The sequence below is a fragment of the Ictidomys tridecemlineatus genome, chromosome 12 (assembly GCF_052094955.1).
Source record: "Ictidomys tridecemlineatus isolate mIctTri1 chromosome 12, mIctTri1.hap1, whole genome shotgun sequence".
Taxonomy (NCBI): domain Eukaryota; kingdom Metazoa; phylum Chordata; class Mammalia; order Rodentia; family Sciuridae; genus Ictidomys; species Ictidomys tridecemlineatus.
Window position 1 is genome coordinate 112,272,323 of NC_135488.1, and position 144,179 is coordinate 112,416,501.

The 144,179-nt window shown below is 44.4% G+C and overlaps 1 long non-coding RNA gene across 2 annotated transcripts; it reads left to right on the forward strand.

The window, feature by feature from the left end:
• Positions 1 to 10,803: 10,803 nt before the first annotated feature.
• LOC110598360 (uncharacterized) lies at positions 10,804 to 71,284 on the forward strand. Of its 2 annotated transcripts, none has more exons than XR_002484176.3 (4): positions 10,804 to 11,110; positions 59,428 to 59,627; positions 66,932 to 66,993; positions 67,315 to 71,284. It is a non-coding gene; the product is annotated as an uncharacterized LOC110598360 (long non-coding RNA). The 2 variants fall into 2 exon arrangements; XR_005727481.2 differs by lacking the exon at positions 10,804 to 11,110 and adding an exon at positions 55,929 to 56,294.
• Positions 71,285 to 144,179: the final 72,895 nt, after the last annotated feature.

Below are 144,179 nucleotides of genomic sequence, written 5' to 3' on the forward strand. Positions count from 1 at the left end.
CATGATCCTCCTGTCTCAGGCTTCTGAGCTGCTGTGATTACAAGGGTGTGCCACCATGCCTGGCCATATTTTAATTTTTATTAATAATATTGTGATCCTTCTATCAGCTCATCCTGAAGATATGCAGGAGTAGATAGGATTACTTAAAAAGATGTTTATCCAAAAATATGATCCATAAAAAAATAAATTGGTAATTCAAATAAAAGAGATAGTTTTGATAAATGTAATCAATTGAAATTGGACTAATGACCTTGAACTTCAAAGTGGTTGTGAGCCTTTAGACTACAGTGATTGCTCCCTTTTCAACCCACCTGCAAGTCACAGCATAAGTAATTAGCGCTTGCCTCCTTCCCTCCCTCCTTCCTTCCTTCTCCTGTCTCCATCCATGACTTGCAAAAGCCTGCAAGGCTCTGGCTTGTCTTGAACGGGCAGGTGTTGTCCTTGTGATAACAATTGGCAGTGTGTTAGCCACATGCCACTCCCTTGAGAACTTGACTTCAATTTTCACATTCTGGTCTTCAAATTCTGCAAAGGGTAGGTACTCACATTGCCTCATTTGTAGATAAGGAAAGCTGGGCTCAGAGAGATAAATTAACTCATCCAAGTCACCCACACAGTAGAAGACCCCCAGGTCACTGAACGGGGCCTGTACCTGAGTCAACGTCTTTACCCCTCACAGTTCTGTTGCTGCTGTGGTTCGGTTGGGTTTCCTGACAGATTTTTTTAAAAGAAGAAAGTAGGGTAGAAACTTCAATTATGTGAAGATAAACTTTTGTGGAGGACATTGTCACCATGGAAAGGGCCTGGAGAAAGGCTGGTCTTATTTCAAATGGACTCAGGGGTCAGCTCAAGAATCCAGGAGGGAAGCTTTGGGTTCCTGGGGCTCCCACCGCACATGCTCCCGCAGGCCCAGCATTCATGGTGCATAGCAAGACCTAGGGTTGAGCTGTGCGCAGAGAGACAGACAGACACCTCCGGAGTGCAGCAGCTCACCAAGGTGAGGAGCCAAACTGAGGCTGCCGAACTGGCCCCAGTGTTAGGAAAGGTTCCGTCCCTGTCCCCATGCCACTCCAGTGACAAGTCACAGTTTTGAGTTGTATTGCTTTGCTAGTAAAGGAGAAACACAGGGGACTCCTATCCCAGAATCTGTGATTCTGCCCATGATGGGGAACAGGGGACTTTTAAAGAGGTGACTCAAAAGCTACATTCCCCAGGTCCTGTCCAGGGTTGTTATTCGCGTGTTGATTTAGGAGACAGTCATTTCTGATTTATGGTGCCACCCCCAAAGTCTGAATTACTTTGTTCCTGTGGTGGGTGTGAGTTCAAGGACAGAGAACTCTGCCTGGGAGGAGGAAGAAAGGTGATCCTGTTTCCCTGGGATTAGGGAAGGGAGAGATTAGGGAGGAGCAGGGAGACAGGAAGAGAAAGAAACATGTCTGGGTTTTAAGAATAGGTCGAGCTGCAGAGCAACAAGGGCTATATTCAAAGCATAAAGTGAACCTTTCTTAGACTAACATGAGCTCTTTTGAATCACATTTTAAGATTTAAACCTCAAAAGAAACATGCCTTGATTATAGGATCCAACGCCCTCTTGACAGGCCTCTTGGGGAAGGTCACTCTCAGAATCACCCCACCTTTGGCAAGGAGGAGGCGGAGAGTTGACACCCTCTAATGGAAGGGAGATGGAATTCTGAGTAGCAGCTCTTGTTGGCTGTTATTTATAATCGCTGAAGAGATGAGGATTTAGGATAAAGACAGAGAGACACGAGTGTTGAAGGGAAAGCCCATGAGCCATTGAGACACAGAAACACAGTTGGGAATCTCGAACAGCAGGCTCGAGGCCCGTGCCCTGTAAAATGAGGGAAACGGGCAAGAGCAGGGAAGACTCTCAGGAAACGGTGCATCTCGGCCTCCAGGCTGGTCCCTGAGGCTGCCCTTCTATAAATATTGGACTCTTACTCTCCAGACAGCCCACGCTCTCCTTTGAATGTGTATCTACCTTCCTAAATAAACCTCCGTCGGTGCCCTTGACTGGCAGGTGCTAAAATTCTTTTCTGTCACATACGCCAAGAACCCCTGCTACTTCTGGTTCGAGTCCCCCTTCTCTCTGGGAACTCCTTGGATGCTTCTCTGGGGACACCTCTTCTCCCACAATAGCTAGCACTTTCGTCCATCTTTATTGGCCACAAAGAAGGACAGCATCTCATCACAGCTGCTGCAAGATGGTCATCGTCCACACCTCGGGGTGAGAAGGTGAGGGTGTGACGTCAGCAGTGACAGCGGGTCCCCAGGGCAGCTCTTTCCCCCCACACCCCTCACCCCCTGTGTCAGTCAGCTTTCCGACACCATGACCACAGAACCGGACAAGAACCATTTAGACAAGGGAAAGCTGGTTTGGGTTCATGGTTCCAGAGGTTCAGTCCATGGTAGGAGGACTCCATGGCCCTGGGCCCAAGACAAGGTGGAGCAACGTGGCGGAAAGGTGTGGCAGAGAAAAGTTGCTCAGAACAGGGGGCTCCTAAGGCAGAGGGAGCTAAGGGAAAGGTCCAGAGGGCAGGCGTACACCTACAGGGCACGGCTGCAGTGACCCCCCTGCCCACAGTCTCCACCCAGTCAGTCCATCCAAACTAGGACGGACTGACTAGGCCACAGCTCTCAGGATCCAAGGATTTCAGCTCCGAACAGCCCTGATTCACCCGGAGCTTTTGGAAAACGCCTCATATCCAAACTCTGTCACCGATTCTAGGTCCCTGACTCCCTTACCATTTCAAAAATCGAGTTGAGTCGGCCTCTGGAGAGACCTCCGTGACTGAGGGAGTCCCGAGGAAGGCGTGCAATGGTCCACACTCGGTTTCCAGGACAGCAGCTCCAGCACCCAGCAGAGAGCCACAGCTGTCGGTGGTCACCTGCCGTCTCGTCTTCTCCACTGACTCGGAATTAGGACGGGGGATGTGGTCCCCGTGGGCTTGGTCATCGTTGATGTTTACTTTCTGGGGAAGTCAGGTGGCCTTGCTATCAGGTCAACATTCTCTGGACCAAGGATTTCCTATTGCAGGGAGCTCAGGGCTCATTGAGAAGAGAAGGTCATGTCGTCCCTTCTAGGTGGTCTGGATTCCCCTGGAGATGCCACCTCTGCACAGGACAGAGTCCTTCCTGTCAAGGTCTGTCACATCAGACTCCACTTGCAACTGGACTCACAGATCCCCTTGGACTTCAATCCTGTCCTTCCTGTGACCCAGGGGAGTCACAAGGACAGCTTTTCTGTGAACAGCCCCGCAGAGGCCTGCCCCTCAGTCACAGCCAGGAGCCAGAGTGCAGGACGCAGAGTTTCCAGGCTGACGGCGCACACCTAGCTTGTGTTCCCGAGGACAAAGGAAAACAAAAGCTCTCATTTTTCCTTTAAAAAGAGCATAATTTTCTATCTTTCTCACTAGTGCTCATGCTTGCTGGAATGGAAAATCTGGAAAAGCTGTAAAATTGTGTTATTGTGCAGCCCACATGCCAGGAAAATCCTCAGGGAAGCAGTGAGGGGGTGTCGGGGGCGTCGTTCACTCGGCAGGAGCTGGTTATAGCACATGAAATTTGTCACTCCGTGCTCTTTGGCTAAAGGTTTTGGACACGGATATATACCAAGAAGAGTCCTGTTGGCGGGTTGTGTCTGGAACAATAGGGAAATCCCTCCTCCCCTTTTCCTGCTCAGTCACTGATTGAGCACAGCCTCAGAGCCATGTGCCGCATGCCCATTGGCGAGACTTCTCTGTGCACCCTTGATGTGCCAGCAAAGCTAGTTAAGAAATATAGCCCGTGACCCCATAGATGGCATTTCCATTGGGACGGAATGTGCAATACATCCTTATAAAAATCACTAAACCCTGGGTGGACGAGACTCTCCTTGTATTTGCAACTTCACTCCTGACACCTATGAAGGTAGCACTCAATGACTGTCCTAGAATAAAAACACAGTGAAGGGGACATTGTTATATCAATGCTATATTTAATGCCATTTTCTACCAGTACATTAAGTCGTTACTATATGTGGTCCCTATACAGTAGAAGACCCTCTGTAGTCCACAAATGTAATAGATCAGTTAATTTCTCTCTCTACCTTCCATATTTATTTTGCTAATTACATGGGCACACTGCACTTTGTACTGGGGACACGGTAATTAGTTATCCCCCCTCAGTGCATGTAATTCACCTGCCTCCATCCAAGAATTCCGGGCTCAGTTGGGAAGCAAGAGAAACAGGCAAGTAATTATAGTACCTAAAGGATAGTGTTTGTATTACCCCCCACCCTTGGCAACACACACACACACACACACACACACACACACTCATTTGAACTTTCTGCTAGAGTAGAAAGCAATTCTGATAGGAATGTTGGTAGAAGGCTTTCTGGGCTATGGGATGCCTGAGAGGAATCCTGAAGTGAATTTTCCTGGTGCACTGCTACAGGTCAGGGTGCCTGTCATTGCTTGTCACACTAGACTGTGATCTCCCAGGAGAGACTGAATGTGATTGGGCTGCTTGGTCTCAGCAGGCTCCTTCCAGAGCCGGCCCTGGGGTCAGTGTGGTGTTCCAGCACAAGCTGGCGTGTGAGGTCCACTTCTATCACTTACTAGTTCTTTGAGGAAATTTCTCAAAGCTTTTTGAGGCTTAGATGGCTCCTCTAAAATAAGAGACCATCAACATCACTACTGACTATTTGTTAAGAGAATCAAATGCTATTATTTATGCAAAGTGCCCAGATGACAGTTACATTACTGGGATATGGTAACTATCTCCTCTCCTCCGTCTTCCTTGTTCGGTGGTAACTGCTGGACAAGTTGAAGCCCAATCCAAAGGGGACTCCTCTTAGAAAGTGCACAGAATAGCAGAAGATGGACTGGTGACTCACAGCCAGGACAGAATGGCTGAGGATGGTGCTCTCTCCAGATCTTGTAGGAGTAGAGGTGGGGAGATCAAGGAGGGAATGGATTCCCTCCTGGAGAAATCCTGATGCACAGGACAGATCATGTCTTTCATTGTATGGCCTGGAGCACCTGCCTCACCTGGACCCCATCCAACCCTACCCTCCTGCCCTTGCTTGGGTTTCTAATACCCTCCATGATCAAACTTCCCCAAGGAGACCTGTTACTCCTCTGGCCTCATTGAGATTTCTGTCTGTGTCGGGCCAGCATAGGTCCTACGCTAAGACAGAGAAAACCCTAATGGGAAGATAGGGTCCAGCCAGGTAAGTGGAAGATTTTTGAAGACCTTGTGCTTTATAAACATCATTGTGTTCTCATTTGAATTTAAAACAAAAACTAAACCGCAAAGTAAAAGCTAATTCCACAAAGTTGACTATGTGGATGCTTTATTTCAACCAGAAAAAAACAAATTTTAGAATGTTTCATTTTGTGGTACTTCTCCGTGCTTGGTCCACCTGTTGAAGGATTTACTACTGATACCCTGTTGGGCCCGAGGTCCCACTGAAAAGGTTTGGCTCTAAATGGAGCTTTTTTTTTTTTTAATTTTTATTTTCAGTGAATACAATATCTTTATTTTATTTGTATGTGGTGCTGAGGATCAAACCTAGTGCCTCGCTTGTGCAAGGCGAACACTCTACCTCCTGAGCCACAACCCCAGCCCTAAACAGAGCCTTTTAAGGAGCAACTGAGGTTAAGGTCAAGGGTAACACCACATGTGCTGCTGAAAGCTGGGTCCTCGTCCCTGATGCCAGTCCAATAATGAGGGCGCAGTTTTGAGAAAAAGGTTCATTGCTTTGCTAGCAAAGGAGAGACACAGGGGCCTCCTGTCCCAACAGCTGTGATTCTGCCCATCAGCAGGAACAGGAAGTTTTTAAAGAGGTCCTTCAGAGAAAATGAGATTAGGGAGGAGAGATGAAGAAAGAGAAGGTGAGGGAAAAGAAGATCAGGGAGGAGAAGTTTGGGAAAAAGAAACAAACATGTCAGTTTCAAAGCCACAAGGGGTATAGTCAAAGCATCCAGTGAAGCACTGTTACACAGGGACTCATCAAGTGAGAGAGAGAGAGAGAGAGAGAGAGAGAGAGAGAGAGAGAGAGAGAGAGAGAGAGAGAATGAATGAATGGCAGGGCCATACCAAGACTAGCCAGAGGCCAAGACTAGCCAGAGGCCAAGACTAGCCAGAGGCCAGCCTGGAAGAGAGCAACACTAGGACACCCCAAATGTCCCTCGGTCAAAGCCTGGAAAGTGTGTGGTCACTTCTTATGGAAAACAGGAGGAAATGAACATGCATATCTACTGAGCAGAGAGCACCAGATTCGAAGGTCGTCTTGTTGGCTCTTTGGGTAGAGTTTTAAAAAGAAAGAAAAAGAAAAAGAAAAAAAAGAAATGTATATATTTTTCAATTGGGGAAGACCCATGTCTATGGTATATGACTGATAGAGCTTTGTAAAAATTCAACAAGTAAAACCTAGCCTAGCAGCCAAGGCCTCCCAGCCTCAGGCTGCAGCTTCTCTCTTCCCTTGCTCTCTGCACAAGCAAAGCTAAACATGGAGCACCTTCCTCCAGGACCTCCTGTCCTCCTTTTATACCTGCCCACCCCTCCAGGTGCAGGGCAAGGCCAGAGGGCCTGCTCCCGTCAGCAGCATGGAGGAGTTTCCCTCTTATTCTACAATCTAGGATTTTGCCTTATTTGCCCTCTGAATATTTTTTGTACACATCCACCCTTCCTGAGGAGGTTGTAAATCATAATTATGTACTAAGGCATGGTTGGTAATCAATTTGGGAGCATTCTACTTGGTCCTCGGGGCCTAACCCAAGGCTTCTTCCTCCCTTGCTCCCTCCCCCGCTCCCCCTACCCAAGGAGTCACTCCATCCTCCTTGGCAGATCTCATACTTTCTTGTCCCTGAAGGGTCTTCACTGAAGGCTCTGCCTTTCTCCTTGCCCGGGAGCTTCTCCTGGTGACCACTCAGCTGGGTCTCCCCTACAACTCCCAACAAGCCCCACTGCATGGAAAAGGGCCTGCCATGCAGTAGATGCTCAAGTGAATTAGACGCACGCTGTCATCGGCATTCCAATTTTACCTATAGAAATATAACTCGGGGGCCTCCATTTCCTCTCTTTTTTAGAAAAACGAAATCTAGATTATTTTTCTGGGGGGAGCAATGGAAGAGTTGGAATTTCAGAGCTGCTTTGCTCAACCTGGAAACAAATTCATAGACATGCTATAAAATAAATTTCTTTAAAAAAAATGTGAAAATTCTCCACTTTTAAATGGAATAATATAGTTACTGACAAAGAGAGGTTAGAAATGTTAATTAAATCCAAATCTAGATATTCAAGCAGATAGCTATTATGTAAGCTTAATTATTTAACTTTTTAGCCTGTCTGATGCTGACTCATGTTCAGCATTAAGTGTCTTTCAAATCACAAGCTCTTCTGCCTGTCAAACTTTTCAATGCCTGGAGATATTTCTATTTCATCTCCCTCTCTTGTCAGACTTTGCGGTTTCCACTGTCGTCCAATTAAGCACAAACACTGATTCTTAGATAATTTGTTCAATTCCACAGGAACGCAGTAGTCTAGGAGGGAATTTTAACGACAAGGGAATTCAGTTCTCATTTTCTTCCTTTCATTCCGAGAACATGAGAATTCATGGAGGTTTCTGGGAACTACACGTGCCTGCACTCAGTGCTCAGAGCTGGTGCCTGGCCACGTGTGCTCAGAGAGAAAAACATGAAGATTGCATGTCAGCTCAAAGTTCAGAGGAGCATGGTTGTTGAGACAATTGCAGGGATTCCTCAGTGCATCCTCCTCTTGTATAGGTAGGAGCCATGACCTCTGCAAGAAAAAATCACTGCCCGGGCTCACACAGAGCTCCAAATGCACTGTCTGCTAATTTTCCTTAAACATCTGCTGCTTTGGGATCTATAGAGTTGGATGTGGCCATGGAATATTCTAATCAGACAATTTCACCTTGCTTAGAGATCTTCTCTGAATTTTCTCTCCTCCATTTTCATTGTGTCTAAAATCTCCTCTGTGCATCAATGGTCTATAATCCAGACACAGATCATAAACCAAAGAATCAGGTCAATTGAAGCCGAGCAGACAACCACGTGCAGAGAGCTGACTTTACCTCCAGCTCCTCTGCAAATGCCAACTCAGGACTCTTCAAGTAGATGTTTTGTTGTCAAGTTGACAACTGGTAAGGCTCCTGGTTAAAAGAAGATACTTTCGATTAAATGGTTCAAACCAGAGTTGGCCTGAGAAGTGCACAATGTTCCTCATCCACCTGTCCCTGGCTATTTCCTGAGATTCCTCGAATAGGAGTTATTTAGAGAAATACAGGTGGTAAAGGACAAGAACTTGGCTGTGAGCTGAGAACTCCCATTAGAGGCATTTCTGAGTAAAACCAGAACAAGTTGCTTAAATAAAACCAAATATACATCTTCTTGTAATTACTACCATTTTCCCAATAAATTACCCTGTTTTACAAAGATATATAATGATGGAACTTTTTTACGGTAATTGAATGAATGAGAGATACCTCTTATTGGGCTTTTACTACAGGTGTGGTTGTCTATTAGTCTTTTATATAAATGTGATGCCTTTTAATAAACCTTGAGGTAAATATTTCTTTCCCGATTTACAGATGACAATTTTGAGGTGCACTGAGATTAAGGAACTGTCTCAGAGGGATGGACCAGAAACAATTCTGTTTTCAAGGATCTCAGGGGAGTAAATTATTATTTCCTTTCCCCTTAAGCTGCACATGTCTTTGCATTTCTACACCCAAAGTACGTGCTTAGCCAACATATGTGGATCAACTGATGTGCATGGGAGTAGGTACCCCAAGTCCCTCTGCAAGTGCGCTTTCTCCTGGTCTCACAGGCATCCCACAGGCAGAGAGGCATTGCTCTGTGCTTTCCGTTGGCTTTGAGCAAGTCCCTGTTCTGTCTAGGTTTCAAAGTCTCTACATGGAAAATAAAACCATACCACCTGCCACACTTAGGTGATAGGTATAATTAAATGAAAGCATCTCACAAAAAAAGCATCTCACAGAGATCACACAACTGAAGCACCACCATCATGATCTAGGGCCACAAGCCATCAGAGAATGAGGGACCTCAGAGCCAGAAAGGAAATTCAGTGTTCTATTTTAGTAGTACTGGGAGATTTTGGAAATGGTACTACCCTTTTTATACTACTGTTGTGCAAAATACCACTAGAATAACAAACAAACATCCAAAAACATGAACTCAAGAATATTTTCCACTCACTCTACTTTATAAATCACTGATGGATCAAATCCAGTCTTCAAGATTCGATAATCAGAAAACTGAGTCTCCAGAAGACTCTGAGGTTGTTCTATGAAGCCAAAACATAACACTTATGAAAAGCAGAATGCTTATCCCCTAAGATCAGTGGCTATAAATTCTAGTACTTGAATATGAATGGTGGAAGTATTCAGGTACTAGAATTTATAGTCACTGCAATAAGACAAAAGGAAAAATAAGAAAAGGCCAACAAATTGGAAGAGAAAAAGTTTCTCTGCTTTTGCAGATGACATAGTTTTCTATTTAGAAATCCCAAGGCATATTAAAGGAAATAAATAGGTAAAAAATAATTTTAAGAACCTTCTGAAATGAATTAGTGATTTCAGCAATGTCACAGAATATAAGAGCAACACAAAAATTGTATTTACATATACTAACAATTTATTGATAAAAATTTGAAAAAATGATCCCAAGTTATACACTGCATTATTGAAATATTTTATGATTCCTCTCTTTATTCACATTAAGTTGCTGAAATGACCACATTTTAGATATGGAGAACAGATTAGTGTGCCAGGGATTAAGGGCGGATGTGGGTGGGGCCACAAAGGGACAAATGGGAAATCTTGAGATGAAGAAAACGTTCTTTATTGTCGATCAATACTCTGGTTGGGATAGTATATTGTTTTTCTAGAAGTTACCACTGCAGGAAACTAGGTAGAGGCACATGAGATATCTGTTATTATTTCTTTTAATTTAATTTTAAATGAAAAGCTTAATTTTGAATACACACAGTTTGGATATTATAAAAAAAGTACAATACAATATTAGTTACAATTTTTATTGTCGTTCTTACTAGTAAAAGTAATATTAAAGAGAAAGATTGAAAGGGAGTAAACATTACGAAAAAAATGAGAAAGAATTTTAAGCACAGACAGGATCATCCAGCCATGGTTCGGCATTTTGGCTGTGGGGGTCAGAGTGGAGGAGTCAGGCCGCAGGGGCTGTCCAGGGTCTCCCCAGCTCTCCTGAGGATGCTGTGGGTAGAAGGCTGTTGGAGGGTGGATAAGGGCACCTGTGCTTCTGTAAGGCACGGGAGGGAGGCTGAGTTCCCCAGCAGCCTCCTCTGCAGTGAAGGGAGGGCCGGGTGAATCGGCAAAACCACGGACCAAATACTCCACCAGTCCTAGCTATTTCCTTTCCCCTCCCTTGTGGAAGAAATGAAGGCTTTACACTGGTCTCTCCTCAGCACCTACGAACTTCTGGCATGTTCTCACTAACATGGATGGGCTTGGCACAGGCAGTCAGTGCCATGAACCCCACTTCCCCTCTCACCCCAGCGCCCAGTACCATAGCGATGACCCTCAGGGACTCTGCGAGCCACCGAGGCTCCCCATTCCCTCGCTTCCTTGTTGGCCTGGGGGACCCAGAGGGCCGCTCACCTTCTTCCCTGGACGCTACAGGACAAGTTTATTTCTGCATGCTTCTAACATCCTCAGAGCCAGCCTCCTGAGCTGGGACAGGAAGCCAGGTGCCCCAGGTCAAGCACAAGGAGCGGCCAGTCCTGTTCCTGGCTGTGGTCTGATTAGCACAGGCTGCTCTTGTCCTGACATCATGCCACAGTGAGTGACCTCTGCGGTCTCCCAGAGATGGGGACGATTACATAACCGGAGCAATTATGCAAAAGGAGTTGGGCCTGCAGCCTGGAACGGAGGGGAAGCACTGAGGACAAAGACAGAGGAACCATTCAACTGGATCCAGCATCCAGGCCACAGCACAAATCACTCTCAGGAAACTTCCGGGCTTCTCCTGGGCTCTTCTGAGGCATCCCATCACCTCATCCTAAGAAGACAAACAGTGACTTCAAGGTCAGGCCACCTCTTTGATTTACTTGGTGAAATGTTATAAATGTAAGTTGTGCAGGTTCTTATTAGGATTCCTTTCTAGTCATTTAACAGGATTGAAGGAACTTTAAGGAAGAGAGGGCTCACCCAGTGCACCCTTGGCCAGGCTCTGCAAGACCCATTCTGTCCCATAGTTCGGCTCAGTGGTTCTGGGCAAGGTTCTTTTCCCCTCTGTGCTTTGACTTCGACCCGGTGAGAGTCACTAACTCACAGAAGCAAACAGTGGATCCTGCGGCTGTACCACTTCAGGTCCATGCATCTGAAATACAGAGGTTTTGTCTCAAGAAGGAGCTGGGATCCATTCTAGTTTTACCCTCTCCTAAAGAAAGACCTGCTTGGCCCACCGTGAACTGGAGACGGTGCCAGCCCGCATCTCAGGCTGGAAATCAATGACTGTGGAGGAAGAAGCATCTTATAGGCTGCACAGTGAGGCCTAATGTAAGGGGCTATTTATACAGGAAAAATGTGCTTATGGTAAACAAAAACTTGACAGCTAGAAATCTAATCCGTCTCTGATTATTAAGGTTCAAAATGACCCTGGAGTCTCTCTCCAGTGCAATATTTGGCTGAGTGATATTCTTAAAGTCTCTATTGGATTATACATATGCCAGTGACTTTTGACCAGGTAGTGATAGAACAGAGTGAGAACTTGGTGCAGATTCCTTGCCCCATATATATTCATTCTAAAGGTAGTACTTGGGGGTCTTGATGAAAGAACCCCTAGAAATAGTATATTCCAGACTCTCCATTTCCTGCTAAAGAGAAGGGAGCCCAAGCAATTTAATGATTTTCTCTGTATCATACAGGAAGTTGGTGGAAGGGCTAAAATGACTCTCATCTGCTCTAGGCAATGGGAAACTTCTGGGTCTTCTAGCCCTAACTTTGTATCTGACCATTCTACTTTCCCTTACTGCACAGAATCTTCTGTAATTTGCTACTCTAGAGTAGAACTAAGGATGGACAATCCAAATAATATTCACTTTTTAATAAGTACATGTATAGCCATCAGTGCTGCCAATATGGAATGCCACCTTAGGAAACCAGCTCCTGCTTACTGGATTTGTTCTAGAGGTTGGATTATGTCAGATGGAGGTGGAGATGCTGAGCTGGTTCACTGGACCCCATCTAACATTCCTAAGTAATGATACTTCATTCCTAATCCAATAGCCCTCATGGATGACTTAAGTATAACTACTTGATAGGTCAATTGAACAAACAAATACCCAATCACATGCCTTCATGTGAAGGAGACTCACATTTACATCTGGTGCCAGAACTTACTGATGGTGTGAATTTAAACTGGTCTGAACTGGTTCAAACCAATTTGAACCTGTTTGATGTTTCTGAATATTCAAGAATGCCCATGCAGCAGGGACCATCTATGAGTTCCTGAAGACTGCTGTAACAAATTATCACAAATTGGGTGGTTTCAAATACAGAATGTCTTCTCTCATAATTCTGTGAGCTAAAAATCTGTGGTTCAGGAGTACATTCTCCCTCTGGGGGCTTGGGAGAGAATCTGTCCCTTACCTCTTCCAGCTTCTGATGGCTGCCCCAGCATTCCTGGGCTTGTGGTCACATCACTTCAATCTCTGCCTTCATCTCCACATTGATTTTTTCCTCTGTGTGTCTGTGTGTCTAAGGACATTTTTATTAAATTGACAACACTCCCAGATTATCCAGGATGATCTCCTCATTTCAAGGTGCTTAATTTAACTACAACTGTAAAGACTCTTTTGCAAATAAGGTGACATTCACAGCTTCCAGTGGTCGGGATGTGGACATATCTTTCAGAGGATCACCATTCAACCCACTAGGGAGAGTGTACTGAATGTGAGCCTAGTGAATGCCTGCCATACAGAGATGGACCTCAGAGAATGCCAGTGGACCCTCACACAAGCATCTAGGGGAGAATCTAGCTGCCTATGTTCCTCCAACACGGGTTTCCACCTAGGTAACTAGGCTACTGTTGAACCTACAATCAGCTACCATTCATTGTGCATCTGCTGTAAATCTGTGGACTTAGATGCTGGCCCTGGTTAGGTCCTCACAACTGTGCAACTGGAAACTGAGGCCAAATCCCTTGTGGGGCACACAGGCTGTGAATGGCAGAGCCTGAAGTCAACCGCAGGCAGGCCAATTGCTCTCTAGATGCGCATGCTGTCTCTCCCACATGAGGAAGCAGCCCCTGAACAGATCCAATGTTTAGCTGATTCTGGCTCCTTCAGGAGTGTCCCTTGCTGCGAACAGCCAATGAGAAGGCAGGGCCTGTCTTGTTGTCCTGGTTTCTAGACCAACCAATCCTAGATGCAGAACAGTCCTCAGAAAATATTCTCAGCTTTTCCCAAAAACATGTATGCATTTTCTAGCTTTGGAAAAGTCATCTTATGCATAATATAATTAGACTACTAATCAAATTTTTCATGAAAATGTTTTCTGAAAGGGTTCACATTATGAATTATGGGACACTTGCTTTTACTTGTCTCATCTTATTTAAAAACAAGGAGCACCATGATTAGACGTCTCTTACATGAATATTTGGGCTTTTCCAAAGAACACTCCACTGAGGAGTGAAGTGTTTGGAAGCAGTTTTAATCCAGCACGAGACCGGAATTTGTAGTTCAGTAAAGTTAGTTGATGGAAAAAAATTCAGATACCTGTGGGTTTCAAGGCTTGGAATAGTTTTCACAACTGGTGATTCTATTCCATTTTGGTCCACTCCCTTCTAATTTTCTCAGTAGGGCCATAGTGGGTGTAGGCAGTCCCTGTGAAGATCAGAAGGCAGTGATGCTTTGGGCCACAAGTTCATCTTTCTGCAGTCCTCTTGGTCTGAGTTAGGAAAGACTACTCTTAAATAAGGTGCAAACAGTTTGGTACAGGCAATTTTGAAAGATCCCACAGGAATCTAAGCACTACAATTCTGGAGGAACAATGATGGTTGGAACACACTCAAAGAAGAGACGAGACCAGAATTAGCTGATCTCCTCTGGAGACCAGGCTGTAGGAGATGTTGTTGAAGGGCATGGTGGTGGTCCTCCAATCTCTAAGTTCAGGCATCTGTAGACAATCTGCTAAATCTCAAGGGATAAAAAGAGGACCAAAATAGGCAAAAGGTGCAAGAAGACAGCAGATGTTAAGTTCCAGCATCCAGGGGTTCCCACATAGCACACCCCCAAAATATCTTTAATGAATGAATGAATGAATGAAAGCCTGGGAATGGAAAAGGCTTTGGTGTAGAAAAATCACATTTTCAGTCTAATAAACCCAGCTTCGGTCCGCTAGCTCTTAGATGCATGTATTTGGGTGAGTTACTAAAGATTTTTGAGTTGAGGATAATGACGTTCTTTTCCCAGGACTGTCATGAAGGTTAAAATTAGATGAGGTCTGGTGTGTGGAAGTATTTCTAGGTTAGGCTTGACTAGGGCACACAGAGAGCTAAAGAGGAGGCTCATGGTCCAGGCAAGAGCAGATGTGGCAGGTGTAAGGACGCAGTCACAGACGCTGCTGAGAAGGCACCTGCCGCAGGCCCCACTGAAGCACTGCTGTGTGTGATGATGGCCTTGGGCCACGTGATAACATGGGATGCCTTAAACCACACGTGGGAAATGTTGAAGGCGTGGAGGAGGTGCTTGTAAACCGCTTTTAATTTTTTTTTTTTTTTTTTTTTACATTTTTGCTTTGGTCCTAAGCAGGAAAGTTTCTTAGGTGAAATAGTTCCTTCTTCAAATGAGAGTTTAGACCTTAGTTCTTCGAGTAGTTGGTGTTCACTATGATTCTATGAAGCAAACGCTGTGCTGTTGAAATCAATAGTTTCTGTTTCCTAAACGTGAAATTAGGGGACACCGTGTTAGTTCTCCATCAATTGAAAAGGCACGTGACTTTCTCATCACCTTCAAGGTAGAGGCTGGTGCGGAGCCGGGGCTTCTGTTTCCTCCCCACACACTCAGTTCTCACCTCCTCCTCAACCCTCTGCCCCAGTGATTCACAGCTCTGAGGAGCTTCTCCAGACTCCACCACAAACATACAGTTTTTTACTTTCTGTCAGTTTTTGACTCTTCTACCCACTTCTACCACAGCATAAGTGAAGTCACAGTAGCCCCATTTAAGAAGGGCCAGCCGGTGACCACGGGTGCACATAGGGCTCTGCACACTCTGCCTTACGCAATCCTTTCCGTAACTTTGGGAGTCGGTGTTATTTTCTTCATGTCACAAAGAGCTGAGGAATCTTCCTGACAGTCACACACCTGACAAGAGACAGAGCCTAAAACTGAGATGAAGTTTGTCTGGGTCCAGTCATTTCCTCCACTTTACATTACACCGCGTCCCTTCTCACTGGGCTGGGAACAGGCTTCAGGGCAGATACTGCAACTAATTCGCTTCCTTGTTTTCTGGAGAGCCTGGGCTTTGGTGGGTGCTCTGGAAATTGTGTTAGTAGTATTAAAAGGGCTTCCTAAGTAGTGACTCCTAGGGAGGAGTGGGACACACACACACACACACACACACACACACACACTCAGCCTATTAAGGAAACCTTTGCAGCCTTGCCAAATGAACACAGAGCCCCTGCTGTCTGGCCAGAGGATCCCAGCAGCCTCCTGACGTGACTTCTGCCCAGCCAGCACCGTACCAGGATTAAGACTGAAATAAGGATGGAGCTGCTCTCGGACCACCGCATCCTTGGAGTCCTGTGCTGGTCAACGCAGTCAGTGACTTGGAGCTGGCCCCGGAGAGCTGGGGAAGGCGGCTTCCAGAGAGATCACAGCAGGTGGGCTTGGTTTGAAGTTTGTACACGTGGCCACGTCCACCAACAGCAAGGAGAAGCTAAATTGCCGCTGGCGTTGTTCGCTTCTGAGGGTTGCTTTAGCCAGTCACAGGTTAGGTAGCTCACAGCAATAGAAGCATATCCCCTCACATGGAGGCCAGATGACGGAAACCCAGGAGCTGGCAGGCGGAGCTCACTCTGGGGGCTCTGGAGAGCTTTCCTCCGTCCCTCCCCCAGGGCCTGTTGGCTCAGGTGTCCCTGGGCTGTGGCTGCCACACCCAGGCTCTGCCCAAGTGATCACGCTGCTTCTTCCTCTCCTCTGCTTCCTCGTCTTGGGTCTACTTACAAGGATGCTCGCAGTCTTATTGAGGGCCCACGTGAAGTACCCTGGGAAAGCTCCCGTGAGCCTGAACGATTTGTAAAGATCTTTTTCCACATAAGGTAACGTCCATAGGTTAGGGGGTTTAGGGCATGACGTACTCTACTGGAGCCACTCTCAATTCCACTGTAGTTCGTATGACATCAGGAGCATCTCCTGGAAAGCATACTCAGAAACCACGTCCTTAGGCTCAGGATTAGAAGGTGGTGTGTAGGAATCCAGGTTCCCTGATGGTTCATCCATCTGGGTTTTGGAAACCCAAGACTCTGACAAATGTCAGGATATAATCAACTCAAGTCATTTCCAGAAGGATCTTTCTAAAACACAAGTCAGAACATGTCATATTTCAGGTTAACGCTTCTACTGCTCTGTGTCCCTCTTAACCTCCTTTCATATGACACTCCATGTTGGACGCTTTGAAACTTTCCAAAGGTACCAAGTCTTCTCCTGACTCCAGTTCTTTACACATGCTCCCACTGTGGAGCGCCCCTCCCTGCCCTCCGTTAGAGCAGTTACCTCTTCTGCATACTCTGCACGTTGCAGGGAATTTCTTTCCCCCTGACCTGGGCAATTTGGTGGCCTCCCTGTCCGTCCACTTTCCCATCACAGACAGCCCTGTGCAGTCTGATTGCAGGGTTGCTTCTCCCCAATGGATTGTGAGCTCATTGATGAGAGCTGCACCTGGCTCAGCTCTTTTACTCCAGTTCCTGGCAGAGTGTGTCTGATATACAAAAGAAATTCAGTACATGTTTACTACAAAAGGAAGAACAAACAATTACAACGGGCCTGAAGTCTCCTTCAAGGTCTTTACCAAATTTTCTTAGCATGTTAATTCCAATGAGAAGTTTAAAAAGAAAAAAAAAACCCACTAAGTTTCAAATGGCACTATATTAAAAATATAACAAAAAGTTATGTTTTGTTTTCTTTTCATTTGTGGTCCTGAATCTCTTTCATTTTGGGGAATTACTTTTGGTTTACGAAACGCAATTTCAAATTTCATCTCACATACCGGTCAAATGAGTGAAGCAGGGTAGACATTATTATCTTCATTTTGTGGATGGGAACACGGAACCAGTTAGATAAATTGACTTGCCCCAGGGCACCCAAGCATTCAGTATGAAACCAAAATGATCTGACTCAAAGCCAGCAGAATTTGTATTGCCCAAGTTTAGAACTTGAGTTACAACTTATTAAAGTTCACTAGGAAATGGTTGCTGGAATCAAGCTGATCGGTGGTGCACATAGAATATGCAGAAGCCGAGACCCCTCTGAATGCGAAGAAAGAAACTGAGAGTGAGACCAAGGGGCTGATGTCTGCCTGACCCACCACTCCTATAGCAATGGCAAAGCCAATCACCACTTGCCAAGTGCAGCGTCTGCTGGACTGGGTCCAAACTCCAACAGAGCTTGGGTAAGCATGTGGTCTAAGACGTATGGGGACCTTTAAATCCTTAAACTGAGCAGTAAATATTGGAGTTAGAGAAGACAAAGAAAAGGGTGTCAGAGCTGGTGCATTGTGCCCTGAGGTCGGGGTACCCCTCCAGCCAGAAGTTCACAAAGCAGGACAAGCCACACCCATGTGGATGATCTTTACAGGCAGAGTGACCCGCCCAGTAAGAGACATGACTCAAAGCGTGTCCAATTAGATTAGTGTGCATCTCCTTGGGGCAGGGACAGGAGGGAAGGAGAATCATGGGGTTCAGCCTGACGTGAATAGGATCCTGAGGACCAGGGCGGCAGGAAACCAGGACCATTCCCTTCACCAGGTTCTCCTTCAAAACTGCCCTCACAAAGGCCAGGCCAGGTCAGGAGACCTGGAGACAGCAGCTGGGTGACACGCACTCAGGGCCTCTCAACGATGTCCTTGTCTCCTGAACTGTGGCCTCCAGAGGAGGGTGGGCTCCACCAGGGCATGTGCCGATGCCCCGGGACACAAATCTGGCACTTCTGATCACGTTGATTTTGTCAACCGTCCGTCTTAAAAGTTCCTGAAGTTTAACTATAAGTTTGATAAGGAGCATAAAAATGTTTAAGTGCAGTAGTTCAAGTACATCACTTATAAAGAAAGACACACAAGAGAGGTAAAATTAAAATAAAATGAAGAAGGCTGGCCTAGAGACACCAAACTGGTCAACCCAGCAACATAACTGTCATGCTGGAGGGTTCTCAGTGGCTCCCAAACCCAACCCACAAGTCCGCAAAGAGCTAGTTTGTAAGAATAATGGTGAAAAATACAAAATTTCAGGCACTGTATCTGCAGATGTCAATTCTGTAGACTCAGAATAGGGTCCAGCAATCTCTATTTCCCATCTTCTCCAAAAAGGGTTCCAAAAACTGGACAGAAGGGTGTCTAAAGCTCTAACATGGCTATTTTGTGATTCTGTTAATTTCTCTAGTGGGGAGGGAAGCACCAAGATCAGGAATGTCTGCAGCTAGCATCGGGTTTCCATGGTCTACTCTCAGACATGGCACCAGGGCATCTCAGCTCCCTTTTCTACCCAACAGAGATGGTGAAGTAATGGCTAATGTTCAGTGCTTACCACAAGCCCAGCATGCTCAACAGTGGGAATGTAGTAACTCCCTTAACTCATCGCCTTCATGAGGACACGCAGGTTTGCTCTCCCTGTGTAATACATAGAGTATTGAGAGAGTGGCTTGCCCCAGGTCACAGACAATGAATAGCACAGCCAGGCTGGGAACTCTAGCAATCCATCCGGGCCCGTTCTTGCACACAGTGGCATCAGAACCAAGTGATAACTGATGGAGTGGAAAAATGGCTGATGTGCCAATCACTGGACCCAGGGGTTCAATAATTCCATGATTCCAAAGGAAGGGGACATAGGAAACTGTCCATGTGCCTTTGAGATTTGCTGAGTTGGATATTGCCTAGCGACTTGAGCATGGTGCTGTAGGAGGAATATGGAGCTGGTCCCCAGGGGCCAGGGCGCTACACATGCCGTTACAAGATCAGTCCCCGGTATAAGCCCCTCTGCAGTCATCAGCTTCCTATTTGCAACACAGGTACAGGTGCGCTGTGTCACTAAGAATTGTGTTCTGTGCCTGAATGCCTGTAGGTGAAATTTTGAAAAACATGCTTATTTGAGTAGGAAACGCTGACACTACCTCCCACGGCTGGGCCCACCTGACTGCAGGTATCTGAGTGACTGCGTAGACACTGACAGAGGCTGAGGCAGCTGCGTCTGAAGCCTGGGCATTGCTGCTTCTCTGCCTTGTCAACACCCACACTGTCATTTTCCATAGAATGATGGGGACAGGATGACTTGAAGCCAGGTTGGCTGAACGTGGTATGTGGCAGGTGGAGAAGTATGAGCCTGACATGTCTGCCAGCTATCCCCAAGGGCTAGCGTCTCCTCCAGGGCGATGGTTTAAACAATGATCTGGTCTCAGATCCTCTGTTTTTAACACTTTCCCTTACTGTTTTGAGGTGATCAGAGAGACCTTCAAAGCTGTAAGACGCACAAGGGCAAGTGACAGAGGTTATGCTGCGACTTTGATGACCACGATATTTTGAACTCTATTGTAAATTCACTCAGTGAGTTTGGGCAGGTCTTTTTTCTTTCCTGGATGCCTTAACCCTTATGAGTGGCAATAAATAAACACACAAGGTATGGCTCACAGCCATCAACTCACATCAACACAGTCCCCGAGAGACAGGCATTGTGTGCACTATCAGCAACAAGATAACATCTGGAGGTTGAATGAATGACTGTGCTCAGGTTAGCCAGCAGGAGGGCAAGCTGGAATGGAGTCTGCTCATCCAGCTTCTCTGGGGTCCTGTGCTGTAAGCTGGCCGCCTCCCTAGCTGCTAAATCCGTCCAGCCAGAGGCTTGCACTAAGCCCAGTCTTCCTTCGCCTGCAGAGGTCTGGGTGGGGTGTGGTGTCATTTGACACAAAGAGTTCTTTCACCAGCTGTCCCCTCTGAGGACCACCCAGAACAAAGTTGGTTTCAGCCACAGCTGGACACATTTAGGTCAGATCTGTAGAGGAATTTCCTGGCAGAGTGGCTAGGCCATGGACAAGATCCCGAGCAAAGTGGTGATTTTCGTCTTCAGAGGATGTGAAAATCAGAGCGATTTCCCCCACCTATATGTAGCACTTGCATTGACTCTGCATCCTGTTCTGTTCATTCCTTTGAGTGCAGGCAGATCCGTGGAACCCAGGAGACACAAAATGATGCCCTCAACCTCAGAACGAGAAAGCTCCCTCGGGTAGTTGAAAGAGGCAGTTAGTGTGCACATGGTTGTCTCACCACTGTCTGGCTGCCCAGGACAGAGCCAAAAGTAAGACAGGGTCCTTGTCTGCAAGAAGATTTGATTCTTTTTTTTTTTTTTTTTGGCTTTTTTTTTTTTATTGGTTGTTCACAACATTACAAAGCTCTTGACATATCATATTTCATACATTAGATTGAAGTGGGTTATGAACTCCCAATTTTACCCCAAATGCAGATTGCAGAATCACGTCGGTTATACATCCACAATTTTACATAATGCCCAATTAGTAATTGTTGTATTCTGCTACCTTTCAAGAAGATCTGATTCTAATAAGGGTCAAGTGGGATCTTGTTATAAGATGCAGTGGAGAACCCGGTAGAAAGAAACTGGGGTCACCGCAACAGGATGCTCCGAGAAGGCCTCCCTGCAGAGGCACTTTTTAAGTTATGATTTGAGGACTGAAAGGAGCATGCCCAGGGACAATCAGAAAAGAGAAAAAGGGGCAATAAATGCAGAGACTGGAGTCAAGCGCACCCAGTACTGCGCGTCCCTCCTGCTAGCTGACTGTCTCTCTGAGCTTGCGCCTTTTTCACCGGTAAAAGGAGGGCAGTGTCAGTTCCTCTTCATTGGCTTGTGGTGGAGGTTAAATAAAAGAGAGAAACGTCCAGCACATTCCTAACACCGAAATTACTCCCTCCTGTGGCAGTTGGACGTGCAGGTGTGTGGGAAAAGGAATTGGGTAGAACCCCTTGCAGTCTGGGGTTCTGAGTGGAATGGGCACTGAAGAGCAAGTGCATCCGACCTTGGGTTCAGAGCGGCCCTGACTACCAGGGAGACGCTCGTCAGGACAGCTCTGCTCTTTCAATCTGGGTTTCCCTGTCTTTAAGCTGTAGACAGAATTATGCTTTCCTTGGAGAGCTACTGAGAGGACCATAGTTACTTATTCGGCAACATGCTTACTGGAGACTTGCTCTCTGCAAAGTCCTGTTTAATGAATTACTGCGGTTCAAAGGGAAAAGAGAAGACAAACCTTGTACTCATGGGGCTTCCAGTCTAATGAGAACGAAGAGGCAAACCACAAAGACCCAAATAATGAGGAAATGGAAGCGAACGTTACTCAGAGCAGCTATAATGGTGGATGATTTGGCCAGCAGGTGAGCTCAGCACCCCCAGGTACTGAGGAGGAAGCAGTAGTGGTCCCCCACACTGAGATTCCTTTCTCTAGACTAGGAAGTCTGCTTACAGCTGCTGCCATATTTAATCTCCCCAAGAAACCTGAGAGGGAGGCATGTGCACCCTCAATTTGTGAACGAAAACAGCTGATCTTTCAGTTCTGAGGAAATGATGGATAGCAGCTCCATATTTGGAATTCATGGTTGGCAAGAGAGGATCCCTTCCTAGAGGGCCTGAGGCAATGAGGTAGCTTTATCTGGGTCTTGGAAGGATGGCCACGGAGTGTGACTTGTCCCCAAGCTGGGGCCCAGGATTAGGAACTTCTGTGTGTGTGTAAGCAGCTGCAGAGTTAGGATGTGGGCAATATGGAAGCCAAGGAGGTGCAGGGTAAGGTCTCTCTTCAAAATGAGACTTGCTGTGGCATTACCAGGCACTTGCAGGTTGAGACTGAGCTTTTCCAGGGAAATGCCAAATGGCACCTGAGCATGGAGGTTGCCCAGGACAGGGCCTGTCTTCAAGCACAGGACACCTGTCTCTGGAGCTCCTTGCTGCGTGCCCAGGTGAGCCACCCTCACCCTCACTATCACAGGGGTCAGGTCTGCATCCTGGTCTGAAAGCTCTAGATGCCCAATCTGGTGTCTCCTCCCCTCTCTCTCACAAGCAGTACCCCTTAACTCCGTGGTGTTCCTTAGCTGACACAGGTGGGGGCTGAGCAGGTCACAGGTGAGCACCTGCCCTGCTGCTGGATGTGCTGAGCCAAGTCCCTATGAGTTGTGGGGACAGGTCTTATTGTGTGTCCATCACGAGATAGCAAGACCCAACTGAAAATATCTGACCTTCCTTAATCTCTGAACATTTCTTGGGGCCTTTTGTAACTTCTCCACATTTTCCCTGTATTTTTTTTCTTTCTTCTTTTTTTAATTGGAATAATTTCTAATGCTCCCAGTGGGTCGAAATCTTTTGTGTTCCATTTTAAGGAGTAGTGGCATCAGAAAACCAATGGAAAATGCAAATATATCACAATGAATCCTATTCTTGTGGATAATTAAAATGAGTCAATGAAAAGTTAATAGAAAAATGAAACATTAGAAAAAGACTTTGTGAACTTAATTTATTTGCCATTTAGAATACACTGTTGCTGGGTGCCGTGGGGCATGTCTGAAATCTCAGCTACTCCTGAGGCTGAGGAAGGAGGATCTTCTGTTGGAAGCCAGCCTCAACAACTTAGCAAGAGAACCTGTCTCCTAAATAAAATTTTTGAAAGACCTGGGGTGTGGCTCCGTGGTGGAACACCTGTTTAGCAGGTAGGACTTCCTGGGTTCAATCCCTACACTGCAAAGACCAAGAACCTCTTCTTGCATTCGCCTTCTTCTCAGTTGCCGGGGTGGTAAACTCCAGCCATCCTTGGCGATCAGCCCTGACTTCGCTGCCATTAGAAGTGCCCTATCATCTGGCAGTTTTAGATTTTTCCTTCTCTTCTCAATGTGCACATGCCTACCACCAGGCATTTTTGTTTCACTGTCTCAACTGTGAAATATTTATTTACTTCAATTAGGTATACATGACAGCAGAATGCATTTGATTCATTGTACACAATTGCAGCACAACTATTCATCTGGTTGTACACAATGTAGCATAGCACCATATGTGCAGTCATACATGTACCTAGGGTAATGATGTCCATCTCATTCCACCATCTTTCCTGCCCCCATGCACCCTCTCTTCCCCTCCCTCCCCTTTGTCCAATCAAAGTTCCTCCATTTTCCCCACATGGTCCCCATATTATGTATTAGCATCCACATATCAGAGAGAACATTCAGCCTTTGATTTTTTGGGATTAGCTTACTTCACTTAGCATGATATTTTTCAACTCCATCTATTTACCTTCAAATGCCATAATTTTATTCTCTTTAAATGTTGAGTAATATTCCATTGCATATATATACCATAGATCCTTTATCCATTCATCTATTGAATAGCATCTAGGTTGGTTCTACAGTTTAGCTATTGTGGCTGCGTCCCTATAGTATGCTGATTTTAAGTCCTTTGGGTATAGACCACGGAGCGGGATAGCTGGGTCAAATGGTGGTTAGATTTCAAGTTTTGTGAGGAATCTCCATACTGTTTTCCAGATTGTTTGCACCAATTTGCAGTCCCACCAGCAATGTATGAGTGTGCTTTCCCCCCCACATCCTTGCCAACACTTTTTGTTGTTTGTATTCTTGATAACTGCCATTCTGACTGGTGAGAGATGAAATCTTAGTTTTGATTTGCATTTCTCTAATTACTAGAGATGTTGAACGTCTTTTCATATATTTGTTGATAGATTGTATATCTTCTTCTGAGAAATGTCTGTTCAGCTCCTTAGCCCATTTATTGATTTGTTTGTTTCTTTGTTTTTTGGTGTTAAGTTTTTTGAGTTCTTTATATATCCTGGAGATTAGTGCTCTCCTGATGTTTGTGTGGCAAAAATTTGCTCCCAAAATGTAGGCTCTCTTTTCACCTCATTGATTGTTTCTTTTGCTGAGAAGAAGCTCTTTAGTTTGAATCCATCCCATTTATTAATTCTGAATTTCATAACAAGAATTAGGAGTTCACCGTTAAGGAAGTCAGGGCCTAATCCAATTATGATAAAGATTGAGGCTTACCTTTTCCTCTATTAGGCACAGGTTTTCTGGTCTATTTCCTAGGCCCTTGATCCACTTTGAATTTTGTGCATGATAAGAGATAGGAGTTTAATTTCATTTTGTTACATATGGATTTCCAGTTTTCCCAGCACCACTTGTTAAAGAGGCTGTCTTTTCTCTAATGTATGTTTTCAGCTCCTTTGTTTATTATGAGATAACCGTATTTATGTGGGTTCGTTTCTGTGTCTTCTGTACCATTGGTCTACATATCTATTTTGATGCCAATAGCATGTTGTTTTTGTTACTATAGCTTTGTAGTATAGTTTAAGGTCTGATATTATGATGCCTTCTGCTTCACTCTTCTTGCTAAGGATTGCTTTGGCTATTCTGGACCTCTTATTTTCAGATAAATTTCATAATTGCTTTTTAAAAATATGTTTAATTTTTAGTTGTAGTTGGACATAATATCTTTATTTTATTTATTTATTTTTTTGTGGTGCTGAGGATCGAACCCAGGGCCTCACACATGCTAGGCAAGCACTCTGCCGCTGGGCTACAACCCCAGCCCTCATGATTGCTTTTTGTATTTCCATGTTGGGACTTTAATTGAAAGCACATTAAGTCTGTATAGTGCTTTTGGTAGTATGGCTATTTGACAATATTAATTATGCCTATCCAAGAGCATGGGAAATCTTTTCATCTTCTAAGGTCTTCTTCAATCTCTTTCTTTAGTGTTCTGTAATCTTTTCATTTTAGAGGTCTTTCACCTCTTTTGTTGATTCCAAAGGGTTTTTTTTATGCTATTGTGAATGGGGTAGTTTTCCTAATTTCTCTTTCAGAGGATTCATCACTGATGTATAGAAATGCATTTGATTTATGGGTATGGATTTTATACCCTGCTACTTTGCTGAATTCGTTTATTAATTCTAAAAGTTTTCTGGTGGAGTGTTTTGGATCCTCTAAGTATAGAATCATGTTGTCAGCAAATAATGATAGTTTGAGTTCTTCTTTTCCTATTCGTATCCCTTTAACTTTTTCCGTCTGTCTAATTACACTGGCTAGAGTTTCAAAGACTATGTTGAACAGAAGTGATGAAAGAGGGCATCTCTGTCTCATTCCAATTTTTAGAGGGAATGCTTCCAACTTTCCTCCATTTAGAATGATATTGGCCTTGGGTTTAGCATAGGTAGCTTTTACAGTGTTGAGGTATGTTCCTACTATCCCTAGTTTTTCTAGTGCTTTGAAAGGATGCCATGTTTTGTCCAATGCTTTCTCTGCATCAATTAAGATAATCACATAATTCTTTAAGTATGTAGTGAATTACATTCATTGATTTCTGTATGTTGAACCAAACTTGCATCCCTGGATTGAACCCCATTTGATCATGGTGCACTATTTTCTAAATATGTTTTTTGTATGCAATTTGCCAGAATTTTATTGAGAATTTTTGCATCAATGTTCATTAGGGATATTGGTCTAAAATTTTCTTTCCTCTATGTGTCTCCACCTGGTTTTAGTATCAGAATGATACTAGCTTCATAGAATGAGTTTGGAAGGGTTCCTTCCTTTACTATTTCATGGAATACTTTGAGGAGTATTGGTGTTAATTTTTCTTTGTAGGTCTTATAGAACTCAGCTATGACTATTCTTGGTTGGTAGGCTTTTGATGGCAACTTCTATTGTAGGACCTTTTTATTTAGTTTGAGTTAAGCATAATAAATTAAGAAATTTGTCAGAGTCAGTTCAAGGTTTTCTATTTTATTAGAGTATAAATTTTCAAAATAATTTCCAATTATTTTCTGTATTTCAAAAGTATCTGTAATTATATTTCCTTTTTCATCACAAATTTTAGGAGTTTTCTTTCTCCTTTTCATTAGGGTGGCAAAGGGTTTGTCAATTTTATTTATTTTTTCAAAGAACCAGCTTTTTGTTTTGTCTATTTTTTGAACTGTTTCTTTTGTTTCAACTTCGTTAATTTCTGCCCTGATTTTAATTATTTCCTGCCTTCTACTGCTTTGAGTGTTGGTTTGTCCTTCTTTTTCTAAGGCTTTGAAATTTAATGTCAGGTAGTTTATTTGTTGGCTTTTTCTTCTTTTAATGAATGAGCTTAATGCAATAGACTTTCCTTTAGCGTTGTCTTTATAGTATCCTATAGACTTTGATAAGTTTTATCAGAGTTCTCATTTACCTCTAAGAATTTTTTTTATCTCCCCCCCGATGGTGTCTGTTAGCCATGTACCATTCAATAGTGTATTGTTTAGTCTCCAGGCTCTGGAATAGGTTCTATTTTTTTATTTTATCACTGATTTCTAATTTCATTCCTTTATGGTCAGATAGAATGCAGGGTAGTATCTCTCCCTCCCTCTCTCTCTCTCTCTCTCTCTCTCTCTCTCTCTCTCTCTCTCTCTCACTTTGCTAAGGCTTCTTTGGGGCATAACATGTGGTCCATTATGGAGAAGGAGCCATGTGCTCCTGAGAAGAAAGTGTATTCACTCATTGATGGGTGGACTATATAAAATATTCTATATGTAAGTCTAACTTGTTGTTTTATTAAGTTCTATAGTTTCCTTGTTTAGTTTCTGTTTGGGAGATCTACCCATTAGTGAGAGAGCTGTGTTAAAGTCACCCAGTATTATTATGTTGTGATCTATTTGGTTCTTATAGTTGAGAAGGGTCTGTTTGACATTCACAGAAGCCCCATTGTTTGGGGTATAGATATTTATGATGGTTATGTCCTGTTGATGTCTGAATCCCTTAAGCAGTATGACATGTCCTTCTTTATCCCTTTTCACTAGCTTTGGTTTGAAGACCACTTTATCTGATATGAGTATGGAAACCCCTGCTTTTTTACGAGGTCCATGTGAGTGGTACATTTTTTCCCACCCTTTCACCTTCAGACTGTGGATGTCTTTTCCTGTGAGATGAGTCTCTTGAAGGCAACATATGTTGGGTATTCTTTTTTAAAATCCAATCTGTTAGTCTATGTCTTTTAATTGATGAGTTTATGTCATTCACATTTAGGGTTATTATTAAAATATGACTTGCATACTCTGGGACATTTTGGTTTACTTTTGGTTTTTAACTTAACTTAGTTTCTCCTTTGATTGGCCTCTCTTTTAGTGTAGTTCCTCCCTTTGCTGATTTTCAAGGTTGTTTTTCATTTCCTCCTCCTGGAATATTTTGCTGAGGGTGTTCTGTACTGCAGGGTTTCTCACTGTAAATTCTTTTAACTTTTGTTTTTCATGAAAGGTTTTTATGTTGTCATCAAATTTGAAGCTTAATTTTGCTGGGTATAAGATTCTTCGTTAGCATATATTTTCTTTCAGAGCTTGATGTATGTTGTTCCAGGATCTCCTGGGTTTGCGGATCTGGGTTGAAAAATCTGCTGAGATCCAAATTCATCTTTCTCTATATGTGATCTGAATCCTCTCTCTTGCAGCCTTTAAGATTCTATCCTTATTCTATATGCAAGGCTTTTTCATTATAATATGTCTTGGTGTAGAACTGTTGTAATTTTGTACATTTGGTGTCCTGTAAGACTCTAGTATTAGATTTTCCAATTCATTCTGCATATTTGGGAAATTTTCTGATATTATTTCATTGAAGAGATTTGTGCATTCATTTGGTTTGAATCTCTGTGCCTTCCTCTATCCCAATAACTCTTAGATTTGGTCTTTTGAGGCTATCACATAATTCTCGGATGTTCTGTTAATGGTTTCTTACTATCTTCACTGTGTGGTCAGCTTTATTTTCCAGATCCTATATTTTGTCTTCATTATCTGATGTTCTGTCTTCCAAGTGATCTAGTCTGTTGGCGATGCTTTCTATTGAGTCTTATTTTATTAGATTTTATTTATTGTTTCCTTCATTTCAAGGATTTATGATTGTTTTTCCCCCCAGAATCTCTTATCTCTTTTTTGAAGTAATCTTTTGCCTTATCTCTTCGTTAGTTCGATTGATGGTTGCCTCTATTTACTCCCTCATCTCTTTGGTGATGTGATCAATGGTTGCCTGTATTTGCTTTCTTATCTCTTTGTTGGAGTGATCAATTTTTGCCTATATTTGCTCATTTAGGTCATTCTTTAATTCATAGATCATCTGAACTCTTTGTCTGACATTTTATCGTTTTGCCCATGGGTCCTGTTATTGTAGTATCTTGGTTTGTTTGGGGCACTTTTCTCCTTGTTTCAACATGTTGTCTATGTGATTTCCTTACTTACAGGGTGGATCTGAGATATTACAGAGTTTCTGCCCTATAATCTTATAGTGTACCTCACCTTGGTGTTGGGCTTCTGCTCCCCAGCCAGTGTCCCATGACGGATGCTGCTGCAACTGAAGTGGGTGGTGACAATAGCATAGGTAACTCGAAATAGCAGTGGGGTGTCCCAAGATGAATGCAACCACTTTCAGAGATGAGGCTGAAAGTGTGGGCTGCCTGATCAGAGAGGCAGCTGCCTCCAGGCCCTATCTGTTCTCCCAAGGTTGAGGCTACTGCATGGGGCGGGCTTTGGCAATGGCTGCGGTGTCCCAAGATGGAGGTGGGTAGGCCTAGGCTCATGATGGGTCAGAGGAGTGGTGCAGGGCCTAACACAGGTTGGTAGAGGTGGTCTTGGGCCTGGGACCTGGGCTCCGTTGTGGGTCTGCCAGTCAGCAGGGGTGGTCCTCTCAACTGTGACCTCTTGAAAGGCGGGATGCATGTAGTAACTTGCAGCAGAATAGCTGACACATAGTGTGGTTTTGATGAAATATTCGGGTTATCAACATAAAAAATCCTCTACTCTTTACATAAGACTGGAGGGTCACTATGTGTTAAGCCCACAGAAGACGCTGAGAAATGAAATCCGACACAATGTGCATGTGAGATGTATGATCCTCTGAGGGATCAAAGTCTGACCTACGGATCTCTTCTAATATGAAGAGTTACTACTGTCAGAGTCTAGCATCTGTTTGTGTCCAAAACCCATCACAAAAATGAACCAAGCTCTGCCGGAGATGGCTCTTTCCCCTGGAACCGTTTTAACACTCTAGGTTCCCCAGTGTACTCTACACCAGGCAAGGACTGTGACAGATCAGCAAGAAGAACCTTAGAAAGAAGAAAAAGAATTTTTAAATCATACGCTCCAGTGTTTGCAAATCATAAATAACAAATGCACAATTTGTCCTCCTACATAGGAGGACGTGCTCCTCTTAAGGATCAGTATTGTCTAATATTTTAAAGAACATTTCTTAGGCTGGGGTTGTGGCTCAGTGGTAGGGGCGCTTGCCTAGCATGTATCAGGCACTGGGTTTGATCCCCAGCACCACATAAAAATAAACAGATAAAATAAAGTTATTGTGTGCATCTATAAATAAATAAAAAATTTAAAAAAGAACAATTCTCATCTTTCCAGGCAAAGGCTACAGTTCATGCTGATGATACTTTTATTCCTAGAGCCTCCAGTGTTTTTAACTTCCCCAAGCAGTGGATATTTCAACTTCGGTTGCAGTGATACAGTTTCATTTGTTGTTATTATTGAACAACTTTATGAGCTCTTGTATTCTGCCGAAGCCTAGGGGATTAAAGGCCCAGGAATGACTCTGAAATTGATGGAGGAGTAATTCTGCTGCCTCAGGAGGGCGTGATGGACGGTCCCACTATCCGCAACAGCACTCCAGCAGCATCTGAATAGAGGACTTACATGTCTCTGCAACTGGTGTCCTGTCCACAGGGCTCGAGTGCCCAATGTGCCAAGGGACACAGCTGCCTTCTACCACATGCCACATACTGTAATTTATGCCATCACCTGGAACCTTGATGCCAGCCTTGAGAGGTATTCCTTGGTCTCACTCTTACTTAATTGATAAATTGATATAATTGAAGAGCTAAAGCAACTTGACCTTGGTCACTAAGATGGTAAGGGAGCAGGGAACATTGCAATCTGGTGTGGCAATTCCTATTGCGTTTTTTTTTTTTTTTCATTTTGCTTTTCTGTGTAGTATTTTAAAAAAAGTATAAGATTCAATTCAAATACACACAGTGATGATAATGCTTTATTAGGGACCGTGATTACACAGATATCTGCTTATTTCAAAGATAACTTGATTCTTTCTATAGGCTGAAGCTTAATTGCCTCTTTCCAGGAAGGTGTTCTGTGCATTTATACATATCATATGCTCAGCAGGACATGACCTTCTCTCTCCTCTCCTTTTCTTCTGGTAGATTCTTTCTTATCCTTTCTAAGAACTTCCAGGTACAGGTGACCACTGACCCCTGTGCTCCAGAGGAGCCTGCCCAGACTCACTGCCCCACTATTCCTTTGTCCTGGGTGAGCTCCTATCACCACCCTATTTACATACTCAACTACCCCAACTGTGAGTCCTCTTGAGGGCCAAAGCTGGGGGCAGTTCTCCTTGACCATGTCAGGATGCAATACACAGAGGATCAACCAGAGATGGCAGAATCCACAGAAAGGCAGACTAATGGGTGAGTCCATCCCTGTGGCCAAGAACTGATGCTTAATTCTTAACTGTCAATCAAGTTTCCTGAGTTGTAGCAAGATACCTTTATTTGGCCAGGTACAGAGTTCCCTCTTTATTTTCTTGGTAGTTGTAAAATATTTAATCTTATGATTAACTTCAATTTTCCTCTAATCGGCTGTTTTCTTCTTTTAACAACAAAGATGCAATCTAAGTCCAGGCATGCTAGAAAAAGTTTTTTAAAAAAAGTGATTTCAAATTATTTTTGGTCTTCTTCAGGTGCCCCTCAGATGTGCCCTGATCAGTGAGGTCTTGTGGTGGGGGGGTTAGCATTCTTTGTCTATGCTCTCAGCCACACCTTGACAGGTGACAGCAGGTGCCACGAGGGTTGTAGCTTTAGACACAGTTTGTCAATATCATTGTTGGAAGGTCCCTTTAGATTTGAACCCTTCATGGGTGAGGAAGCAGCTTTTAGGAAATAATGGGCCTGGGTCTCTCCATAGCCTTTGGTTTCAGTCTGGTCACGCTGAGGAAACCGAGGCCCAGAGAAGGAAAGGAGGAACCTTCTAGGTCTTGGTCAAACGATGCCGGTCATTCTTGTCATCTTCTTGGTCATCTGTTTTTAAAAATCATTGGCATTTAAATGCTGGAATAAGAATTCCCTTTTCTCAGTTTCCAAGCTGTTGGCTCAGATTTATCATTCCATGTATCGTTATCAGATTTAATTCCATAATTTTATACATGCTCAGCATTACCACAAGGAAAAAAAATTGGAGACTCAGTGAAAGATTTTATGGATGGAAGGGCTATGTGCTATTTTTACGGGCATTCTGGAGGGCGGGGAAGAAGGTATTTTATGAAAGTGGTGCTTATTTAAAAATTTTTGTATTCTCAAATTTTCTCCTCCATATAAATACACAATTTGATCACTCACACCTGAAAAAATAAAGATCTACATGCTTTAGAAATTATCATGGATTATGAGGATAGAAAATCCTGTAATATATAAGATTCTAGCAAAAATATTACCAAAATATGATAATAATCTTGTTCCTGGAGTTGTGTGTTGCTTCATATGTAATGGCCATTTATAACACAGAAGACCCTGGACTAGAGGTGAGAGATGATTTCAGATAAAATAACAGAAATAGACACTGCTTTCAGTATGAGAGGGGAGGTAGGTTTCTAAGATTGAGTCTTAATAGCATGACTAGTTCTACAAAAATATCAGTCTTTTCTACTTTGATTTATGGGCTTAACAATTTTTATAAGAATTCAAGAGCTTTTAAAAGTTTTCTCAATATTGTCTCAAATAATAAGCAAATAGGAGTAGGTGAGAAATTGGAGAAAGGAAGCAAGATGTTGGACTTGATGTATCTCATTCAGTAATTTATTATGTAGGTATAAATTAAAAGAATGTGGTGGATGCACATGGTACACAAAAATAGGAAAGTAAGGCACAGAAAACACAGCAAACTCCTCCTGTCATATACAAGAATCTGGTATGTGATCAAGATACATAATAAGCCCCCAGAGAGACGAGCTATTCAATAAAATACAATTCATAATTTTGCTAAGAGCTTTTTAAAAATTATATTTAATTCTTACTTTGCATCATATAATGAAATATATTTCTGTTGGACTTAAGTGAAGGAAGCTTGTCGTTGGTTCCGAATCCTGGCTCAGGTGAACAGCCATGCTGAGCAGTGAACTGAGGGCGCAGATGTCTCTTTGGCACACTGATCTCAGTTCCTTTGGATGTGTACCCAGGACTGGAGTTCCTGGGTCGGACAGTAATCCTATTTTCAGTTTTCTGAGGAATTCCATATTCTTTTCCATAATGACCGGACAAATTTACATTCCCATCGATAATGTTGACAGTTCCCCTTGCTCTACAGCTGGCCTAGCAGGTGTGAAGAGATGTCGATGGTTCTGCTGGCATTTGTCTGTTGATTAGTGACGTTGAGCATTTTATGTATACCTGTTGGCCATTTGTATGTCCTCTTTTAAGAAAAGTCCTTTCAGATCCTTTGTCCATTTTTAAAATCAGATTATGTTTTGTTGCTTAGCTTTTGAGATTCTTATGTATTTTGAATATTAAGCTCTTATCACACACGGTTCACAAAAATTTCTCCCGTTCTGTAGGTTTATTTACTGTGTCAATTATTTTCTTTGCCACATAGAAGCTTTTTAGTTTGATGCAATCTCATTTGTCCATTTTTGCTTATGTTGCCTGTGTCTTTAGATTCATATTTGAAAAACATTTTCTTAGAACAGTGTCATGGATTTTTTTTTAGCAGTTTATTCTTTTTTTTTTTCCTTTTTGCCTGATTAGGATAACATGTACAAATAAACTGCTTTCTTTACTCATTTCTTCATTGATGGACATTTGGATTGTTTCCAGTTTGGGGTCATTGTGAATAAAGCTGCTATGAAATTTGAGTAAATTTTCTTTTTTAAAAAAATTGTTCTAATTAGTTATACATGATAGTAGAATCCTTTTTTTGCACTTTGATGTATCATACATAAATGGGCTATCATTTCTCATTTTTCTGATTGTACATGTTGTAGAATCACATCAATCACGCAGTCATATAGGTACATAGGTAATAATGTCTGTTTCATCCTACTTTCTTCCTATCCCCATATCCCCCCTCCCTTCACTCCCTTCTTCCTAATCCAAAGTAACTCTATTCTTCCCTAGTGCTGCCCCCCACCATTGTAAATTAGCATCCACATATCAGAGAAAACATTCAGCCTTTGGTTTTGGGGGATGGGTTTATTTTGCTTAGCATGAAATTTTTCTTTTTGATTTTTTCTAGCTTGAGAGTTTTAGAACTTATGTTTAAGTCTTAGGTCCATTTGGAGTTGATTTTTTTCATATGGAATGAGATAAGAGTAAAATTTCATTCTTCTGCATGCAGATAGCCAGTATTTCCCACTTTATTTATAGAAGAGACGGTTCTTTCCCTAGTATGTGTTCTGGGGATCTTTATTGAAGATCCATTGGGTGTATGTGTGGATTTGTTCCTAGGTTAGGGTTAGGGTTAGGGTTTTGTTCCATTAGTCTGTGTGTCTGTTTTTGTGCCAGTAGTTTCCTGTTATGATCACTATAATGTTGTAGATTTTGAGATCAGGAAGTGTGATGCCTCTAATTTTGTTCTTGTTGCTCAACAGTGCTTTGGCTATTCAGGATCCTGTAGTTCTGAATGGATAAAGAAAGTGTATCCCCCACACCCTTCGGGATGAACCTGGAGGACATTATGCTAAGTGAAAATACCAGGCACAGAAAGTCATCTCCTGCTGGATCTCATGCACATGTGCAATATAAAGTAACTGAGCTCACAGAAGCAGAGCACAGAATGGTGGCTACGGGTAGCCGGGTTGGGGGTGGAATTGGAGAGCTGTTGGCTAAAGGATACAAAAGTTGAGTCACACAGAAGGAGGAGTTCAGATATCTCTTTTACAACATGGGGACCATAGTTATCTATTCAAAATTGCTTAAAAGATAGGATTTAAATGTCCTCAGCACAGAAAAATGATAAGCATATGAGATAATAGACATGTTAAATATCTTGCTTAAGTCATGCCAATATGTGTAAGATATATTAAAATGTCATGTTATACACCATACAATTTTATTTGTCAATTAAAAATTAAATATACTTTAAAAAGACTTAAATCCAATGTACACTTACAAATTCATTGACTATTACCGCTCTGGGAAAGAGGTTCTAATAATGAGAAAAATCACAAAGAAGATTAATAATAGATTTGAATATATAAGAGTTTAAAATTTTCGCACATCTTAAAATTTTAAAAATTCAAGTTGAAAAAAAGTCAATAGAATTAAAATGTCAAAACAAGGAGAAAAACACTAGAGTTTTTAAAGAGAACCCTATTTCACTATGTAATCCTTGCAGATGTTTTGCCAGTTTTTTTTTTTTTGACAAATAGTGGGGTGCAACTATTATATGAAGATTTTTTAAAAATTGAATGAATATTACTTAAAATTACTTAATAAGTTTTACTGCTAAAAATTATACCAGTATTACTAAAAAATATTACTAAACTTTTTCTTTAGTTTTTAGTTCCAAATTAGTGTGGTCGGGCATGGTGGCACATTCCTGTAATCCCAGTGGCTCCAGAGGCTGAGGCAGGAAGATCTTGAGTTCAAAGCCAGCCTCAGCAAAAATGAGGAGCTAAGCAACTCAGTGAGACCCTGTCTCTAAATAAAATACAAAATAGGACTGGGGATGTGGCTTAGTGGCCGAATGTCCCTGAATTCAATCCCCTGTATTCCCCCCCCAAAAAATTAGGTGGATGAATACTCTTGAATATCCACCAATGCTGTGAAATACAGAATTCAAAGATTCTATAAGCAAATAAAAAAATGTTAAACTACAATGAAAATTGGCACATTGGCCAAGCTATTGACAAACAACTTTGCCTGGGAGAATACTCATGAGATGCACATGGAAGATCTGCATAAGGCAAGATGTGCATCTAAATGACGAGATTATACACGATTTTAGGGTCTTCATACTTTCTAAAAAACACTAAGCATTAATTTATATTTAATTTATGATCAATTTGTTTTATGCCATTATTAAAAATAACAAAGCAAGAAGAAAAGTGGGCACTGGAGGAAATGAACCTTTTCAGTCAACAGCATTTTTCTGGCTGTCTCTCTCCTCTGATTTCCTTCCTGTCACTTTGTCGGTGATCAGGAACCCCCTGCACAGTGGTAGCAATCCCCTTCCTCCACCTGAATGCCATTTTCCCTTTGCATGATGTTTCTATTTGGGTTGAGAAAACAAACGCCACACCATCCCCAGCCACTTTCCCTTGTCAGGTGAGCTTTGCGGGTAAGGCTGGGGCTCCTCCAGAGGTCTGGCGAGCATGGCACTGGGCGGCGCGCTTCCTGTCCCCATCTGCTCTTCATGAGCTCTCGTCTGTGGGCACAGGCACTGCTAACTCAGAAGGCAGAAGGACTCACCCATGTCCTCGCGCAGCCAGTAAGTGGCCAAGTTAGGAGAAGCTAACAGAGGAGGTGCCACATGAGAGACAGATAAGGATTGGCTGGACCTTTTCACTGCACCATCCAGAGAGTCCCTTCCAGGCATGGAATTTGGGTGCCACAAGGTGCTGAGGATCAGGTAAGCAACTTTCCCCATGGTGGTGAGCCCTTTCATCAACCCGAAGGGCAGAGTTGTTCCCGTCTGAGGGTTGAGTGCCCAGCTAGGAGGCTGGTGAGTTTTCTAAGGCTGTGCCACCTACGGGTGTTCTTGGTAAGTCTCCAGGGGCTCTGAGGGATGGTGCTCTCTCTGGGGAGACACTCAGCCGTGGACCCTTGGTGCTCCCCTTTCAAGCACTCCAGGGCCTGTTTATTGTCAAGATTTTATCTTCCTGTGATGGACGTTTCCCTGGGGTCCCACAGCGTCTTTTCACAGTCATCATCCTAAAGCTCCAGGGGAGCCCAGAGCCATTTCCCTAGGAGGGGTAAGTGTGGCTCAGAGTGTGACAAGGCAAGTGAGACTGTACCTACTTTGTACAGTCGACCTTCTGTATCCTCAGGTTCCACATCTGTGGAGTCAACCAGCCACAGACTGAAATTATTCAGAAAAAAATCGCATCCATACTGAGCATATGGACATTTTTTTTGGCGGGGGGGGGGGGTTCGATTATTTCTAATACAACATAGCAACTATTGTTCATAGCATTTACATTATTGTCAGTATGCCAGAGATGACTATATGGGAGGATAACATAGGTTATATACAAATCCTATGCCATTTCCTATGAGAAATTTGAGCATCCAAGGATTTCGGTATCCATGGGTGTTCTGGGAATCATCTCTCATGGATACCAAAGGACGACTATGTGTTGCAACTAAGTGGCATAAAGAGCTTCCCCAGATGGACATTCATCTTTTTAAGAAGTCATACATTAAAATTCATGCAGACTCAAACCCCACTCCCGCTCTGTGATTACCCCCACACCTACCCACATGCTCCTTCAGACCTGTGTATACATAAGAAAAAAAAAATTCACCAGCAAAACCAATCACAGGCACAGTGAGGGACTTCCATGCTCCGGGCTCCTCCCTCCCCACTGTTGCTATAGGCAACCGTGCCAACAGGTGCCACAGGTCTGGGCTGCTTGGAGAGGGGAGCTACATGTCACATTACAGCTCTGATAGCTGCGTGGGCGAGAGGGCACTCACTGGATGTGTTCTGCAGTTAGTCCTTCTCAGAATAGCCTGGCCTGTCCATCTCACATCAAGGGCGTGGCTTTTTCCAGAGATGAGAGCTGAGCTCTGGGTAAGGCAGACATTTTGTCCCCACAACTCCCTAAGGTGCTACCCATAACTTGGTGAGAGAGTAATAAGCACAAGCACAATAATAAGGTGATCTGGAGAACCAAGGCTGGGCTGGGCATGGGGCTGACCTTTACCTACAACCACACCTGCCACTGTTGCCTGGGCAAGTCCTGAGACGTCATCTTTCTTGCCCCCCGCTGCAGGACAGGGAGGTTGCTTACTAAGGGCGTACAGAAAACGTGTGGCAGAGCTAGGACCCATTCCCCCCTGTCTTGGGGGTGCTCAGAGGTAGGGAGGTGCTGGGGAAACCAGGACGCTCATCCCTCTGGTGTCTGCAGACATTCTGGTCTGGGATTGCTGCTCATGAGCGGTGTGGGTGGGCGGTCTCTGGGCCTCGGTGCACCTGCAGAGGGGCTAGTTCTCACTGAGTCTTTTCAGACCCTCCCCCTCTGCCCCCCGCAGCCCCATGGCCTGCCTGTCCACTTGGCCTGCCTGTCCCTCTGCACTCCACGCTGCTTCTCAGCTGTGAAATCCCGCAGCAAATTGTAGCATCCTGCCCTCTCACAACCTACAAATCAAAGAAACCTAGTGAGACTAATCTCTCCCAGAGCTGAATCCAGCTTAAAGGAAAATGAGGTCATCCTGCGAATACGCCGCCAGGAACGTGAGGACACAGTCCATGCTCGGCTTTTTGCTTCTCGGGTCCCTGCAAAGCCTGATTCTGCGCTGGTCCTATAGCACAGATAGGGTATGTTCACCGTGTCCCGTCACATCAGCAAATTAATTGATGATGTCCATATGAAACAAAGCCCGTGGGGACTCTCAGCGCCCCTTCTGCAGAGAGGAAGCTCTGGAGGCCCACACAATGACTCAAACTGGGTCAGGTTTTGTTTCTCTTATTTGCAAGTGAATCCAATTGTACCCTCGCGATTGATCATTCTGATTGGCCCTGCTGAGTGGAAATTAAGTTATTTGCATGCAAAACCGGGATTCTCTGTCCATCTTAGAACTGACCAGAGACTGATAAGTGATCACCCCTGTCCCATGATAGACAGAATGACCTCCATAGGACAGAGCGGCGGTGAGTCTTTAAGCAGGGGATGGATCTCCAAACTCAGTCTTATCTTCTGTGAAATAAAGATGAATATACAGATAAGAATAAGATGATGATAGACTAACAAAGCAAGCTATGGTCTAGCGAGTCAGCACTAGGGCCCAGAATTTTAACACGGATTATTGAGCCTTTCTCTTACATTTTCTTCTCTTCCTTTCTTTCTATTTTCCCTTCTGGTTCATTTTGTGTCTCAACTTGGCCAAACAAGCAGCCCAGAGATTCACTTCAACATTATTCTGGATGTTTCTGTGAGGTGTTTTGAATGAGATTGACATTAAGCCGGCCGCCCCTGAGCGCTTCTCAAAGCCCACTCCAGACTCGACCTCGTCAGACCTGGGCCTCACACCCAGACCCCACGACTGTATAAACTGTGCAGGACAATTCTTCAGCATCCCCCTCTCTGCACACACACACTCACACTCACACTCGCACACACTCACACTCACACTCACACTCGCACACACTCACACTCACACTCACACACACACTCACACACACTCACACTCACACTCGCACACACACACACACTCGCACACACTCACACTCACACTCGCACTCACACTCGCACACACTCACACTCACACTCGCACACACTCACACTCACACTCGCACACACTCACACATGCACACACTCACACTCGCACACACTCACACTCGCACACACTCACACTCACACTCGCACACACACACACACACTCACACACACTCACACTCACACTCGCACACACACACACACTCGCACACACTCACACTCACACTCGCACTCACACTCGCACACACTCTCTTCCCCCTTCCTCTCCTTCCTTCCTCATGGAGGAGAGATGTACCTCCTTCAGGTGAACTGGCTTGTGAGCAGCCAAGCTGGGGCTGGATTTCAGGTGTAGGTCACTCCACAGCTCCACCAAGTGCCTGTGAAGTGCTGGGCAAAGGGCAGGCACCTCTTGGCAGGTCTCAGGGCACAGAGCACGCGCTGCTGTGACTCCCACCTCCTGTTATCTGCTCTGCACCTGAGAGTGCCATGGGACAAGGACTTCCTAGATCTTCTGGGGACTCCCAGAGCCCCAAACCAGGCATCCACTGTTTCTGCTCTGCCATGTTTTCTGAGTTCGGCAGGCACTCTCTGTGGTTTAACACACTATTCCATGTGCTTCCTAACCGCAGGTCTCACCCACGTAAGGGAGCTGAGCGGTCCCTTCAGGCTCTCAGGTCTCCCTGCTCCTCCCCCCTTCCTCCTTCAGGGCCTGAACCACCTCCCCCCCTCACCTCTCCTATGCTCCTGCCATTGGTCTGTTGCCTACAAACCACCATCCACGACCCAGCTGAGGGGGTGTGTTTCAGCTGGAAATCTGACTTCTCCACTGGTCCCTCCCCTGGCCATGCATCAGACCAAATCCAAGTTTCTCGGAACTACCAAGTTCCCCATTACCTAGTCTGTGCCTTGATATGGAGTCCCTTCTCAGCCAGTGCTGCCCGCTCGTGCTCCAGCCATGTGAACGCGCTGAGGTGAGAGCTGCCCAAGGCTGTCAGCACAGCACCTTTGGAGACCCTCCCAGGGGACCCTGAACAAACCCAGCCCTGTGCCAGTTTTGGATGCATCACTTTCTTTCATCAGTAGAGCGTAACCGAAGAGACAGGGCCACTCCTAACCCACTGTGCGTTCCCACTCGGTGACCTCTTGGTCCTCTGGCAAGGCTGTCCTCCCCAAGGCTGCTCCTTCACCTGAATTCCAGAGGAAAGATGGTGAGGCACCAATTTTAAACTGACCTGTGACCCTGGTGAGAAGTGAGCTAGAAGTTCAGGCTACAGGAGGAGCAGGGCTTCAGGATTGCTTGTACTGCCACAGCCTCAGGCTATGCTGACTGAACCTGTCCCCTTCCGGGTCAGCAGGCCCCTCCTGGGGGATCACTGTGGCACGCATTTTATTTTTATTAGAGCTTTTCCCCCATGAAATGGCATTTTCTTTTTTTCACATTCGCCTTTCCTGAGCTGGGGAAGTCCTCAAGAGCATGAAATCGTGTGCTTTTTCTCCACTGTGTCTGCAGGGCTCAGGTCTTTTGCTAGGGTCACGTTTGAATGCACTGAGTCAAACTTTGGATCCACAAATCGTGCTTTCAAACTGAAGGAGTTAATAGAATCAAAGGTAGGATCAACACCTAGGACCAAGGGAAGGTGTTGGGGATGTACTTAAGATAGAATGGCAAGCATTACAGAGATGAAGCAAGGCAGATCTTGATTTCAATGACTAGAAACTATGTCTGTGCAGGACGTATGTCCACCTGGACATGAGATCAGGGTGGACATAAGCCATTCAAAAGGCTTTTTTTTGCTCAAGTTTTAGACTACATGGCTTTCCTTCTCCTTTATAGTTGCCAAGGAGAAAGGAGCATTCAACTGCATCCACAATGTTCTTGATTTTAAAGGAAGAAAAGACTTGATTATGCATAAAAAACATAATGAAAGTGTAACAGTGTCCACTTCGTCTTTTGAATATAGTGCTGAGGCCCCTATTTTTTAAAGGGACACGTTTTTCTTTTCCTGTTCTCCCCCTCCCCCTCCCTAACCTGGAGGCAGGGAACAAGATCACCTGGAGTTATTTGTGCTTCACAGGAAGAGCACCTCCCAGAGGGTCTAGGAAGTGAATATCTCCCAAGTAAACAAGTGAATCCTAACACACCATCAGGGCACCCTGGGACCCGCCACCGGCACACCTGGAATGCAGCCTTTGTTCCTCCTGATGGGCAGAATCACAGCCTCAGGGGCAGGAATCCCCTCTGTTTCCCCTTTGCTAGCAAAACAATAAAACAACTTTTTCCTTTTTCTCAAAACCATGTCCTCATTTTTAAATTGGTGCTAACTGGCTTTGGGGACAAGGACCCAGCTTTTGGTTGCAAAAGTATCAATTCTCCAGAAACCAGTGGTTCACAGTGGCCCCTCCTACACTCTCCCCTCTGCCTTGGCTGAGCTGAGATGTCACACACTGAATCTGCCGTTTGTTGTGTTGCCCTCTGCACAACTTGTCTGGCTTTATTCTCATGTCCACTGAGCACTAACAACCTCCAGGGCCTGAGTTGGTAGAGATCAGGACGTACAGAGCACCGGAGAAAGCTTTCACTACAAGATGAACTTCTTGAAAATCAAGGGAAAATACAAGAATGAACAATCGATTTGCTCATTTATTTATTTATAACACGCCCATGTGTGTTGGGGGCTGGGGGCTCATCAGCTATTAGCAATCCTACCAGGTTGCAGGTGTAAGAGGGCCAGAGGTGGAAGCACTTTTGGAATCATGAAGCCCAAACACCTTATTTGACCGGGGTCAAGTCTTCAAAAATGTCTCCCCCAAGGTCAGGCAGTGCATCTGTCCCCAGAGCCAGGACTAGAACCAGCCCATGTCCTGAGCTTTACTCACTTGCATGTTCCCTTCTTTCAAGCACAGGTTTTGAAGGATTCTTCAAGGGACTTTCCAGAGACTCAAGAAAGTTCTACTCTGTCTTTCAGCAGTCACTTAAACGATTCCATGCTAATCACACACTCAGGGTCCACCTCTGGAGCCAGGGGAACTGGGCAGCCCTGGCTCAGGGCTTGGCTCCAGCGTACCCCATGTGATCTGTGGCTCGTCCTCTCACAGGTCAGACCTCAGTTTCCATTATGTTCAGCTTGAGAAAGCCCCTGACCAGGGCGTGTGCCTCCCAGCCATGTCAGAAGGCTCCTCAGGCCCTGAGGTTCAGAGGAATTAACGTCTTTGTGTTCAGCTGGTCAGCAGAGTGTACGGCTTCCCTAGTACATCTCTAGAACAATAGGGGTGCTCTAAATTAACTCTCTTGAACAATGTGGATCCTCTATAAGATAAACTCTCTATAACAGCAGGACTCTCTAGAAGATGGACTCTCTTCAACAACATGGACCCTCTATAACATCGACTCTCTAAGATGAACTTTTATACCACGGCCTCTCTAAGTGATGGATTCCATAACAACATGGGTATTTTATTCTATAAGATGGACCCAGTACAACATGGACTGTCTATATGATGGGCTCTCTAACAGGGACTCTGTCTAAGATGGACTCTCTGTTCTTTTTTGTTGTTGTTGGCAGTGCTGGGGATTGAACCCAGGGCCTTGTGCATGCAAGTGAGCTATATCCCCAGCCCTAATGTTACCGCTGTTGACCGGTGACGAGTTCTTGCTTCCCCGATGTTGAAGAATAACACCAAAGAAGCACGCCGAGGCAAGGTCAGAGTAGAGATTAGAAATTTATTAAAGGACAGAAGAAAAGACTTCTCCCAGAGGAAGAAGGGGACCCAGGAGGTGGAATCCGTGGAAGTGCAGTTGTTTCCCCTTTTTATAGGTTTGGTGATGGAATGTAGGTTGGAGGGCCCGAGGGGTGGGACATCGGTGAGCCAAAAGGGCAGAAAGGACTTTTGGGATGGGCTTATCACTTCTCTGGGATGGGCCATCTCCAAATCTGTTGGGGGCTGTTCATTAACACTTCTTTGAGGCGGACTTTGGCCTAGGGCCTTTTCGGGACTTCACTGACATTCCATGAGTCCTCCTGTGTTTTCCCTGAGTCATTCCCAGCATGGCCTCCATTTTAGATTTCACTCGATATTAGACCCGATTTACCTAACTACACTGACTACTTTAAATCTGGCTTCACTAAGATAGACTCTCTGTACCAACGTGGACTCCCTATAAGATGGCTAGATGGATCTCCATAGCAACATGGATTCTCTATAAGATGCACTGTCCTTAAGAGAAACTCTCTATCATAACAGAGACTCGCTATAACACAGACTCTCATCAGATGAACTCTCCGTAACATGAGTTCTCTCTAAGATGGACTCTCTGTAACAGCCTGGTCTCTTTGTAAGATGAACTCACGACAACATGGACTCTTTATAGCAAGGCCTTCTGCACAGGGAATAGGGTCTCATTCTGGAGGAAGGAGAGAAGAGACTAGATCAGGAAAGGCCGCTCGAAGGGACTGAAATTGCTTAGGTATTTGTCAGACCAATGTGCCTGGATGGAAGCAGAAGACGGATGGTCATTTGGAAAGTGGGACCTGTGTGAACACAGACAAAAGAATACAGAAAAAAATTGGGAAGGAAGTACGATCTTAAGGAATGTAGGAAAATGGAGGAAATGAAGAGGGACCAGAGGAAGTTGGAAAAGTAACTAAAGCTCTGGGTAAGCTCAGGTGCAGAAAGCAGAAGGGAGAGCAGCTCTGGGCTTAGAGGGGATGGAAGGTAGGTGCTGTGCGGGTCTCAGACGATGCTGAGATTTCTGACTTAGTCCCCTGGAAACATGGTGGATTACCTAGAAAGGAAACCTAGGAGGAAGAGACTTTTTAATTTATATTTTATTTTGATTCCAGAAAATAAAATTAGTTTTTTTTTATTGGTTTGTAGATGTGAACAAATGTAAAGATTTCCTTTTGCTAGTAGCTCAAGAAATCATGGGAAAAGACTTGGCCTTAGATAAATCCACTAACAGAAAACTATTGATGCAGGAGAAAGAAGCGTAGAGATATAGGGGAGAAGACAAAAAGAAAACAAAACAAACAAAACTAAATGGTAGGGCTGGGGATACCGCTCAGTTGATAGAGTGCTTGCCTCATGTGCACAGGGCCCTGGGTTCAATGCCCAGCACCACCAAAAAAACCCCAAAAAAACCTAAAAAACTAAATGGTAATAAAATGTGCTCCATGAAGTTGGACAGATCCAGAGCCTCAAATTTTGATCAAATCACAAACTGAAGTTCTCTTAAAGGACAGTTGACTTCTCCCAGTCATGCAAACACACCTGGGCTTATAGTATGGTAATTAAATATGCTAACATATGTAAATGATGAGCATGTTCAATCCTCATTCTGCCTTCTTCCTTCCCTTCCACTGTTCCCTGTTTTGATGTAATTTGATAAACTGAGATTCTCAGGTGAATGTTGAGGCTGATGTTGAAGGGCTCTCAAATAATCCCCTCCGGACTCTCCTCCTCCTCTTCTGGCAGCTTTTCGAAGTGACAATCAGCATTTATCACCTCTACAACTCCTCCTCCACACCTCCCTCTGCCGACCTCTCTCCAGCCTTCCCCTCGCTCCTCTCCCCACTCTCCAGCACATGTGATCTCCTCGTTCTCTCAGACAGCTTTATTTTGACCTTACAACAGGCTCATGTTTCCTCCAACCTGGAAAAACAGGTAAAAGCGAAGCAGGATTCCTCTTCACCGAGCTGCTCCAGTCCCACACATGGCTTCTCTGCTTACCGTTTGATCCCGAGCAAGGTAGCGAGCACACGCCCTGAGCATCGCTCACACTCACTCTGAATATCGCTCACACGCACTATGAACATCTCTCACACTCACTCTGAACATCGCTCACACTCACTTTGAACATCGCTCACACTCACTCTGAACATCGCTCACACTCACTCTGAACTGCCCTGATGGGATCCTTCCCTGAAATGAAAATCAGGGGAGTCCAGCGGCCACCTTCCCAGCTGACACCTGGCGGGTGCCCGACCTGGAGCCCTGTGTTGGGAGCTGAGAAGGAGAACCAGGAAACCCTGGGAAACACCAGGAGGCAAATCTGAAGGAACGTGAACTTCAGGAAGCTGGCGGGGGCCACCAGACAGGTTACAGTCCAGGAAACAGTGAGCACAGGGGGACAGTAGGCTGACCCACAAGTTGGCAAGGGAGTTGCATAGTGCAGTGAGTACGGAATAGCTGCCGGGAGTGGAACTGTCTATCTTATTTTATTGTCAAGTAAATGCATCACAGAATAAAATTCGACAGGAAAGCCAATGCATGATGCCTACAGGAGCTGTTCTGCGGACAAGGGGTGTGGAGGGTCGGCCTGCTGGGCCTGGCTCAGAGCACCAGGGCAGAACCAAAGACCCTTTCCGCTGCAAGCTCTGCTCCTGAGGGCCAATTCAGGTGACTCTGCTGTGTGCCTCCTCCAAGCATCCACCGCTGTCCAGGCTGCTCTCTCCCCTGAGCCTGCCCATGTCTCCCCAGCCTGCATCCCTGCTTTGGCCCCAGGTTTTGCAAAGTGAACGTGTAACTCTGGTGACTTTCTGTTTCTCCAGTCCCATCCCTTCGAATTGTTCAGTGCTTCCATTTCTCCCTTGTCCATCAGAATGGGCACTAGAACTCGTGGCTTTTCTTCCTTTGCCCCTCCCAGCTCTGGAGAACTCCGCCAAGTGACTGTCTCTTTACATCCCCAGGGTCATGCCCTCCTGCAGGACCAGGGACGACTGAACACCTTCTCCTCGCCCCCCTCTGTCCTCCTGTTCCTCATCTTTCTGTTCACCCAGGTTGGCCCATCAGATCTCCATCGCTGGTCAGTTGACGAGTCTTGCCCTTCTCCTTTTACAATTCCTCCTTTGCTCCTGTCACCTTTCCCCACCGCTGGCCTCTGCCTTGGCTCTCAGCTAGACTCACTGTGGCGTCCTGTCCGGGATCTCCATACCCGGCTTTCGTTTCCCACAGGGCTCTAGAAGTCCCATGTCTGCCAAGGACGGGACAGGCTCAGGGAGAGTGACGTTTCCACAGTCACATGCCTGTAACCAACTGGTCAAGCCAATCAGACTCGTTTCCTGCCCCCAAAATCTGCGTTCCATGTCTAGCATCTGAGTGATGGGGAGTTTCCTAGAGTCTGGACACACACCAGAATTGTGGGAAGAAGGGATAAGTTTGCTCACTTTAACACTGATGAGAGAGGGCACCTTAGAGGAATCGTGGAGCCCAAACAAGACCCTGCAGAAAGGCTTGGAGGATGGCCAAAGGGCAGGGAAGACTCCCAACCTCACTTCACCTCCACAGCTCTGTGAAGGTGCCTCATCTCCCACCCCTTCTCCACACACACACTTGATACTGGATCTGAAAAACACAAGACTCACAGAAGTAAAGGAACCTTCTGGAAGTTGCCTGTCTAGCAGGGCAAGGGCAGGTCCTACCCTATTTGTCTCTAGAATTGGTTCCTCCATAGTCCATGAAGTTCCTAAGCCTGGGAACTCTAACCTCACACTCACCTGAGGGTGCAAGAGCACAGCAGACCGGCACACAGACGTTGCACCTGTCTGTGGAGGGTGAGAGGCCCCTACTAGATTCACACAGCCTTGATGTGTTAACCCCCCTACCTCTTCCTTAGTACCCAAGTCATTTCTGCCGTTTCCTATTCTTCACCAAGGGCTGCATGTGCCTGTCCTCAGGGAGGAGTTGGAAGGGCAGATGTCATCCCAACACCATACCCACCTACCTCCTACCGTTCCCAGTCATGCTCAGCTAAGTCACTTACACAGAGTAGGTCTTTCTTTTCTCTTCCTTTGGCTGCAGAAACCCCTTTGCACCACGGGGTTCAAGTCTTACTGAGGCGGAGTGGTCCAGGCTTTCCTCACTGGCTTTTCCTGTCTGTGTCTGAAGCCACCTCCTTCAGAGCTGTGGGGCCAGGACTTCTTTAAGTTCCCTGGGGGACCAGTTCCTGCCTGTCAGCTCATTTACATCATGATAACATCATCTCCCCGGTCTTTTTACCTTAAAAAAAAGAGTGCCTTTGACAGTCATTCTTCCCTGACGCAGTGTCTGGTAAACTGACTCTCTTAGACAAAAAGTTACTTGATCACAGTGTTTTACAGACAGGGATAGAATTGTCAGGATCCGGACGCATACAGGGCCTACTTCACCAGAAGAGCCATAGCCCTGCAAGGCAGGGAAGGTGGCATGGTGAGCCCAGACGTGTGCCCAAGGAGCGCCCAGAAGAGCAGGCGTAGGGGTGCCTTCACTAGGGACAGCACAGTGCCGGATGCCCTCCTTTGAAACACAGAACATGATGCAAAGAGCTGCCCCTCACTCTCAGACTTGGGCTCAAGTTCTGCCTCCAGGTAGGTATTAACCTGGGCAAGTCACTGGCTCCCTCAGCCTCAACATCTCTTCTTGTATCAGAGAAGCTATGAATGATATTTACAAAAAATGATCCTTTTTAGGCCCTATTCTTTTTCCTCCAAGTAGTCCAGGAGTCTATATCCAACAGTCTTATCCTGAATGTGTAGAGGACAAGGAGCCCAGCTCTTACTGAGCCCTCTCAAGATGTCACACACCGTGCCAGGCACTATACCTCTTTAATGAATTCTTCTGTTGGGCCTAGAGGCTTGCATTTATAGAGAAAAACTCTCAGGAAGAAGTGATCTCTAGGCCAGAGCTAACCAGGAGTCACCCCAGACAGAGCTCCAGTCAAGCCTTGGGGTTCCAAGAGTGCCCTTGCACAACACCGGTTTCTTCCCATTATTATACCCCCTATCATCTCGTCCAGAATTTAAGAACCTATTGAAAACATTTCATCATTCTTGATTAAATAATTTGGAAGTCACATCATCTAATCTTTATTAAATCCTTGTAGAAAATTCCAGTTTGTGATAGTGAATCATTATTGAAATTTACAGTAGAGTTTTTTTTTAACTTAATTATGTTTAATTGCTATTTCTAAGCATACTTAGCATTTTGAATTATTTAGTGTAATTACATCAAACAACATGTTTAATTTGTCATGTCAAGTACAATAATTAGAACTAATTCTTGAAAGGATGTCATTACAAATTTGAGGTATTTATAAGGTGTAATTATGTCAAATGTGATAATACTAAAGAGAAGTACTAAAGCTTATAGAAAAAATGTTGCTGCAAATATTTTGAAGATCTAATGTTGTGGTCATTTAAAAGGTTTTTGCTGCTCAACAAGAGTCCTATCTGGTATGGTTTCGTGGTTTTTTACATATTAAAAGAATAAAAATGAGGTCCTAGGTTTACTAAACTACTACTGAGTATATTGAATATCCTTCTCTATTTCTTTTCTTTTTAACATCAAAGCGATTAGTAATGACTTTCACATTCAATAGTTACATTTTTAAAAAAATGGCTTTGAGGCCAGGTGTGGTTATTCATGCCTATAATCTCAATGGCTCCGGAGGCTAAGGCAGGAGGATTGTGAGTTCAAAGCCAGCTTCAGCAACTTAGTGAGGTCCTAAGCAACTCGTGAGACCCTGTCTCTAAATAATACATGGAAGGTGCTGGGGATGTGGCTTAGTGAGTAAGTGCTCCTGAGTTCAGTCCCTGGTGCCAGAAACAAACAGAAAGGCTCTTGGGGAGTAAGAAAAATCCAAAACCAAACAGATTTCTTTTGATTACGGACATTTCAGACTCCAGTACAAAGTGAGTTAAGTTAAATGGCCCAACCATTTCTTGACCCTGTGGCTTGCCAAAGTCACTGGCAGATTTCATTTTCAGTGACCTTGGCTGTACGTTGAGGATGACACTTGCCGTCTGTGGACGGGAAACCAGAGGACGCTGAGCGGCCTTGCAGTTCTGGATGGTCTCCCGGGCAGAGCTGTCACCATCCGGCTCTTGCAGCCCCACCAAGTGCAAGAACAGGGGAGGAAAAGGGTGACAGTGGCTGAGGCCCCTTGACGGGGGCACGGTGTGCCCTGCTTCCCAAGGAGGTGGCCCTGGGCGAGCCATTTTGGTTTCCCAGCTCTAGAGGAAGGGAAATAGCACAAATTTCAAAAACTAATTGAGGGCACAGTGACCTTCACTTGGTGAGTGTTTGGGTTTGTGTTAAAGTGAAGCCCGGGGACCACATATTGGAAAAGCTGGATCAAGGTTTTCTTCCCTCCACTTCTCACTTCCCAGTCTCTTGGAAAGCAAAGTGAGTATGTTCTCAAAAGCCCGGCCTTTGAGCTTCGACCCTCCTGATCTAAAATCCCACCTCTGACCACTTATGCCAAGGCTGAAAGCCTTCTATCCCCCGTAAGTCTCTATGCTGTAGGGAGGCGAAGGAGAAAGGATGCTTTAAAATAGAGGAATTTTCCTTCCATATAAAACCCATCAATCCTCTGTCATTTTTACATGTGCATGGTTTTCATCGCTGTCAGCCCCCAGCATGTGAGATTCACACCTGCACCCATACCCTGCAGGAGCCCATTACACTCTACCTTCATGTGGATGGTTACCTGCAGCTCATTACCACAGGTAACGAGCATGTACCTGCACCCTGTCTGGGTGTCGTGGTTGCTGTGGGCACTACCTCTTCCGGGGAATGTCTCCCTAAGTTCCTTGCTCTGGGTGAAACTGATCATCCTCTTCTTTGAGGCCTGAATTTACCTGCACAGAGATCTACAATAACATGTTTCTAACATTTTCTTCGGAGGTCTCTGTTACCCTTACTTCCTTGGTTTCTTCCATAACAAAGTAGACCTCTTGGGGCTGGGGTTGTGGCTCAGTGGTAGAGTGCTCGCCTTGTGTGCTTGAGGCACTGAGTTCGATCCTCAGAATCATATAAATGTAAAATAAAGATATTGTGTCCACTTAAAACTAAAAAAAAAAATTAAAAAAATAAACAAGTAAAATAAAGGCATGTTATCCATCTACAACTAAAAAAATTAGAAAATGACAGTTGAGTAACAAGAAATGTTCAGATTTTCATGAAAACAAAAATGGCTAAGTTGGTTATTCTTTCATTTATTAATTCTACAATTACTTATTGATCAATAGAGTATTAGTCAGTTTTTGGTTGCTGTGACAAAATATCTGAGAAAAACAACTTTATAAAGAAAAGACTTATTTTGCCTCCTGCTCTTAGAGGTGGGCTGACTCCATTGCTATGGACTAAGAGAGAGAGAAAAAGAGAGGAAAGGACGGAGACAAGATACAGTCCCCAAGGACCCATTCCCTCCAACTAGGTCCTGCTTCCTACTGTCCCCACATGTTCCAATAGTCCATTCGCATTATGACTCCATCAGTGGGTCATGCTATTGAGGAGTCAGAGCGCTCATCTCAAGATCCAGTCACTTCCTAAAAGCCTCATCTCTGAACATCGCTTCCCTGGGGATCAAGCCTCCAACACAAGAGCTTTCGGGGAACACGTCAGATCCAGACGACAAGAACTGGTTGAGTACCAGGCACATGCCCAGGCCCCAGGGCTGTACCAGTTAACCAATTTAACAAAGATACATGCCCTAAAAAAATCCAGTGCGACATTTCTCAAAGCATAATCAAGGAATCAACTGTATCAAAATCAAGGGAAGATTGTTATAAATGAGTTTTTGTATCAGGGAACATAGCCTCTTCTCTGACTTGATAAATTAGACTCTCTGGCGATGGGTTTAGTGAGTGCAAGATGTCAGACAGAGACCTCAGCAGATTCAGAGAAGCGTTCATTCATTTGCGGACTCTGACACCGTAGGGGCTCATTTTCTGGATGTGAAAATAGCCTTTGGTGACACAGGGGACTTTAGTTTTATAGGGTACAATGAGGGTAGTTTAATCATTGAAAACTGTGGATGTGCCCTTGGGACAGGCAGGGCTACTTGTGCAGGTTAAGACTTTAACCCAGGAGTGCAGTTGTAAAAGGGCTGAACTCATGGTCACTTAGAGATGGGAGCCAGATCTGCAGGAATGAGTACTAAAGTTTTGCCCATAGCTTATTTTTCCCTCTGGGATTTGTTGTCTCCCAGAGTTTCACTGTTTACTGTGTCTCCATTTAGCACTAATTTGCAATGGGGAAGGTCCAAGTCCAGAGCCCTGCATTCAGTATCCCCTGGTTCCTGGGAAAGAATTTATTGGGGGGTAATGCTTGGCTGTTTCCCCTCCTCCTCTGGAGCTATACCGTCTCTCTCTGCTTTTCTTTGGGGGTGGTCTTGTGGGAATATCTTTTCCATAACCCTTCAGGTTTAAGACTTTCCTTTCTTTCTCTTTTTCCTTTTTTTCTTTTTCTTTTTCTTTTTCTTTTTTTTTTTTTTTGGTACTGAGCATTGAACACAGAACTTACCCACGGAGCCACATCCCTCTCTTTTCTTTTTTTTTTTTTTTTTTTATTTTGAGACAGAGTTTCACTAAGTGGCATAGGACCTCACTAAGTTGCTCCAGAGTCGTTGGGAGGACAGGTGTGGGCCACCGCACTGGTAGGACTTTCCATTTGTAATAAATGCTTGATTCTTATAATCCCTAAAGTTTTAGAATTACAGGGTCACATGTTAACTCAGCTAGGTGCTAAGCGTGTGAACTTGGAGCAAGTCGTCAACATCTCAGAGCCTCACTTTCCTCCTCTGTAAAATGGACCCAGCACGGCCCACTGCAGGACTTAGTGGAGGACAGCAGGTCATCTCCTTCAGTGCCTCCCAGGGGTTTCCCTCGATTACAGTGGCTGATTCCGAGGAAGTGATGCTGCAGGTTCCCGAGCTCTTGGAGATGGCATGAATGTGTGATATTTAAAAATCAAGTCTTAGATTAACTATAGTCGCAAATATCCCTATTTTAAATGAACAGCCCCTTCACAGGATATCAGTTTGGTCCGCTTAGATCTCATATCAGATGTTTTCAGTTTAACTGGACAACAATTTATCAAGTACCCACTCAAATGTAAGTGAACAAAGATGCTGAGTTGGAGTTGTTGATACCCAGCCACTCATGGTCATTCTGGGGACGCAGAGCCATGAGTGTTAATCACAGTCCAACCAGGAAAGGAACCTTCAAGGGATGAAGGGCTGAGAAGCCAACCAGAGCCCAGAGAGGCCATGTGAACACTGGGAAGAGTAGGATCCGTCTGGAAGAACGGAATGGCGAAAGCCAAGGGGCTGGGGTCAGGTGGAACAGGGTGACCTTCCCTGGGGCAGGGATCTGGAGACAAGGGTAGAGAGCCAGCTGCTGCTAGGATACCATTTGAGGCAGAGAGGATGGAGATGCCCCAGCTGCATCCCCCCACCTCGGTCTCTTGCACTGATTAAGCCCAAGCTGAATCAGCTGAAGGAGAACCCGGAAAATGCAGCCTGAATGGAGTTGCCCTCCAGGAAAGCGGCGGGACTGGCAGGGACAGCGGGTTTAAGGTGAGTAGCAGCGCTCATCTAGTGCTCAGACAGGGTGGACGGGCGGAGAGAAGGCACAGCCCCGCCCTGCCCTGTGGAGTCAGGCTGGGGGCTAGGCAGAGGCTGGAATAAGGACAGAAATGCCAGGAGATCACCCAGGTGGTGTGGGGTCTTCTCCCGAGTCCACAGGGAGGGTCTGCTTTGGCCAAGCATCCTCAATGTCCCGGAGGTTTTCAACCCGCTGCTCAGACCTTTAGGTGTAGAAAGTAGAAGCCCAGCCTCGGGGCTCCTGGTTTCCCGTGAGAAACCCTCTTGCTGGGGCACCCTTGTGTGACAGGTGTCTCCTTTAGAGAGAGGCATTTGGGAGCCTAATCACAACTAGAAGCTATTCCTCACCTGGCCAAGGAGGGACTGGAAGTCTTCAAACTTGGTGCACTTCAGCTGCCCCTCTGTATCCCTGATGCAATTCATCACAACGGGGACACCCCTAGGTACAAACGCCACGCTGCAGTCACCATGAAGAGGCAGGAAGGAAGAGGAGAAATCAAAGGAGGAGGGGGACGGGGAGAGAGGGAAACCCTGTCATCCTGTGACGGCACAGGCAGCCTTGTCACTTCAGAAGGGCACTTGGAACCCGTGAAAGAGCTTTCCTCTATTGTTGTAGACACAGAAGTGAGAATGACAGGAACAGCTCAGTCCAAGTTCAGGAATATGGTCATTGACCATTAAAACCTGACCACTCCCTTGCAGGCAGTGATTTTATGACCCCTTCCATGAGAGTCATTTGGATTTTAGAATGTTAAATGTTAAAACACAGATGTGCGCATTGGACTCAGTAAAGTGGGAATAGTCATGTGAGCTCCTTGAGATTCTCATGAGTTGGAGATAGTTACGTCATGCTGACTTGCTCTTGGATTCTCTCTGGGCCCCGTGTCTCCATTCTGACAATAACAAAAAGATCTGGGAGCTAGGGGTTACTTTCCCTGGGCAAAATCACACTTGACCATCTGTGATTGGATTGGAGGTGCCCAAATCCCCTGGCCTTGTATTTACAGATCCACACCTGTGCTTCAGCATGTGACTGATGCTACCTTTGTATTTTAAAATCTTCATTGTCATCAGAAGTTTCTGTTTCTTTTTTTTTTTACCATTAACATCATAAAGATAGATCTGTTGAATATTTTTGATTTTTAAATATCTTACAATCTAAAAAGTGTTTTTTTTCCACTTGCATTTTTAATTTGGTCCTCAAAATAAAGTTGCAAAGAGGCCAGGATACCTGATAGTGCATTGTTATTATTATCTTCTTTTGACAGATGAGGAAGCAAAGGACTTGTATGAGGTCAAGTGATTTCCCATCGTTCATGCTGACAATGAAAAGCACAGCTGGTAGTTGTGGCTTCAGGCCCTGTTTATGCCCCACTCTGGGCTACTGCCACCACAGGTTTTGGAAACAAGGAGTAGGTTGGTTATCCATTTTAATTTGGGCATCTGGAGGTTTGGCCATATAATAATATATTATTTGAACTAGGTTATTTTCAAACAAATTTTATCATAGAGAATTTGAAATTGGGAAGAAAAGAAAAAGATGAATTTGTGTTTCATACAAAGTTGCATTTTAAACCAGAAAGAGTTTGGTGTCTTTGGTCACATCTGAGGAGCATTGAAGATCTGAGAACTTTCCTATACTATCATCATATTTACTGGTAAATTGCATTTTTTAGTTCTGAGATACTGAAGAGGGCAAAATTGTTTCAGGTACATACCTACAAAGCAGACCACTCTAACATTTAGTGCCTTAAGGCCATAGTGGGTTATTTGTTCTCATGTGCAACTACTCTCTTTGGAGACCACCTACATTGATACCTAAGCTTGGGGAAAACCTTCTTGTAGAATAGTCACTTCTAGGATGTGCCCAAGGAGAATGGGAGCCACAGACTTTGGAATTAAATTTCAATGGTTGAGATGACCAGTATCTGGTTTCCACACCTCTTCTTTGTCCTCCAGCCTCCAGGCTTCAGGCCAGGGAGACAGAGTGCCTGAGGCCAGGAGTGGAGGGAGAGCAGGACAGGGGAAGTTGTTTGTTGCAACAATACATTGTCCCTGCAAAGTCTCACAGACTTTAGATGGACCACAAACCCACCCGCCTTTTGCAGTTCTCTCCTTTCTTACTAACTACTTCCAGGTTTCACCTTGAACTTGGCCATCATCACTATGGACTCGTTGCCTGTGATGTGGCTTCATGAATTCTGGCTCTGGGATTCACTAGTGTGACTGACTGTATTCCTCTTTAAAAGCCGAAGTTTTAAAACTCCATTCTTCATCCAATAGTCACCTATATATATAGTGACCTGTTGCTTTACTGGATTGGAAACAGAAAAAAACAAAACAAAAAAACCAAAAATGCAAGAAGCCAACTGCATTGGAGTTAGTAAAGAATTTTTTGTCTCTGCCATGCACCTTCCTAAGTCATTTCCAGGGACCATTTAGCTATTTCTAATTGATCTTCTATGCTAGCTTCCTAACACCTCCTATGCGTGCAATATCTCCCTTGCACTTCACCAGAGGGTCAGAGAGTAGGCCTTATGCAATGGAATATTAGACTGGATATCATACATACCAGGAACCATGTGAAGCCCTTCACATGGATTACCCCATCCTTATGGCAACCCTTGGCGATAGATTCTTGATTCCCAGTTACCTAAGAAATGCAGTCAATTTTACCATCCTGCCAACCTCTGATCCTACAGGAAGTGCAACACAGGAGTTCCAGCCTTGATCTGCCTGCCTCCAGGTCCCAGGCACACTATCTCTTTCACACTGATTCTCAGAAGTCTAGGCTTAACACTAAGAAGCTACCATTTGCTTCATTATTCATTCTATGCTTCCTTTCCTAGGCCTCCTAAGAAGTTTTCTGTTCTGTAAAGTGGAGCTTGTACAAGTCTGAGCTACAGCGAGGCTGGCTGGTTGCTTGGGAACAAGGGCTGGCTTCAGAGATAGGGCTCTTAACTGTCATATAAAACTTCACAGGTCTTCTGCTGAATCTTCTATTATTGTCCCTAAGAACAAGGGGAAGGACTTGGTAGAGTGCACAGGTATCTATAATGTATGCTTCTTGCATTTTGAATACCACCTAACAGGGCTGGCAAGGTCCTGTGGATACTGCATTACTGCACTTCTTCTTGAAGTTATTAATTTTTAAATCATCCTGCTTCATCCTCCACTACATGTAAAGACCAGGTTTGGGCCTAACATTTGCTCAGGTTTCAAGGGAGAGATCTGCTTGTGGGTCCTGTTGATGCAACAGATGGTTCACTGTGCTCTTCAAAATTACAGTGATTAGGCCAATAGGTGCACATCCACATATTGGAAGAAACCAGAGATTCTGTTGACAAGTAGAAACATCGCATCGTAGGATCACAGACCTGAATCCAAGATTAGTAGTAATTCCCCTTTTTTCAGAGGAAAGAAAACTAGCGACTGAGGTAGTGGCATGCATGAAGCTAGATCTGAATTATTTAGAGCATTTAATCTGAACCTACAGGACTGTGCCAGACACAGTTCCATCCTCATGTCTCACTGCAGCTGTACTGGATTTCTTTCTGCTGCTCACAGAAACTTCTCTTTACTGCTACTTGCTTTTGCATTGGCCTGATTGCATGCAATACCTCCATTTTCCTGCCACCCCATTCTTGGACTGATGAACTCCTACTCTTGCAGGAGGCTCACATGATAACTTCTGCCCTGAGTACTTGGAGGTCAAAACTAGAAATTAATTGTCCTTTTCCAGGCTCTCATCATCATGGGTTCACATTTTCTTCAGCATCTATGAGCCATTCTGTAATGATCCACTTATAGTTAGCCCTTGTTTTTCACAGGGCTTTTCAAAGGTCAAGGTTAATAATGCCCTGCTGCTATCTTCACGTGCTCACTCCATTGCCCAACACATTTCTGAAGCATGGAGGCCATTTAGCAAATATTTGATGAAGAATTAATCTTTGAGAATTTAATATTTCCTGCTTTGTTCAAATATGACCTAAAGCAGATTTGAAGGAAAGAGAGAAATGCAAGAATAAGACAAAGAGAAGATGAAGGAAAAGAAAAACTGAAGGACAGCAGTTTGGAAATACTGCACGATGGCAGAATAGGCCCCAGGGTTGTGGCTTCAATCCTGGGCGACGATGCACCATGAGGTTTTGGATGATGTGCAGAAGGAAAGAAGCACGTATCAAGGCTCAGGTTCGTTTCTGCCACACTGTGGGATGGTGGGTGGGGACTCCAGGGCTTCAGGCCTTCCGGGTTAAGGTGTCGGGCCCATCCCTCCTCTGGACCCATAGCTCTTTGGTCCATTCTACAAGGACCACTGGCCTGTGCCTGAGGGAAACATAAGCCTCCTCTCTGGGGCTTAGGTCAGAGGGGACTCTGTGTGCCTCTCTTGTTTTGCAGCTTGCTGCCCCTCTGTCCTCAGACCAGTTCTACTTGTGTGTCTCTGGAAGCCAGCGATTCCTTCCAAGTGCTGACCACCCTTGGGTGGCCTCCCCTCCATTGCAGGCTAGTTATAAGGGACATTTTTCTGAAATGAAAAGTCCCAAAGTTTCAAAGTCCTACTAGCAGTGTATGAGTGTACCTTTCTCCCCACACCCTCGCCAACACTTACTGTTGCTTGTCTTCATAATAGCTGCCATTCTGACTGGAGTGAGATGAACTCTTAGAGTGGCTTTGATTTGCATTTCTCTAATTGATGTTGAACATTTGGTGCAAACTTCCTTTCTACTTTTCTATGCCTCTAACAGTGGTGCACTTTCTTCTATTGCCAAGTAGCTCACATTTCTGGGATTTTATCTAAGTGAAATTGCGTGGTATGTGCTGTGTTTTAGCCTGCCTTCTTTCCCAGAGCTTTATTGTTTCCTGACTCATCTACAATGCAGTAGTATTTTGGTTCTTTCTTCCATTTATGGACATACCACAATACCACAGTTTGTATATGCATTCACCTCTTATTTATTGGCATTTGGGTTATTCCTAGGGGTTTTATCTATTACAAAGAAAGCTGCCTTGACCATTAGCCAATAAGTCTTTGTACAGAAAGATGCTTTTTTTTTTTTTTTTTTTTTTTTGCTGTTAGGTAAATAAGTAGGCACAGAATGGGCTGAGTGATAGATGCATGTTGAACTTTTTCAGAACCTGCTGAACCATTTATTTTCTCAAGTGCCTTTATCATTTGACACCACGTCAGCAGTGCATGAGCATTCTGTGTCCTCACCAATATTTGATATGGTGGTTCTTTTTAAGTTTAGTAATTCTAATAGGTATAATATGAGTCTTTGTGTGGTTTAACCTGCATTTCCCTAATGATTTATGATTTAGGACTTGTTTATTTATTTTTAAAACATTTTTAGATGAAGATGGGCACAATACCTTTATTTATTTATTTTTATGTGGTGCTGAGGATGGAACCCAGGGCCTTATATGAGTGCGGAACGTGCCCTACCACTGAGCTACAACCCCAGCCCTCGTGACAAGTTTTAAACAGTTGTTCTGTATTCTGGATACAAGACCTTTGCCAAATACTTAGATCCATTTTCTTAATAGTGTTTCAAGAACAGTGGTTTCGATGAAGTCTAATTTATTAATTTGTACTTTTCTGGTTCTTATATTTAGTATCATATCTTTGCCTAACCCAAGCTCACAATGTTTTTTTTTTTCCTAGAAATTTTATAGTTTTAGGCTTTGTATTTAAGTCGATAATCTATTTCACATTATTTTTCACATGGTGAAAGATGTAGGGCCAAGTTCGTGTTATTTTCCCCCCGGGTATCAAATGGTGCGGCGACATCTGCTAGAAAGGCTGTCCTTCTCGCTGAGTTGCTTGTGCACATTGGTTGTGAGCCCATCATCCCAACACATGTGGGTGAATTTCTGGACCCTCTCTTCTGTTGTACTGATCTATCTCACTCCATCTAAGCACAGATACTACTGTTTCCTGGGCTACATTCTTATAATAAGTCTTAAGCTTAGGAAGGAGTAGTCTTCCATGTTTGTTCCTTTTAAATTTTTTGTTTAGGCTATCATTAGTTCTGTGTGATTTAAAATGAATTTTATAAATGATGTGTGATTACCACCAAAGTGTCCGTTGAGGTTTCGATTGGATTACATTGAATCTATAGACTAATTTGGGGATAATTTACAACTTAACAATAGTGAGTCTCAGACCCAGGAAAATATCATATCTCTGTACTTACTTACGTCTTTTCTAATTTCCCTATGCAATTTTGTGTCATTCTCAATGTATAGAACTTTCACATACTCTATCATTATCATTATGAAATTATCTCCTTCATTCATGGCAATACCTTTTCCTCTAAAGTCTACTTCATCTGATATTAATATAGCCAAAATGGATTTGATTTATCTAACAGGAACATGATACAGCTTTCTGCAGACTGCCATGGTAGGAAGCTGGAAAAAGTGTAGGGTTTATTCAATTTTTTTTCCATCTCTCATTGGTCACAACTTTTGCCTGATGTTTGGTGCATTGGAAACAATTTTCCTGTATATTTTGTTTGTTCATTTTTAAATTTTTTTCAGGTGGGATGGTAGATCTTCTCCTGTTTTCTATATTGAGTAGATATGTATTCTAAAACTGTTATTTTTGATCCTTAAAATATAGTTGTAGCTCAATGTAAGATGGAACTATGTCCTAAAACAATGTCATTCTGAAAATATCCAAATTGAAAAACGCATTTAATGCACCTAATCTACTGAAGACCACAGCTCAGCAACATCACTGTAGCATTTTCTTTGTTTTTGTTGATGACTAAGTGACTGATTGAAGCCTTGCCAGTCCAGCATCACAAGAAAACACCACACTGCAAATCATTGGCCTGGGGGAGGATCCATGTTCAAAATCTGACACGTGGTTTCTACTGAATGTGCATTTCTTTCACACTACTATAAAGCAAAAAAAATCCTAAATCCAACCATCACAAGTCAGGAATCACATGTGTATTGCCAAATTTCTAATAAAAACCAAAGGATAAATATAATTAAAAATGTATGTGTTTTTGGCACCACTTTTCGAAATTTCATGCCTAAGGGTACATTTGGGGCAACAGGTAACAGGAAGGTCTAGTTCCAGTTTCCTTTTGATCTTATCTGGATCCAGCTAAAACACTACTATGGTTGTTCCAAGGTCAAAGAGTCATTGATTGGTAGCATGTAAAGAATTAATTTTGTGTCATATTCAGTTAAAACTCAGTACGCGTGTGATACTATTATGGCACACTGTTTCAGGCACTGAGGAAGTAGAACACTTTGGAGATTCGTAACCTGAGAAGTTTGTGTATCTCATAATGACCTGGATCTCTCACAGGTTGCTTCAGAACCACATCCAAAGTAAGGGTTCAACAGACACTGCTGATTGAGCAAGTGACTCAAGTTGGGACTGCAGAGCCATGAGGCTCCTCCTTTGGGGTGCATTCCAAGTGGATGGAGAAGGCTGGTGTGGCAGAAAAGAAACAGACCTTGGACTCAGGAAGAATTGGGGTCTAATTGTAGCTCTGCCTCTACCAGGTAGGTGAAAACCAGTTAAAAGTACCCAAGCTTCAGTGTGTCCCCTTTAGCATGTATATCATTATCTATCTTGCAAAACTATCATGAAGAAGAAATCAGACCTGCACAAAATACACCCAACACAGAGCATGGCAGACACGAGGCATCCAATCAGTGAAGGTTCTCTCTGTGGTAGATCATCGCATTGTGGAAGGCAAAAACCTTTGTACCGTGATGGCTCACAATCTGTAAGGGACTGATTTGAGGCAAGAAGGAGCAAACTGTGATTTCCTCCTGATGTAAATCTTTGGACTCTGCAGAGGGATTTGGTTTTTATAAAGAGCCAAAGATCATTCAAAGTCAAGTCAGTTACATAAATGGGACAACTTATCAACGGGGATAAAAATAAATTAAAACAAAAAATGGGATGATGTAATCATGTCATACGAATTCAAGTGTTTCATGAGGGAGACATGTCACCTCCTAGTTGGAAGCCAAACACGTTCTGAGAGTCACAATGCCATAGGAATAAATATGCGTTCCTCTCCAAGGAAGCTCTTGGAAAGCATGCACTCTTGTGTATGTAGACCTTCTGGTCTTCAAAAGAAAAAGAAAGGACAAAGGAAAAACGGGGAAAGAATATATAAAAATGTCCAGTTTTATGACTACCTGATAATACCAGTTACAATACCCTGCTTTAGTCCTCAGTCTGATTTTTTATATGCTTTTGTAACCTGAGAAAACAGAGATTCAGGTACATTTGAGGGGACTCGCCCAGCATCACACACTGGTCATTCACAGTGTGGGTTTTGAACCTGAGTGCTGTTCTCACAATGTTACCTACCCCGTCTGTGTCCTACTCTAAAACATCTTGTTTTCAGAACAAAATCAGTATCAATCAACCGATAGTATGAATGAAAATACTTTGGAAAGTAAGTAACACTATAAACTGTCACCATTATTAATTTTTATTCCCAATGATTCAAACTGGAGCTAAATTTAGTCTGCAGGCATTCTTAGAGAATGACCTCAGCGTTGTCGAGCTGGGTCTTGGCAGCTGGGAAAATGCACGCAGAGACTTCAGATTCTTAACCGTTATCTCAGGGGTCTGCCATGGCCCTTAGGCTCAGACAGGATGCAGTGGGAACTGCTTTTCTCACACCTCTTTCTCCAGCAAATTCAGGCTCAGAGGGTTGGAATGATCCAGCTGCATCCAATTAGTGCCCCCTGACAGGATGGGTGAGGAGCTGGATTGCAGTCGCTGCTGCAGAAGCGCTGGAGTGAGCAGTCGCATTTCCAGGAGTGGCTCAGCCTCCTCACCAGGGCACACGGTGCAGAAAGCCCAGCTCTGCAAAGGAGCAATTAACAATGAGGGCATTGTTCTCTGGAGCAGGCTGTTTATTGCACTTTAAGAGTGCCCACGTTTGTGATTCAGGAGAGAGGGCAGAACTCTGCTCCAGATGCCCTGACCTGGATTCAGAGAAGTCTGATTTTAAAAACAATGTACCATTTAAGATGAAGTCAGGGTTGCCCCACATCTAAATATACTTCTTACTGAAAAAATGCCTAGGATCAGCTCAGTTGAAATATGGAAGTCTATGAAAAAAACGATACTGTAAATTAAAGGACTGGGCCACGTGAGCAAACCTAGGTTAGGGTAGGAGAACATTCAGCTCTTCGGCATCACAGTTTTTATTTGGCTTGATCAGAAGAAACAAATGTTAGCCTACATTGAATTATCAGGTGTCTTTTTCTGCCTTGCCAAGGACTGTGTCTCACTGACTCTCTTTGAATCATTGCCATTTGTTAACTGAGCTCTAAGAGTAATATGCATGGGAAAGCATGCAAATCATTTCAAGGCTAAATGTTAAAAGGGTCACCTTAGTTTTCCATCGGGCTAGTGCTCTTACATGGCCATGTTGAGCTGGGTCCTGTTGGGTTGGATTGCTTAAAGCTTGGGGATACCCAAATAAGATGACAAGAGCATCTCACGGGAGCCACACAAAAATCACACATGCTTCGCGGGTGGAGTCCAATGTTGGGTAGCACCTTCCTTACCTAGTCAAGGTCTAGTCACTGGCATTAAATGAGCAAGTTGACATTATTAAAAGTAACTTTAGCTTTCAATCTAAAAAAAAAAAAAAGAGTCAGGTATTATTCTCCTTGCTATATACAAGAGAAAATTGTTATCCAAAGGATGAAGTGAGCACTTTGTAGTGTTAAAGTTAGTAAACAGCAGAGCTCAAACTTAATATGGAGGTCCTGGCACTTGGCGTAACAATTTTACACACCCTGGCAGCCCACCACGAAGGTTTTAATAATTTCAAGGTGACTCATGGTGGCCCTCCCAGTCCTGAAAGTGCCTCAGCTTGCAGATATGTTCATGCCTTGAGAGAAAAGGGAAGAAACAGAAAACATGAACAAGTCAGACCTTTGAACTCAGCCGCCCAAAGTCCTGTCACTTCCAGAGCACAGTTCCATCCCCTAGTCAGAATAGGTCCCCAAACCCTACTGAAGTTTGCAGGGGGTAGAGGAGGGCAATTCATGTCTGAGAGAGCCTGTGCATTCTCAGCCCTGAACTTCAGATCTGAGCAGCTTGCAGAAGGAGCTAGGCCCTGGGAGAAGTCCTCTATGGGGGCAGGTTTTGATGAGCTTTCACTGGGGATGAGCAGAAGTTGGACTCCCTCGGTAGCATGGGTCTCCTGCTGCCATCACAGGGAAACCGAATTGCAAATGTTTGTGTCTTTCCTAACAAGTAAACGTCCACTCTCTCACCCGAGGGAAAGACAGGCACCCATCCTCGGCCAGTCACTCACAAGTGGTTCAAGCTGGCCTCCTTGTTCTTGCCAGAGCTGCACTCCCCAATCAAACAGGACAGCTTTTCTTAGCAGAGCACAGGCGGAGGACAGTGCCTCGGAGGCCCTCCTTGGTGGTCTGGCTTCAGCTGTGTTTGGTGATAGCTGGGGCATGATGTCAGCTCGGGTGTTTGCTTATCTCTTGGGTGAGACCCGTATCTGAGGCTCTGCTTGTATCGTTTTCCAGCCCCTGATGTTTCTGTTACTGGTATCTATTTCTTCCTCTTTTCAGAACCACCTACACACAATGAGAGGCCTTCACAGCCATTCCCCCCACTCCCTTTCCACAGTTCCCACCCCCCATCCACCAGGGTCTCTAGGATTAGGACAGGCCTTTGCTGATTAAAAGCAGCATATTCGCAGAAACCTGGGGTGACAGGGCACCTGAATGAGAAGTGGAGTATGATGCATCTGGCCAAGCGTGAGGCAGGAGTCGTGGTGAACACGTTGACAGTTCAGTGCTCGCCGAGGCTTGGTGGATGCCCTTATCCTGGACTTATTTTTCATCTTACTTAAAGATCAGGGATGGAAATATTAACACACAGCAATCCCCACCACAGGGCTGTGTGCCAAGCCCCAGGGCCCTTCCAATGATCTCCTACTGCAAACGCTACTCCACCCCACCCACTTCACACTCCACACTCCTATCATTTTGATGGATAGCTGAGGTTAGAGACCGTGACTCCACAATGCTGTACGCAGTGCCACTCTGACCCTCAACAGACCTAAAGGTCAATTCCTCATCATTCCCATCAAGCCAGCACGGATCCTGTGCTATCTGCATCCCAATGAAAAGACCCCTCACCTGCCACACCACCCACATCAGAGGCTTCCATTCCTCTCGTTCCCTCACCCAGTCAGTCACTAAGTCCCTTCTAATCACTCTTGGGTGACTCCCCCCAGTCCCCATGGCCTTCTCTGATGCCAGTTCTCACCACCGCTATGCCAATTTCCCATTCCTGGACTTTCAAACATGTAACAAGGGAAATGTTTAAGAAATAATAATTTCTAGGTCCCATTTTGGACCAATTAGAATCATAGAGGACGGGAAGGAAGAGGGAGCCGGGGCTTCCGTGTTGATCTTACTCCTCTTGTATCATTTTGATGGTTAGCTGAGGTTAGAGACTGTGGCTCCACGATGCCGTACCCAGTGCCAATGACCCTGCTCCTCAGTCCCTTGCCTGGGCAACATCTTCCCCTCTCGTCTGGACTTGAGACAGGCTCCTACTGAAGCTCCCCAGCCTGATTGGTCTTACCATTTTCTCGGGCCATGTTGAGTGCATTGTCTTTGGAAGTCATCTCCTGCTGTTGAGCACACACTGCCGTCTGCCTCTGACAGCCCAGAAAACCTAGCACAACAACTTGATGTCAAACGGGAGGGTGCCCCAGGTCAACTCCCCTGCAGCAAAATGGAGTATATCTTGCTTGTATGTCTACTGTCCTTCGGGCATTTCCTAGCAAGATGGAGTTTGGAAGACATCCCTGGGAAGCAAAAAGACCTTGTCTCTGCCCTGGATATGGAAATAGTTCTGTGGTCCTCATCATCTCTGTCACCCTATCTGTACCCTGAAAGAACTGCATTAGATGTTCTCTTATATCCTAGGTACAGAATTGTAGGGTGATCTTCATTAATGATATCTATATCCCTCCGAGCTCTTGGTGAATTGAACTGTTTTCAGCTCAGAGCTTTCCCAGAATGAGACATTTCTGACTCTGATTTCCATAAGACTGAACTGGCAAAAATCAGTGTAAATTTGACAAGTGAATGCTGTAAAGACCTCGTGCTAAGCATGTGTGGGCATGAAAGAGGTCTGAACTTTTATACCAATATGAATGGGACAAAGGAATACAGGCTATCCATAAGTCCCTCACAGCCTCATAACCCCACTCCTTTGTCCCAGTGCATCTATCAGCATGACCCCGATCCTAAAAATAAAGAAGTCAGCTATTTTGTGGTTTGCCACTCATGGAGTACATGTTTGGAAACTGGCTGGACCCTTTGAGGCTTCAGCTCTGACTCCCCACCCACCCCCTCACCTCCAGATTGAGCAACCAGGTCTTTTCAAATGCAATCCTGGGGCATCAACAAACTTTTTACAAAATAGCATTCCAATGATGACTTCAGTGTCACTGAATCAAAAACAGATGGTTCACATTGCCTCTTAAAGATAATGTATTTACAACTAAAACCAAAGGAAGAAATATTTGACGCAAACTCAGTTTGGGTTTTCCCAGCCTTTTGAGGTTGGATGCCTGTGTGGCATAGGTGACTGTAGAACACATGGCACAGGGTTGGTTTCCTCAGCTGTAGAGACGAGACAAGCCCCCAGCACCTCAGGAGGTGCTAACCTTTGACTGTACACTGAAATCACCTTGTGGGTTTCACAAGTAAACCAAAGTTTGTTTTCGCCCCTGATTCTATCATTGGCCTGCAGTGGTCCTGGGCATCAGCCTTCCTTCCAAACTTACTATATGATCCGGTGAGCAGTCAGGGCGATCACAGTTATGATGGGGACTCCAAGGAGCTGGGGCACTCCCACCAAGAGCAGTTTTCTTTAAATTACTTAGATGAATCAGAAGGAAAATAAAGTTGGTCAATGTTGTGGCCGTGAGCATTGGAATTATATAGGAAGAAGCAGTAAAGTTGTAAGATATCCACAGACGAGAGGAATTCCCGGGAAGGCAGTAATCTTTCCATCACTGGGCTGGAAGACTAGGAAGGTTGTGAATGGAATTCTAGCATTCACCAGAAGATAACTCTGGGTATTCGAATTGTATCCCCCCACCCTTTCTTTATTTCATGCACTGAAGTCCTGTCCCCCAGTCCCTTAGAATAAGACTTCATTATGGAGATAGTTTCCTTGCAGATGTATTTATTTGGGACAAGGTCAATAGATGAACCTGAATTCAGTAGGGTTGGCATTTTCTTTCAACAAGGGAAGCTGGAAAACAGAGATGCACACAGGGAGATTGTCATGTGAAGAAGAAGGCAGAGATGGAGGCGACACTTCTCCAACCCAAGAATCTCCGAAGATGGCCAGCATGCCACCAGAAGCCAAGGCACGGACAGATTCAGAAGCAACAAATCCTATCGACACCTGGATCTTAGATTTGTGGCTTCTTGAACTATGATATGATGAATTTCCACCCTTGAAGTTATCTAGTCTATGGTACTTTGCTATGGCAGCTCTACAGACCAATACATCATCTTGATGGTTCTTAAAGATTTCCCTTCACTTTCACTCAGATGCTCTGAGAGGAGACTGGATAAAAAATGAGAAATTTATCATCACTAAGTGAACCACCACGAGTGCCCAGCTCTCTGCTAAGTGAGTTTGTAAATTCCATCAACACTTGACCTCTACAACAGGTTTCAGTGTCTGGTGTGGTCGTTTCTAACCAGCGGTGAGAAAACATAGGTCCAAAGCATCTGGCTATGAAAATCATCATAAACAAGGGACAGAGAAGAAGACAAAAGGAAAAGGGAAATTCTGGCTTGGTGGGAGTAGGACTTCTAAAAATTGTATGTCTCTGAAAGTCAGTAACATAAAAAAAGAAGTGTCCGAAGTAATGCTTCCCACTTCCTGCAGGTCTGCTTTATTTACAGCTATTAAATGATCACCCTGGTAGGAAAAGATGCAAACATGTTCAAGTGCCATAACATGAGCAGTTGGTGGGGGGAAAATTACCCCCCCTTGGGGGAGAGAGAGGGTTTGGATGGGGGTGTGTTATGTCCATAGGGCTTCCATACCAACATGCCACCCACTGGGTGTCTTCTATGGTGGACATTTATTTTCTCAGTTTTGGAGGCTAGAAGCCCAAGTTCAAGGGTTGGCCCCGTTGTTTTTCCGAGGCCTCTCTCCCTGGCTTGTGCATGGGCCTGTGGCCGTGTCCTCACATGGTCTTTCCTCTCTGCACACACTTCCCTGGTGTCTCTTTGTGTGTCCAAATTTCCTTTTCTTTGTCTGTCTAAATTTCCTCTTCTTAAAAGAACACCAGTCCTGGGATTAGGGCCAACACTAATGACCTCATTTTACCTTAATTACCTCTTTAAAGTTCCTGTCTCCAAACACACTCACATTCTGAGACACTGGAGTGAGGAAGTTGGTGAGTGAATTTTAGGGACATACAATTCAGCCCACGAGGAGCGGGTCTGGGGCAGGTTCCAAGAAGCCCCGGTCCTCGTGGACGAGTGAGCACAGAAGGTGTTTGTGACATCAGAGGGAGGTCATTGCCCAAAGGATTGGCACTTCTACCACAGACAGAGGGTTGTTTGTGTTTGTTTACTTGTTTTTTTTTTTTTTCCTATAGTCTAATAGAGATTTGTCTGAAGAGTTAAAAAATGGGTTTGCAAATGCTTAAGATACTGCTGGTCTTTGTTTTGTTGCTATGACTGCATAAGCCTGGGGTGGTGTGGGTCGCAGGCCCCTCCAGCAGCACAGGTGACTGCAGACACGTTTTCTGTTTCAGGCAAAACATGCAGGAAGGCAGTGCAGGCCGGGCTCACAGGCAGAGCTGATGACTTTTCCCTGGTAAGACGGGAGTAATGGGATAATAATGACACACATGTGACACGGTGGATGGGAACATTGGCCTCGTCCAAGGAGACAGACACAAGAAGGTGCTCCATCAAAGTTAGCTTTCTGCCGTTCTGCTCAGGGCCAGGCAGGCAGTCAAACAGCAGCCAGGGAGCCGTGGTCCATGAGGCCTGCCTGGGAGCTGGGGCAGGAGAAGGCACAGGCACTGTGCTCCGTGAGTGAGAGCGGAGCCTGGGAGGGAGACCCCCCTTGTGCCAGCCAGAGGAGGCTGTTGTCTTTGGATTCTGAACAAGTTTTGTTAAACTTTTTTTCCAGAAGAAAGAAGAGGCAGGAAATCAAAGAGAAACATCCCTGAAGACCCTTCCGTCCACTCCCGGGCAGCCATGAACCAAGACCCGCTAACCATGGCCAAGTGGAAGGCAGGGTCCACCTTGGCCCTGTCCGAGTCAGCCCGGGCCTCAACCCCACCAGGACGCAGTTGGCTGCTCTCTGGCTGACAGTTTGAGTCACAAGTGGAACCAAGCATGTTGCCCAGTGTGACGGCGAGGGCAGGCGGAGGCCCCGCGCCACTCTGAGCAGAACACACTTGTGCTCTGCTGGCTTATGGAACAAGGCTCACTTTCATTTCCTCTGTCCCCTGCTGCCTGAGGAGGAGGTGTCACCTGGCAAACCATCTCCAGGCAGATGTGACTGCTCTGTGGGCTCTGCACAGGGCAGGGGCGGGCAAGTGCTCATGAACTTAGAGTCACGGCAGGCGGGAGGAGGAGGCAGGATCACCCCACTTCTCACAGCTGGGGAAGCAGGGAGCCGGTGGCGGGGTGGTGACCTATCTTCTTTGTCCACAGAGGACTTAATCAGCGCCCTGCTGGGATGGGAATCATCCAGGGCTCTGGAGTCCAGTGCAGGGATCTCCTCAGCTCTTCCCCTCTCTGCACCTGTGTTCTCTCGGGTCCGCTTGCCTGGCACGCCTTTCCCTGGTGCTTTGCTATGCCCTGGAAGTCTCGGCTCAGGCCTTGTCTCCCACCAGAAGCCTTCCCTGGGCACACACCTGCCCCAGGCTGAGCAACAGAAGCGCTCTCTTGCCTTGCTGTCCTGCCTCTGGCTGTGTTCTCCCCACCTGCTCCAGGGCAGGTCTTTGAGGGTGGTGGTGGGGGGAACGGCCAGAATGGTTACAATGCACAGCCTGGGAGTCCAGATCAGCTCTCTCCCCTGACAGCGTCCCCTTGGAGCTTTGGAATTTTGTGGTCAGCTAACATTTGTGAGGTTGCCTTACTTCTAAAAAAAGCTCATTTTTACCTACAGAGATGATATAATTTAAAGATTCAAGCATGGGCTTCTACTTAGGATCAGAAGTTTGTTTTCCAAGGAATGCAAAGTGGGTTCGTTTATCTACAATAACAGCCCTGAATTTCCTCTTGGAAGCCCTCAAAAGACCCCATGTGTCCCCTGCGTCTTTGTTGTGGTTATTAGTTCATTAATGACCCTTTGTAAAAATAAGAATGTTCTCTGGGTTAGAAGATGGCAGGGATTTGGTGTTTGGGGTTAAATTGCCAGTAACAGCCCTCAGAGGACAAGAAGGAGACAGGAAATGATAAGTCTGGAAGTGAGATAGGAGCCGTCATTGACAGGGAAAGAGGAAAAGATGAAGGTGTCACCATGAGACTCATCCTTCAAATTGCTCCTGGGCAAAAGAGGTCCATGGTAGATAAGAGGATTCTCCCTGTCAGTGATTTCTAAGTTCCTCTGCATGTTTGATCCACCTGTGGAGATTTAAAAAAATACAAATGCCTAGTAAGGTTGAAATTTATAGACCATGAAATAGATATTTGGGGTGTAAATTCCAGACGTTAGTATTTGTTAACATTGCCCCAGATCATTTTAGTGTTCAGGCCAAGGAGAGAACCAGTGGTGTGAGCCCTCCACTTAGCAATGACACGGGGGTCTGTCCACTTCTCAGTGGGAACTCGGGGTCATTGAAACTTATCTTTAAAACTTTGAATTTGGGGACTACAAGTCAAGCTCAGAGGCAGAGCATGTGCCTAGCATGCATGAGACGCCGAGTTCTGTCTCTGGCATCACAAAATCAAACAAAACACGTTAGAATTTGGCCTTTGGATTTGTTGAGACTGTGAGTACCTTGTTCAGGGCGCTTGCTTTGGACTCGGCCCCTTCCCAGGCCAACCGCATTCTGAAGAGCATCACTCCACGCCCCCTGAGCACCCACATTCTACCTGCCCACACTTGTTGCCTTGGAGAAAACACAGTCATGCCCAGGTCACCCACCACTGAGCTTCATGAGGACTCAAAAAACAGATAGCCTGGCCCCTTTACAGCCTTTGCTCAGTTTGAACTCTCTGTAGTTCGGCAGAATCGAGGCCTTCCAGAAAAAAAATGGCGCTTTTCATTCCTCTTTGGAAACAGTGTACGAGCCAGTGGAGAGGCCAGACACTTTGAAACCCAACGTACCTGGCTTCAAATCCAGCTTCAGCATTTCCTGGGCACATGACTTTGTCAGTCACTGTTATGGTTTGGATGTGGTGTCCCCCAAAAGCTCACGTGGTGCAATGCAAGAAGGTTCAGAGAAGAAACGACTGGGTTGTGAGAGCCTTATCCCAGTCAGTGAGTTAATCCCCTGATAGGGATTAACTAGGTGGTAACCAAAGTGGTGGGTGTGGCTGGGGAGGTGGGAACTGGGGTGTGGCTTTGGGTAGGTATTTATATCTGGAGAGTGGACTCTCTCTGGCTTATGGAATTATCACAATGTGAGCTGCGTCCCCCTGCCACCCTCTCCACCATGCTGTTCAGCCTGGCCTCAGGCCCCAAGGAACGGAGCCAGCCTTCTATGCGCTGGGACCTCTGAAACCAGGAGCCCTCCAATAAACTCTCCCCCTCTGTAAGGAACTGTGCTGGTCAGATCCTTTCGTCACAGCAGGGAAGGAGCTGACTAACACAATTACAGAACGGCCTGAGCCCAGGGTTCCTTCTCTACAGAATGGGAACCAAACCACAGGATCTGTCTCCAGGGAGGAGGGAAATTTAAGTGAAAGCATTTGCCATTGGGCCAACCCTGCAGGTAAGGCAGGCTCTTTCCCGCCCCCCTCTGCCTTCACCCCAGTCTCCACCAGGGTTCAAGCACACAGGAGATGAGAAAATGAAAGGCTCTGAGACTTGGTAAGTGAATCAGTGGGTTCCAGGTATGCTGTGATCTAAACACAACACGAACAGTCGTGGTTTCCTACTTGAATGAAAAATAGCTCCAAAAATTGTATTTTATGGGATTTAATTAGTCATTTATTGAGGACTTTCCTATAAAGGGAAAATCACCTCAGGGTGCTACAAAGAATGAAAACACCAATTACCCTAATCCACAAACCGTCACCACTGCAGGAGCATCCGTGAAGAGAGGAGCCCATCAATCAGCACGTGTAGAGAGCTAGATTATCAGGAAAAGCCCCCGTGAGGAGGGGGCCCTGCAGACAGCAAGCCTGAGGTTGGTCATGCAACCCCCTTTACTGCATCTCCTCAGGGCCAGGCACTGCCCTTGTCCATGCTCAGTTCATGTGAATCCCCACAGAGCCCACCCACCCTTTTGTAACCATGAGGAAACAGATCTCAGGAGGGTAAGTAATGTTCGAAGCCACTCAATAAGGGGCAGAGGCAGAGATCCAACCCCACACACCTGATGCTTATCCCATTTTACTTCAAACCCTGAAATAGAGTCTTCGGACACTGAGGAGGTGGTGAGCTGTGACTTCCTTTTAGGCCAGGCCAAGATCCAAAGGCAGGATGATGACAAAGTCAGTTTTCTGTCACTGTATCAAAATACCTAAGAAAATCAATTTACAAAGAGGAAAGGTTTATGTTTGCTTATAGTTTCAGAGGTTTCAGCCTATGGTCACTGTGCCACATTGCTTTGGGGCCTGTGGTAAGGCAGTCCATCAAAAGAGAAACCGGTGACACAGGAAACCTGTTGACTTCATGGGGAGAGAGAAAGAAGAGGGAGCAGGATCCCAACATCCTCTTCCAGAGCACGCTCTTCAATGACCTAACTTCCTCCCTCCAGGCCCCACCTCTTAAAGGTCCCACTACTGCAGGCTGGAGACCAACCGTTTAGGACATGGCCTTTGGGAACCTTTGAGACCCAAGCATGGCATTCCACACTGTGAGGAAACACAACCAATCCTTAAAGTTGAGATCTGAAGGGATCTGCGGAAGACCAAGGTGAGCCAGAGACTCACACAGATGCATCAAAGAACATAAAATAAATATTTATGTTCCAATGAAATAGTTTTAAGCGACATTTTCTGACTTCTCTGGGAAAAGGGGACAGTGACAATGATAACAAAGACCCGTAGACCTCTGGATCAGATCTCTGCTCCTCGGGGAGAGGAAACCTCCCTGTGTGGCAGCCTCATTGTCTGTGACCTGTCCCATCATGTCTTAAAGTTTTTAGTTAAGACCAGCCCAGATATCCCCAATATTCCATATGCAGCTTAACTGAGCTGGAAGATACATAGGGTACCAGATATTCCCAATATTCCATATGCAGCTTAACTGAGCTGGAAGATTCAGAGGGCACCCTCACTGCATTTGCGATCCTTGTTTTTGGCCCTTGGTACACGTGTGTGCCAGGCTCTTTCCTGTCCCTGTGCACAGGCTGTTCCCTGATCCCTGCTCTCACCCTAAGAAGTCCTGCTTATCCTCTAGTGTGGAGTCATGGGTTACTCCTTAGCAAAGTCTTTCAGTGCCCTCTCCAAATCTGAATAGGATCGTTCTCATATCTGCCTGCCTGCACGCACCTGTCTTGCTCGCCTTCACTCTCTGCTTTGCTCTTTTCTGTTCTCCCAGGACCTGGGACCCTCCAGCAGTAGTAAAAGCCAGCTATGCTGAGTGTTTGAGTCAGTGCTAAGTTTTAAGAGGAGGGAGCAAATCCTATGTGTGTGTGTGTGTGTGTGTGTGTGTGTGTGTGTGTGATTAGTACAGTATGAGTTGGCAATGCACTTTTCCCATACACAGGAAACATAGGATAGGCGTATTTATCACTAGGGTCTGGGGTCATAAGTGCATTTCCTCTCACTTTTGTCAGTGTTATCTCTATTTTGCACAATAAACACATGATTTTTATAATCAGATAATGAGAGACAAAATAATTGCCATAAGGCTTGGTGAAGGACACAAAATAACCCATAATGCTATTTTTTAAATACAATTTTAGTTGTAGGTGGACATGATATCTTTATTTTATTTGTTCATTTTTTATGTGGTGCTGGGAATTGAACCCAGCACTCATGCATGCCAGGCAAGCGCTCTACCACTGAGCCACAACCGTGTGTGTAAAATGTGTCCTTTTATTTGCTGAAACATGGCAATAGTCCCTTTTGCAGCATTCCCCAGCTCTCCAGGTGGTTTCCTGTCTTCCCGGCACCTGCACCTGACTTCTCCTTCTCCGTGACCTCCCTTACAGAAAGGTATGCCTTTCATTCTCCAGATGAGACGGGGAGGCCGGCCTTCCTGCAGCCGAGTGCGGCTGGGGCCTGCCTGTTGACTGTCAACTGCCTCCTTGGGAAGGGCATTGAGTTTCTTGTAGCTTCAGTTTCTTCTTAAATAAATTTGAGAGAGACGTACTGACCTTCTGGAATTGGAGCTCTGTGCTGCAGTCACCTGGTCACTGCACACACATCAAAGATGTTCAGACACTCAGCTGACTCCCACAGGGACCAAAGCAGACTGAGGGCCAGCTGGGCACCCAGGCTTCCCTGTGCCTTTCCCAGAGACTAGACTGTTAGCTGAAAATAAGTTTCCACCCCGCTTCATCATCTTAGGCACAAGATCCTAGATCCCACTTGTTGGAATAAAGGATGCAGAGGTGCCTGGTAGAAAACTGCTGTGGCCTCCATCTTTTCAGGATGGCCTGCTGTGGACCAAGGAGACTGTGAGTCGGGGGTCTACACATGCTGTATTGACCTAACCTTTTACTAGATGCCTTCTTAGAGTAGACTGTGAGCTATGCTGGGCTGTGGAAATAGAAAGAAACCTTTGTAAATCTTTGCATTCTTGGTCTCAAATAGGAAGCACGATAGACCCTCATTGAACCATGCCAGGAATGACTGGACGAATGTTCAGGAGCTTTCTAGACTCTTGGCCCATTGCAGTTAGATATCCCGGTTTGATGACTTTTGAAGACATTTTTAAAGTGCTTGTGGAAGGTAACCAGATCTAAAGACCTTTAGTGATTGCTCATTGAAATGTTATATGAGGTCCTGCCCTGAAAGGCCCGACATTGATTGAATCTTCTTTTCTTACCATCTTGAAATTCAAATTGCTTCTAAACAACGACCTCCACACTCATATAGGACCTCAGAACTGTGTGGGTGACCCCGTATATCTTACCGAACCCAGAAGGTTCACAAAAACTGGAGGTTTACTTCAATATGAATTACTTATACAAAACCAACAAGTTAGCAAACCACATGTGACTGAGGGAGAAACAGGCTAGAATGTGACCCTGGCTTGGCTTAAACAAGCGGAGAGTGAAGAGGCCAATGTGTAAATATCTTTGAAGTGAATCTCCATGGAAAATACATGGCAAACTTTAGAAGTTTGGTATGAAGGAGTTCTGTTACTGCTCCATCTCTCTGGCTTCAGGTTTTGAAAACCTGACCCTGAGTGTCACCTCTCGGATGTCTCTTGCACCCCAGTGGTACACGCGTGCTGTGTGATAACACAGTGGTTCAACCTGTGGTTCTGTAAAGATGGAAGTCCAGGGACCATTAATCCCTGGGTGCATTCTGCCAAGACTGTGGGAAGGACCAGCTCGAGAGCCGAGGTCTGAAGGTCACTCAGAACAAGAGGATGTTCCTGGGGGTCTGAGCTCTGTTTCCACTGCATGTAGAAGAATAAGAACTGTCCTAGATTCTCCTCGTCAGGCCCTATTTTGTTCAGAGTCTTTAGAGCCACAATCAGTAACTCTGTGGGTGTCCGAGTTCCTATTTTTTGACAAGTAAGGTGTAGCATGGAGCATCAGCCAGACGTCACAGCCACCAGAAACCGACATGTGTGAAGAGAGGCCCAGGGCACCTGTGTGGCCATGGGGCTGAGGAGGCCAGATGTGGACGCTTCCCGATCATGGCAGCTCTTGGCCATGTGACCTCACATTTTAACCTATTCTTTTTCGTATATCTTTTTCTATCCCTGCCATTTGGGAGATCTGCAAATAAAATTCTTGATGGCAAAGAAAGCAAAGGAAAAAGAAAATATTTGTTGAGGACCTACGGGTACTTTACTTGCGTTTTGGCCTTCGTATCTCCCAGAAATCCCAGAAGAAAAGCATCCTTTACTATCATTTTATAGAAAATTTGACTGAGCTTTTGAGATGTTAAATAACACAGTAAACTCAGTAATAGTTAATTCACTTAAAATACATCGTTCTTCCTGTGCCACATGACATCAGCCTGTGATCAGGGGTGAAAAGCCTGTTCCTGGGTCACCCTGGGTGAGATGGTTCCTTCTCCGCTGAGAGTCTGGGATCCGATAGACCTGGGTCAAGTCTGCGGACAGCACTTTATAAATCCTGAGAATGCTGCTTTGCTTCTGGGAGTCTTTGTGTCCCCATTTGGCCAGTACAAATAGTGACACCTTCACTATCCACTAGGCTGTATGGAATTAGAAGGAACCCATTTTGGGTAGAAGTCGGTGGAAAGAAGTGATTGCATGGTTACTGTTGATGATGTCATGGGTTTCTGCAGAGAGTTGAATAGGTTTGTTTTGGAGGTGAAAATTGGAAAAGGTTGTTCCCAGGCCTCCAGCCACCACAGCCAGCGGGTAGAACTGTTTAACAGGGGATTTCGCGGAGAGGGTGGAGTCAGTCATTCTTCCTCTGTGCGGCTGCTGAAGGCACCAGCAATTAATATGAACAGGGAGAGACAGGCCTTTGTCTCACAAAGACTCAGAATCTCTTCCACAGGGAGAGAGCGGTGGCTTCCACGTGCTGATTAGAAGCCCACACCCCTCCCTCCCCTTTCTCAGCTGGTGACTTCCAGCCCTGGGATCTGGCGTACAGGAAGATCAGGTTTACATCCTAATCCCCAGGAAACCCTGCCTTAGCTCCCAGGTTCATTCCAACCCAAAGGTGAAAGGAAGCTGAGAGCTAGCGGATGCCAAGAAAGGCAGTCCAGCGCAGGACCCAGGACCAGTTAGGCCGAGCTGGGCTTTCTGCGCCGTGGCCGCTATTAACACCTGGAAGGCCTTTGATTCTCCCATTAGCAAAACATGCCATAAAGCACGAGCTTCCCTCCGTCCCGCAGAAACCCAGGCCCCATGCAAGGGGGAGCAGGCGACTGTCACAAAGGGGCCATTCAGCCCTGGAAGCCTTCTTGATGGAGCCTTTGGGAGACTCCAACCAAGTCTGCTCATCGGAATGTGCCATCAGTTATACCATCTGCCCCTGGCAGGGACAGGAGGAGGTACCCTAAGAATCTCTGGGCCCAGGACAAGTCACCTGATTTTACAGAGAAGGAAATTGGTGTCCCAGGTGAGGAATTTAGTTTGCGAATGAGTTTCCCTGCCTAGCCTGTGCCAGCTACCAGGTGAGCTGTTGAGGTTGCAGTGATTCCTCACTTGATTTCATCCAGAAGAGGAGACAGACCACTGTGACACAATGCAGGAAGTGTTCACCATCTGTGACCAAATACAAAAGGGCTGTGAGTATTCCTAATTAGAATGTCTCCATTAGGGTTGCACGTGTACACACACACACACACACACACACACACACACACACACACCCCTACTTTATCTAAAGGTAACCAATCATAAAATATTTGTTTCAAATTAATTATATGCTTACAATATCCTGTATAAACTATGTTGTAATCTCCTCTCATGATGCACATTTATTCAAACTCCCCGCATCTCTTCAATGTCAGGACTCTCTCATGGCAGAGCTGCTCCGGAGTCCGTGGGCACACCTCATCTTACTGCATCGGAGCTGTCTGAGGCAGTTCTTCATGAATCTTTCTAAGATGTTGTCACTGGAAATTTGTTTCCAAGCCACAAGTTTCCATTCACTATTCACAGCCTTCTTCACAGCATAAATCTCTGACTCTAGTGCTTTCTGAATGTGATTTTAAAAGTCTTATTTGTGACAACATACAAGGAATGGACTTGAGAGGTCATAACCACCTCTCCCTCCCCAGGGGGAATATTTACACCTAAATTAAATTTCTTTGCTCTCTTTGTTAATAATTCCATTAAGTGATTTCTGTGGGGACACATACCAGTATTTATTGAGGTGGCTGCAGGCTAATGTCTCTTCTAAAAAATACTATTCTGATTTAAAAAATAAAATGTTGGGGAGAGCTCCATAGAATAGATTTTAAACAAAATTAGAAACAAGGCAACTCCTTATTTCCAAAAGGATTTTTTAAAATAAATTTTGCTTTTCAATCTGGCATCTGTGATTTAAAAAAAAAAAAGTATGAACTGAAAGGTAGTATAGAGAGTGACTGACTTTTTCAGGGAGAGACAGACTACTAAAGAAACTTTTCAAAGAGTATGTATGTTTGTGGTCGTGCTATTAAGGAATTGAAGTTGGGAGAACTCCTCATACAAAGCGCTATAGAAAAATGTTAAGAAATAGGAAGGGTTTGAAATTTTATCTTCTTTGCAGGCTGACTGATGGGATAGTGTTAGAGTTTCATGGATATTGGCAGAAGATATAAAACTCTTGGTTTAGAGACAAATGACTTAATATTTAAACACAGCTGGCAGCAGAAACATTGTGGATACCCTGGTTCTCCCGGATTCCCATGTTTCCTTTGGAGGCAACATAGAAGTAGGCTTGGGCAAACAGTAGGTTTGCATAACATTTGAGGAAACCAGAGCTCAGGGAACCTAACTCTTTTAGAGTGGACTACAAAAAATACATGTGCAAATTTTTCCCTAGAGGAAAATGTTGTCTTTTATCTAACAGTAAACCAACTTTCCCTCTGCTTAGGAGGGTGATATCATCTCCATCCACTAAGGCCATATTCATCTTTTAGTGAATGTGCTTAGAAATGGAGAATCCAGTGGAAAACTGTCTCCCAATAATAAAAGACTAATACATTTGCATGATGCATTTAGGGTTAAAAACCTAATGAGATCTGCTCACATCCTGGACAGTGTATCTGACTATACTTCCTACCTCTACTGCTTACATCATTCTTCTGTGGAATCATGGGCTTCCCTAGACAGCAGCACATCAGCAGAAGGGGCCGCATGATCAGGGAAGAGCCCATGTGGTGAACACAATTTTAAAATGAAGTATACACTTCGTTTAAGTCAGCTTTTCCAAATCTGTGCCCCTCAAACCTGACAAGAACCATGTAGAGAAGGATACGTTCATTTTGTCTCCTGGTTTCAGAGGCCAGTCCGTGGAGTCGACTCCATGGCTCTGAGCTGAGGCAGAACATCATGGTAGAAGGGCGTGGCAGAGGGAAACAGCTCATGGTGGGACAATCAGGAAACAGAGCCGCACTCACCAAGGACAGAGTGAAACCCCGAAGGGCCACCCCAGTGACTTAGTTCCTCCAGCCACACCCTCTCTGAGTACAGTTATTGTCATTGAATCCTTATCAGTGGATTAATAAATCATTTCACCTCTGAAAATTCTTGCATTGTCTCCCACGTTCATTTTTTGGGGGACAGTTTATATCTGAACAATAACACCCTTTTATAATCTCCTTCCCTTGAAAATATGAAGGACCTATATATATATACACGCAAAGCCTGTCATTCCCATAATTCAGTTAGTTATATGACAAAGGTGCTGAGATTCTGAAACTGGGGTTAACCTCTGATCAGTTGAATTTGAGGTAATCTAGACAGACTAAAAGTTCTCGGTGGGTCTGATGTAATCAGGTGATCTTTTTAAAATAAGTGCTTTGGGGAACAAAGCTAGATCTCAGGGAATGGTGGATCATCTCCAAAAGAGAGGGCCTCAGTCTCAAAACGACAAGGAATTTAAATCTGTAAGTAAGCAGTCAACGAGGAAGAGCCTCAGATGAGCTTGCTTTCCTGGTAGACACCCTGACTGTCTGAGCAGATCTACCCAGTGGTGGAGTACAGGAACATCTGATCCCAGACACAGTGAATCCAGAATTTGTGCTGTTTTCAGCCACTAAATCTATGACAATCTGTGACTCAGCAGCCCACTGCAGACCACTGCAGACTCCCAGTTATATATTTCTTATCTATGCTTCTACACAACAGCAGAATAAAGACACATGTATTTATTGAACACTATAAATGAGTGGGAAGCCAGAAAGATAAAAAATGTCATGCTCTCTGCAGCCACTGCCCCATCCTCTTTTGGCTCTTTGGGGAGAAGGGGGCACATTTGTGAGAGCTCCCAAAGCATACTTTATTTATTTATTTGAATGTTCATCAATAAACATGCAGCCAACACATAAGCATCTCCAGCCCACCGGCACCCAAGCTCCGCCGAGGAGCCTGGTTCTATCACTCTGCTGCTCAGAGTTCTCCAAGAGTCGCCCCCTCACTCACTGTCATTTCAAATGTTGAAAAAGTTTCACATGTTCCAGGCCCTGATGCTTCTCTGTCCTTTTCTGCCACTCTGATCCCTGTCACTCTTCTTCAGGATTGATGGCTTCCAGGGTATTCTTGCCGTCAGGAGGGTCCAGCTGCAGAGACCTCACTCTTCCTCTATCTGGAATGTTCTTACCCAAGAGATTCACATTAATCCAGTGATAGCCTTTATTCAACATTCACCTTCTCAGTAATGCTTTCTTTGTTTATCAAAATGAAGACTGCTGCCTGTGGCTACAAATGATTTACCTCCCTCTCCACCTCCTCCACTGAATTTGGCTTCATAGAACTTCATCATCCTCTAACATACTCTATTTTGTTACATATTTTTGCTTATTATTGTCCCCCATTTAAAATGTACTGAATATGAAACTGACCTTTCTTAGTTTACTTTCTGGTCATTTAATACTCCTATGTCTGACCCATGACAAGATGGGTCAGATCTCAGCATTTGTTGAATGAATCAGTGCCATCTTGGACCATGTCATTTTGAATTCACTTTGTACCTAAAACATTCCTTCTTCTTATAACTAAGTCACTGATAGTACGTTAATGAAGCATTTCCCACTTATTTTGTGTTGTCCAAATATCTCTCTTGACAAATTGTTCCAAAAGAAAGATGATTCTTAAAGTGGCTTAAAATTTCAGAGCTGTGTTCTTTGGTCAATAATTTAACTTCTCTGATAGTATGTTCTATTTTTTTTTTTTTTCGTGTGTGGTATGGGAAACCAAACCCAGGGCCTTGTGCATGGTAGGTGATCACTCTACCACCGGGCTCCACCCTCAGATGTGAGCTTTTATTTTCTTACATACAAAATAAAAACAATGTCCTCTCAACAGTACAGAAATAGAAATGCAAAAAGTTAATTATGGCAGCATTGTTTGTGATTGCAAAGTTTGGGAATCAACCTAAATTGCCCAAACAGAGAACACGTTACCCAATGGAGCATTGTTTGGTTTTAAAAATGGGTGGTAAAGATCTAAATTGGTTATAAATGACTCCTGGGATATAATTGAGCAAAACTAAAAAACAAAACAAAGGGTATATGTAATAGGCTATCTAGCATGTAAGAAAGAAGAGGGAGCAAATATGCACATACCCTCATCTGTGAAGAACACACACACACACACACACACAGACAATTGAGAGTTTAATGATGTTCCTTACTTAGGAAAACCATGGATAGGATGGAGAGGTAGGAAAGGGCCAGGAAGGATAGGGGGGAAGTGAAATCCCATGAGGGTCTGTTTTTGTACTGTGTTGACTTTTAGAACTAAAAAGAAATAAAAATAAAATTAATAAAACTGGAAGGAAAACCCCATAAAGAATGCAAAGAAAAACAAATGAATTAACTATATTTAAGGTGAATAGTAAAACCACAATCAGAAACAACAACAAAAAGAAAAGGTAAAGAGAAAGCCCATCTCACTGTCACAAGTCAGTCCTCCCGTCAAAAGCAGGCACTCTTTCTGTTTCAGGTCAGAGAGTAAATACCCTAGGCTCCGGGACCTATGGCCTCTGTCCCAAACACATTGCCTTTGTGTCAGAAAATTAGCATGGGAACTAGGTAAATGAAGGTGAAGGGATGCCTATGTTCTCATAAAGTTTTATGTATGACAATGAAATTTGAATTTCAGGTAAGCTCCATATGCCATAAAATTTTATTCTTCTTTGTTTAAAATGTAAAAACCCTTCTTAGCTCATAGTGATATAAACACAGGGATGGTCCAGATTTGGCCATTCTCTGCTGACCCTTGTACCACATCATTGATTCACTAAGTGTTGATTCAGTTTTCTCTAGTTTCCAATGTCTATTTTAATTCTACATATTGTAATTTGGGTTAATTGCATTTCCCCCTCTATCTCCTCCTGCTCCTTTAAAACCTTACCTACCATCTACCACTGGACCAAAATAATCTTACTTCATGGCCACTATATTTTCTTCTATGCTAAGAGCACACAGTGATCACTTCTAGTTTTTTTTTTCCTTACCATTTGAATGAAATGAATTTCAAAAGTCCACCTTCGCCCAGGTCTTTACTGCTGTGTGTATTTTCATACAGTTGCTGTTCTGCTCTCGTGTTTCCACCTTTGAAGTGAGCTCTGTGCACGTCTGCCGCTCACTGGCCGACAGGAATACACACTCATTGGGATCTGTTGTGGCCCAGGTGATGCAGCCTAACATCCCCTTCACATCCTACACTGTGCTCTAAGCACAGTGGCCATTATCTTGTGCAGCTTTGCTGCAAAAGTGGGACTCTCTCTCCTCATCCTCTTAATATGGCTTGTTATCAGAAATCATTTGTTCTTCTGTCCTGTCTTCTACAAATCTGAACCAATCTGTGTGTTTTCTTGTTCTGTGACAATGGGACAAGCATTCTGCCTCGAGCCTTCTGCATGTCCTTGATGGATTTGCTATGGACAGCACTGCTATTTCCACAGCTAGACTTGCTGAGCAGGGGCAGCTGAGCATAAAACCAGACAGTGAGTGAAAAGGAAAGAAATAGGTCTTCTTGCCTGGCTCAGGAGCAGTGTATGCGCATGATGATAAGAGGCCTCCTTGTGCAGCCACAGAGAGGTAGACCTTTCAGGGAGGGTCACAGAGCATAGGTGGGCAGCATTCCCCAGCTGCTGTCTTGTCTGGTTAAGATGCCCTGCTGCAGGGGTGCAGGTGGGCACCAAGCTCATTCCTGTCATAGCTAAGAACGTCTGAGGCTGGCCTGTTGTTCATCAAAATCCTCACTGCTGATAATCAACTAGATCAATAAATGAAAAATATGTTTTCTTAGGTATGGGTTTAGAGATACAGACTAATTTGCCTAAGATTTTGCAACAAGTAAGAGTTGGCAACATGATGTACCCAAATACCAAGGCATGCCCCTTCTGTGTGCACCCTGCTTCTAGAGAGGTTAGGCTACCAAGAACTCCTGACAAACAGAAAGTCAAGTAATAAGGCATAGTGCGTACTCATAAAACAATGATAAGCGATCCTTCACAGGCTGGAAGGCCAACTGTACTCGGTGTGCTTTATGGGGCTTTTGTCTGATCCCATCTATGATTCCCTAGTAGACAACGGTATGAAGGCACAGTTTAGAAAGGCAGGCTGTGTTGTCACACTTCCAACTTCTCCAGCTTTCTGATTTATATGTCTGCGGCAGTTTGGGGGAATGTAGGCGCCCATGATGCATATTGCAATCCATAAATTAATGAGTGATTAAAATCTTACTAAGGCAAACACATAGCCACAAATCTGAATGATGCACGATTATTACCAGCCATAGCCAGCAGATGTATAGAAATAATTGGCTTTTAATGCTCATTAGTCAGTTTTATTACAAATAATGCATTTGCATGATGTTTGTAAATTTATGCTCCAGCAGGAAAGACGGGGTGTCAGTATGGGATAAACAGGCACAGCAATTAGGAAAGGCACAGAGTGGATTCATGTTCCAAAGCTGCATTTATTTGTTTGTGTTTAACCTTGCCTCATTCCAAAACAAAACAAGCAAAAGAAAATTAAGGGCATTGGAGGGAATACAGCCATTGTAATAACTTTTAAATGAAGAAATTATGGAGGAAGGAAAAATGAAGGTCTGAAAATATAATGAACCTGGGGTGCAGTTAGTATTCAAGATGGATGTCAGAAAATTCTGTACACGTGATAAAAATGTAATGCAAAGCAAAGTCTGCATTCATTGGCATTCAAAGCAAAAGAGCAAATGCTGCCTAGCATGATTTGTGGGGCTCACAAGGAAAAAGTAGGAACAGCAGAAAAAGTTTTTCTTGAGGCAAATTTCTTGGTCAAATGCCTGAATGGAGAGAAATTTATCATACGGCTGAAGATACAGTTGCATGAGCACAGAAGGAAGCTGCAGAGTTCTTCTGGCCATGCTCCAGCATCTGGGCTTGCAACTTCCCTTCAAATCACAGTTGAGCACAAATCATGCATGTGAAGGGAAGAACTGACCTCTTTTTTCCATCTCCCTTCCTGCCTCGTCCCCGTGCACATTTCCTGGCCCACCAGCCTGCGTCTTCACCATCAAGGGACCGACTGTGCTTGCGTGAACTTCTTGCCCAACTTCATTTTCCCTGAAGTTTTCTTGTTATTTCTTTTTCCTTCTATGAACACTAATTCAGCCCCAAATTCTTCCCCAGAAATAAAATCTCCCCATGCTTGGGCACATCAGTCACATGGAGTTCCCTCTCATTGAAGACCTCTTTCCCAGCAGCTCCTGAGCAGCTGTCACCTTGCAGGACCTGGGGTCTGAGGCCTGGGCGTCGCCTGAGGCCTGGGTGTCACCTGAGGCCTGGGTGTCATCTGAGGCCCGGGTATCATGGAAAGCCCCTCTCAGCATGGTGTGGTGTTTAGTCAGCTTTATGGCTGCTGTGAACAAAAGACCTTACAAGAAAGTGAGGTAAGGAAAAGGTTATTTGGGGGCGAATGGTTTCAGAAGTCTTAATCCATATATGGCTGGGTCTATTACTTTGGGCCTGAGGTGAGGCAGCACATCATGGCGGAAGAGCGTGGTGGAAGAAAATGGCTGGGAACGTCACACCAGGAGTCAGAGAGAGCTGGGCACTCCCCCAGTGACTTACCTCCTCCCGCCACGCCCTACCTGCCTGCTGTTACCACCCAGTTAGTCCCTATCTGTGGATGAATGCACCCAACAGGTTAACATTCTGATAACCCCATCATTTCACCTCTAGGATTTCTTGCTTTGTCTCCCACATGAGCTTTGAGGGACACCTCATTATCTAATGAGGAGATGCACCTACACGTGGAGGTACACCTATTCTCTTGTGATGAATTTCTAATTTAATGAATTCCATTATTTTAGGTGTTTTTCTCCTCCTCCTCCTCCTCTTCTTCTTCTTTCTCCCCTCCTTCTCTCTCTTTTTCTTTATAAAATGCCTCTTTGAATAGCAAACTAGAAAAGGGAATATGAGAGATAATTTTTTTTTGAGTTTGTGAACATCTCAAAATGACGAGTTTAATATCATGTGTAGTTGATGGTGTGGAAAGTATAGAACTCTCATGGGGAATGTAGTTCTCTCAGTGTCCGTGGGGTATTGATTCCAGGACAAAATTCACAAATCCATCTTTAAGTCCCTTAGGTAAAATACCACTATTTTTGCACATATCCTACCCATACCCTCTGGTACACATTAAGTCACCTCTGGATCACCTACAAAACCTAGTACAGTGTAAATGTTGTGTAAAATATTGCTATATGACCATATGACACTTACTTATTTAGGAAATGATGACAAGATAAAAGGTCTGTACATGTTCAGTAGAGACACGTTTTTCCCCTCAATTTTTTCTATCCATGGTTGGTTGAATTTGTGGATGTGGGACCTTACACACCTGAAAGGTCAACTCCGACTTTCTCTTAGAACTTCCAAGGGTGCCCCTCGGCTCCACCCTGTAGTGCTTGGACTCAGGATCTCCTCCTCCTGGGGCACAGCATCACAGAGGCCCCAACTCAGCACTCCTGCTGATACCTCTGCCTGCTGGAGAAAGGTGCGAGGCCCTTTAGCCATCTCATGTCAGAGCTGGTGCTTTGGCTGTGCTTGCAGTTGCAACACCCCAGCAGATGTGGGATTATGTGATAACTATGATAACTTCTAGTGGTTATTGGCCACACACTGCTGTTAGGTGGGTCCACTAATTTTCGTTTGTTTGTTTGGTTGTTGTTGTTTGTTTTATGTTGTCTCACAGAATCTTGTGCCAGCAGAGCCGATCTTCTGTGAGCCTGTAGACAGAGGCACTGAGACCCTGCAGGCAGGAGAGTATCATCTATTACCCGTACCATCAGTTTCTCTGAGAATGGATTGCTGACACAGGCAGGGTGAAGCGGACTGGCTGATGTTCTGTCGGAGGCTCGACATTGGTCTTTACTTGAACTGGACACTTAGTCCAGCTTTGAGTAGCAGGAGACTTAACTTACAGAAAAGAGAAAGCCATGTTAGAATAGAGGCCACAGTGGGGGTGATATCTAGGGGTGCCTGGAGCCATTAGAAGACAGAAGAGGCAAGGAATGGGATGTGTACGGGAGTCTCTGCAGGAAGGATGGCCCCACTGATCCCTTGATTTTGGACATCTAGCCATCAAAACATTGAGATTTCTGTTGTTTTACGTGATTTTTTTCAAAATAACGTGGTGTATGTTTTATTTTTCATTAGTACATATTATTTATAAAGAACAATGGGTTTCTTTGTGGCATATTTGCACATGCATATAATGGATCATTTCCACCCCTCATCATACTCTTACCCTCTCTTTCCCCCTCCCCTTGGCTCCCTTCCTCTCCTACAATTCTCCTAATGTCATGTTGCCTTTTTTCTTTACTCCCCTAAATTTTACATAAAACAAAACATGCAATATGTGTCTCTCTGAGTCTAGCTTGTCTCATGTAACATGATGATTCCCACCCAGTTCCACCTGTTTTTCTTCAAATGACATCATTTCTTTCTTCTTTGTGGTGGATGATGATGATGATGATGATGATGATGATGATGATGATGATTTTATTATTGTAATTTTTATGGCCATCACAGAAAATTAATATGAGCCTGATCCTACTTTGCCCTGACCACTGGGCTCTTAAATATTTCACTGGTGTGGTGGCCCACAAATCTTTGCAGAGTTTGTCTCCCACCAACTGAGCACATGTCTCACCAAGGCTTCCAGGTTACCACTTTTTACTCATCTGAACTGCTAGTCTGGGAAACACGAAAGACAGGCATCAATGTAATGTTCTGTGAAATGTCCCATAGTCCCAGGAACGCTTCAGACTTTCAACAAGGTGGAGGAAAGAGGGAATTAACATCCTCCCAAGCCACACCTACAGAATACAGTTTTGTCCATTCCAGGTAAATATGGACTAATTTGATCTTCTTTTCTGATAGAGACAGAAAGGAACAATAACCGTTCATAGCCACCTGTCACATACCAAAACTATGTTAAACTGCTGAATCAAAGATACCCAATCTGAAAGGGAGGCTGCAATTGCAACTTGGGTTCTACGTGGTAGAGTTGTGGTGGTACATTGTCCTCTCTATGTTTCCTCAGGTTTCTATAAGGGCTAGACAGATAAATTGAATGGAGATTTGTGAGGAAACACCTCATCCATCATCTGGATACCTATGGATGGCCAATACCTATGAATGTGTTGTTTTGGACACTCCTCTGGAATGCCAGTTCATTTTTGATTTACTGTCTTGGCTTGGTATTGGGAAAAGTTTCAGAAGGGTCTGAGAAAAGGAGCAGATTTGTGGTTCCTTAGCTGGTTGGACTTTGGCCAGACTCTGAATACTTCCTCGACCCCAGCATGACTTCTGGGTTTCTGGTGTCAATGTCAATTTGAGTTTTCCAATTTCCCCTGTGTAAAGTTTACATGTTAAGGGTCTATTTGTCTCTTTGAAGAAGTCCTGGGGAAGTATCACAATGGCCCCTCCGCTGGTCACCATGGTGTTGCAATATTTTTTATTCCTTTATTTAATGAGTTTTTGGTACAAACACTGAGCACGAGCAAGTCCAAAAGCTGTGCAGGATATTATAATTTTTTTTTTTTTGGAACAGAACTAATTTTTTTTCTATAACCAGATCATTCAACCTCAATTTCTTCTAATAATGCAAGCTTGCTCTTTATTGACTTCCATGTATTTTGATCATCAAAACACTGCATCTTACTGACGACCTCTATTTATTCTCCATGGCTAAGACCTTCTTGCCAGCCACGAACATCTTGCCACTTACTACAATAAGTGAGTCTCCCTGGATTGTAATAAAGTGCCACTGTGTGTCCTCAGGAAGGATCCTGTCGTCCATGTTAATTTGCAGTCTTCTTCTCTGGTCAGTCACACCGACAGAGGAGCACCACCAATGAACGTCTTGATGATGCTGCTGATACCTCTCTTACCAGAATATCTCTTGTTTCCTCTGATGTTTCTCATAGAATATAATCATAGGTGGGTGGGTTTTTTATAATATTCTTCCTGAGTCTTTTAATCTCATTCTCCTCCATCAGAAACACCATTCTGGCACTCAGACCTCCCTCCCTATGGGCATCACCTGTTCCAGACTCCTAGGAACTAGTTTCTGTGCTGCTGAAACTAGTTTTCACTATCTTCTGAGGGTTTCGCTGAGTGGTAGGTCCTTTGATTTGGAAGCAACTCTCATGGGAGTAGAAAACCTCTCTTACTTGCTCTTAGACTTCAGACCCCTGGATCAGTCCAGCACCCTGGCTCCTGGTCACATATGTTAGTGGATTATACAGTTCTTTGGGGGAAAATATTCCCTTTCCTCCCTCACCAGGCCCAGAACATTCCTGAGTTGTGTTGGAACTTACCTTAGTTACTGACGTAATAACCAAGAGAGCAGGAAGAGGGCAGCTGATATCTTCCAGGCAGTGAACACTGGGTGGATTAAAGAAGGGCAGAGGGACAATCCTGGAGGCTCAGAGATTTGGGGGAAGCTGGAAATTCAGAACCCACGTGTCTCCATTGCATGGTGCCAGTGTCTCCAGCCAGGACCTCCACGTGGCCACATCAGGCCTGGCTTCTGAGTCTGTTGCTCTTCACAGCTCAGTTGCACGACTGCATGAGGGGCTGCTCCCAGCTTTCTCAGCCTAGTTGCTGCTGCAGGATGTGAGAGCGAACTTCTATACGGTCCCCCAGAAGCTCTGACTTTCACACGGCCTCTTAGCCACTTTGTGTGCTTTGTTTAGAGCTGAAATATAGCTTAATGAGAGCCATGTAACCCCATTGCTCTTATAGACCCTCTTTCTCCAATACACATGAGCTAGTGCCTGCCTTACCACTGCTAGAGATCCCAGTGTGCCTCCAGTCAAACTTTTGACAAATGGAAGTCACCGTGTGCCAGGACTACATGTGCTTCACCAGCCACGAGTGGAGTGGCTGCATCTTCATCACCAGCTGGTGATGAGCCATCCCGTTCCCAAACCCCATCCTAGCCTGGTTTGCATCAAGGACACTGTTTGAATTCACCAGGATGCAGATTCTGAGATGAAGCTTAATGTGCAGAGGGTCTATCAGAGTGTCTTTATAGCCAGTCTCCATGCAAGGAAGGCATAAAAATCAGGATTAGACATAGGGAAAAGTTGAGCTAACACAGGCGCAGCGTCAGTCAGGTTTATGGAGAAATCGGAAACTAACGTGGTCAGAGTTGCCCTGCAGCTGGCAGCCCCTGAAGTGATTAGTCACTGGACGCCGTCACCCTTGGAAGAGCATGACCTTGGGCTGAGAGGATTCCTGAAAGAACTAGCAGCTGGCGCCTGTCTGCTACATTCTACCAACAGGTGTGGGATAGGCAAGCCCTGCCTTCGTGGGAGTTATGAGGGCCACATCTCTATGGCTACCTTGCTTTGACTCTGCCCCAGGGAGATGTGGGCAGAACATCAGGATTCTTCCCATCTTTTGCAGGACCGGGCTTATCCCTGCTATTGATACACAGAATTATGACACGATTCTCAGGCGATGCTCCCCAAAGAGACAATGAGTCCCAGAATAATTATCAGTGAGCCATGCAAATCAATACCTTTTGGTGTAAGTAAGGAATGTGAAAACTTAACTATTAACTCCTCAGAACATAGAAGAAGGATTTCAAAAAGATCCCAGTCAGTAAAAGTTGAACGAGGGTCTGTGGTGTGCTAGATCCAGCCAGATGGCCCTGAAGGCAAGATGTGTGCTCCAGAAGCCCTAGAGCAAAGAGGCAAGAACACATGACTAATTAATACTTTCAATACAAGCTATGATCAAATAATGTCCCAAGTGCAGTGGGAGCTCAGCAAAGGGAGCTTCCAAAGAAGCTTTGCAAAGGAAAGGACCTCTGGACTCCCAGGGCTGACACCCAGCACCCATTCAATGACAGTTTGTTGAATACATTATGAGTGAAATATTAATAGGCAGAGAAATCAGGGTGATAGAAGACTTGCAAGCAGACCTCAGAGACCTTTATGTTTTCCTGTATAGAAAGCAGTAGGTAGTTAGCATGAATATTTATCAGGTGAGGCTAGAAATAAAGGGTGATGTCATGGTGCCTGGAATTCTCCTACAAGGACAGCGGGAGAGGGCCTAGTGTTCCTGAGTGTTTGAGCCAGTGAATGACTGAAGCATCAGCAGTTTATAAAATGGTTCTTCTGTGGAAGTGAGGTAAGGCAAGAGCTGAGAGAGAGAGATGAAGTGAGGGGCTACGGCGACAGCCTGGGTGAGTGGTAATGAGGCCTACGGTGGATACAGCCATGGAGGTGGAGAGAAAACACCACTCTCTTGAGGGATCCTGAAACCACATCTCTGATCAACACCCTCTGGGCCAAAGCATCATGTGTCCACAGCCATCCCAGGACTCAGTGGTTTATTGCTTCCTCTTGTTTATCGCTCCTAATGATGTAGTGAGGTCAATACCATGGCACCCCCCAAGTGTAGGTGAGAAAATGGAGCCTGGAGACCTTAGATGACTGGCAGAAGCAGGATTGGAGCTCATGCCTGACGGTGTCCACTCCCAGCCTCTTGTACTGCAGCATTGTGCTTAGGATCAAGGACACATCGCTGGGACCAACAGGATGGATTTCTTTTGTGATCACCAGTCAGCACTAAGAACATTCTTTAAGTCCAGCCTGTGTAACATTGTGGGATATTTAGGAAGTGAAGGCGCATGAGCTGAACTGTGCAGAACGTGTTGTTGCTGATCGGATCTGAGCCATCCCAGAGCTGCTCACATGGGCTTCTCTGAACTCCACAGGGGACAGCCACAGTACTTGCACAAGAAATGGGGACCCACGACAGTGTGTTCAGCACGCCTTCGAAATATCCCGGGACTCTCACTTGTTAGTCTTGGGGCCTAAATGAGCTCCTTCAGGAAAGCAAGGCCACAGTGCTGCTGCTCCCTTCATATCCCCCAGAGGTACCGGATCCATGCCCTGCCTTCCACCAACCTGCTCATGACCTCTCTGGGCTCTGCAGAGTTTAGCAGGAGAACAGTGTGGCCAATTGCCCCTGTGCATTTAGCATGGTGCTGGGTGTCCATAGCCAAAACAGCATTCCCCCAAATTGCCTGATTACTGGGTCAGAATTTTGCAAAAAATACTCTGAAGAGACCGCAGAGCTGTTGCTCAATGTAAAATCAGCTCGTGGTTTAAGCCTAGAAGGACGCTGTTGCTCATTACTATTTTAGGAAATGAGAAAGACTGGCTCACAGCTTTTTGTCTATTAGTTATCAGTAACTCCTACCCCAGCTTTATAAAGTCACCTAAAAGTATTGTTCAGGCAATCAGCCACCAGCAGAGAAGAATTGGGTGATTGACATCGGTTGGAAGCAAGGGTCCATCCACACTGGTTTCTAACAAGATAAAAATCCATGTTTTTACAGTCAGGTGGACTTGCATGTGAATCTCAGCAGCACACCACCTTCTAGCTAATTCCTTTGTATTCTTCTTCTGCCTTCTCAAACCTGGGGACCGAGTAGAGCTGTACAAAAATACTCTGCCTAAGCTGGAGTGCAGCATTTCTCACCATGAACCACTTTGCACAAATGCACTCAGTTATGGAGGCAGAGAATCCTCAGACCAGGAGAGAACAAGAGCAGGCCGCCCAGCTGAGCAAGAATGGGGAGGGCAGTACCTGCCTGCAGGGGTCATGTCCTGGTTTCTCAGAGCAGGGACAAGGCAGGTGTTCACTGTGTAGTTAGCTAATCTACCTCCTCTCTCAATCTATTTTCTCATCCCAAGCAAGAGATCACAGTCTGGATTATTCAGAGTCATGATAAAAATGAAGAGAAAAAAATATATCCAACATGCCAATCAGCACCTGCAGATGAGAAGTGCTCAGCAGTCGAAGTCACTCCTTTCTTTCACTCTGCAGGAATTCCAGAATTTTCCAGGTGCTTTTACAGACATCATGCCTTTGATATTTTAAAAGCCTGGTGATGAACTTAGGATCCGTGCTTATATGCCCAGTGGGCAGGTGACGAATATCTAGGCACAGGAAATTGGTCAAAGCCCTGTTGTTGATAACTACCCAACTCTCCCCACTTCCAGCCCAGGTCTCAACTCCTGGTGAGTCAACAGACAAAGATTTCCCTGTCTCAAGAGTTTCAGTGTGGGAAGCTTCAAGATGTTAATTGACTTTGGAGAAATGAGAAATGTCTCTTTCTCTTCCAGCGCTGTATTTTGAGTTTCTCCCATAGACTGTTACTTTCAATGTTATGTACTCTGGATCTCTCTATTCTCCTTGGCTGAGAAGCCAAATCTGACGTAATTTACTTCATAAAAACAAATCTACTATTAAATAATTTATAAATCTTCTTTCCAATCACTCCACTCATCTATTATCATTTTGACAAAAACAATCACATATGGGATGCTCTCAGAACAAAGTACTTTGAAAGAATTGATGCTATCTCCTAGGGCAGTACTGCAGTGCCAGCTAATTTTCCTAGGTGCTGTGAGGGGACACAGGAAATGCTATGAGTGGCTCCCCTCACCCACCTGTCATCTCTTTCTTCCTGGATGGCAGATGAGGGAGGGGTTGTTGTAGGGTGATCACCCAGAGATGGGGAGAGAGCCTCTGGCACACAGCTCGGCCTCTCTAAGCTAGCCGGGGAGCAGGTGAGCCTCTGCTGCCCACGTGCAAAAGCGTAAGCCAAGGACCATGTGAGAGTCAGAGTAATGGTGTCCTGGGTGAACCTCAGGGAGGAGCCAGGAACCAAGCGTTCACGGAACGCTGAAGCAAATTGCATTGAAATAAAAGGCTGGTTGTGTTATTGGGAGGAGCATATGATTTTTTCCCCTTTTTCAAATTTTAGTGTTTATTAAAGTTTTCATTAATTTTCTACCAAAAAATGGAAGAAAACTGGCTCATTCGGCCCTTGGGTACCAGTGTGGAGAAGACCCCGGCACGGCTGGCTTGGGTCAGTGCCTTCAGGTGCGTGGACAGAGCTTCTGACCCTGCTGTCTCTCCTCTGACTCGCCCATCTCAGCCACCCAGTTCTCCACACTCAGATCCTGTTCCTGACCAGGACAGTCACATGAATGACTGGATCCAGGGTGACAGGAACACATGGGGCAAGAAACGTGCTGTTAAGAGTACAGATATCAAGCCTTTTCCTTCTTCCACAGTGCATTTCCTCCTCATGGGGTTTTTTATTTGCTATTCGATGCAAAAGTGTAAAGTGTCATTTTAAGAGCATCTGATTCCTCCAAAGAATCATTGAATTAGCAGGATTCATCTTGGGCGGTGCCCACTGTGTGCCTTCTTCTTAGAACTGTGGAAACACCGCATAGAGCTTTAACTCCGCTGTCTTGTTCACTTTGTGATTTGTGTGCACGCTACCAACACTCTACCTTTGACTCTTGCAGAGAAGGCAGAGCTGGAAGGCAAGAAAAGGCCAGCCGCTCTTTCTTCCTCTTCACATGACTTTGATTTTTGTCATAGAAGTTGAACATGCTTAATCCCAGAGTCTAAAATCTGAGACATTCCAAAATTTGAAGCATTTTAAGTGCTGACAGGAGGCCACAGATGGAGAATAATCCCACACCATGAAACTTTGCCTCATGTGTAAGGTTATTAAAAAATATCATCTAAAATTACCCTTAGTCTATATGTAAAAGTGATGAGTTTTTTGTTTAGACTCGGTCCCATCTCTAATACAACTGATTATATATGTGCAAATATTCCAAAAAATATCATAAGAATATCTGAAATTCAAAATATTCCTGGTATCAAACATTTCAGATATGGGACAATCAAGCTGTTATGATTTAGATATGAGGTGAACCCCCCAAACTCACATGTGAGACAATGCAAGCATCTTCAGAGGTGAGATGGTCAGATGGTTAGACACGTGACCTAATCAGGGGGTTAATCAGTAACTGCAGGCAGGTGGCGTGTGGCTGGAGGAGGTGAGTCCTGGGAGTGTGCCTTTTGGGTTTATAGTTCGTCCTTGAGACCAGAGCTCTCTCTGCTTTCTACTTGCCATGTTGTGAGCTGCTGTCCTCTGTCACACCCTGCTGCCATGATGCTCGGTCTCACCTGGGGCCCAGCACAGTCAAGTTTGCCAACCGTGGACTGAACCTTTGAAACTGTGAGCCAAGATAGACTTTTCCTCCTCCACGTTGTTCTTGCCAAATTTTTTGCTTACAGAGACAAAAGAAAAGTTGACCAAAAAGGAAGCTATATATGATCAGCTAACACAGGGCAGTAACATGACTGTGGAAAGATATGTATGGCTTCCTCCACGATTCTTCATGGCCCTTTTTCTGCATTTGAAGTAAACTCTGGTTTAAAGGGAATTGGGATCTTTCAGTAACTTAGACATGACATGCTTCCCATGAACTCACTCCAAGCCTCCCTAAACTCCCATGGGCCACAAGTCTGTGCTGAAGGAGCATCTCGGACACCATGTGGGCCTGGGGTGGACGACAAGGTAGGCTCACTTACCCTGCATGTCTGCTCACAGGCCTTTCCATTGTTGCATCTGACTTCACTCGCAAAGCATAAGTTCAACAATAAAATCACTAAAAAGTTCAAGATAGCAAATCAAATGTGGAGTCCTTGCATCCATGGACACTATGGGATCCTGAGGCCGACCTTGCCCCTGACCTTCATGATTCATCACTATGTGTTTTTCCTCCTGCTTATGGTTCTGCCCTTGCACCTGGGATCTGAGGCTGGATATTAGATCTTTCTAGACCTTTGCCAATTATATTCTGCCTGGACATGTTGGTTACATTTTATCTAGCTCCTCTGGGTGGCCAGTCTCATGGGGCTATTTTCTAGACAGTGTATTGATGTCCAACAGACTCACTAGCCGACTTTACAGCTAAATGTAAACCCATTCATTGGTGTTCCTTCAGCACTTTAATTATTTTTTGCATATTCTGACTTTTCTTTTCTTCCCAGCCACTAACACAGCTCCTCTCTCTCCTTTCTACCATGCCAGTTTTTACAAATATCCCCATGACGAATGAAAGTCTCTGGGTTTCTCTCTTTGTGCTTCTCCCTCTGAAGATGTGAATGGGCCCTGGTTGCAGAGATGAGAGAGCACAAGCAGATGTCAAGGACCAGTGCAGAGAGGTCACTGCCTCTAGAACAGCATGTCAGGTCAAACGCAGTTCTCCCTCTCGGTGACCACTTTATTCCTAACTCCTTTGTGGAAATAAAAACATGTTTAAATTTTATTTATTTTTTAACAGGGGTGGAAATCAACCATTTAAATTTGTGCCTGTTGTCACCTCTTAGCAAAACCTTTCAAACGCTTGTCAAAACGCCCGCTCCCCAACAAGAGAGTACGTTTTTCTCTCCGGCATCCCTGCCCTGCATTCCAGCTTTGATCTATCATTTCTTGCATTATGCTTTTACAACCTTCAGGATGCCTTGTAAATAATCCAAGTAGATTTCACAGAAAGCAGATTCCCCCGTTCCTGCCAGTGAGGCAGCGGGCAATCCCCACGAGTCAGACGTTCATTAGCACTCATTACTTTGATGACATCACCAGTAATTTGCCTCATTCACTTTCTAACATGTTGTAATTTTGCTTTGAAAAATTCAAAACATAATAAAGAGTTATTGGCAAGGGCTTTGAACTACCCCATCTCAAGTCATCTCACAATTTAACTCTTCTCTCACACTTAATTTCCTGCCAGCCTGCCGCTTGAGGGGATGCCTAAGGCATCCGAGGACCCTGGGGCACGTGCAGATTTTTGTATCATTGGTTGTGTGGTTTCTGAGCCCGGCAGCAGGACCCAGTCATCTGCAGGATGATACATTATGAAGCAGCAGGAGGTGGTGAGAAAACAACATTTTACAAAATAAAACACGATAGATATTACAGCCAAAAGATTAAGAATAGCAGTGATTGTGATAACCCCAGGTGATGGTGACGAATGCAGGGCGTGCCTACAACTTGGTCAAGGCTCACAGCCTGACATGGATCTTGAACTCAGAGTTGTAAATCATCACTTCTATTTAATTTAAAAATATTTTCATCACCCCCAAGAGAAACCCTTTCCTCATTAGCAGATACTGCCCATCCCACCCACCCTGTGTCCCCCGACTACTTATTGATTTTCTGCCTCTATGGCTTTGTCTGTTCTTGATGTTTTGTGCAGTGGGATTGCAGGATGCATGGCTTTCCGTACCAGGCCTCTTTCCCTGAGGATAATGGTTTTAGGTTCATCCATGTCATGTAGCATTGATCAATACTTCTATTTCATTTTATGTCCAGGATAATATTCTATTATTGAAGCATACCACATTTTGTCTGTTCATTCATTGGTTGATGGGCTTTCGAATTATTTATTCTTTCTGGCTATCATTAATGATGATATTATGAGGAACATTCATGTATGTTTTAGAATATATTTATGTTTTCAATTTCCTTCAGTGTGCATATACCTAGGAATGGAGTTGCTAGATCATATGGTAGCTGTACAGTTAGCATTTTGATGATACCAAACTGGGTCACCTTTCACGATTTTCTATTTATTTCTCTTGAGAATAGATCATGTTTTTGTCATTCGTTGTGTGTCAAAAACTTTCGGGTTACAATTCAAGGTATTTGCAGCTCATATAACAAGATTTCTGAAACCCATCCTATTAGAATGGTGTTCTGGAACAGCAATGAGTTGGACTGGAGATTGAATTCCCTTATATTTTTTCCTAAGAGTGTTGGTGGTTTATTTTTTAATTTTTTTTTTTTTTTAGAGAGAGAGAATTATTTTTAATTTTTTTTTTTTTTTTTTTTTTTTTAGTTTTCAGCGGACACAACATCTTTGTTTTTTGTATGTGGTGCTGAGGATCGAACCCGGGCCATACGCATGCCAGGCGAGTGTGCTACCGCTTGAGCCACATCCCCAGCCCTGTTGGTGGTTTATTAAGCAGGTTTTAGCTTGGCTGGATTTGAGCAAATTTCACCTGATTGCACCCAGTTACCAAATTCTGCCTCATGAATGGCAGCTCGAATTTCATTTCAAATCTTCTTCTTCAGCCGCATTCTGTCCAGTAAGTGCATGGTTCAGGAATTAACAAGACCCCTAGAAAGTGTTTATACCAAAATTGATTTCAAAATTATTTTTATTTTCATTTTCTGAAAAAATACATTGCATATTTTAATACTTGTTAATTCTGTTGGTGGACAGATGTATATGAACATTTTACCTTAGTTATTTTTAAAGTCAGTAAATATCAACACTGGGCATCCTGAAATACAGTAGAATTTTAAAAAGCAATCAGTTTTAAATTATAACCTTGAACTTCAATTTTACTTTTTTATTTCTTAACAACAAATAGAATTAATCCTTTCAACCCTATAACTACTATCTTTGTGTTTTTTTAAAGTTGTTTTGATATTCATGAACTAATGCTCACTTTGCTAAAACACGCATACAGGCACCTCTGCATATACACATACCTATATATTCACGTGGGTTTTGTGTTTTATGTCATACATTCATTCGCATGCATACATGTACTAATATGTGTGGCTATAAATAAACATATATTTATGTTCACATATGCCCTGTTTTATATGCTCACACATATGTATGCACATACAGAGTATGTACAGCTGTGTATGCATATTTCATGTACAATATACTGCAGTAGTCTATTTCTCACATTTTGTTTTTACTTCAGTAGCAACAATCAGTAGTTTTCTATTTGAACTCTTATTTCAGATTTTGGTTTTAAACTCACACTGGCTTAGTAAAAAAAATCAGAAAAATGCTTTCTGTGGTATAATTCTGTCAAAAAGAACCCAAATGCTTTGTATAATTGCAATACTCTAAACAAACAAATAAACAAGCAAAAAAACAGTTCCCCCACCAAAACAACCCAACTCCTTGGGGTTATATAGTACTCAAAAATATAAAAACAAGCTGTCTGTGAAACACACGCACTCCATGTGTCCTGATGCGTGGGTGTGTCTGTGTGGGGGAGGGGAACTTGCTTTCCATCCTCATCTGAAAATCTACAAAATACATATTCATTGTTTTGTTTGAGTTTAAATAATTCTTTTGGAATGTAGTTCAGTCTTGATATTTTTCTAGAAATTCATCCATTCAAGGGGCTGCAAGTTTGTTTACACAAAGTATAAAGATGCAATCACTTAGCACCAATTAACCATATTGAATATATGTTTTTTCTTTAGCAGAACACTGTTTTGTTAATCTTACAATAATCCCTGAACATGCCTACATGAAGAACAAGGGAAGGAATAGGAAAACAAAGAAGGACATCTGCTTCAAATGCGTCTCGCAGGACATCTTGCGTGGTGCCATCCCCGGCAATCCTGAAGACCATCACTTCCACGTGGGTTCTCCCAGCTCTGAGCCTCCAAGGCTCCTGGACACGAATGCGCTGCTTGATATTTCAGTTCAACAGACACACACCAAGTTCTTCATGGTAACTGCCTCAGAGAAGAGTGGAAGGAGAGACAGAAGGAACTGCTAAGGAGACTTCTGTGACATCTGTGGTGGTTCATTCCTGTCTAAAAATATCTTGAAATAAATATGACAAATTGTGAAAAAAAAACAGTCATTTCAGGATAATCGATCTCTAGCAGTTTCTTACCTCGTTCTTCATGTTATTTGCTAGTTTTTAATCAGCAAAAGTAAACAAAAGAAATAAGGAGAGAAGAACATCAGTCCGCCCCTGGCCACCACCTGCACACGTTCCCACCTCCCAGGGAAAGGCTGGGGTCCCTGCTCGCCCAGGCACACCTCACTCTAGGCACAGAGGGATGTGCGCTTCAGTTCATTCAGAAATACAGAAATTCATGGGAAAGATGTGCTTTCGTTTCTAATTTGCATTTCCTTTCATTGGATTTGGAAAGCTTGTGTCTTGTTAGTTCCTCTAGGGCCAACATCTACAGAAAAGAAAAAAAAAAGCTCTTCCAATAAACCGGCCCCCTCTTTACTTTCCATGACAGTCCCAGGGAGACAGGAAACCCAACCTTCTCCTCTCCCTCCTCACTTCCTGATGTTCGTCACAAGCATTTTCCCAGAGTCTGCCATAGTGATCTTGTTTCCCTTCATGAAGAAAGATACCTTTACGTTTCCTAGGTTGTAAAATATATATTCTAGGTAACCATCACGGCTTCGATCGTTTCACCTGATTTTATGTTAAGTGGACTCAGAGCTCACTGCCAGTTCTTTGACACTGGGTCTCTCCACGTGGATAGTTTAAGCTTTTTTGCACTCTGGAAATTGCTAATTTGTTTATTTATTTTTCCAAGAGGGCTTCACTCTCCGTAACCCCAGCTTCCTTGGCATTGACTACTGACCACTGAATACGTTCATAGGTGAGTGACCATCAAGCTGCCTGTAACATGCCCAGGGCACGCCGTTTCTCCCCACATGAGCCCCCATTCACGTTTTCCCGTCCTCGTCTGCAGTGACCTCATGTTCTGTAAAAGTGTCAGTGCAGCGAGTGTTGTCCCCTTACAGGATTCTCTCTTCCCTTCACGTTCAGGAACCTTGCCGAGACGCACACCCTGGCGGATCCGGGTAGAGACGTCCTCTGTTCCAGCAACTCCCCAGCCCACGACACCGGTCAGCACGTTGAATTCTCATTCACAGCCACCAAAGTCGCTGAGGTTTTAGATATTCCCACCTGACAGATTAGAATCCACCTGAGACACCTGCCCAGAGTCACGCAGCCTCTAGACCACGGAGCTGGGGTGGGTGTCCAGGTGCCGCCTTTCCAGTGTGGAGGCCCTCGAGTCTCGGGGTTGGAGGCTCAGCCACTTTATCACGGAGGCCGCGCCTCGGCCCCTCTGGCTGGTCTGTACCCGCTCCTCAGTCCCTCGCCCTCACCTCTCTTCACACCACAGACGTCCTTGCCCGGCCTCTTTGACGTGCAGCATCAGTTTATCTACCATCATCGTGGTAATTGTCCTCCTTCTGCCGTTTTCCAGCGACAATCTTTTTGATTATTTCAATTCTCTCTCGCACAACACAGTTTTGATTTTCAAACAGAATCTGCTTTTCTCTTTTACCCCTTAAATTACATTTTTATGTAGTATTTTAGTTTTTACTAACGATAATTATACACATTATTGGGCTGAGTGTAATATTTTGATTCGTGTACACAATACGTAATGATCAAATTAGGGAAATGAGCGGATCCATCCTGTCAAACGGTGATGATTTCTTTGTATTTGGAAATATGCAATAGATGATTTTTGACTACAGTTGCCTTTCGTTCTTGGGGAGGTGGGATAAAGAGGATTAGATTTAGAGTCACTTCATCCCTGAGCCATATCCCCAGCCCTATTTTTTGTATCTTATTTAGAGACAGAGTCTCACTGAATTGTTTAACACCTCACTTTTACTGAGGCTGGCTTTCAATTCACGATCCCTCTTCCTCGGCCACCTGAGCCGCTGGGATCACAGGCGTGTGCCACGGCGCCTGGTTTATAGTTGCCTTTCTGTGTGGAGAACTCTGAACGCCATCCTCCTGTGTTCTCTCACCTGTTAACTCTCCTTTCTTTCTCCCGTCTCTGCCTTTTCTTCTCAGCCTCTGGTAATTCCGATTCTATTTCTATGGGAACGACATTTTGAGCTACCACAAATGAGTGAAATCCTATGGTATTTGTCTTTTTGTGCCTGGCATATTTTACTTAATACAATTTTTTTTTTTCAGTTTTCTTCCTGTAGCCACAAATGACAGGATTTACTTTTTGTGGCTGACTACTATTCCATTGTGTACCACATTTTCTTTACCAGTTCAACCATCAATGGACACCTGGGGGTGATTCCACATCTTGGTTAATTGTGAGTAGTGCTAAAATCAACATAGAAGCAATGATCTGTTTTAGGCATACTTTATCAATTCATTAGCTTTAATATTTGTTTATATCAATGTTTATCGTCTTAACTGTAGCTTTCAGTTCTTATAAGTCATTTTAAGAAAGAGTCTTATAGGAATATTTATTCTATTACGAAGTCTACACTTTGCCAGAGGACAGTTTCCTATTTCATGGGCTACCCGTCTTACTTCTCTCTCTCCTTGTTTTTCTTCCATGGTTTTTTAAACGATAACTTCTTTCATTGTATTCTAATATTGGCGGTTCTGTGGGGACACTTCCTTGTCCCCGTGAGACTGTGCAGACACTGCTTCCTGACTGGCCCATCTTGGTGGAAGCTCCCGTGTCTCCCCTAGGTCACTCGGGGACGGTTCTGCCTGAGGCGTGTTTGCTTACGTTTCTATTTTCTGAAGAAGCCTCAGATGTCGTTGTGACTGTTTTGATTTGTTGATGTTTCCTCTTCAACGTGGTGTAACGTTATTATTATAATTCCATTTATTCTGGGTCGTCCAGGCTGTATCCTTCTCGTGTGGACGGGGAAATTAGGTTTCCATTGGATTGTGCTGCCAGCATCGCCCTGGCCTGACGGATCCAGCCCCTCGACAGCGCCCTGCCCTGAGGCTCCCCCTGCTCTGAGCCTCTTCCTGGCCAGGGCTGGGGAGGGTCAGCGGGGTTGATGGTCAACAAGGAGCTACAGGAGGCCAGGCCTTTCTCCAGGGACCACCCAATCCCATCACGGCTTTGGACTGAATCTGTCATTGTTGATCATGGGAAGTCGTTAGATGAGCTCCATCAGCCTTTCCTTTCTGGCCCACTGTGCGTTAGCGGAAGTCTGATGGCCTCCCATCAATTTTTCCTACTTAATTTTTTTTTTCCTCTTTGGTATCTGGGAAAGTCTTGTCAATGGACGAGATGCTTTATCCAATTATCCGGAACGGACTTCAAATTAGAGAACAGAAAGAGAACGTGGTGGTGCTTTGGCTGTGGCTGTGCCCTACCATCCCAGAGAGACCAGGGAGGTGCTGGCACATCTGGATTCCTCTGTCTCTGTTCACTTCTGTAAGAGGAATGATAATAAGTTATGTCCCCTCTCTTTCTGTGCACTGTTGGAGATGTCTTTTTTCCTGTCTCTTTGCTCATTTATTCTTATTTTATTAGATTGGGGGTAGAAAGGTTGATGAGGCTCTTTCCCCAGGATTCCCCATCATCTTTCTTCCTGCCTCCAAAGTCTTCTTATCTTTGATTTCTATCTTTACACACAAAATATCAGCTCAAGATGGATTGAAGACCTCAATGCAGTTTATTAAAACTATAAAACGCCCAGAAAAAGAAAAAAAACAAGTGGAAAGTTTTTGACATGGGTCTTGGCGGTGCAGTGGGCAAGGGGACTTCATCCAGCTACAAAGTTCCTGTGCAGCAGAGGAAAGAGCCGACCGGATGCAAGGGTGATCTTCAGAAGGAAGGGATTGACTTTCTTTCTTTCTTTCTTTCTTTCTTTCTTTCTTTCTTTCTTTCTTTCTTTCTTTCTTTCTTTCTTTCTTTCTTTCTTTCTTTCTTTCCTTCCTTCCTTCCTTCCTTCCTTCCATCTTTCTTTCTTTCTTTCTTTCTTTCTTTCTTTCTTTCTTTCCTCCTTTCTTTCTTTCTCTTTCTTTCTTATTTATTTTTTAGTCACAGTTGGACACAATACCTTTATTTCACTTATTTATTTTTATGTGGTGCTGAGGATTGATCCCAGGGTCTCACACGTGTGAGGTGAGTGCTCTATGCTGAGCCACAACCCCAGCCCCAAGGGATTGATTTTTTAAATGTATGTGGAACCTCTACCGTTCACAGCAAAACAAACAACAACAACAACAACAACAACAAAAGCAAGAACCCAACAATAAAAATATCAGTAAGGAAGCCGAACAGACTTTTTTTCAAAGAACATGTTCCCATGGCCAATGGGTCGATCAAAGACGTTACCAGTTTTAAAGTCAGGTCTGAAGCTTGGCAAAGATTCCCCAAAGGGCCCAGCAACAACCTCTGAATTATTCGTCCCTTTTCTTAAAATGTAGCCCAGGTTCCCAACTGCGTAGTTTTCTTATGCTGCTTCCTACCTGTTGAGGAATTCAGAGGCCTGCTTATTTATTTATTTTATGTCTTTATCCCATTCAACATAAACAGAGTGAGCCCTCCACCTGCTTTTTGAATTTTCAGGCCGTCAATTTATAATCCCCTCCACTAGATGAAAGCCACACCCACAGATTTCCTTAAGATGGTCCCTCCCCGGGTGGCTTCTGGGGACACTGGGCTTGGGATTCCCAGAAGTCCTGTTGCTTAAGCGGTAGAGTCTTCAGCCAAGGCCTCAGATCTTCACCTGAATCTCCTTCTGTCAACAGCGCCTGTCAGGCAACGTCCAGAATCGCCCTGTGCTCTCAGCAAAGGGTTCTACTCCCAAGCCCGCGACTTCTCCTTACACCACATTTTCCTGATTCCTATACTGAGCTCATTTTCTTTCCAGAAGCCATGCCTGGACCTCAGCATCGTGTGTCTTTGCGGGTGGGGAGATCTGAGAATGAGAAAGAGTCTTCTTTCCCAGCCCAGTTCCGGGGCCTTCATATCTAACAGTTTCTGTTATTCATTGTCGTCGTTGTTTGTATCTCTTTTCTCAGTTTGCTACATCAGGCAGAAGCGGGGACCTTGAACCACCAACATTCTAAACATTGGCACAGAAATCCTGGCTGGGTCCCCGGAGGTCCCACCAATCGCCGGTTTCCCAGGTGACAGTTACGGAGGATGATGCTAAACTTTGCACCGCTGTGTAGGAAGGGTCTCCTTTACTCCCCCCTCCCGGAGCCTTTTCCTTGCTGACCTTTGATTCTTCCCTGGTGGACTTTGTGGAGGTCACTCAGCCTGTCCAGTTTCTTCAGAGATCCTCGACTTTTGTTTCACCCTCCAGTCCCACAGTCCCCGAGTCACACGGTTTCTGTCGCTGGCTCCATGTTGTGCACCTTGATGGTGGGCTACCTCATGTAACGGTGCCAAGAGGTGTTCCAGGGAGCTGTGGCTCTCCGACAGTCCCCTGCACCGCAGTGGTCTTCAGCAGCAACGCCCCTTTCCTTACCATCTCTCAGGTCTCTGGGGCTTGGCTGGACACCAGGGGAAAGGTCTCACCAGTGCCTCCCCCAGGGCCTCTCGGGTGGCTCAGTGGCACACGTCTAGGACTGGGAGCGTCTGTTTGCTCTTTCACCTGCAAGGTGGCAGCACCCAAGGTGCATCCCGGGCAGAGCAGCTGGGCCCTTGGCCATCTATCCCTGTGATGTCCCTCCAGTGGGCCTCGCTGTGCAGAGGCCTGAGCTGGAACCCTCAGTGGCGGATCAGGGCTCCAGGTGTTTCCCAAGACAGCGAGACAGAGACGGAGCGGTCACCCGTCTACCACCGCTTCTCGCCTGGCTTCAGAAGCCACCTTCCACCCTTCTCCCTGTCAGGCCAGCCATGAAGACTGGCCACGACTGGAGCCGCAGAGAGAGAAACTGTGCTCCTGGATAACAAGAATCCGGAAGATCGTGTGGAAGGAGAACTCTATTCGTGGCTGTTTCTGAAGACCGTCATCTGCCACCTGGAGCCTTATCGGTCACTCCAGTCACTGGAGTCCCTAGGAGGGAGACACTCTGCTGTGGACAGGTGGTGAGAGTGGTGAGGACACGAGGGACCGTCCTGAGACATGGCTGAGCCCTGGAACCCATGGAAGGGCCGGGACCTCAGGCAGGCGTGGCAGCTGTGGGAGCTGTGCAAGTTTCCAAGCCTCTGCCCTTCTCCCTGGAGGGCTGCTGGTCCCTTGTGGCGGATGGCCTTGGACATGGCTTCAGGATCAACAGGAACTGCGTTGGCTGCAGACTGATTCCACTTTGCAGCTATTTATCAGGACAGATCATGAAGGATTTCTGTTTGGGAACAAAATGAGAGCCCAGTCCTGGGTCCTGAAGAAAAGAGACCCTGTGCAGGATGCAGAGTGGCCCGGGACAGCCACATTGCAGCTGCTATTGAGGGTGGGGGGCCAGCCTCCTTCCTCCTGCTGCTTGATTTTCACAGTGACCCTGTGAGGTCACTCAGCCTTAAGAATGAGGAAGTGGAGGTTCCCGTGATGGTGTGACCATCTTCGTAAAGCCACATGAAGGCAGGAAACTGCACAAAACCACTGCTAACAACTTTTCACAGCCATGTTCTGGGGCAGGTGACAGCGAGGACCACAGGCCCCCGCACTCTAAGGAGATATCCCTTCCTCCCTCCCTGGAATCTAGAGACCCGTGAAGACCCACTGGGGATGGCTTGAGTGGCAAGGGTGGGGGCTTTTGTCTCATTTGCTTTCCTGGAGCCACTTAGAGAAGGAGCTGACTACTCAAATACACTCCTGTTAACACAGAGGAAGTGTCGGCTTTGATGCGCTTACTTCCAGTTGCCAAATACAGACACTAGTTAGAAGAGAAGAGTGAAACAGACCATCGATTAATTCTGCGCCCCCAAACTATGCGAGGCACTTCAAGCTCCTTTTTTTAAAATATCCCAGCATCTATTTAAGTTAGTGGATCTCTCCTCTGCTTTACAAAGGAGCAAGCATCTCACCAACGCTACATGAGCGGCAAGTTAGAGTCGACACTTAAGCCATGTTTTCTGGTTGGAAACTTCTTTTTGGATTTCTGAATATGCATTCAGAGCCCTGCTGCAGTGGTTGGGAGAGACTGAAGAGGGTCGCCTATGGACTAGGGAATCTTTTGGACCAGCCTAGGTCCCTCCAGCTATTTTTTTTTTTTTTTTTTTTAGTAAAATGTTTTTGGGTACAATAGCTTCGGTCAGCAGAGCTTTAATCCATGCCGTGGGACTTGCAATTATGCAAAATGCTTCAGAGACATGCATCTGCCTTTGTCCATTTGGGATTTAGAAATGCATGTCTACATTTGTTTTCATCCAGATTTTAAGGCAAAGAATTATTTAATCTTAATCCTCTTGTCCGTGGATGTAGGCATTCTGCTAAGCACTTTGCATACTTAGTATGAGTTAATCTTCACAATGGCTCTGTGTTGTTTCTTATTACAGTTAGTCTTTCTGTCCCTGTAGCAAAACATCGAAGAGAATCAAGTTAAAAGAAGGACAGGTTTATTTTGGCTGATGGTGGCAGAGATTCAGCCCATGGCCGCGGGGCCCTGTAGCTTTGAGTCTGTGGCAGCAGCAGCACATCACAGCAGGAGTGCATGGCGCAGGCCTGTCAACACATGATGACAAGAAGCAGAGAGGGGGGGGGGGCTAGGGGCCCACTATCCCCAAGAGCATGCCCCCAGGGACAAAACTCTCCCACTACACTCTGCCTACTGAAGGTTCCACCACCTCCAAGAAGCACCATGGGCTGGTGACCAAGTCTTTAACACGTGGCCCTGTTGGGGACACTTCCAAACAATAGCATCATCCTCATTCAACAGATGTGGAAACTAAGCATCAGGGAGATGAAGCAACCTCAACTCTCCAGGTTGCACAGCTGATTTTGGTGGAGCGCTGAACAGAATTGCCTGGGGAAAGCCCTTCTTGCCTGCCCACTTCATGTTTAAGGGGCAATGTCTACCCCATGGCTTCTCTACCCTAGGATTTTAAGAACCCCTGTGTCTTCACTCCCGGGGGCCACTTCTCCTGCTGCGTTTGCCCCAACTCTGCAGCTTCTTTGCCCCTGCAGCCTTGGGTAGGGAACCAGGCCTGGAAGGGTTCTAGGTACCGTTAACCCCCACCCCCGCCTGCTTCCTATTTTTACTTTTATTTTTAACTGCACTTCTCTCTGACAGGGACTCTGTTTGTCCTGACTTGAGTCTGACGTTATGAGTCATTGGGGAGATATAATAAGCTGATTGCCGAAACAGGTTATTATTTTTCTCCTTTTCTATGACTCATTCTCTTCAAAGTTTTCTCTAATTTATGATAAAAGTCAGCAAAATGTAAGCACAGAGCCTGTTTCTAAAAGGGCTGTCTTATGTTTGGGCCCACTCTGTCTGACTTAATTCTTGGGGTGAACAATGTCAATCAGTGTGACTCTGAGAGTGAGGGACAGGGGTCTGTAACCACCCCTGAGCCACTGCCAGGCAGGGCAGCCCGTATGAAGAGTTCAACCCCAGGCCCAGCTAAAAGAAGAGACTTATAATGAGATGTTATTAATGCTCCCTGCATACGTGCATCCAAAAGTCAATGAGCTGTGGAAAAAAATGTTTGCTTTCCAGCGTTTGTGATGAAGGAATATTGTAAATTGTCATCCCTTAAAATACCAAGAATGGAGCAAAAACCTGAACATTGTGTGCCCCCAAACTATGGGAGGCACTTCAAGCTCCTTTCTAAAAAGGATCAAGGAGTCAGAACCCTAGACCAGGACTGGATTTGCTCATTCGGTGCACACCTGCCTTCCGTAGCCCCTCAGACATATGCACCCTCTGTCTGAAAATCCCGAGTGATGTACCCAAGTATGGAACCCCTGGAGATCCATTGAGGAATGACTGAGCATTCATCCTGTGCCCTGATCTAACTTAAGAACCAGAGACACAAACGTGACGACCTTGTCTCTGAGCTACTCTGGCCTTGGAAGGACAAATTCCTTGCCCTCCCTTGCCCCACCTGTTGTCCCCCATGGCTCCTTAGTCTCCCCTCGGTGAGCCTCTTTGGCCTGTGTAGAATCCAGAGTCTCAGACTGAGGCAGCTTCTGGGTGGCTGCAGATGTGTCCTTTGGAACCCTGGGTTGCTCATTTGGGTCCGTCTCCATCTGGCAACATGGCTTGATGGCTTGTCAGTGCCACTAGACGGGAGCTGCCACAGTACAGTGGCTCTCCCTCCACTTTTCATTGGTTCCTTTTTGTTAGGGACTAAATTCTGTGCACACCTCCCCCCGCCCTTCAAATTCCTATGTTGGAGTCTTAGCTGAACCCTACCACGACTGAATTTAGAGAGAGTGCCTTTCTGAGATAGCAGGGGTGAGACGAAATCTAAGGTCCTCAGGTAAAGAGCCCCTTGGGGTCCATGCACACAGCAGAAAGGCCATGTGACAATACAGTGAGGCGTTACCATCTGCCATCCAGGAGGGGTTCAAACCTGCCATCGCCTTGACCTTGAACTTGCAGTCTCCAGAACTGTGGAAAAAATAAATGTCCTCCATGGATGTCACCCTGGGTGTGGCATTCTGTTCCTGTGGCCTGAATGACGAGTCCATCTCCTTTATCATCATTCTCTTATCCAAAAGAAATTCTTACCAGGGAGCTAAATTTCCTGGTTGTGATGGTTAGACCAGGTACCATCTTCAACTGGTGCCAAGTTGCTGTTGATGTTTTGATTCAGTTCCAAAAAATTCTGTCTTCTCTCTCGCTCTTTATTTATCTAGTGTTTAATTCCATTTTCTTATAGGCCTCCAAGGGTCTTTATTTACTATTCCTTTTCCTAACTCCAGAAATCAGTATTTCTTCTCTCTCTCAGACACTCATTTTCAATGTTTATGAGCAGCTTTGACAAACACTTTGCATTCTTCTTTAAAGATATTCCACCTCCCAAACAATAACAACAACACTTTCACACGGATCACATTTAAGGGAAAGACACCCATGGAGAAGAGTCCACGTGACAAGCTGAGTGGACTAGAGGCAGAGGAGGGCCATCCAGGAGGTCTAAGCCTCCTGTATGCATGCAGAATTCCCCACGGGCCTGACGTTTAAGCTAGGCCCTGAGGTCTATCGAGAATTTGTTGGTGAAGAAGGGAGGGAAGAGGGCCCCAGCCTGTGAATGTGCAAGGAGGTGTGGGAAAGGCAGGTTTGAGGAAGGGCCCGTGGCCCAGGTGGCTGAGCTCAGGCTTGAGGCCGTGAGGGGAAGAGCTGTGGTCGGGGCCACAGAGGATGTGATGGCACCCGAGTTACGGGCACAGTGAGCCACTTCTGTCCAGAAGAGCAAGGCGTGCTTTCTGAGCACCCCAGACCCACGTTTCTTCTGTGAAAGTCTTTTCTGGATGAAAAACCGTTGACCTGATATTTTGGGCGAGCCACTTCTCTGAGACTGAGGAGAGAGCTGGGGGTGAGACACCCCTTCCCACGCCTCTCCTGATACTGGGGCTTTGGTGAAGTGACACCAGTGATTTCTTCATATTGAAATTTGCCCCTGGTTCACATGCTTTCTCTGACATCTTCACTCTCCAATGCAGACCCAGCAAAGGGGGCTCCCCAACCTCAAAGGGTCCTCAGCTTGAAGGGAAGGATGAACAGAAGAGATAATAAAGTGTGGATGACCAAGAGGACACGGTGGACCCGGGCTCAGATCTGTCTGCTCCAAAGCTGTGCTGCGCTCCAGGATAGAACCTTGACAAGGAAATAAAAGCAATTCAATCCGTTGTGATATTTTATTCTGCTGACCTTAAAAATAAACAATTGTCCAAATTGCCTCTGGAAAAAACAGCTCTACTACAGAAGCATCGATACTCTCTGAGTGAGTTAAGTACATCTCTTTAATAAGAAAATATATATTACAAAAAATAAAACAAATAAGGTGGTTAGGCCAGTACCTAACATATGGTAATTGCTCAATTAATGTTGACTGATATTAATAGTAAAAAATAAGATTTTCTTAACTGCATATATATATATATATATATATATATATGCAGTTAATATATATATATAGATAGATAATATATGTATATTATCTCTATATATTAACTGAGTATATATATTATATATAATAAATATAGATAATATATTTATGTATTTATATAGATAGATAATATATATCTACATATTTCTAAGTTTATATATCAGCATACAGGAATTTTTAAAAATAGGGTTTTTAAATGTATGAATTTAATTGACTCATGTCTTCATTCAGCTGGTGTTCCCTGAGCACAATATTCTCTGGGTCTTTTGGATCAGAATTTGCATCTTTACAGAACTCACAGTCAAAGGAGCTGTGAATCAATTACCCCATATTAACAAAATGGTGTGGCAAGTTCTTTGACTTTTGTTTACTTCTTCACAGGAGAACAATTTTGTAATATTTTCTGTAAAGAAGAAAAAAAAAATAATTTGATCTTTCCTCCCACATAGTAGATTGGTTTCATTAAGTTATTAATAATTCAGAAAAACTTCCTACCTGTCATAATTCCATACCAGGAATGTCATGAAAATGTGCATGGAAATTGTCAAATGAGGAAAATCTACCATCACATTTATTTTATTTAAAAGCTATAAGAGTTTCAGTCATTTTGCCTTTCCTTGTGCAGGAATCATTCTTAAAAACTTTGATTAGACAGCACTCATTAAGAGCTTCTCAAGATGTCTTTGTTACAATGGCATATTATGAGTTTGTTATTTTGTCAATGTCAGAATTTCCTATTAAATCAGCAGGAAATAGTTATTTTCATAATTCTATTTCGTCAGATTCCCATCTGAAAAGAAATTTTAAAAGTGGGGCATTTTAATAGTATATGCTATATTATCATGTAGATTCTTGGAAGAATAAAACTTCTGTTTCAAATTATCTGCTTACAATTTTCCATGTTTGATGATTGGAGGGATTTTCCACAGATTAACTTCTGACTCTGCACATTTCAAAGCCTGCTCCCTGGACTCCCTGCGCACTGCTCTGGCTGTGGGGCAGGTGGATGGTCTGAACCAACAACCTCTAGCCTGCTCCTTTGTGTCAAGGTGCAGGGTGAGTCAACCCAGTGGGTGGGAGGAATATTTCTGGAAGCCATCCCTACAGCAGGATGGTTAGCAATAACTCCTTTGCTCTGGAGGAAACTGTGAGATGCATAACTCCAATTCAATAAGCCCAGACTAACTCACTTGAAGTTCTGAGTTAGGTCCTCAAGAGCCAGTAGATAACTAGCTCCACCCAGCATAAGGGAGTGTGGGACAGAGAAGGAGGATTGGAAGGAGACTGTGGTCTCAAGTAACTGCAGTTGAAGTTACTTATGCAAATTTTACAAAGCCTCTGAGCATTTAAACGAGGTCAGGCCCCTCTGGGGGCATTGGAAGAGTCCCATGGCACATGGAGGGCTCAGAAGCTGACGTTTTATTAAATTCACAGAAAACAGCCCCCTGGCTCTGTGTTTGGAGCTTTTGGGGAATTTAAGACTTGTTCACATCTCTCTGAAAAACACTGAATGGGATAATAAAGAACACATGCTAATCCCAGACCATGAGCTGGGACACTGGTTTTATGTGAAAGTAGATCTCTTGTAGCCATGATGGCTGTCAGGGCCAGGGTGCAGAGGCCATCTCTGTTTCTGTGAAATTTTTGGCTGCCCAAATTGTTGACTTAGGATCTATTGCTATTGAAAAGGTCCTGGGTCAGGAATAACAGCTTTATGCCCTAAATTATTCCACCAGAATGTGGCGAAACCCTCCCCTGCGCTGTTTCTTCATGGCGATATGATCCAGAGCTACTGCTTGAGGACATCATGCCTCTCGGGTGGCTCAAGCTCACTGTAAAATAGAATGTCACATGGAAGGGTGAGGGCTCTAATTATGCAGAGGATTTCAGTGGCAGGAAAATAGAAAATGAGCCTCCTAATAATGGGCAGAGGCTGGAGGAATGTGTGGAAGAACTGTGGTCTTGAGAGTTAGGTTGTCCTGAATCTTGCTTCCTGAGATGCTTCCACCTTGCTCCTGCCGCCAGAAAACAGAATACCGTCTTGTCTTCCTTCTCCCCCCAACTAGCAGTAGTTTCCACGAATGCCACAACAAAGTCCTGTGACCATCAACTCACACCCAGAGCTCTTCACTGTCTGTGGCCAAGAGCAGCATGGGCTCACATCGGTCATCGCCCCTCCAGGCCCGTGTAGTCGGAGTGCTCCAGAGAAACAGTACCAAAGGAAGTATTCCTATGTCTGTGTTCGCATCTTTTTCTGTGTCTGCGTCTGTATCGATGATATTACTGATAATCATGATATTACTATCCGTACCTCTAGAGAGAGGTCAGTTTAACCATCACCCTGCCCTTCCTGGATTGGATGGAAGGCTGATTTCCATTTTTTGCCCACACGTGGGACTGCGATTTGAGTCTGGGGACTTCCAGGAGGAAGAGTTCCACTTTGGGGTGATTTAAAGAGAGGGGATTAAATGCCTGGATGGTGTTGTAAGAGAAGGGTGAACAGAAAAGAAAACGAAGTGTAGGAATTAAAAGGAAGATGTGTCTGGTTCAGGGGTCAGAACACCTAACAGCCCTGCCTGCCGCTGCAGGCCACCCTGCCTCTGAACTGCTGAGACCCACCACAGCCGGTGCTGAACGGGCTGAGGGACTCTGGGCTCCCCACAAAGAGGCCATCTCTGCTCCTACTGCTGGGGCTGGTAATCTCGCTCACTGGCAGCTACATCCAGCCATCTCTACCCTGTCAGAAGTGCAGACCTTGAGTTTCTCTCCCCAGTCTTGTGACCTCCAGACAGTGCCTCCCACTGGCGGGATCTAACAGCATCCTGCTGGCAAGGGAGCTTGGGAAATGTAGTTCTCAGGCCTCCAGCCTCAGCAGGTACCCATCTTGAACTTTGCAAGGCCCCCCAGAAGCTACTGATCCTGAGGATTCTACGGTCGTCTTCACAATACTCCACAGCCTCTTTGTCAAAGCAGCAATGAAAGTTTAGATCAGTTCATCGGTTGCCAAGCAACTCGTTCTCATCGGAAGTGGTGGCGCTCCTGTATTCCTCCAGTGACAAGGTACTGGCAGGTTGTAAGGAATCATATGGACACCTACAGTGCTGAGAGGCTTTCTGTCTGCTTTTCTAAGACGGTGCTGATTTTCACCACCTCAGACAACAGAGGCTCACTGGGGCACGGGAGAGAGGTCCTGTGTTCCTTTTCAGATCTCCCGTGCTCACGTATATTTTATGGGCTTCTCACCTACTTGAGTTGAAATCCAAGTACATGTGGAATCTTAGATAGAACAAGGGTCCCTCCACCTTCTCTTTTTGTTTTTCAACGTTTTCCTGCAGAATATTCTAGATTCGGCATTACTCCTTGAAAAAAAGAATGTTCAAAGATAGCGGATGAGACAGATGTCAGCCTCCCACCGTTCCACACCGGTCGGTCTTTCCATCACAAGGTTTCAGCTTCATCTTGGAAAAACTTTACCCACAGTCCACTCACATGAGCACAGGTGTCTGTTTTCACATGTGCGTTGTACCTGTGGACATCCAAGGGATGATATTGATTATCCTATTGTCAACAGATGCTGTTCTCAGTATTTTTTTCCATTATTATGTCGCCGTGTTGGTTTTTCATGCTTTTCCTTTAGGTCTCAATGCCTCAGTTTAACAGATGAAGAAGTGAGGAGCAGAGAAGTTAACTAACTTGCCAAAGTCACGCCAGCCATGTGGAGACAGGAGTCAGTCCCAGGTGTGCCAGGGTTTAGGGTCACAGGCCTTGGCTGTGCCATGACGGTGCCCCTGTTATGGGGGTGTGCATGGTGCTTCAGGCTCATGATTGAGGGGAAGGTGATAAACCCCAAGATCTTTTTTAACCATGGCTCAGTACAACCTTGCTCTGTTTTAGCTTTGTTTAAAGATTTTTTTCTCATTGTTATCCTAACTAAAGTACTTTCATGTACCCATTTCCAGCACCACAAGTCTCCATAAATGAGTGGATAAAACTACACACAATTACTTGACAACTGTTATCCTCTCTAGAGTGGGTTGGAGCAGCAGTCTCAAAGAGAGCCTCATCTGTGAGCACATTTTAAAGACAGGACATTGAGCTAGGGCCACACACCTCGTCTCTATGGTTGTTCTACCAGCTGAAAAGTTGGCCTGACATTCTGGGGGGAAAAATGCTCTGTACCACTCCATTGTCTTTAAGATCCATGGACGGAGCTAAAAATACATCCTGCTTTGAACCCCAGTCAATCTCCTCTCATTTTTTTTTTTTTGCCTTGTTTTCACACATGCACATTTTGAGAGAAATGAAAATAGGAGCAAGTATTTCCTTCTGCTCTTGCAGTTGTTGGCTGACACTTAGAAGATCGGGAAACAAGCAAGACCACCTTTTGGTTAAGCATGTTAGGATCCTCCCACCAAAAGTAATAATCTTACTTACTGTACCTATCGCCGCCTGTTACCCCCACACCACACACGTCACAGACACCACGTACGCTGGAACCACGTGCTATTATGCCTTAACGTGGTTTTCTTTATACATCATCACGTGCCTGCACCCTAGAAGATATAAAACTGTAACTCAACTAGCTGAGTTCTCAGAGGGAAGTTTCTGAGTAGTTTTACCCGGAGATGGAAGAAGAAGAAAAGGTTATTTCCAGAGTGAGTTAGGACACTGAGTACAAGACAGACTAGCAAAATCCCTTCTCACAAGACAACATTCTTTCAGGTGGGTCCAGAAAGAGGGCTTTTGAAACACCTTTTGAAATGCAAAAGCCTAAAATATGTTCTACCAAAGAAGCAGGTGTTGGGTAAGGGCACCCTGGATGGAGAGGGCTGCTCCAGAGACGGCCCCACCGTTACATAAGCTCTTCCTCCTCCTTACTCCTGCACGCTGGGAGTAGGTTAGGCTAAAGGGGTTTCTTCCATGCAAGATGACCTTCAGCCACTCTACTCTCTGTCCCATGGAAAGTTGGTTGTTAAAGTGCACTCACACCTTCCATGTTCACCCCTCTCTTCATTCTCCCCTCTAGCTTGGTAAGGACGAAGTTCTGCTGATTCCTCCTCTTCAGGCCTGTCCTCTCCCTACAGCCCCCAGCACAGGCAGACACCCCAGGGCAGTTTGGGAAGAGGCTCAGGCTCCTTCCCTCCCCCTCTCTCCTCCCTCTTCAAGATCTCCCTGTCTGCAGAGAGAATGGGAGGCCAGGATAGGAGGACAACCAATCAGTTTAGCCTTCCCATCACAGGGTCTGTCCCAGAGCACAGACACTGGGCAGGGTCTGCCACAGAGGATAAGGTCTCATTTCACTTTCCCAGCTCCTGCGCCTTGTGGGTAGTGTAAGGTCGATTCTGTGGGTAATCTGAGATGGCCTCTACGCCTCATAACTGAAGACTATGGATAGCACAGTGATTCTGTCTCATGTGAGATGCAGCATATTCTGACAGAAAAGAGACTTTCAGAGAGTGGAACAATCCTCCGAGACCATTCCTCTGGCCAAGTTTGTATGCTCCCTTTCCATTCATTTCCTTTTTACCTTTGGCCTGTTTAATGGAAAATTGTTCTTTAAATGCAAACTTCAAATAATAACATCAAGCAAGGTTTACCATTGTCTCTCTTGGCTTTACTGGATTAAGTGGAATCTGAGCATGAGTCCTAGGTTCACTCGGAACTCTAGACTGACATGGCAGGAAGACACTGGGTGTGGGCAAATCTGCAGTTCCTTCAACATCTTGTCTCTTGTGAATGATGCTGCAAAGAACACGGGGAAGAAAAAGAGATCCTTGGTGTCCTTCTCAAGAACAAGGCTAGGAGGCAGAGCTGAGACTCTGGTCAGCTACGCCCCTCTTTATAGAGGCAAGTTGTGGGGCTTGGCTGAATGAAATCAGATGCTGTGCCCCGCTCATCCCCCCATGGATGATACACTTCAAAGTTGCTGATTCCACCGTATAATAGAAAAAGCAATTTGCAGATCATAATGACCTGGAATAGGTGAAATAATCCAGCTCTCTGCCTGATGAACTTTACCAGCATGTGGAAGCACTTTGGGTTTCTCAATCGCTGCAGCGTGACAGTCCTTTAAAATTCCCGTCCATAGGTTGCCACACACTAAACCCGGATCCAGTGATCCATGCACCCCAGCATGCTCGTGGAATCCCAGGCTGAGCATTGTCAGAGACTCCGAATTAGCAAACCAGAAAGAGCAGCACTTCATCAGTGCTTCCAGAGGGCCCCTGCGAAGGGAAGCATTCGGGCTTTCCCTTCTTCCTTTCTGTGTTCGCTTCCCAAATGCTCATTTCCGTCACCTGGAGAATCGTTCAGGACACCGACATGCATCCAAAACGACATTTAATGAGAATCACATAGACTGCTGGGAAAGCTCAAAAAGAGACAGAAGACCAAAGCCAACAGACCTGGGTTGGGGGGAGTCCTTGAGGATCACTCACATTCAGACGGAGAGGGAGCCATGCCTTTTTTTTTTTTTTGATCCAAAGAAGCCGTCATTCACGCTAAACAGGGAGCAGCTCTTCCTTCTGCTGACATTTCCATAGAGGATGGCATACCAGCCCTGACACAGACAGGTCTGAAATATGTACCTTTTGCACGGGCACTTCCTTCGCCCGGGACCCTGTTCCCACTCACATCCACCCAGCTAGCTTCCTCCCAGCCTTGATATTCAGCTCAAATGTCACCTCCAGGAAGCCCACTCGTCCCCCATCACAGTGCTGCTGTGTTCTGCAGCACCATATGTGTCTGGTGGAGCTGCGCATGGATCTGTGCCATTGAATCGGGATCCTTAAAACTCAACACAGAACCTGGGGAAGAATTAGCCCCAGGATTGTGAGCTGACTCAATCAGTGGATGAATGAATGGTCTGAGTTGAGAAGTCATCTGCAGGTTGGTTTTTGGTGCATGGCATGAATGCATAATAATCTCACCCAACTCACCTCAAGTTTCCCAGTGTAACAATCAGAGAATCTCTGATTCCTGGGATTTGCAAGTCCTCATGAAATTCAAGGTCAGAACCACAGCCTGTGTTCACAAAAGTGGATCAAATAGTCACACATCCTTCTCCCCAACAGGATTAAGATGTGATCTTATTTTTCCTCAGTCTGACATTATGCTCCTTGATAATTTGTTCTTTAAAATTATTTTGAAAGATAGTGTACACAAGAGTGCATGAAATGCTTCTTTATTTGAAGGGATAATGTTCGTTATTAAGAAATAATAAATAAATAAGCTCCTATGAAACTTCTACCTAGCTTAAGAAATAACACCCTGTCTTTATCCAATCTGAAAATGAATATTTGACTAGATTTAAATATAAACATGTATTATGGAAAGCTTATATTTTTTGATGGACATAATCAATATTATCAAATAATATGTACATATTATATACACATGTGCTTATATATATGTGTGTAGGGTGTGTGTGTGTGTGTGTACATATATATAATTAAGACCTGGAGAGTAAATTTAATGTTATTTTGATCTGTGTTATCCACTGTCTTTTATTCTTTCTCTTCTTGCTTTCCTGTGGTGAAGATGAATGTCAGGTGTGTAAGAGTGTGTACGTGTGTGCTAATTACCAGTTTACCTTCTGGCCTGACCCTTATACTTGCATATTCGTGATCATCTGGTGGATATCTCAGTCTGCGGGGTAACTATAGCTCTCTCCCAGTGTGTCCATAACCTCCCCTCCATCTCCGCGTAGGTAGCGTCTGGCTGTCCACAGTCCTTTGGGAGCCACTGTGGATTTCTTCCTCTGAAGTGCAATATCATGAAACCTTCATGAGTGGCTTCTTCACTTAGGACCTCTTATAGCCTGAGGTATACTTTGCATGCAATTTCTAGGATTTTAACAACAGCGTACATGAAGGGGGCTGTGTGTCCTCTAACCTGGAGTGAGTCAAGTTCAATGGTGATAAAAACTCAGAAGCCATCAGGATGAAAACATAGGGGGCAAGGAAGGAAAGATGCGGTTTCCTGGCTTCAGAACCTGTGGTCCTCTGGGACGCAGACCGTCGGTGGGTCTGGAAAGCAGAGAGGTGGAGCACATCTTCTGCATGGGAAGGAGGAGCTCAGGAACAGAGAGTTGAGGGAAAACAGCGCCTAGGATCACCGGGAGCCCCAGCACAGCCCAGCACAGCCCAACGCAGCCCTGGTGTTGCCACACAAGGCGCTGCTCCTCTTCCTCCCAGAACACATCCTCTCTGCTTCGTCCGGGACATCCAGAGCTTCCTTCTCAGAGTTAGCAAAGCCCTATAAAGAAAGGTTATAGCTTTTGCAAACTCGATGGGATGTAAAGGGACCAAAGCAACTATGCAAAGAAGTCAAAGCCTTTCCCTTCAGGAAATTTGTGTGCAGGAACTTTGTAATTAAATGTAGTTTGTAATTAAATGATTGAACCATGACTGCCTCAACCCATTATCTTTCTTCAAGAGGTAAAAACCCTCATATCTGTCACTCACACCTGAAGTGTTTTACAGTGTACTAGGGATTTCATAGGCATCAGCACCACATATTCCTCTAAAGCAAGAAGGTCTCAGATAATTATTTCCCATTTAAATAATGTTCCAAAAGAAAGTGTATGCTTCCATAAGGTCAGAGTTTTGACCAAGTCTGTACTGATAATATGAAAGAGAAACAAGACAAGAAGCAGATGTTCTAATTTTCCACAATTCTTCATTGGATCCCACTTGTTAACACTAAGTAGTAAAGTAGGAGTCCTTTATTATTATTATTATTTATTTGTTTCTTTTTTTTGATACTGGGGATTGAACCCAGGGGCACTTAACCACTGAGCCATATATACCTCAGCCCTTTTTTTGTATTTTATTTAGATACAGGGTCTCACTAAATTGCTCAGGGCCTCGCTAAGTTATTGAGGTTGGCTTTGAACTCATGATCCTCCTGCCTCAGCCTCCTGGTTTGTTTCTTTTCCCCCTAAACCTTCAAATGCTCTTAGCCTCAATTCTTCAAGATACAACTGTTATTGAGGAAGTATTGAGTTGGTAAAGACCTGAATCAAAACCATACTCTTACTTCCTATCTGCTACGTGACATTAGGTGATTTAACCAACATCGCTGAACTCCAGTTCCCTCACCTGTGCTGGAGAGATGTTGTGATCTGCACTCCAGCATTGGGATGGCTGGGGCGAGGGCTGCAGAGGCCACAGTGAAAAACCCGTGGGCCCCCCTAGTGACCATTGTTCAGCTGGTCTCTACATTCTAGTCTCCTGCTCCCCATTTTGCAGTATAAAATGGCTTTTATCACTTTGAAAACTGTTCCATGTAATTTTGCTTCTAAATCTGCCATATTTGGATAAACTTCTAAGAATAGGATCATGTGTAAATAACTTTGCAACAGGGTGGTAAGTACCTTTTTGGGTATGAGGACAAAGGAAGGACGCACAGGAGCTCTGCTTGGTCAGAGGAAGAGAGTCAGGGGAAACCACAAAGAAGACGGAGCACTGGACTTGCCCACCAAGGTGGGAAGCTGTTGCCTCTGCAGAAAAAAGAGGACCCATGAGAGGCAGAGAGAGCAGAGCCAAGGGTTCCCGCCACCATTTCTTGGAACCCGTTTTTCACCCTGCACCGCTTATCTCACCTGACGTAAACAACTAGATCTATCATTTAGGGTTTATTTTTTAATTATTTGTAAACTAGTTTTAATGCTTTTACCAGAAAGGTCTTGATGCTGATGAAATATTGTGGGATTTCACTAATCGGAGGCTCCGTGCACAGCAGGTACTCCATAAATCTCAGACCTAAATCGGAAGAAGCCTGGCTGATTCACGGAGGAGAAGGAAACGAGATGAGGGTCACGCAGGTCAGCCTTTTAATGAAGGCGACTGAGGTTAAAATCCCCCAGAAACAAATAGTGTGGACGCTCGTATGTAGAGGCAATAGTGGCCAGGCTGTGTCGTGGAGTATTTCTTACCTGTCTGAAACTTACCTGTCTGAAATTTCCAGAGGAGTGGCTCCTCCCTGTGGGTGGGAGGCCTTCAGCAAGACGCTCGCCTTCACCTGGTAAGATGGGGGTGGTTTTCTAGCCCAGCATCATGTCAGCTGGGACAGTGTTCACGCTGCTGGGCTTCCAGTGGCATAGCTGGACAGGTTCAGCCCTTGATGACCATCTGTCCTGGGCTAAAGTTTCATACACGTAAGGTGATATCGGGGACACCCATTCCAAGAGGAATGCATTACATAAAACTGTTTCCAAACACATCTGCCCAGGGCCCCCCAAACCTAACTCCACACGTGTGCTCCCAGCACAGTCACACTCTTGATCTTGGGAACAAGCTTCCAGGTGACAATAGGTGAAAGAAGTATTTCCCATGGAGCACCTGCTGGAAGACCAGGGAGCCGCTCCTGTTTCTACGCCGCAATCTTTACTCCGTCCTTGTCCTGAACAGCAAGAGGGCCACGGTCTACACGTCCTGAAGTCATGGTATTAAGTTTCTGTTAATAGGGAGGCATTCGGACGACCACACTGCAGGCTGACCTGCTGGCCTGTGGTTTTGTTTTTAACTCCGAGCTGAGGTTTGGAGCAACAAGTTTGGCCACCTGAAACAACAGCATTTGCCTAATCCAGTGTGATGGATTTCTCCAGCGAAGGTTGCTCTGGGTGTTATTGCTGGTTTTAAAAGGAGTTAACATATACGTGCCCATCGGCATGTTCCTCTCCCCGTGACTGGGCCTGTGTGTCTCAGCGTGTCCCTTGGCCGCGCTGGTGAGCCCAGTTTTCCTCAAGGTGCAGGAAACTCTAAAGAATGACGAGGGCCAGAGGCCAATGCATCTGCAAGTCCTTCTCCCCCACGAACTCCATTAAACACAATTTCTGAAGACATAACCAGGAGAGGCCCAGAGACACCTTTATAGTTGGCCATGATGGTAGGATGGTGTTTTTTAAAAAAATGTCATTAATACAGAAAGAAATGGTGAAATTGGGAGACTGTACTAAGAACCTCAGAAAATTGGAGGAGACGAGTGGTTCTCACAGAGTAGCATCAGGGTCACCAGGGAAATCTTTTGGGAATGCAAAGGACCGGGGCTTTACAGTTTGGAGCTGGGATGTCCCCGAGAGGCTTCTGTGCTGAAGGATCCCCGCCCCCTGTCCATCCCGGCAGGGCAGGGCCAGAGCGAAGGAGCCCTGAGGAGGACAGGAGCCGGGTGCGCCCGGGCCAGCTCTGTGCCCCGCAGCCCGGTCCCGGCTGCCCCCAGCCCTTCTCCACATCGATGCTGGGAACTTCCAGGCCTGAAAGTTCAAGTTCAACACTGAGAGGGCCGGCGGCTTTTCTTTTGCCTTTCACATTCTGCTTATTCTTACTGAAACCTAATGTCAGTTACACTATTTAAATAAAGACCTCCGGGACCCTCACCCGAAGCGCTCTCTCAGGGCTCCTTCCCACTCCTTCCTGCGGTCCTGGTCACCACTTGTCATCTCTGCAGCCACACCGTTTTGACCGTCCCCTTCTTCACGGCTCGACCTAGTAAACAACTTCACTTGTTGCTGTGTGTCTCCGCCCTGCTCATTTCAATAGCTACGTAATATTTTCTTCAGGGAACACACCACCGGATTATTAAGCTGCTTATCTGCTGTGACTTTTATTGTAAATTTGAAGTCCCACGTTGTGCTAAAGTCATTCTTGTAAATATACAATAATCTATTCATGTTCACTTACATCTTTGGGTATTTGGGTTACTGATATTTTACTTCCTCTTATATTTTGATAGAACTTGGAAGAGAAGTACACTATTTTTTTAAAAGATGCTCATTGTTATCATAAGGCATTCCACCAACATTCCGCACGCTACGATCTTCTATTTATATCTGTCTGGTCAAACGGACCAAAGCTCGTGCTCGGATACCTTTTATGGAGTTTTTTGCATTCTAGGTCTACTCCCTCTCCTGTTCTTCCTAGTGTTTGTTAGTTTCTTTGGCGTGCTTTGACACCCCCCCACACACGCACATGCACACGTACACACATGTACATGCACATGCGCACACACATACACACACCTGTACACACATGTATATGCACATGCACACATGCACACACACTTGCACACACGTACATACACACACGCACACACATGCACACACACGTACATGCACATGCACACTTGCACACACACACGCACACACATGTACATGCACATGCACACACACATACACACACACCTGTACACACACGTATATGCACATGCACACATGCACACATTCACACACACTTGCACACACACGTACATGCACATGCACACACACGTACATACACACACGCACACACATGCACACACACGTACATGCACATGCATACATGCACACACACGCACACACACGCACACACATGCACGCACACGTACATGCACATGCATACATGCACACACACGCACACACACGCACACACATGCACGCACACGTACATGCACATGCATACATGCACACACGCACACACATGTACATGCACATGCACACATGCACACACACTTGCACACACACGTACATGCACATGCACTCATGCACACACACGTACATACACACACGCACACACATGCACATGAACATGCACACATGCACACATGCACACACACATGCACACACGTACATGCACATGCACACACACACCTGCACACACACGTACATGCACATGCACACACACATCGCCCTGCATTGACCCAGCACTGAGACTGCCAGAGCTCTCCTCTTTCCATGCTATTCTTTCTTCTGTTCTTGCTATAATATTTGTCCATGTCTTTCTCTTTAAATTAAAATTTTGATCTTGCATATTAAGTCTTCTCTCCAAGAGTTTTGCCTCTGCTCAGATTCGGGGAGCTGGGGAACCCCACTGGACAGCGCATGAACAGTAAGGCTGACCCAGTGCTGGGGGCTTCTGTATTCAGTGGCTCTCACCTGAGCTGTTTACCACCTTTGACTCATTCCTGTCTTTTAAAGACACACACGGACACTGAGCATCACAACCTCTCTGCTGGCTTGGTCCACTTCACTATAAAAATGATCCCACTTCAAGATTCTGGATCTGTTATTTTATTGGACATTATATGTTTTATAGGACAACTTAGTTTGTTTCTTGAAAGGAACAAGAAGATGAATGGATGATTGAATGCACAGATTTGAACGTAAAAAACCCTGGAAATACATTCTCTGATGGGGCAAGTCAGATAATGTTGATTTTCAGAACTGGATTGAACAGAAGGCCACAGTAATTATTACTCAGAATACCAACACACTGGCCCACGGCTCCCCTGTGGAAAGTCCTGCTTTTGGTCTCACTCCCTGGAAAGAGGACTTTGGAAGGGACTTAAAGCTCAGTCCCTGTAATGGCTACTGAAGTTCTCTCCTAAGTGCCACCTGTATCTGAATGCAGATAAGCTGTGGTGCCTGCATACTCGCCTTCTCATTGGAAGAGAGGAGATGGCAGAACTGAGGAGTCCTTGTTTTCTTTCTGGTAGCAGAGACATGGCTCACTATTCATTGAGATGACACAGTCATTGCTTTGGAAAACTCATATTTAAGAGACCAGGGTCCCAGCATAGAAGAAGTCTGGTCCCCAGAGTCAAAGTGTGAAGGAAAGCTATGCACTAATGAAGAAGGTGACTCTTGGGATTTAACTGACCAATAAACGGACCCCTATCATGTTGCTGCCTTTACATATTTTTTTATTTGTTGCATGTGGTGCTAATCTAATAAAATACACATAAGCATATGAACTTGAACCAGTCCTGGCTCACCAGTCATGGTAGTTCAGTCCAGCTAGTGGTGTGGAGAGCTGCTAACCACTTTTCAACATCTATTTTCAAAAGCTAGGTCACCTATTTCAGCTTCTGTTAAGGATCCCACACCCTTTCTTTCCTGTTGAATGATTTCATAAGTACTGTTACAGACAGAGGAGATGTCAGGACTTCAGTGTCTCTCCATCGTCACTACCTAGTAATCTTTAAGCCACGCAAGACCAATGCGCTGATGTAAAGCTTTCCATGAACTCAGGAAACCAAGACAATGGACTCCTCTGCACTTCTGGTGAGCAGATAAAGGCTTGCCAGAGTCAGAACAATGCATTTTAATTGGATGAGTGCATTCACCAGGCATCCCAGAGCCAAAACACTTTTCTTTCTTCAAGTAACGATTCTGTCTCTTCAAATGTGTTATTTCTAGCTTGACATAGCAAGGCTTTTTCTCTCGTTTGCCAAGTACAAATGGAGCTGTTTGTTTTCCTTGGAATCACTACGCCCCTCCTCTCTGCCTGGGCTGGGTGTGCATGGGGCTTTCTGCAGGAGCACGGGAACTTGCAGGCAGTGGGACAGGTAGGCATTTTGTCTGTTGTTGAACACCACGAGATGCTGGAGGAGGAGGGTGTTGAGCTGTTGGATATTCGAAATGTAAAGTTTTCTTTTTCTTTATTTTTAAAAGTTTCCAGTTGAATACCAGCCAGGGAACATCACACCTTTCGCCGTAGCTCGTGTTCTGGAGTGTGCATCAGTGACGACATGTCCCTCAGCCGTCGCCATGGAAGCCAAGCCTCTGAGGCCAGTGGCAGTGGTGTTATGGACCCTAATCTGAGCATGCTGCTCCGGCTGTGGGTGGTTCTTTGTCAGCTTCAGCGAGACAGGACATCTTCAGAGCAAGTTCCAAGACGAGGCTTCTTCAGAGAAGGGGGAAGCCAGAGCCCAGCCTGGTCTGGTTGTTGCCCTGGGAATCTTCAAGTTCGAAGGTGAGGTCTTGGCCAGGAGGGATCACTCCAGGGTGAAGCAGCCAGCTCTGTGTGCTCCTTTGTGTAGCTTGGTAAATGTCAGGTGGGAACTGTCTGCTGTTGCGAGACACAGGAAAGAGCCAACTGCCCTCGTCGTGTCCAGACTGGCTGAGCCTGTCACCATGGGGACACTGCAGTTGGAGCCACACCTTGACGAAGAGAAAGCACCTGCCTGAAGACTGAAGCCTGTCCAGCTACTCAGAATACAAACAACAACAAGTGTGGGCAAAGATGTGGGGAAAAGGCACACTCATATTCTGCTGGTGGGACTACAAGTTGGTGCAGCCCATATGGAAAGCAGTATGGAGATTCCTTGGAAAACTGGAAATGGGACCATCATTGACCCAGCTATCCCACTCCTTGATCTATACCCAAAGGACTTAAAAACAGCCTACTACACGGACACAGCCACATCAATGTTTATAGCAGCACAATTCACAATAGCTAGACTATGGAACCAACCTAGATGCCCTTCAGTGGATAAATGGTTAAAGAAGCTGTGGTACATGTACATAGTGGAATATTACTCAGCAATAAAAGAGAATAAAATCATGACACTTGCAGGCAAATGATGGAGATGGAGAATATAAGTGAAGGGAGCCATCCCCCCAACAAAAACAAATGCTGAATGTTTTCTGATATAAAGAGGCTTATTCATAGTGGGGTTAGGAGGGGGAGAATGGGAGGAATAGATGAACTCTAGATAGGGCAGGGGAGTGGGAGAGGAAGAGAGGGCAATGGGGGTAGAAAAGATGGTGGAATGAGATGGACATCATTACCCTAAGTACATGTAGGAAGACACGAAAGTGAATATACTTTGTGTACAACCAGAGATATGAAAAATTATACTCTATATGTGTAATATGAATTATAATGCGTCTACCATCATATATATAACAAATTGAAATAAAACATAAATTAATTAATTTAAAAACAAGACTGAAGCCTGTCACTTTAGTTTTGAAAAACCTCTTTTCATTAGGCACCAGAGACGAGGTCAACTTTCTCTTTGGACCAGAAAAGGGACAGTGAGAGACACAGCACAGGCATGCAGCAGTTGGTGGGCATTCGAAGAGGGCTTCTATAGAAAAACCTCCCTGTGCCTGTTGGCGATGAGCTTGACTCAGCCCCAGAGTGACTTCTGCCCTTGGTGGCCACCACAGGGCACCGTGTGGCAGTCTAGCCTCCGCGAAAGCTACGTCAGCAATCATGGCTGGAAACAAGGCTTTTAACAGGAAATGTCACTTTCAGGAAAATTCTTTCAAGCATATTATTTAGAAAATATTGTTTAAAATTCCTATTTAAGGAATTTCTCTACTATTCAGAGGGCTTGCTTCCAGCCAACTTAATTATATGTGGAATACAATTTAAAATAAGGAGGTTTAAGAGAGATGGAGGGAGAGCTGCCCCAGGGTGGGTACCAAGTGCAATAACACCTTTGTACTTCACATAAAAGCCCTGGGGCAGGTCTGGTTCTGAAGTCCCTTTCACCTACCCCCACGCTCCTCATGACTGTGAGACAGACAGAAGTTGGAAGCCGGGGAAGCTGGTGAACAGGGTCGCTGGGGAGAAACCCTGCTGCCTTGTGCATTCATTTGCTGGGTCGAGTACACCAAGTTCCTGCTATCAAGTTCTGAGCATAAAAGTTCACAAGTAAAATTGACAAATAGGAGTTTATCTGGAGTAAAAGTAACTAGATAGTCCATCACGAAACCGTAAAACTATTCAAATGAGGAAAGAGCACGGAGGGTCCAGGAGACGTGGAGCTAAAGACAGAAATCTGAACAGAGACCCTTGATTCCAACGCAAGGGAGCTGCCGAGAGGAAGAGAACCGCGGCTCGTTCTAGGCAGGTCTTCTGCGTGGAAAATTGGGAGCGGGAGATTTCAGCTGAAGAGCATCACTTAACCAATAATAAAACAAAATTATCTGTGTCCTGAGTTCCTCTTCACAGGAAGGGATCAACAAGACATCCCGACAGCCCTGACCAGGCAGCTACACACAAAGTGCAAGGGCCGCTGTGGTCAGAGGTCCTCTGTGTCCCTCTGCCCCAGCCTCCTGGTTTGACACACCCCGGTGTTTTGAAGACCGCCCCACTGAGCAGCTGGGGTGACCCGGGTGTAGAGGTAGAGCTCTACTTTGTGCTGAGAAAGGCCTGTCGTGGATTTGCTGACACACAGACTTTACTTAGTAAAAGTTCAATAAGATTTCCCTGTTCCTGGGCCCCCTGAGACGGATGGACGGTCATGTCAGGTGTTTGGTTCCTGTTCTGTAGATAAACTATCCTGGACATTGGGGGTCACCTACACCACAGGGATCTCTTATTAAAAGAAGATTCTCTAGCTTCTAACCAAAAGATACCAATTTTCCATCTTTTTAAAAACTTTCTGATTAATAAGTGCATATTAATTATACAGAAGAGTGGGCTTCCTTGTGTCATGTTTGAATACACGTAAGACACATTCTCCTCATTTTCACTTCCCCTTTCCCACCTGTACCCTCCATCCCCTGTTCCTACAATAGTGTCTTTTTCATGTCATTTCCTCCCTCTAGGTTCCACATGCAAGGGAAAACTCGTAGTGCTTGTCTAGGTCTGGCTTATTTCACTTAATGTGATGATCTCCAGTCCCATCCATCTTCCTGCAAATGACATCATCTCATTGCTGATGGCTGGACAGTCCTCCATTGTGTATCTGTACATATTTTCTTGATCCACTTTTCTGTTGACTGAATCCAGGTTTGCCTATTGAGAACTGTGCCGTGGTAAACATTGGGGCATGCGGGTATCTCTAGATTTACCCACTTTAATTATTTTGAGTATATAACAAGGAGCAGTATAGCTGGCTCATGTGGTGGTTCTATTCCTGCTCTTTGGAGGAAGCTCCATACTGATTTCCATAGTGGCTATTCTAACCTAATGTCCCCACCAACAGAGTGCAAGGGTCCTTTGTCCTGCATACCGTCTCCGGCCTGTGTTCTTTGTGTTTTGCATGATTGCCATTCTGATAGGGTGAGATGGATTCTCCATGTACTTGTGATCTCTGATGGTTAAAGATGTTGAATATCTTCCATATATTTATTGGTCATTTGTATTTCTTTTGAGAAGTGTGTTGAGTTTCTTTGCCCCTTTATTCTTTGGGTTATTTTATTGGTGGTATGTGCTTTGAGTTCTTTATTTATTATAAATATTGTCCTCTGTTGTCAGAAGAGTAGCTGGCAAAGAATGTCTCCTGTTCTGCAGGCTAACCCTCCACTCTGCTAAGTGCTTCCTTTGCTGTACAGAGGCTTGTTGGCTTGACATCATCCCATTTGCCAACTGGGGCTATTATTGGCTGAGCTATGGCAGTCTACTAGGGAAGTTGGTGGTGGTGGCCACAGGATGAAGTGTATCTTTTAGCAGTCTCAATGTTTTCATCCTATACCTAGGCCTTTGATTCGTTTGAGTTGATTTTTCTACCGAGTGAGAGTTAGGGACCTATTTTCAGTCTTTTACATCTGGATATCCAGTGTTTACTGAACCGTTTGTTAAAAAGGCCATAGTTTCTCCATCGTTTGTGCTTGGCACCTTGGTCAAGTGATGAGGGCCACAACCAAGTTAAGATGGCGCCTGGCAGTATGCCAAGAGGAGTGGTTGGTGAAGTAACGCCAGCAAGCCATTAAGGTGATGAGGATTCCTTAATGACTGACTGCTATGTCAAGATGATGTCAATTAAGTTAAGCTGTGTGTAATTAGTTGGGTATATGTACCTCTGCAGTCCAGCAGAGAGGCGGCTCCTGCTATCCTGGGTGCCCGATATTTTGGGTTCTCAGTTCCTGCTGAGTTACTGGCAATAAAGTAGTTCCTGCTTCAACCTTCAAGTTGCTTGTCACCTCTCGGTTATTTTGCCTAGCCGGACTTGGGCAGCCTAGCTGGACTGCGGCAGTCAAGAATCAGATGGCTGTGGCTCTGTGGGTTTGTCTCTGGGTCCTCTATTCTATACTACATGTTGGTTTGTCTGGTTTTATTCCAGTGCCATGCTGGTTTTGTTGCTATGACTCTTTAGTATATTTTGAAATGGAGTTTTGTGAAGCCTTCAATAATTACTCTTTTTGCTCAGAGCTTTGGCTATTCTAGGGTCTTGGTTTTTCCATATGGATTTTAGGGTTGTTTATTTTACTTTTGTCATTGGTGTTTAGAAGAAGAAGAGTGCATTGAATGTACATATCGCTTTCAGTGATATGGCCATTTCAAAAATCTCAATTCTTCCAATCCATGAGCATGGGAAGTCTTTCCACATTCCAGTGTCTTCTACGATTTCTTTCTTCAGTGTTCTGTAATTTTCATTGAAGAGGTCTTTCACCATTTTGGTTAGGTTTATTCCAAAGCTGATTTTTTTCCCCCTTTGAAACTATTTTAAGTGGAATTGTTTTTCTTATTTTTTTTTCTTAGCAGTTTCATTATTTGTGTATAGAAAAGTGTTAAGGTCTGTAAACAAGTCAAAATAACACCTGGTATTTTGCCAGGGGAATGTTAGAGTTCGTAAACAAGTCTGGATGGTGCCTGGCAAAATGCCAGAGGGAGTGGTTTGAGAAGTAACAAAAACGAGCCATTAAGTGTGGAGATTCCTTATTGGTTGACTGATGTATCTAGTTTATGCTAATTAAGATAAGCTGTGCAAAATGTATAAATACCTCTGTTGTCCTACAATAAACGGCTTCCATTCCTGCTGCATCAACATACACAAGTTATTCGTCACCCCTCCCCCCCCCCCAGTTATTTTGCTGCAGCCGGACTGCGGCAGAAAAGCTATTGATTTTCTTTGCTAATTTTATATCCTATTACTCTTATAAATATGTTGATCAGATCAAAAAGTGTTCTGGTAGAGTTTTTAGGGTATAGGATCATACCTTCTGCAGGTAGAAATAATATGACTTCTTTCCTATTTATATCACTTTTATTTCTTTCTCTTGCCTAATTGCTCTTACTAAAATTTTAAGTACGAAATTGAATAGGAGTGGTGAGGATTACATTCTTGTCTTGCTCTGATTTCAGAGGAGATGCTTTCAGTTTTTCTTATATGACATGATTCTAAATTTATGTTTGTCATGAATATTATTTATTATATTGAAGCGAGATCTTCTCTCCCTGGTTTCTTCAAGGATTTTACCATGAAGGAATGCTGAATTCGATCAAAGACTTTTTTTTAATCTATTGAGATTATCGTGTGGCTTTTATATTTGATTCTATTTATGTGGTGCATTATGTGTATTGATTTGCCTATATTGAACCATCCTTGCATCCTTGAAATGAAATCATCTTGATATTGGTGAATACTCTTTTGTGCATGTTGTTGTATCTTTGTGGTTTCAGGGTGATATTAGATATTGAACTCAGGGCCTTGTGCATGTTAAGCAATCACTACACACTAAGCTACACCTCTAGCCAAGAGTTATATTTAAATTTGTGTTTTCTAATAACCGTATTAAAAAAAAGTAGAAAAGGAATCAAGTCAAAGTGAATTTCAAAATATATTTTAATTGGACAATATATCCTCATTATCATTTTAACATGTAATCAATACAAATTACAAATGAGACATTTTGTATCAATTTCATATTAAGTCTTTGAAGCCAATGTGCATTTTATTCTTATAGCAGTGTCCACTGGGATTAAACCCAACTGTTGGTAGTCACAGTGGCTTATGGCTCCTGCCTTAGACAGTGTAGAGCAGTGTATTAATGTAATTATTCTTCCACTAATATATTGCTAATATGAAAACTTTCTTTCTTTCTTTCTTTCAACCATATATTGAACTAAGGGATGCTTAACCACTAAGCCACATCCCCAGCCGTTTTTTTATTTTTAATTTTGAGATGGAGTCTCACTAAGTTACTTAGAGCCTCACTAAGATGCTGAGGCTGGCTTTGAACTTGCGGATCCTCCCGCCTCAGCTTCCCCAGCCAGTGGGATTATAGGTGTGCATCTCCATGCCTAGCCTTCCTTGCTTTCTTAGCACAAACCCAAGGTGATCATGAATTTTGGTTAATATATAACTGTGTTTTGTTTTCCAATACAACTTTATAAGTTTTTATTTTTATTTTAGAGTGAGATTTATCTTTGTTTCACTTGGTCATGCAATTCTTTTCTGGTTTTACTATCAAGATAATAACAAAGCTTCATAAAATGATTTGCTTATATTCTCTATTTTTCAGTTCTGTGGATCAATTTGAATAATAATAGAAGTTATATTTTATGAAATTTATCCTTTAATCAACCTGAATGCCATGGAAATAGATTCAAACAATTACATTTTCAAAAATTACATTCTGGCATTAAAGTTGTATTTTGCTAAAGTCAAAATTTGAATACAATTATCCAAATAATCTATGATCATGATATATTATGAGGAGTGGAATATTCAAAAACATTGTTTTTCTTTAATCAATTTCTATTTAGTGGATTACTAAAACTTCCTTTTGGAGTAAATTTCTGTTAGTCAATTGTTTTTCTGAAAGACTGCATTGTCAAAATTACTTGCAAAGCTGTTGTAAGCATTTTACGGTTTACTTGATTGGCTGCTATTCATCAGGTGATGAACACTGTACTTATGCCTTATCTCAAGCTCTTCTACTTGATCCTTTCAAAACATCAGTTTTTGCCATTGTGGGTTCTTGCTCTCAGATCTTCCGATTATTGCTCGAAAGCTTCTGTTCCAACATTAGTTTCTCCTTTCTTCTCTATTCTTCGGCTTAATCACAATTATATTTTTAGCTTTTTAGTAAGAAGATCACTTGTTTTACTACTTCTGCCATGGTTTAGATTTGAGGTGTCCCCCAAAAGTGCATGTAAGAGACAATACAAGAATGTTTGGAGATGAAATGATTGGGTTATGAGAACCTTAACCAGATCAGTGCATTAATCCTTTGGTAGAGATCAACTGGGTGGTTGGCTATAGGCAGGCAGGGTGTGGCTGAGGAGGTAGGTCCTTGGGGTGGGCCTTTGGGGTATGCGATATGTCCCTATTGAGCAGAGATCTCTCTGCTGCCTGGCATTTTGTCCACAGCCGCTTTCTTCACCACACTCTGCCTCACTCTGAGCCCTGCAGAATGCAGCCGGCTGTCTATACACTGAGGCCTCCGAAACCCTGAGCCCCAAACTAACTTTTCCTTCTCTTCAATGTTCTCGTCAGGTCTTTTGGTTGCAGCATCGCAATCACTGACTAAAACTATCTCCTTCTATTTCTAACATATTTACTTGAGTTTCTTCATTCTCCTAGACACAGGATTTGATCAGCGATATTTGATATCTCTGTAGATACTGGGTTTTTTTCTTTTTGATTGGTTCTTTTTAGTTATACCTAGCATTAGGATGCATTTTGACATTATCATAAAAGCATGGAATATAAAGTGCTCTAATCCGGTCCCTCGTACGCCCTTTCCCCTCCCCTCCTCCTGTTCCCTTCCCTCTACTCTATTGATCTTTCTGCTATTACAGATCTTTTTGTAATCAGTGCCTGTGGACATACTAATGGTGAGGTTCACTGTGGTGTATTCACATATATCCACACGTAAGAAAGTTAGATCAGGTCTATTCCCCTGCCTTCCCTTGTACCGCTCTCTTCCCTCCCCTTCAATCCCCATCTTCTACTCCACTGATCTCTCTTTTATTTTGGTGGAGTCCGCTTTGCCCCTTTTCTTTTCCCATTATTTTTTAAGTTATTTTGGATTGGCTCAGGAGGCACTGTTTTGAACTTCTGATGCGGTGTTTTATTTGATCTGCATTTGCAAATGCACGTGCCTCTTTGCGTTTGATTTTTATCGGTGAGGACTTTGAGCGTGCAACGTGCCTCATTTCATCAGTCGGTGCCAGGTGCACTTCCTGGTTGTGTCTCATTTCTCCCTTTATCCTCATTCTCCATTCCCGTCTTCCCTCCACTCGCAGCAGTTATTCTAACAGCGTGATTGTCGTCCTTTAGTTTACGTGTGTTTTCTAAAGTGTCTGTTTTCTGCTTGTACCTTCATGTAAGGAAACACTCATATCCTCATGTGCTTATCAGCCTATAGTATTTTCTCCTCTGTGAATTGCCTACACATTTGTTATCAATTGTTATACTACTTTTTTGTCCAAGTCTTATATCCAATTACTCTTTTTTCTTGGATTTAATTTGTACTTTGCTTGAGTCCAGATTTAAACAACAGTCAGTAATAGCCTGTTAATAGTACATATCCTGAGATCTTGTATATTTAAAACACATTTATTTTGCTTTTACCTATGAATGCTGGGTGGATTTGTTGGTAATAAAATTCTAAGTTCTTCTTTTCATTTCTTACAGTTTTAATCAAAATCCCTGTCATCTTTTAGCAGGAGTTGCCAGTGAAGGCCTTAGTATGGCAACAGCTTTACTCATTGATTAGCAACCTGAATTTCCTAATTCTTAGCCTTGTTCAACCAGGACCAGTTCAACATACTGTCATTTTTCATTGTTTGTCTTTTCTATGCATCTTTAGTCTTGTAGACCCTAGACAGTTGTTTTCCTCTTGTTTTATTACTTCTTCTGTCCTATGCTACATATCCAGAATGCCTACTTGAAGGAGGCTGCATCTTCTGACTCTTCCTCTGGTGTCTCTAAATTTCCTCTGTACTGATTCCCATCTCTTAGTCCTTTTGTATTGCACTCTGGAGAAATTCCATGACTCAAACTTCCAGTCTGCTAATTTTCTCTTAAGTGGACTCCTACCTACCTTTTTGCTCCAGTAATTTTTATTTAAAGATCACACTTTTATTGTCCCAAATCTGAAATGACTCTTTTTTTTAAGAGACTGATTTTTGTGTCTTGTTCATCCAAATTTATTAATTATTATAATATATCTCTTTTCATATATTATTTCTCATTTTTAATTTTTTTTTAATTATAAGGTTGGTTGGTTTCTTTCATTTATTTTCTTAAAACATTGGTTTATATCCCTTTTCATCTTGAGAATCCCTGTCCAACTGTAGAAATCTGTATTTCAAGAATTTCTGTGTAGTCTATAGTACTCGTCCTTGGTTTCTGATACTGTTGTGATTTTATTTTTAATTGTTTCTAACTTTTATCTCATTTCGATGGATGTGAGGTGACAGGCGATATGTGCACTCAGTCTGACATCTTGATCTAGTTTCTTCTCTACAGTCTCCAAATAAGTGCTCATGTTTATTATGCTATGCGTTTTGAGCAGTGTTTTCATTCTTTTTCTAAGGTCAAGTTATGCAGATAGACACATTTCTGCCTAGGTGGGCGGTCAGGCCTGTCTGGTGAGTCTGTGCAAGTGCTGCTGGGCCCAGAGCATGTCCTGCAGGTTAGAGGGCGACTGGGGTGAGGTCTGGGTAATGGGCCAGCTCAGGGATAAGCCCTTGCACATGAACCGTCTGTGACAGCCTCACTCTCCTCCCTCTGGTGTGGATATTCTTGCATCTCCTGGTATTTTACCAAGGTGATGGGGAGCTCTGAAAAATTTACAGGAAAGATGAGCCATCTTAAACTAAAAATTTAAAATTCTGGTGTCATTTTGAAATTCCTTGAAGGGAAAATTAATAAAATGCTTGTCATCATAAAAGTTGGAATGGAATTATGAAAGAATAATTTTGAAAGTGGCTCATGCAACCAATAAGCATGCCACATAGTTAAAAGCAATGATGCTCAAAGAGTTAGAGGTGAGGGCATCCTATTTTGAGGCACCCTCTGTTGATTTAGTACTTGAACTACGGCTGCTGCCAACAGACAAAAAGAAAAACGTTTAAATTTTCTCTTGAGGAAATCCATGCTTCACAGATGTCAGCTTCCATTGATGAAAAGCATATCTGGACAGGTAGAAATATTTTTCAAAAAATCATTTGCATTTGAAAGTGTGTTCAAATCCAATCAGTGGTCACTTTCAACTTCTACATGGTCTTCAGGTGGATGTAATATTTATGGAATCTGGAAGACAAAGAATTGACTGCTAAATCAACAAAGACCTTTTTTTAAAAAAAAAAAACACTTGTTTTCTGTTTATCTAGAAGCAAACTAAGAAGTTTCTGGTAATAATAATAATAATAATAATAATAATAATAATAATAATAAATGAATAAAGTAAAAATACACTTCCAGATGCAACGTAGATTTGATTGAGCACCTGATGATCAGTCAAATATCAGTCACCTGGTATTTTTCTTGAAATTATCTATACCTTATCTGCCCTTGGCCAGTGGTGCCTGAAGCTCTCCTTTTGCTTTGGATGCCTCTCTTCTACTGCTTCTTCAGATTGTGCTTGGTCCCTGGGCAAGTAGCTAAAGACAAGATAATTGCTGCCCATTTTCTACGACCCTTTCACACGGCAAAGCGACTTTTGCATGCCTATGTTCAAGTTTCCTGGGCCATCAGTTCTGAAAATACAAAATAAGGATCTAGAATTCTCTTTTATTCTGCAAGATGGAACTTAATGGCAACTCTTTGACTATTGATCCTGAGTTGTACTTTTACATGCACCACATCCTGACAAATAAAATTGAGAAGCATTTTACAATTATAATTCCCCAGGCAGTTTTTTTTTCAAATAGTTACATTTCTATTGTTTGCAAGAAGTTAATTAATATTTTGGTAGCTTAACAGGACAATGGAACCTGTGGTGTTTCCATTGACCCCCATCTGAAAACCATTTGAGGAATAAACATGAACCCTACTTGTCATCTGAAAGCTGATTAGTGACTCCTTTTGGTAACATGAAGAATCTGACAACATAAAAAGTTGTAGAACCAATTAATTGGATTGAAATGAATCTTGAAGCAATTGTGGAAAGTTCTTAATGATCCAGAGGGTTATAATTTGTGATGAAAATATATAATTAAGATAAAAATAATGTCAGACAAGTGGTTCTGAGTATGAGATCACTTTAGGATACTTTTTCAATTCACCTGTCATATTTTTTTATGTTTTCATAAGTGGTGTGAGATTAAAAACAATATCTCCTATCTAAAATAAGTATAAAACAAATTATCTGTGATAAAAAGCATCATGTCATTGATAAATTGCCAGAAATTGAATTTCTTTATATATGTACATAAAAGTTGGTGCAGTAGATTCTTTGAAAAGTGGAATTAAGCTAAAAGCAGAGAATGTACTAGTTTGAAAAGTTTAAAAAATTTATTTAGCAAAATGTATTTACCCCTTATCATGTATAAGCCACCATGCTCACCCTGGGGAAGTGTGGGCGCTTGTGGAACAGAGGGAACATGACAATTACAAGCAGAGAGTCTGTTCATCTTTAACAATGTGCAAACCACAAGTGCTTGTCAAAGGGCCATCTAAACATGTCGTATGGAGAGTACAAGGAATGGAAAGGCACTTTCCGTGCTGTGCTGAGAAAAAGCCTAAATGATTTGAGCTGGGGACCCTGGATGGATAAGATTGTGTGACAAGGCAAAGGTGCTAGAAGAGATGTCTTGGGGGAAGACTGGCTTCAGGGGTACAGGAGGGAAATGCACAGTTGACAGGGTCACCAGCACTTTAGGATCTGTGAGGGCAAGCCCTGGGCATGGGCCAGGAGAAGAGTAGGTGGGCCTCTCAGAGAGGGTCCTGAATGCCAGGCCATCCCGCAGCGCACCTGGAGTTCACTGTAAAAGCAATCACAAACCAGAGGGTCCTGAATGCCAGGCCATCCCGCAGCGCACCTGGAGTTCACTGTAAAAGCAATCACAAACCATGGCCTGTGCTTTATATAGTAAGCAAACCTCACCATGGTTTGAGGCTGATCATTCCGGTAGCATGTAGGGTAGATTGGGTTCAGGCTGGTGGGGGCAGGGCAGCAAGTAACATAATTAAGAAAAAATGGGCCATAGGAGTCCAGTTATAACAATTCTCCCAGAGATTTTTTCCAGTGTAAAAGGATTTCCAGAGGGGCCTGCAGCCACACTCCAAGTGCTGACCAGTGGTGGGATCATGTCCTGGGTGAGGAGGGTAAGCACTGTTTTGATGAGTGCCACACTCCTGGTTATAATGGACCTCGCATTCCCGAGGCTGGTATCCTCTGAGATACGAAATGATTTCTCTAGTTACATAACCATGGCACCCTTATTGCAAGGGCAGGTGAAATCAGGAAAGTTGGCAGTCTGGCTTGGAGAAAGAAAAGTAATGCAATATAAAACACACACACACACACACACACACACACTCACAAACTCACAGAGGCTAATGGCTATTAAAAAAATGAAAATCCAGAAGAGCTTTTTCCCTGTCTTTTAAAGTAAAGACAGTGGAATGAATCTGACATAAATTTCCTATGTACAAACAGGAATAAACCACAGTGAATCTCACCATTGTTTACATCTGCAAGAAATTAATTAAAAAATAAATAACTGTGGCTAAAGGGCAAAACGATCAATGGAGGGAAGAGGCAAGGGGTGGGGGGAGGGAAGGGGAAGGAGAGGTTCTGGGGTCTGAATTAGAACGAGATATAGTCCATGCCTGTATAATTATGTCAATGGATTCTAGTGTCATGTACAATTACAAAAAAACACCAACAACAGAAAGAAACATAAGGCAAGAGGAGCTAGGCGGAGGGGCCGAGGAGGTAGAGCTCAGACTTTGTTATCAGCTACGTCTGTGTTCTGCCCTGACCATGCCCCACCGGGCAAGAAACCTGAGGGCTGAGTCTGTTGATTAGAACCGTATCACAGATCGCAGGCTCCTGCACAGTTGGTGTTTGGAGACGATTGCTCAGCAGCCTTCAGGCTGGACCGGTGCCGTATCAGCTGCAAGGCGCAGGACTAACCACAGACTTCCCAGCACAACGCTGGAGACCAGTAGGTCCTAAGAAAGTGGGTCAGCCAAGAATCAGTCTCCTGCCCTCGGCAGGTCCAGCCTGGATACTGTGTGCTATTTGACCCAGAGCGGGTCACTGGCTTTCCCTGACTCTCAGATCTTTCACCTGCACAAGAACTACTGCCGGGTTCTTTCTAGACTCAGGTCAGTCTGCAACGTCAGCACATAGTGGGCTCTCAACTCCCTTCTGTCTGTGTCCACCTGTCCCTGCGAGGCCTCCTTCGTCCCAGCTCTCGCACTTTCCCCCTGCTCGGCTGGAGCCTGCTGACGTTATCACATTCCACAGGAGCTGCTGGGGGCAGGCAGCTTCAACTGTCAGTCTCCTCTAAACGGTTACCCCCCAGAACACTGCAGATTATTTAAAACCAAACTGAATGAAGGAGACACCACCCACCCAGCTGAGCCCCACGGGGCCCTGCATCTTTCCAGTCAGGGCTTTGTGGCTGGATATTAATCTGAGGAATTCAGCTGGTAGGAGCATAAAGAAGAACGTGTGTGTGAGCATGCATACCTGTGCACACACACGTGCACGGGTGCCCACACACACACAGACACACACACACTGCACTTCTCACTTACTACACCAGTACATCTTCCAGGGAACAAGCTGCAGGTTCTGTCCCAGGACTGTGGGAGGCACTTAGGTGCCCCTGCTGAGGGTTTCTGCGGGCGCTTGCACACTTTCTAGTAGAAGTGATGGGTTCCTTTTAACCTGGAGCCAGATGGCTGGGTGCCTTGACCTCCTGCTGACGGCCTCAACCTGCACAGATGGCTGGGCTCGGGCTTCCAGTCTTTGTTTTCACTCCTTTATTCTCCTCCCGGGGATCCATGGCCACAGCCTCAGCTGACCGGGAGCAGCAGCCTTCACCCCGTGCAAGGAGCTTCCTCCTGTGGACACACCAGCTTCTGGTGGCAGTTTGTTGTCTGTGGACACTGTCCTTGGTCAAGAATTGTGCTCCGTACCTTTGCTTTCCCCTATGTAAATGGGAAAGTCTGGCCAAATAACCCAAAGTACCTACTAATCTGATCAACTTTTTTTCTCTTTCTTTCTTATTTTTTTTTTTTACTTTACAATTAACAGATGGGACAAAGATATGATTTAGGTATGAGGTGCCCTCCCCCAAAAAACCCTCGTGTTAGATCCTGCAGTAATGTTCAAAGGTGAAACAATTAGATTATGAGAGCACTGACCTCATCATTGGATCAACTCCTTTGATGGATTAATAAATCCAGTGGATTACTGAATGGTAACCTTGGACAGGTGGGGCCCCATGGCTAGAGGAAGTAGGTCACTGGGGATGTACTCATGGGGTTGATATTTTGTTCCTGGCTCTTCTCTCTCTCTCTCTCTCTCTCTCTTTCCTGCTGTGAGCTGAGCACCTGTCCTCCACCATGTCCTTCTGTCATGATGCTCTGCCTCAACTTGGGCCCAGAGCAATGCAGGTGGCTGACCATGGAATGGGCCTACAGACTCGGAGCCAAAATAAACTTTTCCTTCTCTAAGATGTTCACGCTAGATATTTTGGTCATAGCAACAGAAAACTCACTAACACAATGTTTGTTGCCACAGGTCTGACTCTGAAGATTGTATTTATGCATTTACTCATACAGAGATTTTTTTGCATGTATAGACAGATCTCCTTCACAAAGTCAGTTCAGCCATGGCCAAGGAATAGAGCCAACGGAGAAATGAGTAATTGTGTTTTCTAAGCTTAGGAACAACTACTAGGAGGAAGGAAGTTCTCAAGAATGAATGACTTATTACATATTTTAAGTGTAAGAAGCAAGCATACATATGCAAACTGTAATTCACAGAGTTAAGATGGCCTTAAGCATGAAGTGTCACCTGTCTTTCTGTATTTGTGGCTGATTTTCAACATTCCATTCTTACTCTTTCTCCCCAGGGCCAGGAATCTGATGATTCTTATGTTCCAAAATGAATTCATGGATTTCTTCTCCATACAGCCCTTGCCTCTGTGTTCCAGGGTTCCGCTGGAAACAGGCTTCTTGTTTCTGGCAATAGAATTCTAGTACTCTGGTTTCCCTGAGAAGGACCAGAATTACCGAGAACTGAGTCCTTGAACACAGAGATCTAAGATTTTCTGACATTTTAACTGATGAAATTTGTTAAAGTGGTGGGAAGTCAAGTTGTTCGCTGAGAAAAGCCTGATTCCTGAGGGGAAGATTTTTATTTTCAAAGAAGAAAATCTTGTTTCTTTGCTGAATCTTTGATTTCAAAGAGACATGTGCTATACAATATGGTGGAAGCCAACCACTGTTTATTTAAAGTTAAATAAGATTAGCAATTCAGGTCTTCAATCACACTATCACACTGGCCCCCTATCAAGGGGTCTGTGGTGACTATTAGTTACCATAGTGTATAATACACATATAAAATATTTTTATCATCACAGAGTTGTTTGGGAAAGCACCGCTCTAGTGGAAGAATTGGACATCTTTGAAAAGGTCTTGAAGAGTGGAATTCTTTAAAGAAATGGTATAATTTTATAAGAAACATTTTCCCTTTTAAGTCAAATTATTTGCATCCATAATATCATGTGATGGGAACACTAGGCTTGGCCTCAGAAAACCCAGGTCCCGTAACTTACTAGTCAAGAAATACTGACCAGATTGTTAAACACTTTTATAAGTTTTGTTTTCTGAATAATGTGACAAACAATGTCTGCCTACTCAACAAAGAAGTGCAAATGAGAGCCACTTATTCAATGTATTCTCCACTTCCGTACAGTGTACACAGGTAAAAAATATAACAGCTTTTCTCACCTCCGTGTTTCTCCAACGTGGCACCGAAGCAGAAACATGTAAGTGCTCAGTAAGTAAGTATTGAATTTGTGAATTCAACAAATAAATAATACATAAGTAAATGAATGCCTTCATGAATGTCCCTAGCAGAATGTTCTAGAGAAGAACAAGACCGTGCTGTAAAGGTCATGGAATAGATATGATTCGGAGCTTCATGCAGCTCATACATAAGATATTTGGAATCAAAGACTCAGGTCATCCTTATAGGTCATGGGACGAGTTTTGGCAGGGATTCTAAAGGTATCTGGAGGATACAAAGAAGGGGCTTCTGGTGCAGCCTCAGAGGGGGCGTGGGGTGAGAAAGAGCTTCACAGAGGGGAGGTTCCCAATGTTAGGTCTGAAATGTCCACAGGACACCACTAGGTTGGTTTCAATAGAGTGACTGTGAGGAGGTAAAGGTGGAGGTGACCAGCTGCTGGTTTGGCCTGGACTGTAGTGAGGTCAGTAGCAGAAATCCTTCTTCCAAGAGACCCCTTGTGTCCCAGGCATCCTGGATGGTAGAGTATGAAGACCACCTTTCAGTTTTCCAGGCAGAGGGCAAAAGAGAAGGGAAGACTGTGGCGGAGCAGCCACACGCAGCATTAAGGGAACGATGGCATGTGGGGTGTGACAAGTCACAGGGGCCAGTGTTTCCTCTATGATGACAACAAAGAGCTCAAGACGTTGTAAAAGCCTGCATGTCGCCAAAGGATCAGAGAGCTATGAAACAACAACACTGAACGTCCCAAATCTGCAGAGAACAGCATGCTGGGGACCCATAGTTGCCCCTCCCCCACCTGGGACATTTCAGGCTCTGGGTGGGGGGGGGGGGAGGGAGCAAAACTGGTCCCTTACAGAAGAATCAAACCTATCATTGGTCTTAGACAAAAGCCTTAGAATATCTATGGCTACTATTTTTAAGAAAAGTGAAAAAATAGCAAAATAATTAAAACAATAGAGTTTCATCAGAAAAGTGGAACCAATAACTGACTAATGAAATGCTAATTTAGAACAGAAAAATGGGATGGATTAAATAATTACTCCAACGGATGGGCTTGACAACAGATTGGACATAAGAGAATCAAGAATTATTCTGAAGGGAAGGTCAACAAAACACACAAACTAGAGAAGAGAGAGAAAGAGATGAAACTACCAAACCCACCAACAAACAGAAGCAGATTAAGAACGTAAGAGCTCTTGTGGGCAAGCTTCGACATTTTACATACATGTGATTGGAGCCCCGGAAGGATCACAGCGATGGTTGAACACACCACTGCCTGGATTTTTGCAAAAGTCATGAAAGATATTGATCTAGGTAATCAGGAGGCTCTGTGAACTTTAAGCTAAATAAATACAAAAAGAAAATGGCTAAACGTAGAATTTCACATGCAGTACAAACATTCAGGGCACATGAAGGAGAAATAAATATGTTTTTGGCAAATAAAGACTGAGAAAATTTATCACTTAAGAGAAGGAAAATAGTTCTCCCTGGAGAGATGAAATGTACAGGGGGTGAGGAACACTGGAAAGGAGAAAGAGGGAGGTAGCTGACTGAACACTAACTGAAAAACTAACCAGCATGTCCTGGGAACCAGCGTGTCCTGGGAATTGGAACGGGAAGATGTAACAGTGGCTGATATTCAAGGCAGGAGGGAGCAAAGGGAGTTGAAGGACCCTGTGGCCTGGCAGGATGGTGAAGGTACTAGAAGCAGGAATTAAGATGAGACCATAATAAGTTCAGGTGCATGGTATACCCTAGGCTCTCTACTAAAGAACAGCAAAAGAATGTGCCATTAACAAGTTTACAGGATGAGAAAATCAACAATTCCCAAGAGAGTTAGCAGACATAAAACTGTGCATAAATAAAGACTCCTCTAAGAATCGAGTTCAGGGAATCGACGTTCTGCTGAGACAACTAGAAGGGAATTCACCTAGTGCCACACACATTCACAAAACAGCAAGCACAGAAATGTGACTGGCCCCACAATGTTCTGGGAAGCCCAAGTGTCTCAGTCCACTGATGTAGAATGACTATGGTTCAGGCCAAATTTGCCATGGCTCTCGTGACCAGAATTTTTATTTCATCCCTCATTAAAATGATCAGAACCCAAGCCAGATAAAGTCTATGTTCTCTGAGGATGAATTGAATAGTGAGAAAAAAAAATCCATACAGAATTAGTGAAAGATTTACAAAATTCCAACTTGAAGTGGGGAGTTGGGGAGATATGTAATAACCTTCTTTTCTTCTCCTATTTTTTCTCAAGGTCACGTTTTAGGGAATCATTGCATGACATCTGGTCTCTGGAAATCCCTCACCTGCCTCATAAATTCAGTGATGACTCAGTGAAGTTGAGAACATGAAATCCTCCAAGGTCAGACTCATGGTTTCCTTTCAGGCTCATTTAGTCTTTAATTGCAAAACCAATGCATCAGCTAACCACAAGGACGTGGCCGGTGCAGGCTGGAGACAGTGAAGGCTCAGAGTCCTTGCCTCTGAGAGGCGCCTGCGGACCCGGGGCACACTGGGTGTGGGAGGGGACAGGATGATGAAGCATCACTTGTGGCTCCTGAGGACAGCGCTTCTCCCTCTGAAGGCATCTGGGCTTCCCACGGGCTGCTCTTCTGCACGCACTTGGCTGGCCGTCAGGACCCCACTCTCTGGAAAGCAGTGCAGTCCTCAGTGACCAGTGGTTCAGAGACCACCAGAAAGACCCCTGCCCCAAAGGACACCCTCGCGGCCAGACTAGAAAGCCACCCAGCTGCTCCGTGAACTCGGATGTTTTGACAGTCTTGTGTGAGCGCCACCTGCAAACTCGTTCTCTGGTAGGGCAGGGCAACTGGACCCTCTTCCAAATCCCCTCTTCTCGCTGCAGGGAATTTAGTAAAGAGGGCTCCTGAGGAATTGAGTCGCACGAGCACCATCTTCTCACGCCCTGCAGCCTCCCTGCATGGCCCCCTGTCCTCCCGACGGGTTGGAGGAATGGTTCTAAGCAGCATATGGGGCTTTATTCGTTCATCTGCCTCCCTTATTAGATTGGGAGCTCCACCAACGCAGTGACTTTATACAAATCTCCTGGCATTGTGTGAGCGCTTTGAAAATGGCCGAGGGGGGACTAGAGAGGGAAAGACAGAAAACTTTAGATGGATCAGTGTTCTCAGCTAAGTTCCAAAAGTAGAATTTTCACCAGAAAGCAAGTTTGGAAAACCAGGATTTGAATGATTACTGGGTCATTTCTCCCTGAAGACCATAAGGCAAGGATTTGAGAACCTTTACGGGGCCACTCACATTTTTACTCTCTAGGTCCAGACTCTGAATTCCTATTTATATTTTGCTCCTTCGTTCTCCAAAGCAAGACCTGGGAGAAAATTCTCATTATTATCTTGTCCTTGCGATGGGTACATATTTTGTTTCTGTCCGTGATATGCTCTCATTGGGAATCATACTTATCCTTCAAGATTTATCTTAAAAATTGCTTCTACTTTGAGACCGTCTGCAGGAACAATTGCTTTCATTCTCCTGTGTGCTCCATTTATTAGAACACTGTCAGCCGCAGTCTCATCCCTCGTCCCCTCAGCTTCTCCATTAGGCAGGGTGTGCTCTGTGCAAAATAAGATTTCTTTTTTCTTAGCACAAACCCTATGTTTTATTTATTTCTAAATCTCCAGTGTCCAGAATTTCTGTGGCCCCTGACACAAGAAGCTTTCAGCAAAGAGTTGACTAGAAAAATGTTGAACAAAGATAACATGGAGCAAAATCCCAAAAAGAAGCTAAAGGGATCAAAGTGAGAACTGGATAACCAGAATGATGGGCCAAGGGACTGGATGCCACCAAGAGGGTAAAATCCCCTTTTGGTCTAAACAATGTCCCTGAACTTGAAATCACCCAAGATGGTCAAGGTGATAGGATGAGAAAAAGCACCCTAGCGCATGACTTTGTGGGCAGTGCTCAGGGTTTGTACTTCCTCAGGGTAGGGCCTGGACAGGAGATCACGTAGACCTCCAGAAAGGCTGTGCTAAACTAGCATGGTGAACAAGGAGCCCAAAAAGTGTTGGTGAGAATCTAAACTAGCCCAACAGTATGGAAGGCATAGGGAGGAGTCTCGGAAAAGTAAAAATGGACCCACTGTACAATCCAACAGTCCCACCACTGGATATATGTCCAGTGGAAATGAACTCAGCATGGCAAAGATACACCTGCAGGCCCAGGATTGCAGCACCAGCCACAACTGCCAATCATATCTTGATTCCATACCTTATTATTTTTTTAATATTTGTTTTTTAGTTATAGGTGGACACAATGTCTTTATTTTACTCTATGTGGTGTGAGGATTGAACTCAGTGCCTCATGCATGGTAGGCACACACTCTACCTCTGAGCCACAACCCCAGCCCCTCCATACCTTATTATTATTGTTGTTGTTGTTGTTAGGTTGATTGCCTAAGCATCCATCAAAAGAAAAACAATAAAGAAAGTGTGGTGTTATATATATTATATCAATATATGTATGTACATATATTTATGTAAAAAAATTATGTATTCATGCATACATGTACATTTGTATATAGTATGTATATACACACTATTTATTATCTACATAATAAATAATTTATAGATATATGAATATTATACATAATTATATAAGTGTGTATTATATACTTTATATAGTCTGCAACAATACAAACAGACCTGGAGGACATTATGCTCAGTGAACTAAGCCAATCACAGAAGGATAAACCTCCTATGATCTCATTCATATGTGAAATCTAAAAATGTTGGTCTTGTAGAAGCTGAGAGTAGAAGAGCGATTACCAGAGACTGGAGGGGATGAGGACAGCTGGTCCAGGGCCACAGTAGCCCAGTCAGACAGGAAGCAAGTTCCTGCTCTGTGGGGCGGAAGGGTGAACATAATTAATAACCATGGTCACATGGTTAGAAGAGAGAATTTTGAATGTACTCAGCATAAAGGAAAAAATGGAAGTTTTAGGTGATGGTATGCTAATTACCCTTACTTGATCATCACCTAACATGGATGAATCAAAGCATCACATTATACTCATAAATATGTGCAAAGTAAAAAATAATCACAAAAATGAAAAGAAATTTCATTGTGCCCTGATAAATCAAGAAAGATTCTGAAAAAAAAAACTATCAAATGTTTATTAAAAGCACCAACATCCATTTTCTCTTCTTTCTGGGCACACAGGTAGGCTACCTGTCCCAACCCTGATAGTTAGGTACGACTCTATGTGTACATTCTAGCTGATGGATTCTGAGCAGAATATACTGTGCTTCCCAGCTGGCCCATTAGAACCTGCCTGTGATCCTTCACCTGCTGCTGAGGACTCCATGGATGGTAGGTGGTAGACGGCTGGGAGCCAGACAGAGGACCCCCAATCTCTGATTGACCACCTTTAGACGGACCATCCCGCCGACCCACCGTATCGTGATGTGACTGATAAAGACCCCCTCCCCATCGTAACGCTTCACCTATTAAGGTACTCTCATTTTTGTAGCAATATTGACAAATACTATATTTAATTCATCTCTAGTCCCTCGTGGGACACGTGGCTTGTGCACTGCTTCCTCTCCAGGGTTCATGTGAAGACAGGATAGGATCTTGTCAAGGACTGCATTCTCCACCCACGTTGGCTGAGCTGACCGCTGTCTTTTCTCACAGGGAGCAATTCCCTTCCCTTGCAAGAGACTGTTCTGGAAAGTATAGATGTTGGCCGTGGTGATTTGGAG